The sequence below is a fragment of the Odontesthes bonariensis genome, chromosome 1, assembly GCF_027942865.1.
Source record: "Odontesthes bonariensis isolate fOdoBon6 chromosome 1, fOdoBon6.hap1, whole genome shotgun sequence".
NCBI lineage: Eukaryota > Metazoa > Chordata > Actinopteri > Atheriniformes > Atherinopsidae > Odontesthes > Odontesthes bonariensis.
The window spans coordinates 41,078,410-41,222,588 of NC_134506.1; the positions used below are offsets into that span (position 1 = coordinate 41,078,410).

The following is a 144,179-nucleotide window of genomic DNA, read 5'->3' on the forward strand; positions in this document are numbered from 1 at the left end:
TTTATTTGTAGCACATTTCTTGTACAAAACAGTTCAAAGTGCTTTACATAAAATAAAAGCATTGCAGCAGGGAGTGGAAGAAGCATTAAAAATACGTAAAAGAATATAAAGAGAAACAAATAAAATAATTAAAATGAGTTTAAAAATGAGCAACAGTCCAGATAAATTCAAAGATATCGTGCAGATTTCATGCATAGACACATGAGAAAAGAAATGTCTTTAACCTGGATTTAAAAATGTCTCCATTTGGTGAAAGTTTAATCTCCACTGGCAGTTTGTTCCACTTGTTTGCAGCATAACAGCTAAATGCTGCTTCTCCATGTTTAGTCTGGACTCTGGACTGGACCAGCTGACCTGAGTCCTTGGATCTAAGAGCTCTGCTGAGTTTATATTAAAAAACACAACAGAATACTTGTGTACAAGAATTGCTTAACAGCTGATTTTGCAGAATCCCGACAAATGTCAACAAACTCGCTGAGAACAGCAAATGACCTCATTTCTCTGACTGTTCCATCTCGTTTGACTAATTTACGTTTGTATCCAAAAATATGAATCTAGATTATTGGAAGAGAGAAACGAAGCGACCACAGGTGCTGCATCACTTAGTGACAAAACACATTTACTCGGAACATCAGACTCAACACCAGACCGAATGATTTGTGAAGATGGACTTGACTGCCGTTTTTATTGCTTCCTCTTTGTTGAGTTTCACCCCGGTGACCGCACGGCGCACACACACACACACACACACACACACACACACACACACACACACACACACACACACACACACACACACTCACTCACACACACACTCACACACACACACACACACACACACACACTCACTCACACACACACACACACACACGCACTCACACACACACACACTCACTCACACACACACACACACACGCACACACACACTCACACAAACATACACCTCTCAGACCATTGGCCACTTATACCTCTGCCCCGCCCACATACTGGCTCCTTTATAAATACAAACCAAGCAAAGGGAGCTGAAGTTACACAGACTGGCCCTTTAAACACACTGTCAGCTCTCCCCTGGTTCATTCGGGTCAGCTGACCTCAAACGGAGACTTTATCTTTATTTCTTTTCCCCGGCAAAGAGGGGAAACTTGAGGGGGGGATTTCTCTGAAGCTGTCTGTGGTCAGGAAGGCTTTTCTTCCTCCTCTTCTGGTTCTCTCGGTGAGTCGTCTGTCGGGGCCGATGGATCTGTCAGACTTTCCCTTTCCTCTCTCGTCAGCTGACGACCTCTATGACCCCTCCTTCACCACCAGCGACCTGAACTTTTTCGATGACCTGGACGCCCGGCTGACGCACGGCGGCCTGCTGAAGTCGGAGGACCATCTGCACCACCACGTCCCCAGCGCAGAGGAGGAGGACCAGCACGTGCGGGCCCCCGGGGGCCTCCACCAGGCGGGCCACTGCCTGCTTTGGGCCTGCAAGGCCTGCAAGAGGAAGACGACGCATGCAGACCGGAGGAAAGCGGCGACCATGCGAGAGAGGAGGCGGCTCAGTAAAGTCAACGATGCTTTTGAGACGTTGAAGCGCTGCACGGCCTCCAACCCCAACCAGCGGCTGCCCAAAGTGGAGATCCTGCGGAACGCCATCAGCTACATCGAGTCCCTGCAGGCGCTGCTGAGAACCGGGCAGGACGACAGCTTCTACCCGCAGCTGGAACACTACAGCGGGGAGTCGGACGCCTCCAGCCCCCACTCCAACTGCTCCGACGTGGTGAGACGACCGACAGCTGAACGCTTCATGTGCCGCCTCGTGAAATGAAAGGAATGCGTCGGGAGATTTATTTTTGGCCGTACTGATCAATTTGAACCAATGGGATCTTCAAAATGGATCCAAATCTTTTTTGCATGCAAACACAATGCCAGACAACCATTTAACCTTTGAATAATCAGCAGCTTTTAAATGGTTAATGTGTTGCAGTCTTGTAGAAATGTGCATTTTTTGGGGGTTTAGATGCATTTATATTCATCATTTTTGTTTATTTTTGATCAAATCTTAAACGTCAACAGTGTTTTTCTTGGTTGTTTTGGTTTAACAGTAATTTTTAATCACTCAACACTGAAAAATCAGTGTCTTTATAAGCAGATTTTCACTGTTTTCGACTTGATATCACAACATGCTAATGCAAAATCTGTCAGTATTACAGGGACATACCGTAGAAGTGATGAATTAGTCTTTTTTTACTAAGTGAGGCTTAAAATCAAATAACTCACCAGCCAGTTATTAAGTTTGAATCTACAATGAGTAATGACTGAAATTGTGAGTAACATTTCAAGCCTTCCTGCTGTGTTTCCAGATGGATTTCATCTCTCCGTGTTCGGACAGAAGTGAAAACAGTGATGCGTCCTACTGTAACCAGACAGCAGGCGGTGAGTTTTTTAAATCTCGTCGCTCCCTTATTATAGTGAGTTTATATTTAACGGTGGCAGCTGGTGGTTGAAGCACACGATTGTGAACCCAAATAACATCCAGCTGGCAGGGGTCAGACTCCCCTGGAATAAAATTGTTCAAAAATAATCTCTGAAATCGAGTTATCTGGAGAATTTAAAGAAAAGAAATTGACAGACGGCAAAAAAAGAATAATATTTAGCAAAATATTAAGCGTGTTTCACCATAGTTGCTTCATACTCGCTGTATTGTAGAGGAAAGAAAACCATTTAATATTCAAAATTAAGATTTTGACATAAAGTCGGCACAAAAAGCTCGGGTTTAATTCCACCTTATAAGAAGCTATCTTTTATAATCAAATCTCTGGAACCGTAGTGTTCTCTAATTGGTCTGCATAATAAAGTTAAAATGAGTACAGAAATGTAAAAGAAAACATGAGAATAAATGGGTTTGGGTCAACAAATAGAAGCAGAAATTAATAGAAAAATAAATCAGTATAAATAAGAAAAATTGCAACGGTTTAATTTAAAAACTACACCATAAAGCGACATTAAAATACATCGATAAATTAGTTTAGGGAAATAAGAGAGTATATGCAGACAAATATATTTAGGATAAAAGATGAGGTTAAAGGCAAGGCCAGTTTATTTGTACGGCACAATTCAACTACAGGGCGATTCAAAGTGCTTCACAGATACATTAAAACAGTAGAAATAAAAAGCACAATTTAAATTTTAAACAAAAAAGAAAGAAATAAGAACAATAGATAAAAATCAGATAAAATCAGGAGTTAAAATGTGATTAAGTTTTGAAACTCAAGCTTCAGATTTGGAGCTTTATTCAAATGCAGCTAAAAATAGGTGTCTTCAACCACAGTGTTTTTAAAGGATGAATATGTATAAAAAGTAAGAATTGTATTTTAATTTTGAAATCAAATGTAAAAGTATTTACTTGTTAATACAAGAAAAGTTAAAGCATTAACACAAAGTTACAAAATAAACCAAAAATATCAATTTATTTCACATACTAAATATTGCAGAAATGAATGTTCTGCTTTATTTTTGTTGCATCTTTTGACATACTAATCTCATCTATGCACATATGAACTAATGGTTCCTTTTATCTTCCTTAAAGATCGCAGCAGCAGTAAAAAATCACTCATTTCCAGCTTGGACTGCTTGTCCAGCATCGTGGAGCGCATCAGCACGGACCCGGTCGCGGCCCCCGCAGGAGACAGCGTGGTCCCCCGGGGCCCCGGATCACCCCACGACAGCCCCGGTGTCTCCACCTCACCTGTGGATCCCAGCAGCATCTACGAGCCGATCTGAACCCGATGGAGCCGAGGACTCAATTTCCATGACGACAGACAGATTACCTCCATCTGCGAGGAGAACACTAAAATATTCCCGAGTCACGGAAACCGTGAGCAAACAGACTTATAGAGCAAGCGTGCTGACGGCTGCCGCTCTGCTCTCGTGGATGAAGACATTTTTCCTTCATTTTGTTGTCAGGATTCTTCAGTTTTTTGCTGATAAAGTGAATGCTTCTGTTTGTTTCTAAACATCCCGGCAGAATCACGCGACGGACGGATTTCTGCTGATTATAACTGAGGACCATTTATTGCATAGAGCTGACTGTTCGTACCAGGTCATAGAACACATTCAAAGGAGTGGTGAGATTGTTCTGTTATATGTTTCTAGAATATTTATAAGTTAATGAAATCTTAATAAAGAGATATTTATATTCTGAGTCTTTCCCCTCAAGTAGGATCGTTGTTTGCTTTAACCGGTGTTTCATTTAAGATGAATATGGCCATTATGCAAAAACTTGGTTAATTTAATCACATTTTTATCTGCTTTATAATCCAATATTCTCTCTCTTTAAGCTCAGTTTTTGGTCCCTGATGGAGATATTACTTTTATAAATGCTTTACAGCTACATAAAATCACATGAAGGCATATAAAACATAAAAATAATCATTAATTAATTCAATTAACCTGCGACGCGACGGACGGATTCAGCGGTAAAGATAATTGATGGATGGATAATTAAATTAAAAGCAAAGAGTGCAGATAAAACACTTTCAGGTGTCATATGCACAGCTAAACAGAACTGTTGTCAGCCTGGATTTAAACATTGTCAGAACTGAGGCCGGAAAAGGGTGGAATGCCCTCTCCGGGTCGGGAATGAGATCCTTCCCCAAGTGGAGGAGTTCAAGTATCTCGGGGTCTTGTTCACGAGTGAGGGACGAATGGAGCAGGAGATTGACAGACGGATCGGTGCGGCGTCTGCAGTGATGCGGGCTCTGCACCGGCCCGTCGTGGTGAAGAAGGAGCTGAGCCAGAAGGCGAAGCTCTCGATTTACCGGTCAGTCTATGTTCCTACCCTCACCTATGGTCACGAGCTGTGGGTAGTGACCGAAAGAACGAGATCGCGAATACAAGCGGCCGAAATGAGTTTCCTCCGCAGGGTGTCTGGGCTCTCCCTTAGAGATAGGGTGAGAAGCTCGGTCATCCGGGAGAGGCTCGGAGTAGAACCGCTGCTCCTCCGCATCGAGAGGAGTCAGATGAAGTGGCTCGGGCATCTGGTGAGAATGCCTCCTGGACGCCTCCCCGGTGAGGTGTTCCGGGCCCGTCCCACTGGGAGGAGGCCCCGGGGAAGACCCAGGACACGTTGGAGAGACTATGTCTCTCGGCTGGCCTGGGAACGCATCTGGGCCCCCCCAGAAGAGCTGGAGGAAATGGCCGGGGACAGGGACGTCTGGGTCTCTCTGCTCAAGCTGCTGCCCCCGCGACCCGATCCCCGGACCAGCGGAAGATAATGGATGGATGGATGGATGGATGGATGGATGGATGGATGGATGGATGGATGGATGGATGGATGGATGGATGGACAGCGCTGAGGCCTGTCTCACATCTTCTGGAAGACTGTTCCAGATTTTAGGGGCATAAAACTGAAACGCAGCCTCACCTTGCTCAGTCCTGACTCTGGGCACCAGCAGCAGACCCCTCCCTGGGGCAGCAGACCCCTCACTGGGGCAGCAGACCCCTCCCTGGGGCAGCAGACCCCTCCCTGGGGCAGCAGACCCCTCCCAGGGGCAGGAGACCCCTCCCTGAGGTTCTCAGAGTCCCAGTTGGTTCATATGGATCTAACATGTCAGAGATGTACTTTGGTGCTGGACCATGAAGAGACTTGTACCTGAGCAGAGCTGTTTTAAAGTCTATTCTCTGAGCGACAGGAAGCCAGTGCAGAGACCTGAGCACTGGACTAATATGGTCGTATTTCCTGGTTCTAGTCAGGACTCGAGCAGCAGCGTTCTGGATGTGCTGCAGCTGTCTTACAGCCCGTTTAGAGCCCAGTGAGCAGGTCGTTACAGCAGTCTAACCTGCTGGAGACAAACTTCTTTCTAAGTCTGGTTTGGACACTATTCCTTTGATTCTGGCAATGTTTTTTAGATGGTAAAAACCAGAATAGCAAGCTGGAAAACTAAAACAGTCAGCTGTGAGATAATGTTTAAAACAGCAGCAGCAAAGATCAGCATAAAGATTAGAATCCCACAGTATGTGTGTCTATTTGAAACAGGAACTAATTTCCTTTCAATATTTCCCTTAAACACAAAAATGTTATTTTCTTTGGATGGATTTCTGTGAATAGGTGTTTAAAATAATGCCAGAATATTTGCAGAGGACGTTACATAGGAGCAAGAAATTAGTCTGCTGTATCAATTGTGGAGTATTATTTAGTTTTTAATAGGACTGGGCGAGTTAACTCGTTATTATCGCGTTAACGCATTTCCTATTTAACGGCGATAAATGTTTTATCTCGCATTAACGTTTGTTTTATTTTTTTATTTAAAAAAAAAACAATTACGAGGGCTTTTGTGCCTTTAATGGACAGGAAAGTTAAGAGTGACAGGCAGCAGGGGGCAGAGAAAGGAGGAACAACACGCAGCACAGGGCCGTCCGATGCGGGATTTGAACCGGAAAAGGAAGTAATCGGCGGATCCACCAAACCTGGAGAAGGGTACGGAACTTTTACTCGGCCATTTTCATTTTAAAGTTCTTCCAGACGGCGGAGTCGACAGAACCAAAGTCATCTGTAAACACTGCCAAGTTGAATTGTCTTCTCAGCGTAGTAGTTCCAGTCTAAAATATCACTTAAAGGCAAAACACACAACTGATAGCAGCAAGTCATTTAAGGAAACAGACAGTGGAGCGAGGCTTCTACATAAAAACTACAGAAAGATGCTGATGTTAAAAGTGTGTTTGCACAACAAATGTTATGGCACTTTCATTCATATGGCAGCACATTTAAAATAAAGCTAAATGCTAAAAGCTATACACTACTTTTGAATTCATTTTTGGATTTTGCGTACAAATGCGATTAATCGTGATTAATCAGGGAAATCATGTGATTAATTAGATTAAAGATTTTAAATCGTTGCCCAGCCCTAGTTTTTAATAAAATAAGGAATTTTTGGAGGAAATTATAGACCAAAAAGTGACATTAAGTGTGCTGTAAGTGCTGAATTTCCAATAAAATTTCCATATAAAGTCGCTGAGCGCTACAGTTTAGGCACAAAAGTAACAACATGTTCAACAATAATCATTTCAATAATATATTTATTTTAACATTTTAATTCAAATCACTTATTTTTGGACTACAACAGGCGAATGAATTAGACTGACCAAGCATCAAACACAATGGTGCCATGTTTTTACATTTTCTTTGTTGGAACTAAACGCATTCCTGAAACTATTCAACTAAAGCAGCGACAGGCATTAAGACATCCAGTTGTTCCCGCTGCTCCGGAGTCTGAGCTGCTGATGGCCGATGGGAACGTGCCTCCTGCCCAGGCTGAGCGCCTCTGAGCCGCCGCTCACTTCCTGCGGCGGGAAGCAGCTCCCTTCTTGCTGCTGCAAGGTGGAAAAAGACCAAAGCAGAGTCATATCTGAGCAGCGGTGTTTTCTCACTGTTTCACACAAATAGAGTGAAGTGAGTCACAGAGGTCTCTGTCAGGTGTACGGCGCCCTCTGGTGGCAGGTGATAAACTATACTGGACCGCAGAGGGCGCTGTTTCATAGAAGTGAGCTCGAGGTTAAGGCGCCTTTATTATTATCAATGTGTTGTAGAGCCAGCAGGAGATCCACCAACTCATTCATAAACAGACATGTGTTCACATGAAGGCACAAAAACAAGTGGACGATACAACATAAAAATGTAAAAACTCTTAAAAACACACAAGATTAATTAATAGTAATCAAAACACATCGATTATTATAAGACTGAATTAACCCCCAACCTCAAATCAAATAATATTAGTATTCAGGAAGGCTGTAGGCACTAAATAATGACAAATTATTTAAAAATAAGCATTAAGATCATATTTTCTCTTGGTTAGTAGAACTTGCAAAAACAAGAAATCAAGAAAATATGACATAAACTGACTTAAAACTAAATGAATCACATAAAAAGTGAGTGTTTTTCAGTGTCAAACACACACCCTCACACATAGTGTTTATATCACTATAGACAGTTACTCAATCAAATCCCCACAATGTGGAATATTTATGTTCCCTGATGAGTAGCACAAGTTCTGCAACTCTCGAGGTGTATGAAGACGAAATGAAGCTACGGCCACTTTATGTTCATGACTTACTGTTTCTGCAGCTCGTCGATGCGGTTTCTGAGAGAGATGACCTGAAATGAAACACAGCTGTGATTTAAGCCGACAGGCACATCCCACAGGTGGAGTGACTCATTTTCTAGGTTTCTAAAAGCTGAGAGTGTTTTGGTGAATTTAAAACCAATTTTCTAAAACCAATACAAAATACCACGTAACTACTTACCCGTTAGTTGTGTGAATTCTTTACTCTTACACTCAATGCAAATTGCTAATACCCCCCTTCTCCTATAGCGAAACTAGACTCCTGATGTACTGGTCTGCACGAATATTAACCTTGATGAAACCGTATCTGTATCACCCAACCTTTACTACGCAGTAAGAGCTGAGGCAGGTTACATGAACCTAAACTTTGTCTGAAAACACAAAGAAGACATTTAAAGATGGCCGACGTGTTGCAGCACGAAGCTCAAACACTGAACATTTCCTCACTGACCTCGTATCTCTGTCTCTTGAGCTTCTCGCAGTGGTCGTATTTGATTTCCTCCAGTTCGCGCATCCACTCCCACAGCTCCTTCGCCCGTTCCCTAACAAACACACAGGACCAAAACAGTGAGCTATTCTGCGTAGATAAAATCAGTGATGTAGTGTATTATTTTTCGACCATGGGACAGATTCATAACTGTAACTGTTCTTGTTACCATTAATCATGTCACTAGATATTCTTACACTGTGGCCTATTCCTTAGCTTCACTGGTTTGATGTGACTAGAAAATGAAAAATGAGAGGATACTCCAGTGTGTTTTCTGTGACTTTTACTGTTCAGATTTGACTAAAGTCATAACAAACCAAAGAAGAAGAAAACAGAGGGTTAGATCTGTGTTTTAATGTACTAGATATTTATCTAGTACATTTTGCTTCTCGAGCATTTTAAATTCCAACTGTTTCCTGCAGCAGTGAGAAATCCTGACGGCCACGTTTTACCTCAGCTTGTCATCGCTGAGGTTGTCAATGCTCAGGGGTTTGTATCTCTCCGTCAGAATCTTCTTCTTCTTTTCCCTTTCGGTCTGCTTCTTGCCTCTCCTCTGGTCGACCTGTAACAGTCGGGCTGTTTAAAAATCAGATTTCCAAAGCCGCTTTTCATGAAGCAGAAGCAAAAATCCCAAATGTAACTTCAGAAAAACATCAACAAAATGGAAAATACCCTCTGCAGGTGGCTGCTGAAGCCCGACCCCATGCTGGTCAGCGCTATCTTCTTCTTGGCGTCATCATCGGCCTTCCTCTGGGCTTCTGCCTCCTCCTTTCTGATCCTCTCAGCCTGGAAGTAGAAAAACAGCAGCCTGTCGTGGTCAACTGTTTTCTTCTTTTTCTTTTTCTCGTCAAGTTATATCCATAAACAATATCGAGAGGGATTTAATGTCCGAACAAAAAAAACCTAAAAACTGGAGATGTGCACACAGGTGAGTGTAACATATCAGCTGGTCCAGTCCAGAGTCCAGACTAAACATGGAGAAGCAGCATTTAGCTGTTATGCTGCAAACAAGTGGAACAAACTGCCAGTGGAGATTAAACTTTCCCCAAATGGAGACATTTTTAAATCCAGGTTAAAAACATTTCTGTTCTCATGTGTCTATGCATGAAATCTCCACGATATCTTTTAATTTATCTGGACTGTTGCTTGTTTTTTTGTTTTTTTTTAAATTTATTTGAATTATTTTATTTGTTTCTCTTTATATTCCTTTATGTATTTTTAATGCTTCTTACACTCCCCGCTGCAATGCTTTTATTTTATGTGAAGCAATTTGAACTGTTTTGTACATGAAATGTGCTACATAAATAAATTTGACTTTATCTCCATGCTACTACCAATGGATTAAAATTAGTGGTTTCAAATGAATCAAATTTCTCTGAGACTGTCACATTATGATTTAAAGAATTTAAATAGACTTCAGCTTTGAATCACACCAAATAAAAGCAGAAGACAGGAACGGTGTACCTCTCGCCTGTTCTGTCTCTCTTTATCCTTCTCAGAGCGAATCCTTTGCTGCTCAGCTCTCTCAGCACGACGCTTTTCCTAAAAGAAAAAAAGCATTAGCTGACTGATTTTTACACAAAATAAATTATGATAAAACATCAAGTGCATTCTGCAATGTATCGGCTACGTCTCTTCTAGACATAATCTCACAATTCTTTCTTTGAGAGCGATGAGGTCCTCTTCCTCCTTCTTCCTGCACTCAAAGTGAGCGTCGATCAGCGACTGCAGCTCATACAGATCTTTGTTCTGACGTTTCTTATGGATGTCCTGTGAGAGACAGACACAAGGTTGCCTTTACTGACAGGCATCTGCAACAGTTTGGGACAAAGGTGGCTGTTTTCTCAACCAAAACCTAGATGAACCAAGCCAAGACATTATCTGTAACTTAATTAAAAACATTGCATGTTTAATATTTTATAATTCCTGTGGGAGCAAGGTATCTTTTGATAGATAGATAGATAGATAGATAGATAGATAGATAGATAGATACTTTATTGATCCCGAAGGAAATTCAAGCATCCATTAGCAGACATTATAAAGCAATAAAAATGTTTATACAATTATAAAACACTTTAAGAACAATCTAAGAATTTAAAAAAAACAAACAAAAAAAAAAAAACAGTTTAAAAATATAAAGTGACCAGTGAAATACAGAAGTGCCATCCATGTAATTCCATCCCTGTAATTGTAATTCCATGATGGTTCACAGAGCAGTTTGACTGGGTTTGTAGAAAGAATTATATCAAAAGTTCATGTTTAATCCATTTTTGTTTAAAAATCAGCCAAGACGAACATGTCATCTTACATCAAAGTCCACTTTCTCTCCATCTGGGATCTTTGGAGCACTGGGTCTATTGAAAGAAATGATAAAAGTGAAATAAACAAAACACAAGTAGTTTAGCTGCCAACAGTACAAAAGCATCAGCTGAAAATGATAGATGGCATATACTCACTTGAACTTTGGCTTCTCCTCTGGTTAACGTCAAAACAACAACAATGAAAGAGGAGAGAAGATTGAACGGTTACAAAATTAAAAATGGAGGCAGTGTAAAGAGTTGCTGGTTAATCAGGGAGAATGATTAACCAGATGTGTTACATCTGAGGGCTGTTTCACACCTCGAGTAGATCATTGTAATGTGAGAATAAGTTATAATTTTAGCAATACTTTCCATCAACAGTGACCTAATTACTGTGCATTAACCTCTGTTTGAAGCAGTATAAACACACAGCAATACTGGTTGAGGTCAGGGGTATGAGAAAGGACTACACTGAAAACATAAAAATTAATAATAATAATAATACCGTGACATTTTGTGAAATACTTCTTTTTTTTCTCACTGAAAAAAGGGAAATGAGACTAAGGTCACTCTTGCTAGGCTAAAGTTAGCAAGCAGCTGATTGCCTTAGCTGCTAAGTTAAGCTAAAACTATGAAGGAGGTTTGATCAAATAACAACACTGGCTCTAACCAAAACTAAATGGAAGAATGACAAGTTGCTGCTTTAAAGTGGGATATAGAGCAGACTTTTTTGAGAATTAATTTCACAAAAAAGCCTGGCTCATTCTTTCAAGTCCTTAAGCTAAGCTAAGCTAAGCTAAGCTAAGCTAAGCTAACAGGTTCCTGCGGAAGCTTTATATTTAACGGTTTAGAAAAAAAGAACAATCTGTTCTTGTTAAGCTTATTTCCCAAAATGTCAAACCATGACTTGTATGATGTTTGATCACATTTTAATAATACTTATACATTCATCTAACTCAAGCAGTATTACTACGCATTTTCTTTAAGGCAAAGGTTTGTACACAGGTATAAGGCCATATAACCTGATTCTTTTAATTTGACAATGTTAATTTCCTGTAAATTAGTGTGTAAATCAAACCAGTATATTCAGAGATATATATTCAGAGATATTTAAACTGCTAATCAGGATAAGTAGGCTGTCATAAATTATCACATAAAACTATTTAATAGACTTCTGAGTAGTACATCAGTGCACACTTTTCACAACAGGGGGACTTTGTTTGTGTAATTACTGTTAATAGTTTTGTGATCGACACAGTTGGGATCGGGAAGTGTGCAATTAGGTTTTTTTTTTATTTTATGAGACCCTTCACACTAAGATAAAAGAAACAAACAACATAGGGGAGGAAATAGCAGGCAAAGCAACAGCGACTCAGCAGGTAATACAAACTACCATCTTGATCTCCATCCTCCCCTGGCAGGACACATTCATGCAAAAAAGAGAAGAAGCAGAGATGAGCAGTTGGGCCCATAACCTCAACTTGGCATTTATGAATCCTTCGCCCTTTTTCTCCAGATCACCTCGGTGGCCTGACCCAGAGACTGAAGCCAACTGATTAATTGTACCTTTCTCTCAAGGAAAATCATTGACACAAGCAATTATCTATGTGTGAAAGATAGGAAAGAACCCTTAACTGACAGGGAAACAGATAACAATTCAAGAAGAATTCAAATGCACATACCTTCCTCTTCATAGGCCTCTGCATGCAGCAAGCGTCCAAAGCAAGAGCAGAACAGAAATCATTAGTGAACGTACTGAGCAGCCTTTTCCTATCCTTTTTATGATGCACAGCTTAATAAGCACATTTACAGGGTTGGGGTGTTCGTACCGGCAGCCACTGCACAAGTCCCGTGTCCTGGCATGCATTAATCCTGCATTAACACTGCCGGCAGCAGTTTGCTTTTCTGTTACCAAAGTTTGATCTCAAAGGGCCACTGTTTCTGACTGCACATTAAATAAGACAATAACTGAGAATTTCACGGGCAGGATGGTTTTTAGTTGTAATATCTTTTTACTTTACAGGTGTATGTCACCCAAACTACTTTTAATTTCCTTTTTTAAAATATAATTTGACTTTATATAACATTTTAGTTGCTGTGTGTTTCGTAGTATTTGTTTAGCAGTCGCTTCATGTCTTTTTACAGTTGTTTTGCATAGCCTTGTGGATATTTAAGGTCTGTAGTTCGCATCTCTTCCTTCGATGTCTGTTTGCATCTTGTGTTTCTGTGCAGTTGGTCTGTATGTTTGCGGTTGTTGTGTCTCTCTTTCCAGTGATTTCACATCTTTCTACAGTTGCTTTGCTTAAAGTCTGCAGTTGTTTTCAGCTCTGTGATTGATTGTAATTTCTTGTGATTGTTATTTCTCTCTGTACTGCCCTCTGCTTTGGTTTGTTTCTCTTTGTGGTTTTGTTATTTTTAATTTCACATAGAAATTCACATCGTTGGCTTTATGCGGTTGATTTTTATTGGTTTGTAATTCTTGTTTTGTGTCTGCTGTCGCTTAGCATTACTTTGTTGTAATGTTGGATGTTTTCCCCTAATTTTCACTATTTTTAAACAAGATATTTTAGACTGGAACTACTACGGTGATAAGACAATTCAACATGGCAGTGTTAGCCCCATTTACAAGAGGCTACAGTCTTTGCTGCAGCTGGTCCCGGTTCCAGTCCCGCATCGGACGGCCCTATGCTGCGTGTCGTTCCCCCTCTCTCTGCCCCCTGCTTCCTGTCTCTCTGCACGTTCCTATCCATTAGAGGCACAAAAGCCCCAAAAAATACTTACTTTAAAAAATAAATAAATAAATAAAATAAAACCTGCATTAATGCGGGATAAAATATTTATTGGCGTAAATAAATAACGAGTTTGTGCGATAATAATGAGTTAACTCGCCCAGCCCTAATTTTTACTATTTTTAAACAACAAATGTTAATGAGCTTAACAGTCTTTCTAAACAAATGCAGTTTTTTTTTTGTGGCAGCCTGCCTTTATATCTTCTTGAGATTTTGTAATGCATAAAGCAAAGATGCGTTCTGCCTGAAGCAACGACATTGAAGCATTAGTTAATCAAGCATACTCTTATATAAGCCTGGGACTTTTGCAGTGACTCCATCAGATAAAGATCATAAATGTATCAAATGAAACATTTTCATTAAGAACTTGAATCGTGAAGATGACTGTTTTTGTATCACAACACCCCAACGTAAATGATTTGGAGCAATTCGCCAATACCACTCTTCATCTACACACAGACAGAAATGCTAAACACGGACTAAAGGGAGGTAAAGAAATGGCTTTTACATGACACAGAATTACCCATCATCCTATCTGCGACGGCCTTGAACATTGACATGGGAGTTTTGCTGAAATGCAAACAATGGTCATATATATATATATGGTCAATATTAATGGTCATTAATAAGAAAATGATCCATTAGAATGAACAGAAGGCCTTGGATGAAATACGGCAATTGATTCATGTAAAGGCAGCTGACCTTCTTTGCTTCCCTTTAACATTTATAGGCACAGCTGATATTCAAAACACACTTCTGACGTTAAGAAAAATGTTTGAAACAGGACAAATCTTTTTCATTTGAATGCGTTTCCACTAACACTGATAACAATGTGATATTTGTGGACATAAAGCAAATGTTTGCTGTTGTGCGCTCCAGGGCTTAGGGAGGGTATCATTTGCTGATGTTGGGAAATAGCAGATTTTACTATTAGAGGCAGAGGAGCCTCAAAAACTACGAGGGGAAAAAGAACTGGAATTATCAGAATCAAAACAACGCATCAGCTTGGACTCGTGAATGTCAGAAGCAAATATGACTGCATGCTAATCAGAGAATAAGAAATCCTGCACAAAGTTTGGCATATGCCAACATGTCCTTCTGCCAAAGGCATTCATATCAGCCCCAGAAATAAGCAGCATTCTGCCGTTGCAGCTCAAACAAATTCAAACACAGTTTCCGCTTGTTCATTCGGCTCAGATGCCGTGAAAAATATCTTAGGTGCAAAAGCTAACTATTGCAGGAAAAAGTCATGAAGTAGGAAAATATGGACGACGCTGTTATTCATTTGTTTAATAATGTGATCGTTTGAATTCCTCTGAAAGGTTGGTCAGAAGCCAAATTAATCCACCACTACTTTGTGTTGTTATCTGAAGCAATTCAGACGTTTATTGAAAGGGAAATGTATTGGAGTGCCTATTAAGATTCTTATTGCAAATTATGACACCAACATGTCAACTTCTGGGAGGGGCTACAGAAAAGAGATTGTCCACCTAGAACTTTTAATATTAGGAAACAAGTGTCTGTGTATTTTCTTTGGACCTACAAAGCTTTTAAGAACGGTCTCACCAGTGCTTCATCACTGTAGGCAAAATAGTGTGAGAATTTATCAAAAAGTGGTGGTTGGTTCACTGTTTCACATTTCTGTACAATAAAGAAAGACCAAAACTAAACTTTCTTTATGGCAGCCAAAAATGATGTTCAGTGCTGCAAGCTTTTCCTTCCAGAAGAGATTCGGGAAGTAAAACAGTCTTCATAGAAAATCATGGTGGTTTTCTCTGGTGAAAAGAACATGTTTTTTTTTTGTGTGGAAAAAGCTGAATTTGCATGAATTTGCTTCATGAAACCACAGCTTTTCTCATCAACTCTGCAGACCCATCGTGATCAAACTGGGCAGTTATGAAGAGGAGGTAATTCTAGTGAAAAGGGCAAAACAGACACTGAAGTGAAACTAACTGAACTTCAAACATATCAAACCCAACACGGCAACTGAGTCTTGAGTCTTAAAAGGAACTTTTTCATTGGGATTCAGCAAACTTCTTGCTTAGCAGCAAACTTTAAATCATGTTTCTTGGAGATTTTTGCACCGTCATGTTACAGTTTTACGTTAGACTTTTTTATTTTCTAAACGATTATTTTAGACTCAACAAAATCTAAATCAACACATTCAACTAAATTGATTCTAGAAAAGGGAGGACTATTATAGCAAATCCTACATAGCAGATGGCACTGGACCATTGTGTTTTGATTACAGACAAAAAAATGTCTTCTTTGAGAATTTGTCCACGTACATAGAGTACTAGGGATGCATTACGTTTGTCAAAGCTTGAAGTGTACGCCCTGTTCAGTTTGTGCTGTTGTTTTGCTAATTTTATTTTTCTTTATTTTTTCTTTTTCTTTAAATTTATTTTTTTATATAGGCATACTTACTTTTTGTTATTATTATTATTATTTTTTTCTATTATCCTTATTTTTCTTGTATGTCCTACACGACTTGAAAAAGATCTAATAAAAATACTGTGCAAAAAAAATGTCTTCAATAAGATGTAAGAACAATAGCATAACCGTTACATCCTAAAATTATAATAATAGTAAGTTTTTGTCACGTTGTATAAAATCTACAGCCGATGAATACATCTTTTTTTTTTTTAATAACTGTATTAAAGACATAAAGACAGACACATAATATGTAAAAATAATGACAACATCTGAGATTTTTCAATATCACTAATTAATATTTGGCTTTCCTGCGACTGTTTGAAAATGTAAAAGTGGAACATACTCGACTACCCTTTAAGACTCAACACTCAGGACATGTTTTTCAGTGCGTTGATGATGAACTACAGGACTGTGCTGTCCTATGGAGCAGAGTGTTGGATGTCCTGCAGGAGAAGAGTGAAGGGACTGCCCATGCCACGTACCTTCCTCCTCTTGAGCCACAGGCCGCACCACCTCTGGCTCTGGTTCTGCTTCAGGCTCTACCTCTGGCTCTGCTTCTACCTGGGCCTCCGCCTCAGGGGCTACTTCTACTTCTACTACCTCGTCCTGGGCTAGAGGCACGCAGCATGCACCGAACCGCAGGGTGGAGAGTGTCCAAGAAGGCCGTTAATGGAGATCACAGACATGACAGAGCCATTACAAACCAAAAGTGAGAGTTTACTTTTGTTACAGAGAAGATGGAAGGCTGAGGGAAGGACAGTGCTGCTGGAGAACAGAGAGAGAAACAGATGATGGTGACGGCAGAAAGTCAGTTGACCTTTCACACAGAAGCCATATTAAACTGTCGATGTGCAAAACTACCTGAAAAACAGATGACTTAGGAAGAGCCTGTCCATCTAAAACACGGCCTAAACGTGGATGCTTTGATGTAATGGATTATATTTGATATTTTCTATAAAAGTAGGAATAACCTAACCTACTATATGTTCACACAGGCTGGTAGATTTACAATGATTTGAGAGACTTGGGTTTTTGTTACAAATTATGTTTTGTTCTGAACACTGGACGCGTGATAGTTCTTATTTTTACTGTAAGGATTGATATTGTTACTTCATACGCGGACAGGGGGGATTGTTTTGACTGGGTACAGGTCAGCCTGGACCACCCAGGTTGCTGAGATACTGTAGCTTATGACTTTGGTTTCCAGGCCTGCACCACATTGTTTTTTTAGGCTTTTGAGGGCATCTTCGTGGCCTCTTTCATATGACAACATGTGCCTGTGTATGGCTGTACATGTGCAGGGCTCACACATAGATTTGTTTATATGACAGTGGTGTTACATCCCGTCGCTGTAGGGGGAGCCAAAGAGCAAATAATTTTCCCAGTTCTCAAGTGTTACTCCATATCACGCTGAAACAGACTAAACTTGTTATAGTTTGGTTAAAAGGATATTGATTCAAATGATTTAAACTCATATGAAAAGTAATGCTAATAGTTAATGAATGTTAAATCCAGTTATATGTTTTACTTTTAACCATATAAAGGTAGACAAACAGCAACTGCTTGCTAATAGCTAGCTATCTCTGATGCAGTGTCTCTCCCAACCAAAAGTGGGTAGTAAAGACTTACATTTACTCCGTTACATTTACTTAATACTCAATCTCAGCGGCGGGACGGGTTAGCTTTACAGTTTACAGTCGTAGCAAACAAAAAGAGAAACAGATGAAAAATGTCAGAATCAACGGTGGGAAATGAAGACTGAAAGCATGTTTACCTTACAAAGAGTGAGAAACAGCAGCTACATTTTGTGTCTTCTGTGTCAACCAAAACAAACGCACATTTCAGCAGAAACTCAACATCTAACTTGAGGTAGCGGTAAGTTTCCTAAATTAATTTTTTTTTCTTCCCGTGGATAGGTAAATATTTGTTTTTTAGGTTACATATGTTTTAAACATTTCCTAAGTCTATTAGCCTATTTTTTATTGAAGTTCTTGAATTTACCTGGATTATTTTAATTTAAGCTATTTTGTAATTAATTAATTCATTTTAATTTATGGGTACTATGATTATTTAGTATTTTTGTCTGTCTGATTGAATGCTTGTGTTAACAAATAAATCAACAGTTACTCAGTACTTGAGTAGTTTTTTCACCAAGCACTTTTTTACTCTTACTCAAGTAATTATTTGGATGACTACTTTTTACTTTTACGTCATATTATTCTGAAGTAACAGTACTTTTACGTGAGTAAAATTTTTGGCCACTCTACCCACCTCTGCTCCCAACACACCATTTACTGGCTAACATCTTCATACATGTATAATTTTACTGTATCTCACTGCAGTTCCTGTCAGTTTAATGCAATGCTTTTTATTTTATTTAGTATCTTCAGTTTCAGGAAAACTCACCCGGAGGAAGTTTTTCCACATCCACCGTTTAAAATATGACTGTTGTGTGACTCAGATCAATGACAGTCAGCCCGACATTAACAGATGACCTCGGAAACATTTCACATGCCAAGAAAATAAATGTAAATAGCCTGAAGGCTCTTTCACATTTTTCTCTTAACCATGTGAATCAAAACATCACTCTTTAAGAGAAAAGTCACCCTTAACTTGGAAGTGTTTGACAACCGGTTAGTGAACGCTGAAGCAGTACATTTCTTACGGCGCGCACTCTGTGCTAAACTACATTCGACCGAAAGGAAAAAGCATTACTTGCACAGTTAAGGAACCGTTACAGGAAATAAGGACTCGCTAAAACTATTAAATTTCCAGTGTCTTAAATACCAATGTAAATATACGCAATTACAGCTTCATTATACATTTATGGAGAACCTAAAAGTCAGTGCAAATGTTAGTTTGTGGCGTATTAAGGTAGTGGAGGTCAGCATCAAACACTTGAAGTTAAGGGTGAAACAAGGCAAGTAACAAATGAATGCAGCGGAAGAAGGTCTTAATGTCAAGTTGGTTTATTTGTCTTTACCTTCCTCGTCTTCAGGTGGTGAGCGAAGAACGGTGAGACATCAGAAAAAAAGTTAAACTTTCATTTCATGTTTACAGTTCAAGACTTTTAGGTGGTCAAAAACAACAGAACACCGAATATATTTTGAGAAAATCTGCATCATAATACGGAAGCCCAGAGCGGATGTGGTACGTATAAACTTTTTGTTGATGGTTTTCTCGAGATAACGAGATACTTTACAGATGGTTTTCGAGGCCCCTTTTTCTCCCCAGTCCGCCCCTGTTTATATGTGTTTATGTGTATTTCTGGCAAAGGTGTACCCATTTTTACCCCCCTTTCATTGAAAACTAATAAAAAAAATAAAGTAGCCTATGATTTAAACATGGAATGTGGAGCGTTTGTGTAACAATTCTGCTCTGAAAATGCACAAAGCAAATCCTGCTGGTGTGACAAGCATTTCGTTTTCTCCAGATAACGAGTTATTTATCTCGTTATCTCGAGAAAACGATAACGCCACCTTCTCGTGCATCATTCGATAACCATGGAGACGGCCTGGTCCCCTCAGCTGGTCACTGATGAAGTCGACTACATCAGCAGGACCACTGAGGTGTAAACGCCTGTTGAGCTGCAGTCGAGCCGGCCGTCTCCTTAAATGACGCGGGCTGATATGAAAGTTATCTCTACAAGACAAACAAACTGCGAACACATAAAACACATAAAACACATAAAACAGGGGCGGACTGGGGAGAAAAAGGGGCCTCGAAAACCATCGGTAAATTAACTCGTTATCTCGAGAAAACGATCAAAAAAAAGTTTATACGTACCACAACATTTATTTAAAACAAAGTCATTAAAATTGAGTTCTTTCATGAATGCATAAGTTTAGAAAAATAAGCGGTGGTCACTTACCTTCATACCTGAAACATGAAACATGATACGTTTAATAATGAGTCAAACAGGAAATCTGTGCTTTTTTTTTTACATAAAACTGACTGATCACACTAAAGGATTCACTTACACTTCTTCAGTGTCAGACATGGTGACAGCAGACTTCACACCTGTGGAGAAAAACAAAGAAGGGATGTTTAAATGGCAGCTGACAGACTGAGCTGACTTCAAACGCTTCAGAGTTTGATCCCCTGACACCCGGCTCTCGGTCAGACAAGCAAACATCTCTTGGTCTTTGTTAAATTTTTGCTGAACTGGACGTTTGTCTCTTTGATATTTGTTTAAAACTTTTGGAAAAGACTTAAGAGTGAGAATGAAACAGCAACCATAAGCTGAGCTTAAAGACTTGTCTGCAATGACTGCGATGAATGTGAGTGCAGACTTAAAAGGTAATGAAGCTGCAGCCGAGTAATTGATCTGTCCTCGCTGAGGTATTTTCACACCTTGTTCTGGACTGTTCACTCAGCTGGTCGGGACGTGTTATCTTCATTCCAGGTTTGTTTTGACATGTGAGAATTACAAATCAACGGCACCAACGGACGAGCCATGATAACTTGAAGCATATTTAAAGCTTCTTTCCAATGGACTCTGTTAGTTTGACTCCATTTGCTGAGGAGACATTTGCTATCAGCTGCTGAACTTCTCATCTTGAGAATGTTGATCATAGATGGTTCTGGTTAAATCCTTTTTTTTAAGACTTTTTCTTCCATTTGTCACAACATTGTATAATAACTTACTTACAGTTCATTTTTGCAAGATTTTTTAAAAGGATTTTAAAGTGATAACATGTCTGCTATGACACATAATGCATCCAAAGCCACGTTCGCTCACTCATTTGTAACCGTGAACCAGGCTGAAACGAGTTTTTTAACATGTTTTTTTCCCCAAATAAGGAGAGTACCACAAACAAAATGCATTTATCCCGCCCTCTACTGGACCAGAAACAGAAATCAGAAAAAACAATTGCGGGCTGCGTTGAGATATTACACCTAGTGTAGGTAAGAAAATGGCAGCTTGGATGCAACAATCCCTGAATTCATCACTTTTGAACAATAATCATCAAAATAATTAATAAATAAACCAAATAATAAACAAAACATCCTGGCAGGACTGAGAGGTTCAGGAGGTCCTTTGTTCCCACAGCCATAAGGCTTTTTAACAGTGACTGCTGAGTTCTTCTCAAATTGATTGATTATTTATTTATTTATATTATTATTATTAGTTAGTAGTGGTATTTTTATTAGAATTGGTATTATTATATTGACTAATTTGAATTTCCCCCATTGGGGGATGAATTAAGTATTTTGTATTCTATTCTATTCTATAACGATAATCGACTTCAAGCATCCATCTATATATTTTCCATCTATCCTATCCTATCCCAGCTGCCACTGAGTACACCCTGGACGAACCGCCAGTCCATCGCAGGACCTCGAGCGTTCAAACTAATTAATTCCACTGATTCTTCTTGCTTTCATGTAAAGGTTGGGGTTAATAAAGCCATGAGGTGTAGCTAAGTCCCAACATGATGTCAATCAAATCTAAAAAAGGGGGATGAGGCCTATCTCTGTTTTGGGATTTCTTCCTGATGCGTATTCTATATTCAACTATATCACACATAAAGCATCTTTGGATGACTCCTTCGTACTTAGTGGTGAGCACAGCTGCAGGGGACTCGGAGGATTAGTTGTGGATCATATTTCCAGCCATCAGCTGAGGAGCTGTGTTCAAATAGCTGCTTTAATCCCACTGCTCGGGTCCGGCGGGAGGATACTCTGAACTCAGACGGCCAATGGCAGCCCTCCTCCAACAAACAAGCGCTTTGATCAACTTACAGCTGACAGCGGCCTCACCTCTGTGTGAACAGCATTCACTCAGGGCATACTGGCACTTCAGCGCGCCGTATATTTAGTGAGTGGTCACTTCATGTCTTCAGTATGAGAATACTGAGAGTCTCTCTGAAACTAAAACTGGTGCTGAAATTCAACGACCGATGAAGCGGGTGAGATTGTGGGTGAAAAATCTAACACGATAACCAGCGTTTTTAGCCCGTGATGCCAATGTGAGGTTAATATAGACACATCACATCAGTTTTGCCTACAGAGAGAAGGAGCTGGATGAAGGGGGTGAATATTTTCCACTATCTCCAAACCACACCTGTCACTAACAAAAGAGGAGGTATTATAAAGCAGGTGGATATCTGATAAAAGATCCTTTATGGAGAAAAATCTCACGAAACATGGAGGTTAAGATGTGGGCTGGGGAGCAAAATCTACCATCAATTATACGGAAGAATATCGAGGAGAATCTGCACATTTTCAAGCAAATTGTAAATGTAAGTAAGTTCACTGAGGAATAAGAGCCCAGATGGGTGACTGAGCTGGCATTAACTGCCCACCTGGGAGCCTCTGGCAGCACACAGTCTGCACATAGTGACATTCAGAAGGGACAATTCAGTCAGTCTCATTTTACATCCGTGTCGCTCCTCTTTAACACGGTTATCACTTAGGAGTTAGCTTTAGTGTTAAGACTGTGGAACTTTTTGTTCAGTAATAGATTAGTGGATAATACCTAAATACAATAATAGAATACAATTTTTTCTTTATCATGTGAAATTATTCAATTCATTTTTATTTATATTGCGCCAAATACAACAAATGTCACCTCAAGGCACTTAAATAATAAAGTCCAATTCAAGCCAATTGGAATTCAATTCATTGTAATCATAATTATTTATAAAATAATCCAATTCATTCAAATTAGGATCAATGTCCCACAGAAAAACATAAAAAAATCTAAATTTAAGTCTTAACTTTGTCAGTCAAACTGATCTGAGGAAACGAAACTGAAGCGCTTGAGCCTGACAAACACTAAACACGTCATGGAGGAGAACGTGTCCACATCTTCTTTAAAGTACGTCCAAGTTTGATGATCTGATCTGTGTTTTCTGACCATCTTTTAACACCCGAGGCTCCTTTTTCCTACTTCTTACAAACGCAGCAAAAAAAACTATTTCTACAAAGAGCAGAATTTCACTTCAAATGTGAAATAAATCTGTAAGAAACCTATTTTTTCAGTCTTTTCAGGCGCGCTGTATGGCTACGAGTCCCCTACCTCGACGAGGAAAAGATGCTCCTCCAGTAGAGAAGATGAAGGTCTGCAAGACTCCTCAGGCACTGCTCAGAGAATAAGTCCTTGTGTTATAGTGATACTTGAGATCATCAGGCCCTTATTGGCTGTGGGATGAGAGGGAAGTGTGCGTAGTGTATATGTTTATGTGTGGAAAAGGTGGGGAGGGTGGGGCGTGCAGCCGTGACCCTGGAGAAGGAGATGTGTGGAATACTATGGATGGAAGAGGAGGGCTCAGGTTTTGGAAAGGAGCAGCTGAGAAGCTTCTGTTGCTAAATTTACGGCGATAGAAGGCTTACACATCAGCTTGGCATCCAGACAATGGAGGGAAAGTGTGCATGTGTATGTATGTGTGCCTGCTGGCCATTTCATCAACCAGTAAGCCTATCAGTCAAACAGACTGGGCAGATTAGGAGAATATTAATAGAGCAAGGATAAAAACACAGCTTTGTCTCATGAAAAAAAACACACCAAGTCAAGTTATTTTACTGCATGTCACAGAGCATCATGCTATCTGAAGAAGTGGAACTCTGCCCTGTACTGTTACCCCAACCGTAACTATTCGGCACGTCATTTTAACAGCTTGAAAAGACATGCTGAAAGCTTAAAATGCATTGAAATAACACAAATTACTCTTTTTTAAGACCATGTAGTAAAAACAAAGCGTCTGTTCATGTTATTTTTGAGGTGAGAAAATGCTAAAGTTTTGTTCTGTATTCTTTGGCTCTACAGTTAACTAGCATTTCTATGTTCAGGGCTCTCAGGTTTCACAGTGAATGCGTGAGACACTCAACACTTTCACACGCTCTCACACGTAAATCCCTTTTCTTACACGCCGAAAAAAAATAATTTGCAACTAATGACGTTTGAGCTTTAAACAGGAGAACGAGCCTGCCAGTGTTGCCAACCTGGAAGAAGCTATTTTTTTTTTACACCCTGTCAGCAACTTTTATTTTCAAAAAACGCGACCAGCAACAAATGGACAACAAATAGACACAGCTCTGCCAGGGCTCTCCCCCTCAGAGGGAATACCTCTCTCTGCTTCCGCTGAGCTCAGTGAGTGGCAGCAGAGCCTGTGAGCCTGTGAACTTTTGATGCACAGCCTGCGGGAGAAAATGTTTAAGACATTTTGTCACTCCTTTCTCTCTGGCAGATCACTGCACATCTATAACGTAGCTGAGGTTAAATGCACAGACGATTGCTTTAAAGGACAAGACCGATTTTTTGACATTGGGCCCTTGATTTCACATTATAACATGATGTTCTACTCACCCCTGCTTGTTGTTGGTAATTTGGAGCTGTTCCGAAGATATTCGAGAGGCGTCTGGCTGCTCTCTTGAGATATTCGGCCATGAAACGGTTTCCTATGGGCAACGTTATACAGGCACAAACTATGCTGTTTATAATTTATTAATTACTGTACACTAGCACTGATAACGTGGAGGTGCGTCGCTTACTTAAAAAAATCCGGGTTACTGTAATCTTGAATTTTTGTCGTAAAGTCTGTGTGTGTTTGTCTGTGGGCTGTCTGTGGTAGTAGCACGATGATGACGTCAGTAACACCCACTTTACGACAAAAATTCAAAATTACAGTAACCCGGATTTTTTTAAGTAAGCGACGCACCTCCACGTTATCAGACATGGACATGGAATACAGGGGACAAAACCCATCGTTAGTTTCAGACACATAAATACAAGCGCCGTTCCCTTCTCTGTCAGTTTTGGAACGCTTAAGAAATAGAGTAAAATGGTGAGAATTTGATTTCAACATCGGAAAAAGTCAGGTTGTGAGCAGGGTTAAAATTATTTGTGCGTGTGCAAAATTCTCCACCCCTAAGAAACCCGAAAAAAGCTGCGAGTAACATGGTTTCTGTCAGCAAATCAGAATAGCGACAAAAACACCCTTCCCTCAACCGTGATATAATTTTTTTCAATAGAGAAAGTGTCATAGGGAGGCGGGGGTCATTGCCTTGAGGATTCTGTTTCTTGAGCCCGTTGAGCAGGAGCCGAATCGAAGGGTTCTCCAGTAGGCTGATGGCAGATGGGTCCGTGCAGCGCAGGTGGAATTGTATGCCGGCTACCGTGCATTTGATGGAGGAAGGCTGCATTTTTTGAGACTCGAAGCAGCGTACAATGAAAGCAGTAACACAAGCTATATTTGCAGGAATGGGCACTGTAGACAGTGCGACGCAAAAAGAGCTAAAGTGAGACCATGCAGAGTCGTATGATTTTAATGTGGATGCGCTCAGGCCATTACGCATGTATTGGGCCGCTGTTTGCAAATAGGGTAATATCCTGGGGTTTAATCGAGGACAGTCTGGCTGAAAGGAGGACATTCCTGACCGTAGGGTGCTGCTTCTGGACACAGGAGACGGAATCTCTGAAATTGGAAACGAGATAAAGCATTGGCGATTTCGTTATTTAATCCGGGTACGTGCGCTGCTCGGAAATAGAAATGTCCCTCGATTGACAACCAGGTTAGGCGTCGGATGAATCTATTGATTAATGGCACTGAGGATCGCCCTTTGTTGATAATATTAACCGTGGCTTCGTTATAGCAGAAGAAAACGATTTGCTTCCTAGACCAGTATTTTCCCCATAAAATGCAAGCGACGACTATAGGGTACAGCTCTAAAGCAGCTGTGGATAGAGGGTTAGCCGGAGAAGAAATTAGTTCTTCTGGCCACTCGCTGGCGAACCATTGATTATTAAATATCCCTCCAAAACCAACTGATGGTGCGGCATCGGTATAAAGTCTAAGGTCGGGAGAGGATTCCAAATATTCATTACGAAAAAAGGAAATTCCGTTCCAGTTGTCCAGCAGCTTAGACCAAAACCTGAGCTCGGATTTACACCCGGCATCCATAATGACAACATCCTGTAAGGCCGTAACCGATTTAGCGAGGTCGAGAAGCCTGGAGATAAAGGAGCGACCTTGGGGAATGATACGCATCGCAAAGTTAAGATGGCCCAGTAGCGAAAGGAGGTCCCATTTCGTAACGATATTAGAATGCTGCGCCTCCAGCATGATTTGTCTGATGCGCTGCAATTTCTCGGAAGGCAACGAGGCTTGCATGCGGTTTGAATCGAGGGTTATGCCTAGAAATTCGATCACGTTTAGAGGGCCGACAGTTTTTTCCTGAGACAGCGGGACACCCAAGCTCTCGAATGAGCGCCTAAGTGCCGTGATGCAACGGTCGGGCTTGGCTGAAGGAAAATCGATTAGTAAAAAATCATCCGGCAGATGGAGCACGAATGGCAGTTTATCGTTATTGATAGCGTGTCGAAGATTTTTGGACTACTCCTACAGCCGAAAGTTAACCTCACTGAAAAATACATTTTACCTTTCCATTGTATACCGAACAAATGCCACTGGGACGGATGCAATGGTATGACCTTAAAGGCATCCGTTATGTCTGCCTTCGCGAGCCAGGCTCCTCGACCTGCCAATTTAATTAATTTAATGGCATCATCGACAGTGCTGTAAAACAGAGAAAATGGGGCTGCCGGAATAAGGCTGTTGATGCTTTGTTCTGAAACATCGTGAGGCGCGGATAAATCAATAATTAGGCGTTTTTTCCCCGAATATTTCCGGGTGGCTATGCCGATGGGATTTATCCTAAATAATGGAAATGGTGCGTCATCAAAAGGCCCGATCATGAACCCTTTGCTCACTTCCTTCTCGATCAACGCATCAACTACTTCCGGTTCATTAGAGGCAGACAATAGATTTTTGCACATGAGGGATACATTGGGCATCGCGGAGACACCTGCGAATAAACCGTGGACAAGTCCAGTGATTAAATAATTGACGAAGCAGCGATTGGGATGGTTTCTCAACGCCCTCCCCAGCCTCGGAACGTTGACTGGGGTAGACGGCTTTATTTCCGCTCCTTTTTTATGAAGCGTGTGCGTCTTGGACAGACAGATTTGGGATGGCTGTCCCCGCAGTAGCTACAGACATGGAGATAACGGCAATTATAAAACTTGCAAACATTCTAGTTAAAGTTGTAAAATAACGGGGTGCTTGGGGGGGGCAGTCACCTGTTGATCAGACGCACTGCTCGTGCCAGGTTTCGGCTTGGGCTGCGCAGCCTTTGCGCAGAGGTGGGTGGAGTGCGAATGGGAGCCGCAGAGCGAACAGGCAATTGTTTGATGCCCAGTAAGGTGCCTGCTGATGAGGCTAAGATCTATTACGGACCAATCCAGCCGCTGATTAAAGCGCTGAATAAACATTGCTGCCTTAGCCGAAAACGACTTGTGGTAGTCGTAAAACAATAGTCCTCCATAGGACAAAGCTAGATTGGAAATAATGGCAAGGTATGTGTCCAGTTCGACTCTACACGAAGGGTAAACCTCGCAGATCACATCACGGTATACACCAAAAGCCACATTGAACTCGGCCAGGGTCAAGGATTTTGACAGCCTGGGATCACCGTCCTTGAGAGTCACGGATACATCGCCACAATCAACAGTGCGTCTATCGCACAACTCGGAGCCCAGCATAATTTTGATTAGGTTCACGTCATTACCTGCGAGTATTTGGCTCCTTAGCTGGTGCGAGATGGCAGCAGAGGGGGTGAAGAAAGGAGCACCTAAGGACACGGGTACTGCTGTCGCCAGAGATCTCCGCGGGATGATGTCGGAGACCAGCGGTTCTGGTTAAGAGTAGGCTGAGGAAGATGGCACGGCAGTCAGAGCAAGAACTGGTGGTGGGAACGGATCCGGCGACGCAACGGGAGTGGGCAGCATGACGGGAACTGGCTGTTTGTGACTTGGACGGTTTTCCAACGCCTGGATCCTGGTGTTAAAGGACGTGATGGAGGACTGAATGTTGGAAAGCGTGAGGAGTACGTGGTCGGAAGAGGTGGTCGTGGCTGGCTGCTTCTGGAGTGGAGAGGAGGCGTGTTTGGCGGTCCCGGCTGGCGATGGCTGGGATGTATGTTTCCGTTTTTGTGTGCTTTTCCGTCCGGGAGCTGCAGGCTGCACGGGTGGGTTGGCAGGAGCCCGGCCGCGGCTTCGTCCTCGACCTCGACTCGGCTGAACGGTTGAGGGTTGGGTGTCTTCCACAGCGTCCATTTCATCCGAATCCTCCGAATCCTCCGGCCGACTCTCTGACTCCACTGGCAGGCGGGGATCCATGCCAGATGACAAGGTAAGCAGCAGTAATAGTAGTAATACTCGCATCGATCTGAGCTATGACTTGCAGCAGAAGCAAAAAAGAGCAGTGACAGCAAAGAACTGCCAGAACTAACGTGTCGCTCCATTTAATATCGACAGTTTTATGTGGAATTTAGTTTCTGTTGTTGCTGCTGCAAAGAAAGTTCTGTGTTCTAAGTTCTTATAAACCCTGCAAATCTGCCGGATGCTGCCTTGAGGTCCTCTGTGGTCATTATAAACTCCTTGGTGACTCTGTGAGTAGTGTGGTGGACTGTGGAACAAGGTATCTCCAACCCACAGGAGACCACCCTGTTAAGATGCTTCACTCATCATCAGCCTGAGAAGAAACACATCTGCCTTCGTTCCGGGTACTGAGGGTCCAGCAGCACTCACTGCTGGAGTTGTGTTTGTATTCCTGCACAAATGAAAGTCAGGCCGTGTCTCCTGCTCATTGAAATATCTTGTAAACTCAGGGGTCTGATCGGCTTTAGGGAGAAACTATTAAATAAACAATGCATGCAATTAGCGGGTAATGTTTGCTAATAGGAGAAGAATGAATGATACTAAAGTAATAAATACCACAATAAAGGTACAAATCCTTCCTTATTGTTTTTAAAGCTCTTAACGGCCTCGCCCCATCGTATTTATCTGAGCTTTTAACAGTCCTGGCAGAGCTCTGAGGTCAACAGATCAGTTTCTGCTGGAAGTGCCCAGGTCAGAATACAAACCCTGGGGTGAGCGAGCCTTTTCCCAAAGCTGCCCCCAGGCTCTGGAATAAGCCCCCCGTCCAGCTGCGTCTTATTTCTGACCTGGGCCTCTTCACATCTAGGCTAAAAACCTACTTATTTAGCATGGCTTTTAATACCCAGTAGTATGATGACACTTTTATCTTATTTTATCTTATTCCATTTTGTTGTATTTTATTGCTTTCACTGTTCTTTTATTGTTTTTATTTGTTTTTACTTATTCTTCTCTTTATTTATTACCTGCTGTAAAGCACTTTGGTACACCGTAAGGATTGTCTGTAAAGGGCTGTATAAATAAAGTACATTTACACATACATTTACGGGCTGCACGGTGGTGTGGTGGTTAGCACTGTTGCCTCACAGCAAGAAGGTTCCAGGTTCAACACCCAGCTGGGGCCTTTCTGTGTGGAGTTTGCATGTTCTCCCCGTGTATGCGTGGGTTCTCTCTGGGTACTCCGGCTTCCTCCCACTGTCCAAAAAATCATGCATGTTAGGTTGACCACCTGCTGGTGGTGGTCGGAGGGGCCGATGGCGCCGGTGCATGGCAGCCTCGCCTCCGTCAGTGTGCCCCAGGGCAGCTGTGGCTACAATCCAGTAGTCTGCCACCATCAGCATAGCACTTTGAGATTCCGCATGAAATGAAAAGTGCTTTACAAATGTAATTGATTATTATTATTATACATATGTAAGGCTATATGTCTCTTTCCGCCTGTAGATAGTCTTTGCGGTCTTCGTATGACACTTAGACCGTGTCCTCTGCCGGCATGCCGGCCCTGTATTGGAATGAAGTTTTTATTTGTATCACACTTTTTTCAAATGCAACTCAATATGAAGGACTAAATCAGTCATTGTAAAAAAGGTGAAGACAAAAAAAAACAATTAAATAGATTATATGTAAATAAATTGAAATATAAATGCTACTTTGCAAAATGCAAACACATAAAACAAGTTTGGGGATAAAAATAAGACCTAACTCACTACATGGTGGACTAAAAAGTGCATTAGAGGAAAAAAAATCAAAAACCTACTTCATGGGCTCAGTAATTACTCATCTGTTACATACTCGCACTCGAGCCTGTGAAGTTTGCCGCACCAACTAATTTCCTAACTCTTATTAGGAAATATAAAGCAGTGTTTTCAGCATTTCGATGCAGGTTCTAAACAAGTGGAGCTTGTTTGGATATGGTTAGTTTAATCCAGTGGTTCCCAAGTGGTAACAGCCCTTTAAAGGCTCTCCAGATAAATCTAAGGGGGTGTGAGATGTTTGATGTGAGTGGAGGAAGGTGCCCCAGTTTGTTCTTTGGCAACTCATCATTGTTTTGTCCCTGGTTCTGTTTGTTCTGCTGCAAACAGAAGTCACTACCGTCCTCCAGGTGGAGGTGGCTGTTGCCTGCCTGTAGGGGCTGCACCTCAGTCATCTCAGGTGGCCTGGAAACCCCCATCTGCCACTGCAACACACACTGAAAGCAACAGTTTTATTTTTGGAGTGGCTGCAGGCACCGCGGCTCGCTCGCTTACGCTCCAGTTCATTTCATGATGAGACGGCCCTGTGGCACTCTGAGCCGGGATTAACAAGCAGAGAGCAGTTTGTCCTGTCAGCCGCTCGCTGAAGGTAAACCAGTCAAACTCAGTGTCTGTTGATTGACAAGCTGTGTGATCTTGACCAATTCGTCAGGTGATGACCTGCAAATATGGCGTAGGATTTGACAGCACGTGCACAATTTGTACTCTTAAATGCATGATGCATATCAGGCATTATGGCATATCCTAAGCTTGCAATGAAGTGTTAAACTTATTCTATGTTTATGCATCATTTTGTGCTTTGACATTTAAATGTAAACACCACACTGATTACCCTTTTAGTCTATTCGTGGCCTTTTAACTCACTTAAACTCCTTCCTTTGCAGCCCATTCGGCATAAAACAAGCAACCTTTTTTTCCACCTCAGGTAAGTGTTTTAGATTCCTAACGTGGCAGTCGGATAACCGTTAAAAAACCCTCCACTTTGCCTAAATAATTCTTCAAAACCAAGACAGAGGTCATGGCCTAGTTTTATCACAAAGCTAATCTTATACTTTCCTCTTTTGAGCTGCACCAGTGGAAACCTCCCAGATGTCCAACCCCGGAGCCTTAAATGGGGGACGTTTCACGTGTCAGCTTGACACTGTGGTGGCAGGAGTCACTTTGACTACTGGGATTCATAACAAACATTCACTCAAAACCACGCGAACGTCTTAGGTTGCTGGATTTTTGAGTCAGATAAAAAAGAATTAAAAGAGATCTTTTTCTGCTCCAGCTCCTTCATTTTAAACATTCAGGTGCTAAACGGTTAAACGTGCAGGACATATCAGAATAGATCAATATCCCTTGCCTGGCCTTCTCTTAGGCCACACTGGTTCTAGTATGACAGATAAAAATTTAAGAGATATTGTCACTGGAAACACGAGGCTAAGCTCGCATTTGGAGCTGGATTTGCGCCTGAGATAGATATCCAGCGAACTGTGACTGTGACTTCAGCGAGTGCAGGACAGCAGGCAGCAGGTGCTCGGTGTCAGGATGTTTGCTCTTATTTCCCCCCCGGGCTAAAATTAGACCGTGGATCTTTTCTAGTACCAAAGGCACTCGAATATTCCAAGAAAAAGAGAACAATTCAGCTGATGTTGCCACTCAAGTCAACTAAGTTGAAGTAAAATCAAAGTGACTTATTCATAATTAACTGAATAACGATCTTTTCAGGTGATCTTGAAAATATACACCTATTCTGAGCCTCATTTAAAAAAACAAAAACATTAGCGTAATCCTGTAATCATGTATTTTATATGTATCATCTGTGTAATTATGTTTTGGATCTTGATCCTTACCAGTGATGTCTAGTAAATGTGTTTGGACCCACATGTACAATTTAAGCCTATTTTGCTTTGTACATTAGCTAGACGCTAACGTCTTCCTTCCTGCACAAACCTGTTGACCTTCCTGTATGTGTCAGTCATCTTCCTTAGGGTTTACTTTTGTTTCACTCAGTAGTCTTTTTTAGTCTCCTTGAACGACTATTTTAATAAGCAATTTGTCTTCATTTAAAATTAGCCTTTTCAAAAGAAGCAGCTCCGCATGCCATTCTATTTCCAATAGTTGAGGCTTCTTGTAGCCATGCAGCATCTTCAGGACCCAATTCAGAGTTTTGGAATCAGCTAATGAGCCTGTTGTCACAGTTTCCTAAAGCCAAATGGAGCCTTTTCTCAGAGCCATCAGAATGGGTTATGTAAGTACAGCTGGTAGGCAGCTAAATGGCAACGCTACAATAAAAGATATAAACTTTCTAATAACAAATCAAACATCTGTAATCGGTTTTATTGATTTTATTTTATTTATTTACCTTGAGATATCAGTCAAATGATAAAATGAATATCCGTTGAGATTAAACACAGAAAGAAAATGTATATTTTGCAGAATTAGGCCGATTTCAGACCAGAGCGTGGCGTGGCGGCAGCGAAACGACGGCAGTCTTACGCCGGTTATCAGGCGGTGTGTTCAACTTGGCTTTTCACACCGGACAGTCCACGGCCCTGTCTGCATTCCCCATTCATTTCAACGGGACACCGCCGGCAGCCGCCGGCCGCTGCCGTCCAAATTCCGCTCGAGTTCTATTTTCCAAAAGCAGCGCGGGACGGAGGCGTCTCCGCGCCGCTACCGCCCGACTACCGCCGCGTCGGTGTGCAAGGACAGATCTGTTTCCATGTATTTTCACCTCCGCCGGTGAAAATCGCTTCCGTTCCGCCACGCTTTGTCGCCCTGGTCTGAAATGGCCCTTACGACGACAGACTTACAGGAAGTAACAGGATTTAAGTTCTTATTCAGCTTAAAACTTGAAACACAGAAAATGGGGAAGTGATAGTGGCTTTTCCTCAGTAATCCAAACACGTGTTTCACAAATCTTCGTAGTACTGTCCAGCTGTGAAGAAAAAGAAAACATTATCAGCTTTTATACTGTTCAGATTAACTACTTCAGTTAAAAATATGAATCTATACATTTAATAAAAACAAACAAAGAGCACATTTGGGGGCTCCTCAGATTACAGACCAATGGAAATGTTCTTTTTTGGCTCAACTTGGGTTGTGGAATTAGACCCATGAATATTTCTTGCCCCTTCTGGAAACAGAACCTTATCAAAGCTCTTCAATGACTGCTAAATGATCTAGTTGAGTTAAGCTATAAGAAGCATAGTCAAAATGTTTTTTCCATCAGTATCGTTAGTGAGGTGATGTTTGATGCTTTCTTTGATCTATTTTTCGACCAAACTAACTCTATCTAGGTACTTGTAGTCACTAACAATAAATTTCAAGCATTTGTTTTATCAGGCATATATGATTAAATAAACTGTATCATGATGTGAATTATATAAATTTACTAAGTTTAAAATTTTTTCTCAGTTCTCGTTCACATTTTTCAGTATCAACTGATGTGATCCATCTTACAGGAGTATGAAATGCTGATGGAGTTCTGCTACAGTAATGGATTTGAGCCTGACCTTTCCCAGCAGTATCCTCCACCCTTACTGCCAAAACCGGGTAAAGACAACGCAAGGCTTCAGAAACTCAAGAAGAAGAGAGCCAAGAAAAAAGGCAGTCTATCTCAGACCCCCATCCCCTTCCGATCCTGTTTGTCACCTGTCAATGAAGCAAGCACAGACCTCGAGCACAGTGACCAGCCCAGCCCACCCAAGACACCAGATTCTGTCTACATCGCAGACTCTTCAGTATCCAGTTTCCCCTTTGGCTCTTTCTATGATCCCTCTGCATCTGCATTCCTTCAACCTCAGAGCAGCCCCAATGGACAAACTGGCAGTTTACAGCCTCAGTCCCACGCACCTCTTATCAGGACCCCCGAAGACCAGGTGGCTCCGCTGTTTGAGTGCTCCTCTTTCTTATTCGATGATGAGACTCCTTTCATGATACCACCTTCAACACCGGCACCATTATTGCTACAAGAGAAGGTTCCAGCACAATGCCTTCCCTCTGTTTTCAAGTTCAACATGACATCAACTTCCCAAGGGTCAGTCACAACAGACTCTCCAGTTGCTATGTTGCAGCCCAGCCCTAAAATATCAACTCACAGCCTGACCCTATCCCCTGTCAACCCCAACTCTGGCCCAGGCCCTTCTCATGTTGCAGAACTACCTCCTGTTCCAGTGCTACTATCAAATTCAAGCGCTCATACACAACCTTTTATTCCCAGCCAGAGGGAGACAAATGCTGATATAAAGGACAACCCTCCAAGCCAGACGTGGTCTTGGACCGCCAGACCCACCAGCAATGGAAACTGTGTTCTTCGCCAGATGCCCTCCGAAATAACTGCCTCAAAAATATCCCTTGTTGAAGCAGGGAAAGAGACAAGGGCTGAAGCCACACTAGCTAAGATTTATACGTCAAACGCGACATTTTCTGAGATCTCTAAACCTATCTCTGTACAGGACCTCACAGTAATAGACCCAGCCTACCAAGAATCATTCTATTCTACATACAGGGAGAAAACTGCTGTGTCAGTGGTTAACACTGATCAGAAACTATCTTCAACTAGAACCCAGAGTGGGAGACCTCGGACTCCAGCTTACACAACTACTGGAATACCCACACCCGTTTTTGAAATATCAAAACCCAACCCACTTTTATTTACTGAAAGTCCTGTCTTCAACTCCTACCAGGATTTACAAGAACCTGCTATTCTGAAAGAGGTACTAAAAAGGAAATCAGCAAGTCAAGCTAGAACTATGAGTAAACCTCCAACTGCCAAAGATGAATGGATGCAGACTGGTGTTGATAACATAACCTCCATCAAACAGATCGACAGTTATAAAGAGATAGAGATTTCCAACACAAGACGAAGTACAATAAATCTAAGTCTGTCAAATCCTGAGCCGTACCCCTGGGAGAACATGACTACATCTGACTTCCCTGTGCTCAAACCAATGCTGACAGCATCTGTCAACCCAAACGTAAAAGCAGAAGTTTCAGAAAACAAAGCTTCATCTTTGCCGAAGGTTCCATCCTTTCTTTCTATACCAAAGAATCTCAACCTTACACAAGTGATTTCTGTGCAAGCGCCACCAAGTCCAAGGCCAGCTGTCTCCACCCATCGTCCTCCTGTGGTGGACGCACGCAAATCTTTGACATCACTATTGGAGTCTCAAATGTCATTAGCAACCTCAAAGCACAAATCCCGGTCTACATATTATGGGCTCACTCCAGCTGAGTATGTTGCCCATGGTGGAATTAGGACTATCGCATCCCGCCACAGCCCTGTACCCCCCAGGATTGATGAAACATCTTCAGACATAATCCAATCTAACATATCTACAGATGGATCACATGTCTCAAAGCATGAAGAGCAGCTCAATGGACATGAGGATATACCCCCTACAGATCACAGCATACAATCATCTACGAACCATTCAGGACTTTCAGCTGAACGGATTGTCACAGATAGCAAAGATGTCATTGAGGAAACTCAGTCTGGAACTCAGAGTACTGGAATACAGTCTCTTAAAACATCTAATATGGACACAATAAAACCTGAGCTTCCCTTTGGCTTGGCAATGAAAACAATTCAACAAACCACAAGTGATGTACCAACACCAAAAGCCTCATATTCTGAGGCTCCAATACCAGTACCTAAAGCAGGTGAGGTACACATACAAAGTGTGGCACAGTTTTCTATAGAGGAAGGTCTAAAAATGGCTCCATGCCCGAATGATGGCAGTGATCTGTTGAATTCTTCTTCTCCCTCAGTTAATGATTCAAATACAGAAATACAGCAAAAAGCAAAAGTGGCAGAAGTCCTTGACAAAGTTTTCAATCCTGTTAAAACACCTCCAATTTACAATAAAACTTATAGTGGAGAATTCAATGTTACAAATACAAAAGAACAATTTGGAAAAATAGAAATAGCTCCACTTGAAATCAGTCCGTCAACAGTCCGTCATGTCAATATTCAACCTGCTGCCAATGCTGTTAAAAACATAGCCATTCAATCTACTGTCACAGAGTTTGAGCCCAAATTCTCAGATGTTTCTGCTATGAAGGGTGTATTCATCTTACAATCCACCAAACCAGCTTCAGAAACCCTACTATTCAGCAAAGTAGCCAATGAAGACATCTTAGACAAACAAAAGGAAGAGGTCAACAACAAAACTAAACTGAGCAGAGATATTTTTCTGCCAAATAAGACAAACACAGGGAACACTTTGCCTTCTGTGGCTGCTAATACAGAACGTACACTCGATAATAGAGACACCAGAACACAGTTCTCCCAAGAACCAGATATCATGACCATAGGATCAATGTTGCCTCATAAGCCTGTTACAGCATCCATATGTTCAACACAGTATAATATCTGCACCATAGCTTCGCCTGAGAGGAGCACCAAATTTGTTCATGCACAAGTTAGCAGAAGTAACCAATCTGTAGAAAACAAGATCCACCAAATTTCCTCACCAAATATACCTGCTTTAAATACTATTTCAACAGAAACTAAATTGGTTGCCTCACATGCTGCAGCAAACAAATCCCAGAATTTTTCAGATTTTAATTTCTTTTTAGACTCAAATGTGCCAACAAAAGAGCCAGAAAGGTTAGCCACTAATACCACACATGTTCCTGTAAATCCACAGACTAAGAAAGGATGGAGTGGCAACGGTAAACTTGTGCAAGAAGAAACAAGTTTCAATTCAAATTCCTACACAGTTACAGGAGTGACCACACAGGAAATGGAAACCAGTCTCGTCAGCGCAGAAAACATTCAAACAAAACCAGCCTCAAACCTTTTAAAAGCAAACATGACCATGCTTAGCAGTGAAAACAAACTTTCGAATATGCTGCCCCCAAACCAACTTAGATCTTCCACAGATCCGATTTCACTAGGACAACATGGAGCATTTGAGACTATTCAACAAAAAATTCCACAGTCAAGCAATCTCAATTTTGGAGGCAATTTTCATGGCATTACAACCACTGAAAGCAATGTCTCCTACAAGCATCACAAAGAAGTTGCAATGCCAATAATGGCAGACTCAGCTGTGAGTGTTAAACCAACATTTAACACTATGCAGACCAATAAATCTATGGTACCCTCTAGCCCGACCATGAGGCACATTCCACCAAAAAGCCCTAAGATTAAATCTGAGAGGCAATCTTCTGCAAAGCCTTCCACGAAAGAAGTATCAGTTCCTGCCCCTATTAATGGTAAACTGACTCCAACTCTTTTTGCTATGAACAGATCACAAGAGACACCACGGCATGAAATTACCGCTAAAATGACTGGAAAAGAGAAATTACCTCTCATTCAACCAATTATAGATAATCAATATTTAGCAAGTCCACTCACAAAAACAAACAACCCTACAGCATCTACGATAGAGACGGCAGCTTCCGTTTCTGCAGTTGAGACGAACACATCTTTGATCTGCGCTGAACAGCAAATCTCACAAAAAGTAAAACTAAGTCAAATCAATTTGCCTGGAAATGATTTTCTAAATTCGGTTAAATCCCAGACCTTAATGAAACAATTTAGTTCCGTCACCGAATCAAAAGCCTCTGTTGAAACTAACAGTCACACTGTAAATTCTCCATCTCTTTCATGTGTTGCTTTAAACAACCACACTTCTAAAAATATCCAGACTCTTAATGAAGCCACCAAAGATTTTAAAGCCCCATTAAGCCCACCAAATGCAACTAGACCTAGGAGTGTAACAAGATCTTCCCCTCTACCAGAGCCAAGAGAGATTAATACAAGTAAACGGTATACTCCCACTTTACCTCAGTTCCCTCAAAGCCCCCTCTCTTTCATGCATTTGACAGAGACAAAACCTTCATCAGTTGCTATGAAAGACGAGATAAACCCATCCGTTACGTCTTTTCAAAATAATACCCGACCTAGCACTGGCCTGCAGCCTGCTATGACAGCTGCAGAGAATAACTTAAAGCCAGAAATAAAATTGCTCACTGCTAAGGACACATCAGTCCCGGAGGTAATGGGACATTCCCCTATGAACAATATAAAAACAGCCAATTCATTTATAGAAGGAACACTCTCCCCACTAGTCACTGAAGGTAGCGTGCCCACCCAACATGCTGACCCTGATCTAAGTAGTACAACCACTCTGAAAACAAAACCTCCCATACAGCAGGTGGAAACAAGACCTTCCTCTGCTGCGGTAGAAATAAAACCTTCTGTTGTAAAAACAGAATCCTCAAAGTCTCCCAGTCCGACCCAGGTTAGCTCGCACATGAATAATGTTCAGCCATCAACAGAGAAACCACTAGAGAACAAATCCCCAGCTAAACCAGCAACAGATACTGTCATGAAACCACCCGTAGTTAAAGCTGCTGTGATTGACTCTGCCACTCCTGCCTCTCTGCCTCAGGCCTCAGTCTCAGTCAAAGCTCCATCTCCAAACAGAGGACTGTCACCGCCATCTCAGCAAAAAACTGGAATCAAAGGCAAGGATGTTCTGAAGACCAATGCTGCACCAACGGAAACGCCAGCAGTCGAAGCCTCCACGAAGTCAGCGACATCAACTGCATCTTCAACTAGTGACGATAAGTTTGTCACTAAAGGGACATCGCCAACATCTGCCGCGCCAAAATCAGCCCTGAAACTGAAAGGGCTAAAGGGTAAGCTCAGCGGGTGGACACGGCTGAAAAAACACATGGTCGTTGAGCCAGATGAACCAACGTTTCCAGAGCTGGAGGCTAAACCCCAGATCAATTCCAGTGGCAGTGATGAGAAAACAAGTGCAGTCTGTGATATGCCGGTCGCAGACCAAGCTGCCAATCAGGAAGTCATTGAGAACAAAGAAGGTCCCAAGGCGCTAAAGATGTGGGACGCACTCCTCTTTCAAATGTTTTCTACCAAAGAGAAAATAATGCACCAGATCACCAACAACAACAAAGACGCAGGCCAGAAAAAGCTCTCCAAAGACAACCCAACAGAAGTTCCTTCTTTTGTCAGCCGTCTGCCCATTCTGCTTTACAGCCCTCGGTTTGATGCCAGGAAGCTGAAGGAAGCAGCGGAGAAGCCACTCACGAAAATAGCGGCAGCGTTTGAAATCGGGCTGATAAAACGCAAATCTCAGGAGGACGAACGGAAGGATTTTAACAGAACCGCCAAAGGATTTGGTATGAGAAAAACTGCCGATGCAACAGATGAGACTCAAGAATTATAAGTGATGTAATACTGATTTATAATTGATCATAAAACATACTGATGCATGAGCTCATGTGAGTTAGAGCCACAGAGATAATTACGGTTTAACACCAAGACCCAAAACAGTTTGAGGATATCTGTGATAGAATATTGGAAGGGAATCTAAAGACAAACAAACAAACAATAGATTTCATCAGGGAAGCAGTTTATTCTTGAGATAAATAGAATGTACTGGTGGTTTAATTGACCACATAAAGCGCTTTTACACTTACGCCCATCTTATTCTATGCAATGTTAAAGGCTTTTTTCCGGTATCATACTCATTCATACACCAATGGATGCATCGCTAGGCAACATGGGGTTCAGTGTCGTGACATGTGGTTCTGGGAAACCAGGAGTCGAACCACCGACTTTCGAACTGGCAGATGACTGCTCGTCCTCCTGAGCTACAGCCACTCCAAATTATAGGGGGGAAAATTATAAAGAATGATCAGCACTTAAAGAAATACTTGACCTAATACTGGAGCTTTGGCATGAAATTTCAATTTAATCTAAGAAAGCAAGAAAATTCAGAGAGTGAAAAAAATGATAATAGCACTTAATGTAGCATTAATACAGGGATGCCAAATTTGTATTTTTAATGGGACTCCATCAGGATGTTAGTTGGAAAAAAAAAACATGAAGCAAAAGGCAAAAAAGGAAGATAATTTACTCTGCAACTAGGTAGAGTTTTCTTTTGTGTTGAGTACACTGCATGTCTTTGTCATGTTCTACCTTTTTTTCTATTTTTGTAAACAAAGTAAAGCTTTTAGTGTTCACTGCAGGCAGGTAGATTTTAGTCTCTGTAATAAATAGGGCTTATACATTCCTGGAACAACAGGGCAAATGGAATTTAAAAAGAATGCAGAAGTGATCGAAGGCTAGAAGTCTGGTGAGAGTAAATTAAGGTTTCTGAAAAGTCAGGTCTGCAGGGAAAGAAGGTGGCACTCAATAACGGAAAGAAACACAAAGGCCAAAAGAGGTAGGCCTGGACAGTTTGGACAAATTTAAGATTTAGACTTTATTGTCATGTATGTAAATACACACAATTACTCCTCTGCATTTAACCCATCCAGGTGTGCACCTGTTGAACACACAGATGCCATACACTGGAGCGGTGGGCAGCCATTTGGGGGCACGGTGCCTTGCTCAAGGGCACCTCAGCCGTGGCAAGGAGGACTGCCACCCCTCCAGCTGTCAGTTCACCAATCTTTTTCATGTCATACTCAGTTGGTTTTTTTTTTCTGAAAAACTTGACATCTTTTATGTATTGGTGATATAATTTTTAGAAATGTTTAATAGGATCCAAATAGACTAAATCAAAATTTATTTGACATTTACTGCAGTGCCACCACAACATTCATAATTTTGGTTTTAGGTGAAGAATAACTGTCAGATGTTTCACTGTGAGGTTGAGTCATTGAGGTCAAGCTACAAGATGCAAATTTTGGACTTGGTCAAAACGGTTAAAATGTTAGCACTTGCTATTAAAATGACATAGAATATGGAATTAATTCAGTTCCAGCTGTTAATTGGACAATAATATGCAGTAACACTACTATTAATAAGTACTAGCATTTATGACAAACATATTTATGCTAACATGCTGATGTTTAGCTAATGAATGCTAACCAAAAGGTCTTATGGACATTAGCTCAGGTTGTAAGAGCTGCTATCATGGCTCAGGAGTCTTGGTGTATTAATTTGTTTAGGTGTGAAACCTTATAAGATCATATATAAGATTTATAGTAAAATTTAACACTTGTTAATAAAGATAACAAAGGTACAGAGGTATGTTGTGACGAACTGACTGAAGGGAATAAGTGAGTGTGAGCTGCAGAAGAAGTGTAGATACTAGAATTGTGATGTTTCAAAGGTTTGGAGAATTATGCTACTGCCATAGCAGTTATTGACAAGTTATTGTGGATATTCTTTTATTTGAACTTGTGTCTCTGAAATAGGTTATAAAAACTGTTGTTTTCCTTAAGAAGAACATCGTAATGAGGAATTGTTTTGATATGGGGGAGTAAAGCCCTGTAAACTGAATGCAGCCCCATTTATTACATTGCTTATCATGTCTTTGTTCACTGTGTGATTTTTAAAAATGCATAAAGTGTTGTAAATCTTTTGTTTTTTGTCCCTTTTTATTATGTCACTTAAGATACAATAATATTTAGTTTTTAATCATTATAACAGATGTTGCATCCCAGCTGAATCCTTGGGTTATTCTATATTTTTGTTAAATTCTCTCATGAGACGGCACAATTATTAGAAACGAGTTATTCTCACTTGCTTCTAAAAACAAGTACAAGCAATTCAAAGTAAAAATACTTTGAAAATATACAAAGCAATGCTGCTTTGGCTACCCCCCTCTCAGAAAGCCCAGTTTGCTCTGATTGGTCGGCTCCACTGGCCTGATTAGGCTCCGCCACCCAAACTTTATCAGGTCCAAAATACGGGAGTCAAGACAAGTTTAACACCTTTTCAGGGAATTATATGCTCTACAACACCACTGGGAAAATCCTAACCATACCCAAACATCAAATTTGGTCAAATGAGGCAAGATGAGGCAAACATTTATTTACTTTGGCCTCACTCTCACTTAAGTTGTGACTTAATACTGCAAATAATTTTAAAGTTGAGCATCATAACTTTGGGCCTCTCTGGCTCTTTGAGGGCCATTCTTAGTTACTGAGAATTAAATCCATGCATTAATATGACACAAATGCTAACGCTAATAATGCTCAAGTTAGCTTAGCATCTTTATGAATAAACTTTACTTCCACAAACAAAAAAACCCAAAAGTAAATAAACCAAAAAGGAATTATTTCCATTTGTCTTAATATAGACTGGCCGTCGCAAAGTTTCTTACCTGCTTGGCAGTGTTCGTCTTCACCCCCGACGTAATCATCGCAAACCTTCTCATACTTGCCGTGACCGGTCACCACAAATTTATATCTTTTGGTAGAGCTCTCCTGCATTTCAGTCCAAAAGAAAGTATTAATCAGATATGGGTTCACAAACCTTCTAAGTTCAGAGTTCATTCCTTTATCTGGTGCTTCGTGAGTTATCTAAGATCTCAAATATTCTATATTTACACTCTCAAATATTTCTTATTGTCTTTCTTCAGTCTGTGATAAAAGTTTGTTAAAGTTACTTTGAAATTACAACTACCTAATAAAAGAAAGAAAGAACATAGCAGCTAAATGTGAGTGTAAACTCTGTGTTGATAGTAGTTTCAGTTTAATTATAAAGACAGAAGCCAGACCAATTTGTCTGTTTGTGTGTCTGTTTTTTAAAATGCATTTATACTGTTAACCCGAAAGTTCATTTTAGGCAAACAGTTTGAGTGAATACCACTTTTAAAGGTTAGTTTTATTGCATTACTTAAACAGTATGAGTATATGAAGAGTGTATGAGACAGTCAATAGGTGTACTCATTTTTGTAAGTTTAACAAACTTAAACTATCAAGTTTTACCTCACACCACATGCTGCCCTGTTGTGATTGGCTCAAAACTCAAAACAAGTCTGTGCTTGTCACGCCATTTTCTAATTTACACAGAGCAATTTAAGGTCTTTGCTTGCTCCTTGGACAATACAGGCCTGCATTTTTCTGTTTTAAGCAAGTTTGGATGCTTTTAAAGGACATTTGCCTGCCGTCAAGAGTATATAATTTCTGTCTGAATGAGGTAAGTTGTTTTCTCTGTTCTAGTATTAGAAACTGCTGGAACATTATTAGTTTGAAATGTGTACATTTGAATGTGTGTAAATTTGAGGATGGCTTAGGTAAATTTTGAGCGTTGGACAATTGCAATTGTGACAAATGTGATTTTTGAGTAGCTCTCTCTACTTGTGTGTTTTCGACATACAGTTTTGCAACAGTAGGGTAAATTTCTAATTATTTGATGTAGTTTTGAAAAAAATGTAATGCCCACTTTTAACATTTCCCCTACTATTATTGTTTAAAGCCATATTAAAATGCTTTGGAAATGCAAGTACTGCCTTGCCATCTGTGAGAAGAGATCTTCAAGAGGAAGACAAGTCAGATAGGCAAGCAGTTAGCTGACCTGTTACAACAGACAACGGTGGGTTGATATTTCTGTTTTTTCTTGTAATGATATTGATGGTTAGTTCATACATATTACAAAAACTAATACCTCTCCCATCTCCCCTTGTGGTATTTCTCTATGTGAACAAATTAACTGATAAGATATATTTCTTGTGTTATATCTCTTTGCAGAGCACTGAGCCAACAGCCATTAGATGCCTTGTCCTGAGAGGACTGCCAGTGATTCTTGGGGATGATGCGTCTATGTTCTTTAAGAGCAGTTCGGTGAGTAAAGTTTTTTGATTGGTGATTGGTGTATTTCTAATATTGCCTTTAATGATCTACACACACTTATCCCAAATTAACTTGAATGGAGAATAAGCTAAAAGGCTCAAATTAGGCCACTAATACTGTGTGCTTCTCCCTGGTCAGCAGCACACAGTAATTAAACCTTTCTCTATTCTCTATTTCTCTATCACATATCACATTGTCCAATATACCACCTATTGTCAAAACATGGGATCTACACCACAACAGACACCTATACATGAACACACAAAAAAATGCCTCTAATAGCTTGTTTAAACAACATTATCTAAAATAAATCCACTGTGAATTATGAAAATCATAATATTTATGAAGACCACACAGCTGATTGCAGACAAATTGCTGTTAACCTGAATATCCTCCTTTTGTCTTGTTTCTTGCACTATAGAATCTTAATGAGGGAGACTCTGTGGACATTCCTGTGGGAATCCTCTGCTATGAGGACACCAGCGCTGCAAGCCCAGCATCGCCACAACTAAACCCCTCAAGAGTGGGGATCATCCTAGAGGGCAGCCTTGTAATGGAAGCACTCACCAACCTACCTCAGGCAATGTGCCTCTTGTTTGGCTTTACCTACGCACTCCACCTGCAGCACCCGAAGTGCTTAAAAAACACATTTGCCTTCATTCAGCAGGTAATGCTAAATTTGGGTCAAAGTGAGCTACCTCCCAAGCTTCAAAAGCTGAAGAATGATCTTGCAGTGTAAGACACATTTATGCTCATGACACAATTCTCCATGTCCGTGTCTGGATTGTTGCACAAATACATTGCACTCAATGGGGCAAATATCTTTGCAGTTGCTCATTTTGGATGGGATTTGTATGTGTGTTGCTCGTTTTACTGAAATAATTCTGCAGAGGACACATGTTAGAAAGTTGCAGTGTTTATTTACTAACTCTGGTCCTCACTGAATAGCTGTTCGTAATGCCTGCTTTGTTGTGTGGCACACATTGCATACAGTTTTTACTTTGGCATTCACAGTATGCTGCTACATGGTCATTGTTGTTGTTTTTTGTTGATACTTGAAAATTGTTCACAGAGCAAAACATTAAAAAAAACTATGCTGTGATTGTATTTGAAAGGAAAGCGTTTCCTGGTTCAATACACATGTTCTGTTTGCTGCATTATAGAGGTACTGTAAGGTAATATCTGCAGTATAAAGTAAGAATATACTGTTGGCAAAGACCTATTTTGATAATTTTATGAAAACAAGGTATGTTATTTTGGATTTGAATCTGGTATTTCGCACAGCATTATTGTTAATACATATTTGTTGCTCTGATGTGTGTTTAAATAAAATAAATAAAATGCACTGCATTGTGTGGTGGTCATTGACAAAAGAATAATTTAATTGGAATTTATTATTCCATATATAATATTTAAAAATTTAATATAGTCATAGATTTAATAAAACTAGAATTTTAAGTGTATTTGACTTATAATATTAAGTTTTGACCATTGTACTTTTAAGTAGACTCCACTGTAGTTTTCTATTGTGATTACTTAAACCATTTAAGTGTATGTAACTTTAAAAAACTATTTTACATTTAAGTTGACTATACTTAAACAGATTAAGTTTCTCTACTGTCAATAACTTAAACCATTTGAGGCAATCACTTGACACAAATGGTTTAAGTACAATCAACTTATCCGGGTTTATAACTACCATGGTTTTACTGAAAGTAACATGATAAATGAACATTTACAAAACCATCAAAGGTGTTTGGAGCGAGTATGACACTATTATGAAAGGAAATGTAACTGCGAACATAACCTTTTAATTTAAAAGCTTCTTTTACGTTTCCACTCTGCTTTTACCTGCGTTTGATTGGGTTTAGATCTTAAAATGACACATTTAAGGTTGGAAATGAGAAATACATGGTTGCGGTCGACCATTATATCATGTGAACGATGTTCCCTACAAATCTATAGGCAGAAAAAAGAAAAAAAAAAAGCCTTTTCATAACTTTTGAGCGTTTATTGTGACATGAGGAGTTCCAGAGTGAAGCTGGGCTAAAAAAACAAGCTAATTTTAATGGGGATTTTTGGGGTCATCTCCTTCGGTATCAAATATGAAGAATGTTGGCAATAAAGTTGAATTGCCATTTAATGGTTAAAATGTTGAGAATAAACCTAATATATTAAGATTAAGGATGAATTGTTGAGATTAAATCAAACCAGCATTAGTGCATAGACTCTGTGTTAAGCCATCAGCGGTTGTATTGATGGTTTTAGTCACAACAGTATGTTGTTTGGATGGTAGCCTACAGTTGCATTAAATTATAAACTCAATTACACACCCAGTGGATGTATACACATTGTGAGCTGGCATACGGTTGCCCTACAATTCTAGATTTATAGGGCAGAGGAGTTTATTCTCAGTATTTAAACTTCACTCTTGAAGTGGGAAATTAAAGCAAATACTTCATCATAATTTAGCAACCTTGCGGCATTAAGTAAGAACTGCTTTTGAGAATAGCCGTGAACCTAACTCCCTTTCTGAAGCCCCCTCTGGAATAACACTAATGGGTGAAAAAAAGGAGATAACCAGCAGCATTACCTTTCCATCTTTTGAGGAAGACAATGTGTCTCCAAGGCTCTCCCATAAATTCTTCTTGTTTAAAACACCACCAGGTTTTATTTCCTGAAAACAAAGACAGCAACAATTTCACAGCTGGTCATCTCAGCCTGGATGATGCTGCCGAGGCTGCCACAAGGAGGCAGACTTGCACTGGCTGCTCCGTCATAATTTAAACCAGATGGAGACCCATAAAGCAAAGAATAACAGAACAAGGACAGAAAGCTGTCAGGAGATAAATCAAACTGACTCGAGATGATTTTTATCATCATTTTATTTATGATGTTCCTACAGTTCAGCAACTAGTGTAGCTTTAAAACCGTATTTTAGTTGCTCTTGACAGAAAAAAAAACTATGTGCTCTCAATAAAAAAATACCCTAAGTGTGGTAAACTATAGCACACTTGCCCAAACGCTGGGTATTTAGGGTCATTATTTACTTGTAGTTAGCAGATGTTATTATTACTTTTGAAAAGAAATAAATATAAAATCCAACTAAACCGGCTGATGTGGGTTTCTGAACATGAAAGCAGCTGAAATCATCAAAACAGTTTTTGTAAATTTAGGCTAAACAGACCGACGACAACCCAAACTGGTTGGAACAGAGCAGCAGCAGCAACGAAATGGATTAAAAGTATAAATCAAACTGCGCACAGAGTATGAAAGAGCTCATGTCATACAGTAAAAAACTGTGGAATTTTCTGATTTTCTATTTCTGATTCATCTCATCAAACTTAAAATCAGTAAAACAAGGACGCTAGTTGACCTGATTCAGGGTAAAAGCATCTGACTTACGGCTGGTTTGGAAGGTGAGCTGCATCTGCTTCCATCTTCACCTCCTTTCACCCACTGGTTTATGAGATCAGCCACACCGACTTTTAGAGCATCTGCATCCTGAGGCACCGGAGAAAACAATCAATTTCTGGCTTCAGTTAAGTTTTCTCAACATTCGTGGCATGGAACCCAAACATTAAACCCAACTTTACTTTCAAGCAGCTTTTTCTGAAAAATCTGCTCCATGTAATCTGATTCACTAAAGTCCAAAATTTTCCAGAAACCTCGAGAAAACTTTTCCACCTTTTATTTTAATTTCTGTCTTTGAGAGACATGAAAAGAGGCTTTTCTAGACGCATTTAGACTCGTTGAGTTCTTGAATGATGGCCGCAACCAAATTTCTATCAAGCTGAACTGTTCCAATCTCTCCATGCCTTTTTTTCAAGTCCAAGTCAAGTCTCAAGTCTTTGTGTTTGAGTCCAAGTCAAGTCTTATGTCTTTGAGGACCAATAACAAGTCAAGTCTCAAGTCTTTTGACGCAAGTCAAAGTCAAGTCTCAAGTCTTTTGACCCAAGTCCAAGTCAAGTCTCGAGTCTCAAATGACTGAAGAAATTGTAACCTATATCACGTGTTAAATAAAGACTCGGGTAGCTAAACGTGGATGAGATCTAGTCAACCTGTAATTTTATCAGGTGTCCCTGAAATTGTAAAAGTAGGCTATTTTAAAACAGCAATTAGATGAACGTTAAGCTACATCCACGTAGACTTAAGTCCAAGCTTGGCTTAGCAATTCATTTGGTATCTGTTAACTTCGGCTACTTAACCAAATTTCACAGGCTACTGCAGATAAATCAGCAACTCAGTGTAGTGAAAAAGAAGCTATAATCTGCATATAGTTTACAACACTGTTCACTTTGATTAGCTTGCTAGCTTTACTTTGAGTCTTTTGAGGGCAAGTCTGAAGTGAAGCCTCGAGTCTTTTGAGGGCAAGTCTGAAGTGAAGCCTCGAGTCTTTTGAGGGCAAGTCTGAAGTGAAGCCTCGAGTCTTTTGAGGGCAAGTCTGAAGTGAAGTCTCGAGTCTTTTGAGGGCAAGTCTGAAGTGAAGTCTCGAGTCTTTTGAGGGCAAGTCTGAGGTCAAGTCTCGAGTCTTTTGAGGGCATACTTCACCTGTAAGATGTAAGCCTTGCAGACATTTCACTGATAAATGCTGTTAGAGTTTGTAGTTAATTGTCTGACTGACCTTAGATAGCGTGACTGCGATGATGCTTTGGTTCCAGGCTTCTCCAGCTTCAAACAGGTTCTTCTTCAACGCGACGGGTTCAGAGGGAGGCGTAAGGTCTGCCACCTGACAGCTTGATCTGCCTTCCTTTGAGGAGACCTCAGGAAAATAAAGGTAGATTCAGAAAGTTTACACACTGTAACAGGTTACTGTTAAAGTGTTTCCGAATCTCAGGTAAGGTCAATGGAAAATGCTTCTAAAGCTGGGTGTGAACCACAAGTTAACAAGTTAGTCTTTGAGGACCAATAACAAGTCAAGTCTCAAGTCTTTGTGTTCAATCCAAGTCAAGTCTCAAGTCTTTGAGGACCAATAACAAGTCAAGTCTCAAGTCTTTTGACCTAAGTCCAAGTCAAGTCTCAAGTCTTTGAGGACCAATAACAAGTCAAGTCTCAAGTCTTTGAGGACTAATAACAAGTCAAGTCTCAAGTCTTTGTGTTTGAGTCCAAGTCAAGTCTCAAGTCTTTGAAGACCAATAACAAGTCAAGTCTCAAGTCTTTGTGTTTGAGTCCAAGTCAAGTCTCAAGTCTTTGAAGACCAATAACAAGTCAAGTCTCAAGTCTTTGTGTTTGAGTCCAAGTCAAGTCTCAAGTCTTTGAGGACCAATAAAAAGTCAAGTCTCAAGTCTTTGAGGACTAATAACAAGTCAAGTCTCAAGTCTTTGTGTTTGAGTCCAAGTCAAGTCTCAAGTCTTTGAAGACCAATAAAAAGTCAAGTCTCAAGTCTTTGTGTTCGAGTCCAAGTCAAGTCTCAAGTCTTTGAAGACCAATAACAAGTCAAGTCTCAAGTCTTTGTGTTTGAGTCCAAGTCAAGTCTCAAGTCTTTGTGTTCGAGTCCAGGTCAAGTCTCAAGTCTTTGAAGACCAATAACAAGTCAAGTCTCAAGTATTTGTGTTTGAGTCCAAGTCAAGTCTCAAGTCTTTGAAGACCAATAACAAGTCAAGTCTCAAGTCTTTGTGTTTGAGTCCAAGTCAAGTCTTTGAAGACCAATAACAAGTCAAGTCTCAAGTCTTGTGTTTGAGTCCAAGTCAAGTCTCAAGTCTTTGAGGACCAATAAAAAGTCAAGTCTCAAGTCTTTGAGGACTAATAACAAGTCAAGTCTCAAGTCTTTGTGTTTGAGTCCAAGTCAAGTCTCAAGTCTTTGAAGACCAATAAAAAGTCAAGTCTTAAGTCTTTGATGACCAATAACAAGTCAAGTCTCAAGTCTTTGAAGACCAATAAAAAGTCAAGTCTCAAGTCTTTGTGTTCGAGTCCAAGTCAAGTCTCAAGTCTTTGAAGACCAATAACAAGTCAAGTCTCAAGTCTTTTGACCCAAGTCCAAGTCAAGTCTCAAGTCTTTACACGTCATGTACTCTGAAATCGTACCGGAATGATACACCAGGTCATGTTACGTGTTTTAACTGTGCATCTTTCTATAGATGTTTTTGTGTCATAGAGACAAACCCAAACTATGAATGTACAATGTGCCTGAAGTTGCACGTTATTTACAGTAAATGCATTGCAATGAGTTACTTTGTTCCCATACTTGAGGAACAAAAAGCTTTCCAAGTTTCAGACTGATTGATGGCGACATTTGTTTATGCAAACAATAAGTAAACATTATGCTCATTGTTTATGTGTCAAAATGATCTTTCTAAATGACTAAACTGTGCATTTTAATATTCCAGGATTTTTTTTTCAATATAGCAGAATTTGTGTCTTTAAAGTGTGTTTGTTTAATACTTAATTATTCTATTTGCATGAATGCTAAGTGAAAAATGTGAAATATTGTAAAAATAAATAGATAAATAAGAGCACTACAACAGTTTGTGGAGTACAGGAAGAGCTAATTGTTGCCTATCTTGACCTGTAACCGGCAGCTAATCAATTTACTTAAAAATATAGCAGATAATAGGGCAGGTCAGGTTCTTTCTGTCACTCTGTTTTTCTATCTCAAAAATACAAAGACAGATATACATCTGAGGCTCTTCTTGCTTTCAGCTACAGTCTGCATCACTGACCCATAAACCCATGTTTCAAAGCTCTCTGCAGGAGCGGCGTTTCTAAGCATTCCCGGATGTAGTCGGGAAGGTGAAATGCATCGTCACCTGCACACTGACCTCACCCAAGAGAAGGGATAACTTTTACACGTCCTCTTCTCTCCATGCCATGAATTCTAGCTCAGTAATCTAACTCTCAGTGGATGTTTTCCTCATATAAAGATCAGTACCAACTGTCCCTGTAACTGGATACTCTCTCATATGGCAACTGCGTGGCTTTACTGAGTGTAAACCTTATCCAAATATGCATTTGCGTGGTTGCGCAAAGCTCTACTGTGATACCAAAAGAGGCACGTCTCAGTTTAGCCTCTCAAAACCAACAGAGCTGTAAAGACATGATTGAAACAGAAGCTGTTGTTATGTATCCCTGTGGTATTTCTGACCGAAAGCATGTCAAAGACATTAAGACCTCAAGAAATCGTGTCGATTTTGAGAATCAGCGTTGAGTTTAGGAACTCTGCCCTGATTCTAACAGTTATTCCCCTAAGAAGAAAAAGACTGCATGTGGTTTTACCTCCAGAGCATGTGTGTACTGTTCCAGCTTCTTGTCAATCTTGGAAACAGAAACAGGTGGCAGCGTCTTCTTTGTGCCGCTGCTGTTGCTTTACAAAGAATAAAGGATCTGATTATTCCTGTGTATTTCTCACAGAGTTAAAACAGCACATCAGCACAACTCTTTGATTTATTCTGATATATATTTATTTAAAACTTAGGCTCACCTTCTCTTCAGAGACTCTGCTCTCTCTGTTATCTGAAAAAAAAGACCAAATCCGCAGTTAAAACTCACACATATTCTCTTCAATCTAATTAATCGCATGATTTCCCTGATTAATCACGATTAATCGCATTTGTACGCAGAATCCAAAAATGAATTCAAAAGTAGTGTATAGCTTTTAGCATTTAGTTTTATTTTAAATGTGCTGCCATATGAATGAAAGTGCCATAACATTTGTTGTGCAAACACACTTTTAACATCAGCATCTTTCTGTAGTTTTTATGTAGAAGCCTCGCTCCACTGTCTGTTTCCTTGAATGACTTGCTGCTATCAGTTGTGTGTTTTGCCTTTAAGTGATATTTTAGACTGGAACTACTACGCTGAGAAGACAATTCAACTTGGCAGTGTTTACAGATGACTTTGGTTCTGTCGACTCCGCCGTCTGGAAGAACTTTAAAAAGAAAATGGCCGAGTAAAAGTTCCGTACCCTTCTCCAGGTTTGGTGGATCCGTCGATTACTTTCTTTCCCAGTTCGAGTTCCGCATTGGACGACCCTGTGCTGCGTGTCGTTCCCCCTCTCTCTGTTCCCTGCTTCCTGTCTCTTTCGTATCCATTAAAGGCACAAAAGCCCCCCAATTTTTATTTTTATTTTTAAATTTTTTCTTTAAATAAATAAAAAAATGCGTTAATGAGCGATAAAATATTTATCGGCGTTAAATAATTAACGAGTTAACTCACCCAGCCCTAATTCTCTTCATCACTCCTGTTTTCTGTCGGTGACGTTTCTGCGACCATCAGATTATGTAAAAACATTCTTGGTGACGGTGGAATGTGTGCAAAGGAAGAAGTTATCAGATACCGGCTGGGATCTGGATCAATTTAAGATTGCGAAACAGTACGTTTGTGGTGGATGTGCACAGACATGCATGAATAGAACAAATAAATCCACACTTTTCAAAAAGTAAAGCACATACACTCTCAGAAAATAAAGTACAGAATTGTACCTTTAGGGGTACGATGGCTTGTCCCTGGGGCAGTACCCTCAGAAGGTATAGTTTCGTACCCTTGTGGTTTGTACCTTACAGAGACCAATCTTGTACCTCTGGTGGCAATTTTGTACCCTTATACTGAAGTAGCCTAACACAGTCTGTCTATTGTACCCCAGCATGTAGAAAAAAGGTACATATATGTACATTTTTTTACCACTTGAGTACATACATGTACCTTTTGGACCATCAAAAAAGTACATATATGTACATTTTACCACTTGAGTACATACATGTACCTTTTGGACCCTCAAGAAGGTACATATATGTACATTTTACGACTTGAATACATACATGTACCTTTTGGACCATCAAAAAGGTACATATAGGTACCTTTAGGTCCAATAATTAACCCTAGGTGGTACATTAGTATAGATTGTACCTCAGGGGACAAAAAAGGACTCGTACTGTACCACTATTTCTGAGAGTGTACCAAAGTGAAACACTGATATGTCATTTCTAATAAAGCTACTGAAATAAGCCATAAAAGAATGTTTTAATAAATCTCACATGAGCTCCTTTTTTTTTTTTTTAAATCATCCACTGATTGATTTCATAAAAGAAAGAAATACTTCTCAACCTCTACCAACGTCTTCCTTCCTGCTTCAGTTTCACACAGTTGTTAAAGCTCTCCAGTGAATCTGACATTTATAATGGGCCCATCCCTAGTGTAAAAAACCCTGTTGAACCTTCCAGCTAAGAGGAAACACACGCATTGGGGCAGAAGTTTGCATTTCAGACCCACAGACTTCTCAAAGCAGATCAAATCATCAACAGATGCAGCTTTTTCTCTGTGATGCAGCTGCTGGGAGGTGCAGGCTGCGTCCGCTCGCTCGGCTCTGGGTGACATGACTTGATGGAAAATAGGAGAGATAACGGGTGTCCTTTGACCCCGACCGTCTGCACAGCAGCACTCACCGTACATTTTCCATCTGTGGAGACTCGACTGTTCACCTCGTCCTGCGGAGAGACACACGGAGCTGAGACACGGACCTGGTACATTTCAGCAATAAACAGTATCTCTCGTTCATACCTCTCATATACCAGTGCAAATTATTATAGATAACGTGAGTAAATTTTAAAAGCTTCTGCCAAGGAGGCAGATCTGGGATGTGGTTTGTTTCTCAGTGTTTTGGCAATATTATGGAAAAACTATCAAGCCGAAATTGATGAAACTTAGCAGAAAGCTGGAGATTAGCCAGGGGAAGAACCCATGAAACGTAAGCATGGGCTGTGTTTGAAACCTCCTACTACATACGGCATACTTCCATACTGCATACTCATCGATCAGACAGTATGCAGAGCGTTTACCCACAATGCATTTCGCTCCTGCCCGAGCCGAAATCAGCCGGCCTGAAGCTGATTTCACTTAAGCTCTAAACTCTGTAAACTTTAGCAACATTTGAAACATTTTCAGGCGAGAAAGTAGTCGTTTAGATCCCCAATGTGTTGAAAACCTGACAAAATACCGGCTATTTACAATTTTGTTCCCACGAATTCGGCGCTACTAAAGCTAGCCGCAGTGAGCAACGCACTTCCGGTTATTTTCACAAAATAAAATACCCGTTGCCTTTTATCATAGGGAAAGCCATTACGATACAATTGGTGCTTTTGTTTTGAAAACAGGAAGTGAACCTACCCTCGTTGTAGCTAGCTTGAAACTGCCATTTTGACAGGAAATGATGATCGGCGACGTCACGTTACGTTGCATCTTGGGTAGTTTGAGTATGAGTAGTAACCTCATGATGCATACCCAACATTTAGGGGAATCTAGTATGCATCTGGGAACTTCTCGCTTACTTAAACTTGCATACTAACTCAAAAAGTTAGTATGAGTAGTAGGAGAAGTATGCGGTTTCGAACACAGCCATGGAGTAATATCACTTCTTTAAGCAAATGGTGAAATACAGCATTGAATTTGGTGGAAGGTGGGCTCTGTGAGCGCTCTTGTTTTAATTGCTTTTTCGTGCAGCAAAAAACAAGAGCAAAGGAACATAAAAGCATTGTGAGTTGAGGTATTGATCCCGATCAAAAGCAGAACTTAATCGTTTCCGTGCCATCGCCTTTTTATGTAAATCTGTCCTCAGCTTTCTGAGTAATCGCGCCAACAAACAAACAAATAAAGCACTTTTTCGGCAGAACTAATGAGTAACAAAAGTCCCATTAAACAACGCTTTGTAGCAGACAATAAACGGATCTCCATGTTGCATTTTTCTGAGTTTGCTGAGTTTTAGAGGCTGTTTGTGTGAGATTCACTCGAACATAGGCTCAGCAATTCAATCAGAGTAAGCTACCCTGGCAGTTTTTAAAGTGTGAGACCGTAAGCCTTACGCTCACTCCATCATTTTACTTAGCTTTGCTACATTCCTGGGTGCCTGTAGGATAATAATTATGATGTTTTATGCCGCATGGATCAGAATATAGTCAACACATACAGTTAAATGCACAGTTAGGAGTGAGTTGAGATTGCTGACTGACTTATTTAAATACAAAAATGATCTGTCTGTCCATCCGTTCACGTTTTTATAACCGGTTCATTCTGTCTGAAGCCTATCTCAGCTGTGATTAGGTGAGAAGCAGTGCGCTATTAATAGAATGATGTCTTTATAAATTAAAATAAAAAGATTGATCTTTAAATATGACAAGTAGGGACTCAAATAATCATTGAATAAGGAAATATTTTCTGACGATATATCTAATTATTTCATTTAATTACTTATTAGTTTCTGACAATGGAAAAAGTACAAATTCCCCCGGTAAGATTCACAAATATTTGAGTCTTTTGATAAGTAATTAAAAATCACAGCCTTCCCTGAAACTGTTTTTACTGGAAAAGGCCTGGTTCTTACGTTTAAAACCCCCTAAACTACACTAAAAAACACTTTTCAACTATAAGGTGTTCGCTCACTGAGCACATTGTGTGAAACAGCTGACTAATTCTTGGTCTGGACCTCCATGTAAGCGGTCATGTTGCCATGGATAACATTCAAACGCTCCTCTGAGATTCTGCTGCGTCCGGGAAGCAGACACCCTTTCCACTTTTAAAATCAGGCTTAAAACTTTCCTTTCTGATAAAGCTTATAGTTAGGGATGGCTCAGGGGACCCTGAAACATCCCATAGTTAAGCTGCTATAGGCCCAGACTGCTGGGGGGCCTCATCGGTCACACCTTTCCTCACTTTACTCTCTTTTTCCCCCGTTTAATTTCTCTAATGATATTATGTACATGTGACATTATTGTGATCATTAACTGGTGTTTCCCTGTTCCAACAGGTATCCTTTGAATGGCGTTAGTGGGTTTTCCCCTCTTTTCTGTCTTCTCAAACCCCAGCTGGTGGAGGCAGATGGCCACCCTTCCTGAGTCTGGTTCTGCCAGAGGTTTCTTCCTGTTAAAAGGGAGTCGTTTCTCTCCACAGTCGCCTCAGGCACGCTCAGGACGGGAGGTTGGACTGAAGACAAGTTTCGGTGCAATCTGTTGGTTTCCTTAGCTAGGAAACTGTTTTTGAATTGGCTCTATATGAATGAATTGGATTATTTTGTAAATAATTATGATTACAATGAATTGAATTCCAATTGGCTTGAATTGGACTTTATTATCTAAGTGCCTTGAGATGACATTTGTTGTATTTGGCGCTATATAAATAAAACTGAATTGAATTGAATTGCTCCAGGTTGACATAGCAACCCCGCCTCATGCTGCCGACTCCCTGCTGTACCACATCCTGAAAGTCTTCTTCTGGATTCACATCTGCAGCTGCAGAGGTCACTGGGATGCTTCTGAGATGATTTTGTGACACGAGGCATTCTCATGACGGCTCATTCTCATTCTGAAAGGAGCCGTCACAAGACGGTATACTGCAGGGATGTCCACATCCGGTCCTCGTGGGCCGCTGTCCTGCAGGTTTTAGACGTTTCCCTGCTTCAACTCACCTGATTCAGATCAATGCATCATCAGCAGGCTTGTGCAGAACTTCAGAATCAGACTCAGAAAAGGTTTTATTGCCAAGTAATTTTTACATCACAAGGAATTTGGCCTGGTCTGTTTGGTGCCATAAAAACAAAAAATATAATAATAATAAAATAAAGTAATAAATGTAAAAAAAAATGTAAAAATATATGTACAATCTGTTAACAATTTTTTGAAGTGATCCATTTAATCCGAATCAGGTGTGTTGAAGCATGGAAACACCTAAAACCTGCAGGACGGCGGCACCTCGAGGACCGACTTTGGACATCCCTGGTGTCCATAGAGGGGGGGCACATGGTCAGAAGTGTTCAAATAACCAGGAAAACAGACTCCACTTGCAAGAAAAGAGAGATTTACAATCTGCTGTGGCGCCCTGAGAACAGAATGTGAAATGGCTATATTTGTCTACATTGCAAAACATTTAAGAAAAATTGCACAATTGCATTTTCCTAACTCCTTTCCCTACACAGAGCAGCTTCAGTTTGGTTCATCAGGACACTGACATGTTGCAGCTGTTCCCACGCGAATGACTTTCCTTTTCCAGGTGCTGTTAGTGTTTAATACAAATGTTTATAAAGAGGAAACCAATTCACCCGGGGGGGTCCCCTTTGTGGGAGAGAACGTTGGTTTGAACAATGTTTTCAGCAGTCACTGCACGCTTCTGACTCCTTCTCACTCCAGCTGCTGCAGGAGTTTTAACCCGGACTAAGAGATCTGAACACGTCACAGCAGCTTTAAAATCTTTACTCTGGCTTCCAGTCAGTCACAGAATAGATTTTAAAAGCCTGCTGATGGTTTACATCTGTGATCTGTTCAGAGAATATAAAGCCAGCAGAGCTCTTAGATCCAAGGACTCAGGTCAGCTGGTCCAGTCCAGAGTCCAGACTAAACATGGAGAAGCAGCATTTAGCTGTTATGCTGCAAACAAGTGGAACAAACTGCCAGTGGAGATTAAACTTTCACCAAATGGAGACATTTTTAAATCCAGGTTAAAGACATTTCTGTTCTCATGTGTCTATGCATGACATCTGCACGATATCTTTGAACTTATCTGGACTGTTGCTTGCTTTTAAATTCATTTAAATGATTTTATTTGTTTCTCTTTATATTCTTTTATGTATTTTTAATGCTTCTTCCACTCCCTGCTGCAATGCTTTTATTTTATGTAAAGCACTTTAAATAGTTTTATTCAAGAAATGTGCTACAAATAAATTTCATTTGATAGATTCCTTACTTCTGCACAGCCTTTAGGGACTGGTGTTATAAAGTACATTGTTAGGAGTAGAATTAATGTACATGTTTTAGACAGTTGCGAAATGTTCATGGCTGTATCTTGAGGTTTGGCATCAATGCTGCCTGGCAGAAAAACAGCCGAGGGAAATTTATAACTGTAAATTGTGACTCTTTTTTTGGTACAAATAATGGAATATTTAATGATTTCTGATGAGTTTGGGTTGGCTGTAGAAGTTTAAAGGTGTGGTAACATACTTTGATAAAGGTGGACTGACTAGGTTAGTGAAATAAAGCATCAAAGGGGAAACAATCTCAGGAATTTGTGCCACCACACGCTCCTCCCTTTAAGTATGGACTTATCCTGCCTTTTAAAAGTGGTAATCAGTTATTTTTAGACACTTATTCTCATGCCCACATTCACACACACAAAAATGAAAGACTTGTCTTTGCACACAAATCAAAACATCAACTTTGTGACCTTGTTGAGAGGGATCTGCAGGATTTTAAGCCGTGCACGGCTGCCACATGATAAGCTGATTGGATAACTGCATGAGTAAGAAAAAATAGTTCCAAATAAAATGCTCAGCGAGCGCGTGATTGAGGGCAGCTGTTTGATACCAGCTTTCCTCCAGAGACAAGCTTGTGCTCTGTGTGCCGTTTAAAAGAGTAAAGCACCAACACAATTATGACATGCAGTATAATTGAATAAGTACTTACTGGGTAAAACTGAATGAGGAGTTTCTGGTGGAACCGGCAGGGAGCATCAGAAAGAGGAGATGTTTTTAGCATTGTGAACACAACACATCATGTCATTTCATCGTCAGTGATTCATAAAAAGTGTCTGATGCTACCTCTGAAAACTGAAGCGCTCCTGCAGACTGCCTTTAGTTTTACAAGTTACCTTGAATGTGGGGCTCATGGGGCCGTAGCAGTTCAACGACTCCTCGCCGTCACTGCTGCAGAGAGAACCTTCAGATCTGTTCGCCTCCTCGCTCCTCCTGCCTCTGCCCTCCGGTGTTCTCTGAGACACCAGCAGAACAAAATGTTTGGCCTTGGTAAGCAGTTGTCGCATTGTATGGAAGCTTTTCTGTGCCATCAGAGTTTGAATACGAATTTATTTTTTATACGAATTAATATTGAATTTTTACAGCATCAAAATCAGACTTTGAATTAGAAAAAACCAACAGTGTAAAAAAAAAAAAAAAATCAATTTCTAAAAACAAAAATCAGTGTAAAGAATTAAAATGGAAAAAAATTAAATGGAAAAAAATTCAACATCTAAAAATTCAGTGGAAAAAAATTCAACATATGGAGCATCGCGTTAGTTCTGGCAGACCACGTAGTCAACGCGCCCTTGCCTATTGGCTGACGCCGACCCAACCCCTATGGCTCCACAACCAGCTGCGCTCAATGGGTAATCAGCTGCTGCTCGCAATTGGATGCTGGCATTTGGGGCACTTCATTTAAACTTGGTTTGCTGTCACTGCTTTTTTTGCTTTCTGCTTGCACCCACCACCTCCCCTGCTCCACTGACTTCTCATTGCCAACAATGTCATACTGTTGTTCATTGTTGCTTGCTCTGTTCTAGGGGGTTTGTTGCCTTTACAGCAAATGGAAGGCACTCCACCTGAGGATGCTGCTGTTCCCTGTCTGGCTTCCATGGAGCTCATGGAAAAGTCGGGAACTTCCTCCGAACAGAGCCATACCGCCAAACACAAATTGTATGCATTCAGAATAAGCTTCTGAAATTCATCTCTGTTTCTCGTCTTGTTTTGACGAGAGTGGTTCTGACAGAACTAAAAATTCAGTGGAAAAAAATTCAACTTCAAAAAATTCAGTGGAAAAAAATTCAACATCTAAAAAAAGAACCAGACTCAACATCCGGGTAAACAGGGAGAAGCAATCGATCCACTGAATTTTTTTCCATTTAATTTTTTTCCATTTAATTTTTTTCCATTTAATTTTTTTACACTGATTTTTGTTTTTAGAAATTGATTTTTTTTCTTTAACACTGTTGGTTTTTCAAATTCAAAGTCTGATTTTGATGCTGTAAAAATTCAATATTAGAAATTGGTATTCAAACTCTGATGGCACAAAAAAACTTCCATAGATTCACTGCTGCCATGGTTTGAACTCAGATTTTACCCTGGCAGCAGAACACGAGGCTGACTTATTTTACTGTTGAAAACTAACAGTTTTCCCTCATTTACATCGTGTCAAACCTTTGAAAACTTGTCTAGTTTTTAGTAGCAAATGACTAATGAATGACTGGCAAAGCGCTGGTGCAACAAACTGGAATTTGTTACAGTGTCTTACCTCATCGCTGCTTTTGTCAGGCTACATTTCATTTCACCTCCCTGTGAGCCAAAATAACATTCTTTGACTTTATTGCTTTCAGACTTGAAGCCAAATTCTATGAACTGCGAGTTTTATAATAAGCCTGCATGTGTTTGGGGCTTTTTTTGAATCATGGGAGAAAAAAGGGGGGCAGCTTGAGAGGAACACTTCATCTGAGGGAGTAACATAAATTTCAGAAACTGAGCCATTGAGGTACAATAAAGTCAGCCGCTAAACGTATTCCTGAGCGGTGACAGTTGGATGTTGAGTTTACTTTGTCGAGCTTCAGATCACAAGCAGCAGCCGGGGAACGCTGAATAGTATAAGGGTCCACAGCAGGACAAGTTTAGCGTTAACCACAGAAGAAAAGAAGGGGGAGATTTAGTTTTTAACAGGTGTAAGATGGTCGTACTTGTACAATCATTTAGTCCTTTGTGTGATGTCACAATATTTTTGGATCTACAAAATAGTTCTCTATCGATATCCATCACAACCCTCATTAGAGATATGAAGCACACCTCATTTTGTTTCCTCTGCTCTTCCTTCTCAGCAACCTGGTGCCTCTGCTCCCTCCTGATGTGGAGGTCTGCCTTCTCTTCATGTGTGAACCTCAGCTCCTCCTCCTCCTGATCTTCATCTCTGGCACTTTCTGCTGACTCCAGCTCCCTCTGCATATCTTCTTCTTCTTCTTCCTCTCCATCCACCCTGCGAGCTCTCCCACTGTAAAGATTTTTGAGAAAAGTTTGGAATAAAATCATTTTCAATGTGAACTGATCGACTTCTTCGTATTTAGAAAATACAAGCATGTTTAAAACTCGATGACCAGCAGAACACTTAACTTAAAACATTGTGAGAAACCTCAGTGTGTGAAGCTCAAACCACAGTTGAGCTGCTGCAACCTTGGAACACAATGGTAAATAAGGCTCTGTTACAACGTGTCGCTGCCGTCAAATAAGATCTTTTTAAATAGTTTTCTGTAAATACAATAACTTGTACTTGTGGTGTAAATGAAAGTTCGAACAAATGAACAAATGTAACATTTAAGATTTCCAAATGGGGTGTAATGGAAAAGCAGTTTGTTCATTTTCATCTTATTTCTTATCATCAATCATTAGTGACTAATGATTAAAGTTTAATAAAACTTTAAAACTTCAAATCTAGGCTAAAAACCTACTTATTTAGGATTGCTTTTAATACCCAGTAGTATGATGACACTTTTATCTTATTTTATCTTATTCGATTTTGTTGTATTTTATTGCTTTCGCTGTTATTTTATTGTTTTTTTTCATTTGTTTTTACTTATTCTTCTCTTTATTTATTAACTGCTGTAAAGCACTTTGGTACATCGTAAGGATTGTCTGTAAAGGGCTGTATCAAATCAAATTTATTTGTAGCACATTTCATGTACAAACAGTTCAAAGTGCTTCACATAATATAAAAGCATTACAGCAGGGAGTGGAAGAAGCATTAAAAATAGAATATAAAGAGAAACAAATAAAATCATTTAAATTAATTTAAAAACAAGCAACTGTCCAGATAAATTAAAAAAGGAAAAAAATGAAAAGATATCGTGCAGATTTCATGCATAGACACATGAGAACAGAAATGTTTTTAACCTGGATTTAAAAATGTCTCCATTTGGTGAAAGTTTAATCTCTACTGGCAGTTTGTTCCACTTGTTTGCAGCATAACAGCTAAATGCTGCTTCTCCATGTTTAGTCTATAAATAAAGTACATTTACAAGTTTAATAAAACCTTCAGACACAAGTTGCTGCTACCTTATACTTCGACTCCTCTAAATTTCAGAGATTGTAGTTGTATTCTCTCTGCATGTATTTGACAGTTATATCGACTTATTCTGTGTGTTCCTACAGTTTGATTATGAGATTATGAGTCGTTAGCAGCTGCACTGAAGGATGGTTTTCTTTAAAAATATCTCACGTGATTTGCTCTTAAATAGAACAGTGATTATGACAAAATTTCCCAACAAAATTAAACTACAGTCAGAACATAAGTTTTTGTTCTCACATGTCTGGCTGGAGGCATCAAAACTATCATCTAAGATCAAATCAAAGCCAGAGTCTGGAGCAGCTTAATATAAGATGTTTGGTCAAAAAGGGACATTTCACATTCATTTCAAGTACTTCCACATTGTGCTGATAATACTTTTTGGGGTAAAGTGTAATTAAACTTTATATTTGAGTAAAGATTCTCCTGAGAGGCAAATTTTGGACTTATCGTGAAGACAGATGATTTGGAACAGACCAAACAGAGTAAAAATCTCTCTGATGTTCGGGAAAAACAACTCGAACCAGATCCAATTCTGCTTCTCATACTGTTGTTTCAACCAACAAAATGAATTTACTTCCTTTTGCAACATTGTCGGCACATGTGCTGCAATCAAACTGGAAGCAGTGGAACTGAGCGAGGCTCCTCAGCCCCGTAAAAAGATGTGATGTAATGTAAAACGTAATGTAATAATGGCTTTCACGTGGAACGGAGACTTTATGGACGACTGACCGGAGGCTAAGCTGGTGATAACATGCTGAAATTTACAGAACATTATACTACTGTACATGGAATGCACCAAAAACCTCCCAAATGAGAATGAAGCCTTTCTGCCCAGATTTACGGATGGAGTGTAATGGAAATGGAGTTTGCACATGTTCACCTTATATGAGTACATAATAATACTGCAGTACTGTAACATCATTTTTCAGGGATTTCCACGTAATTTTGGGACAGTGTCAGACCTTATGAACATGTGATGTTAAGAGCTAATATATAGCCGCAACAACATAAACAGCAGGTGTGTTTTAATTAGGGCTGGGCAACGATTAAAATGTTTAATCTAATTAATCACATGATTTCCCTGATTAATCACGATTAATCGCATTTTTACGCAAAATCCAAAAATGAATTCAAAAGTAGTGTGTAGCTTTTAGCATTTAGTTTTATTTTAAATGTGCTGCCATATGAATGAAAGTGCCATAACATTTGTTGTGCAAACACACTTTTAACATCAGCATCTTTCTGTAGTTTTTATGTAGAAGCCTCGCTCCACTGTCTGTTTCCTTGAATGACTTGCTGCTATCAGTTGTGTGTTTTGCCTTTAAGTGATATTTTAGACTGGAACTACTACGCTGAGAAGACAATTCAACTTGGCAGTGTTTACAGATGACTTTGGTTCTGTCGACTCCGCCGTCTGGAAGAACTTTAAAAAGAAAATGGCCGAGTAAAAGTTCCGTACCCTTCTCCATGTTTGGTGGATCCGCCGATCACTTTCTTTTCCTGTTCCACAGCAGACAGCAACAGACTTTTACCAAATAAAAGCCTGTGAGCAACAAACTTTTACAATAATATAATAAATAATAAAACAGAAGTGGTTTGTGGCATAGTGGGTTGAGCAGGCGCCCCATGTACAGAGGCTATAGTCCTCGCTGCAGCTGGTTCGAGTCCCACAGCCCCGTGCTGCATGTCGTTCCCCCTCTCTCAGCCCCTGCTTCCTGTCTCTCTGAACTTTCCTATCCATTAAAGGTACAAAAGCCCTAAAAACTTTTTTTTAATGTAAAAAAAAAAAAAACTTGTAAAAAAATAAAAATAAATAAAACATATGTTAAAGCACGATAAAATATTTATCGGTGTTAAATAATTAATGCGTTAACGTGATAATAATGAGTTAACTCGCCCTGCTCTAGTTTTAGCATATAAATTTGCATAAGTAACAGTTTTCTGGTAGCATTCCTCTCATGTCTTCAGCGTATTATGTGTGAAAGAAGCATCAAATGATGCACGAAACGCCTCCTTTTATGTGAGCGTGCACTGAGCCTAAAGAGGAATGGACCGTTTATAGAGGAAGATGATGAGACAGACGATGTTTGCTGAACACACCGTGGCTTCATCGTCCCTGCTGCCAGGTATGACGTCCTGTCTGCAGATCGACCCGCGGCATGCTGCAGCCTGGCCTCTTGTGACAGGAAGACAGAGGAGCTGTATGATGTCCTGAGTGCATTTTTGGTGCTGGATGTCTGGAAGGAACCAAAAACAAAAAAGAAAACGTGTTTTAATGTGCACAGAGGTTAGGATGTATTTCAAAAGTCAATAATTCTTTACAGTTTTACAAATTCTGTGTAGTTTAAGGCAGTGTTTCCCACAGCATGTCCTCATGAAATAAATGCATCATCTCATTTGAGGAGTGTTGAAGCAGGGAAACATCTAAAACATGTAGGGCAGTGGGTCCAAGAACCAGTTCAGGGAAACCGAGATATAATGGAGAACCTATATAACCTGCTCGTGTTTCATTGCATTAGAGCAGAGATACTCATTCTCCTCAAGCTTTAATTGGTGGCTCGCGCTCGCATAGTAGCTTATAACAATATGGTAACAATAACAATACATTTTTTCAAATAACATACAGCGAATACTGCACAGTATTAAGTAGTTTTATTAAGTTTGCGTTTTTTGTGGTATTAAGTATTTTTATTAAGTATTAATTAAGGCTTAATGGTGTTTCCTAAAGGGGGAACTGTTAAACCTGGCAACGCAGCCCGCTTAAACCACCGTCACACTTGACCGCAGAGCACGCTAGCTCCTTTAGCCAGCGCGAGATGCAGGCACAATGTGTCGGTTTTTAATTAAAAAAGGGCAAAAACCAGCACAAAAACCATGCTCATCCTGAATGTCTCACTATGATTACAACAACAAACTAAAAATACAACATGAAGAAAGTCAAGGACATGCATGCCAGCTTCCGCTCATCCCAGTATTAAGGTAAATATGGTCTTAATTGAAAATGTATTGGCTGTGTTGTTTCTTTTTCTGTGGGATGTTTTATATGTAGAAATGCATATTTGTGAAAGGGGACTTTAGTATGTTGTCGTAAAAGTGGCTCTTCCCTTGATTATGCTCTGACAATGTGGCTCTTGTGAAAACAATAGTGAGTATCACTGGCCTAATGCATTGATTTTTTGGATCATGATTATCATCTGCTACACTTCTGCTGAGGGGAAGAAGGACGTCGTGGCTGAGCACCTTCTCTGGTGGTTGTGTTGAAGCTTCCTCAGAGCTCCTTGGTTCCCCTCCGTCCTCCTCTCCAGCTCCCTGCTCTTTCTCCTTCTCGGGGTCTGCTGAAGCTGAGGGTCTCTGCTCCTTCACCCTGCAGTCCTCCTGCGCCTCATGCTCAGTACGGTTTTCCAGCCTGTGGCTCCAGTCGCTGAAGCCTTCGTCCTCGTCCAGGACCAGACAGCAGCTGGGCTTCAGCCCCTCGTCTGACCTGAGAACCAAGCAGAAAACGGTCACCTCACAGAGCAGCTGGATGGTCGGTGTGAAGGTCTGAATAAAATGTAAAAAATAGCAGAGAACTGCATGTGTTCACACGCAATCTGCTGTGTTTTTCTGCTTCTCATAATGATGCACTTCGCCCCTTCCTTTGTTCATGCCTCACACGTTTGATTTGACTTCGACTGCAGCAGCTTTAGCTTTTAAATTTAAAAATAAAACTAAATAACAGTTCATGGCATCAATTCTTTGTGTCTTATGTCTTGTAATATGCTGCTGCTCGAGTCCTGACTTGAACCAGGAAATACGACCATATTAGTCCAGCGCTCTGTACTGGCTTCCTGTCGCTCAGAGAATAGACTTTAAAACAGCTCAAGTCTCTTCGTGGTCCAGCACCAAAGTACATCTCTGACATGTTAGAGCCACATGAACCAACTGGGACTCTGAGAGCCTCAAGGAGGGGTCTCCTGCTGGTGCCCAGAGTCAGGACTAAACAAGGTGAGGCTGCGTTTCAGTTTTATGCTCCTAAAATCTGGAACAGTCTTCCAGAAGATGTGAGACAGGCCTCAACTCTGACAATGTTTAAATCCAGGCTGAAAACAGTTCTGTTTAGCTGTGCATATGACACCTGAAAGGGTTTTATCTGCACTCTTCGCTTTTAATTGAATTAATTAGTGATTTTTATGTTTTATTTGCCTTCTTGTGATTTTATGTAGCTGTAAAGCATTTTGAATTGTGCTCTATAAATAAACCTGCCTTGCCTATTAGTGCTTCATAGTTTGAAGAAATTTTTGCCTCTTCAACAGATTTTTTTAAGAGCTACTTATTCAAATTTTTTTTTACCAAATTTCAACTAGCAACCTCATTTATTGATACTTAACAATCACACCTGACGTCATTTCAGGATGCTGTGAAAAGATTTTTCTATGTGTTGAACATTGTCTGATCAGTGAAAAATACTCCACAGCACATATTGGTCAAAACTAGAAACTTTCTGAAATTGATCCTAATATTGCGCCAGCTTGTGACAGATGTTAACGAGCCTCCGCCTTTCTTATTCACACGTTGTGGTCGCACTCCTCCCTCCTTTTAATCTAAAAGCATTTCATTTTATTTCAGTTTACCCCAACCAAAGGTCTGCAGCAAAAACATAATTGTACCCGTTTTGTTCTGTACATTCTCTGCACTCTTATGTTTAAATTATATTTGTCCCTTTATGTCCTAGTGTGTGTATGTTGTTTATATGCCCAGACTTTCTTTTACAGTGACGCATATTTCAATCTAATTTCCCTTTTGTTTATTATATAGCTGGCTTATTTAAATGGAAAACTGTAAGAAATACACCCAAAAAACTTTTCTATTCCTGAAGAAAATGGCCGATAAAAAGAGTCTTGATGAGAGAAAGATAACTGAAGGTGCCAACAAAATAATTGACATAACATTTGCCTGCTGCCTCTGCTGCTGAGTGTCTCCAGTGTCACACAAAGGTTTCAAAATGTGCTGAATGAGTGGCTGCAGGTGGCAAAGGGGACATGCGCCTTCAAGCTCCATGGCAACAGAGACAGGAACCATGGAAACAACAAACAGACAGCCCTGATCTCTGTTTCAGGTCAGGTCAGATAAGCAGACAGATTCTCTGAAGTGGAACCAAAACAAATGAAAGTACAAATATTATGGAATTATATAGGCAGGATGTTATACAGCCTTAGATTTTTGGATTTCTTTTGCAAATATTTTTGCACGTATGTATTAAAATAATCAAATAACAATAATAACTCCTTTTTTATAATATATATTGCTCCACAGATCACTTCTGTAACTCAAAAAAAAAATCAGATTGTATTGATTTAATTCAACTCTTGTCGTTGGAAAACTCAGACATTATATATGCAGGATGTTATGCAGCCTTAAAGATTCAAAGGTTTATTGTCATATGTGCAGTTAGAAACGTGTTTCCCTGTACAATGAAATTCTTTGCTTGATTTCTTTTGCAAATATTTTTGCACAGATGTATTAAAATAATCTATAATCTCTAATAACTACTTTTTTATAATATATATTGCTCTACAGAGTAATTTCTGTTACTCAAAAAAAAAAAAAAAAAATCAGCTTGTATTGATTTAATTCAACTCTTGTGATTGGAAAACTAAGACTTTCTCTTTTAAAACTGTATAATATGGGAAAAGCTTCGCCTGTTGACGGTCTGGAAGCTGTCGACCGAATCAGTGAATGATGCATTATCTGATGAGTTCCCTTGGGACCATCCTCCGATGTCACGTCTCTGACCAAATAACCAGAAGCTGAAGGTGCAGCAGCTTTCTCAGCTTATTTTCCTGCGGCTCCACTGGCCCGAATTCTGCCGATGACGCACGCACACGCAAGTCTTTTCCCCTGCAATCAGCCCTCCAAATGATGGAGGCTGAGCAGTAAACATTAAGAACGGTTTACATCCACTCCGCACTCTGAAATACACTAACTAATGGGTCACAAACTGAGGAGGGAGGCATTACAGGGAAAACTTTGACTATAACAGCTTCGTTTTAACTGTTTATTGTCTGTTTCTCTGCAGCACTCATGTTACCACTCAGCTTCTTGTTTCCAGCCTGGCTGTAAAGAGGAGTGAAGCAGTGTATCATAACCTAGAGGTGTGCAACCGAGTGTCCCACTCACTCCATGTTATGTGTGAGGTTGCTGTGTTGTGGGGGCTCTGGCCTGGAAGGGCTCCCCTCTCCGCTCTGCAGCTCCCTGGCTCTCCTCCTTCGCTCCCGTTCCACCTCCTCCGCGTCCTCCTGGCTCCTCTGCGCCGTCACCCTGCAGTCAGCAGACATCTTTTACAGCTTTACATTTTAAATGGTCGTTATTCTGCGAGTAATCAAACTCAATTGCAATGATTAGAATAGGCAGCGCTGTAAGACTTGGAGCTTTCAGACCATTGGTTATCTTGACCTGAAAGGCTTAGTAGCCCCTCCACAAAGCAGTTTATACAGTAAATGTCTTCACAAAGATTCTACTTGCTTTTCATGATCTGATCACCTGTCCAGTTTGTAGACTTCTCTGCTTTGAGGGTGATGCCATGCTCACATAAACGCTCAACTCATCGTTGTAGACATTATGACCAACGACGTTTACCACAAGCTGCTACTCAGTCAGTTTGTCCTTATACTGGTGTAACTTAAATTGCTAATACAACCGAGTGATGATTAACACGTAATACAATGAGAAAACCTGAACAATCCACCTCAAGTGGGCTTCAGGTAACTGCCAGAGGCTTTGTTATCTGAAAACAATGAAGGAAGACAGCTATTTTCTAGGGCTGGGCAAGTTTACTCGTTATTATCGCGTTAACTCGCTAATTATTTAACGTCGATAAATATTTTATTGCGCATTAACGCAGGTTTTATTTATTTAAAAAAAAATATATATATATTTTTTTTTAAATGGGGGGGTGGCGCTTTTGTGCCTTTAATGGACAGTTCAGAGAGGGGGAACAACATGCAGCACAGGGCTGTCTGATGCGGGACTCAAACCGGGGCCAGCTGCAGCGAGGACTATAGCCTCTTGTACATGGGGAGTCTGCTCAACCCACTATGCCATGGACCACCCATCCATCCATTTTCTATACCGCTGAATCCGTCGCTCGGGTCTGGAGCCTATCCCAGCAGTCAATGGGCAAGAGGCGGGGTACACCTTGGACAGGCCGCCAGTCCATCACAGGGCCACACAGAGACAAATGAGACACACTCACACTCACTCCTAAGGACAATTTAGGGGTACCGATTAAACTTGCATGTTTTTGGATGGTGGGAGGAAGCTAGAGTACCTGGAGAGAACCCACGCATACACTGGGAGAACATGCAAACTCCACACATAAAGGCCCCAGCTGGGAGTTGAACCTGGAACCTTCTTGCTGTGAGGCGACGGTGCTAACCACCACACCACCGTGCAGCCTTCCATAGACGACCCCTGTTTATTTATTTATTTATTTATTTATTTATTTATTTATTTATTTATTTATTTATTTATTTATTTATTTATTTATTTATTTTTATTTAATTTTATTTAATTTTATTTAATTTTATTATTGTAAAAGTCTGTTGCTCACAGGCTTTTATTTTGTAAAAGTCTGCTGCTGTCTGCTGTGGAACAGGAAAAGAAAGTAATCGGCGGATCCACCAAACATGGAGAAGGGTACGGAACTTTTACTCGGCCATTTTCATTTTAAAGTTCTTCCAGACGGCGGAGTCGACAGAACCAAAGTCATCTGTAAACACTGCCAAGTTGAAATGTCTTCTCAGCGTAGTAGTTCCAGTCTAAAATATCACTTAAAGGCAAAACACACAACTGATAGCAGCAAGTCATTCAAGGAAACAGACAGTGGAGCGAGGCTTCTACATAAAAACTACAGAAAGATGCTGATGTTAAAAGTGTGTTTGCACAACAAATGTTATGGCACTTTCATTCATATGGCAGCACATTTAAAATAAAACTAAATGCTAAAAGCTATACACTACTTTTAAATTCATTTTTGGATTTTGCGTACAAATGCGATTAATCGTGATTAATCAGGGAAATCATGTGATTAATTAGATTAAAAAATGTAATCGTTGCCCAGCCCTATTATTTTCTCAAACAATATAGCTTTTTTTTAAATTCTTTTTTAAATGGACCTATGAGGTTAAAAAATATAAATAAACATGCTGGTATAGTGGAGATAGTGGAGTCAGAGGTAAAATGTGCACATGGAAAAGTTCCTGCAAGAGAAATTCTCGAGCTAATAACTCAAAAACTATGGGAAAGAGCTGGTTCAGAAAGCACAGAAAGCTCATTAATTCCCTCTGTCGTGTTTTCCAGTGGGCCGCACTGAGTAACAATAACTCCTTTTATTGTCCGAGCACATCTGGAGAAGCCCGAGCCAGCTGCTTTGCTATTTCACTTGATATCAACCTCTAGAGAAAAACCGGAGAGGAGGAGGCCAAGCAGCTCGTCAACATAATGAAGGTCTGGAGAATATCTGGTAAAAGATTGGAATAAGATCTTCTTTGTAAATTTGTTAGGAGCTTGGTATCACTTCTAAATCTTTTACAATAGAGCCTGTTGCCGGACTGGGTACTAAAAAATGTTTTTGAAGAAGAATTACAATATGATACCTATTCTCTCAGGGATGTTGGCATTGAACACATTAAGTTAACTTAGATTTAGATCAGACAGCTTGAACATAAACCTGTTTAGAGAGGAAAGTAAACTTAAAATTAAAGTACGAGATTATTCTAATAATGCACATCGGTTGTGCACATCATTCTCTGAGCACTGATTTATTGGTGTGCAGTGAAAAGTTTTGGTTTTTTTTGCTTTCACCTTCAAACTGAGTGGATTAGATCCAGATTATTATTATTATTGTTGTTATTAGTTAGTAGTAGTATTTTTATTAGAATTGGTATTATTATTGTTGTTGTTAATATGCAATCATTGTAAATATTAATGATTTTTTTTAGCTACTTGACTAATTTGAATTTCCCCCATTGGGGGATGAATAAAGTAATTTTCTATTCTATTCTATTCTATTCTATTCTATTCTATTCTATTCTATTCTATTCTAGAGTCGAACTGGTCTGCATAAATAGAAGGATGCTGGCCCATGATGTTCACAGATACCAGCAATTAAACTGAGCTGTTATCATAACTGGCCAATTCACCGAAAAAAGTACAATGAAGGATGTAGAGGAACTACTAATATCAGATATACAAACCCACTTTGTGAAATGTAAATGAAAATAAAACCAAGTATCTTATTCACAGAACAGCACAGAAAACATAGTAAATGTTGTGAGACATTTCACTATTTCAAGAAAAATATCAGATCATGTTGAATCTGATGGCAGCAACACGTCTAAAAAAAAAAGTTGGGACAGGTCCATGTTTCCCACTGCGCAGCATCCCCTCTTCCTTTAACAACATCTGCAAACATCTGGGAACTGAGGAGACCAGCTGCCGGACCTTTGGGAGAGGAATGTGGTCCCATTTCTGTCTGATAGAGGATTCTAGTGGGTTATTCTCCTGAGTTTTCTTGGTGGTATTCTAAATGTTTTCAGTGGGTGAAAAGTCTGGACTCTGGATTCTTTTACTATGAAGCCAAACTGTTGGAATAGATGCAGGATGTGGTTTAACAATGTCTTACTGAAATGTGCAAGGCCTTCCCTGAAAAAGATGTCATCTGGATGGGAGCAGATGTTGCTCTAAACCCTGTAATATACCTTTAAGCAGTGATGATGCCTTTCTAGCAGAGATGGGGACTCGTCGGGGAACTCGTCGACTTGAGTCGCTGTTTTGATGACTTGTGACATGATTTGACAAAAACTAAAAGACTTGAGACTCGACTCGGACTTGGAAGTTAAAGACTCGGCACTTGACTTGAGACACGATGACTTGAATGACTTGAGAGTTATTCAGTTAATTTTTTAAGTTTGAATATACAATTAATAATTAAAAAAATAATATCGATTACCCGGTAGCAGCGCAGGCTGAGAATGGCGTCATGATTGGATCCCTACCCTGTCAATCAGTCATGCCCTCTCTACATACCTTAGTGTTTATTGGAGAGAATAAACTCATATCAGATATGCATCAACATGTCAGCGGGGGGGGGGACGAGAGTCGTTGTCTTTGGCTTTCGTAATTACTATTTTGACGGCAAAAGACGAACAGCACAGTGTAAGACATGCGGCATCAACATCTCAGACAGCCAGACAACAACTTCCAACTTTGTTCGTCATTTAAAGAACCATTCTGACCAATAAGTGCTTGTCAAATTAGCTAATATTATCCTGTTAGCCTAGTCTGTAGTTAGCGAACGTTAGCTTGATATGATACGGGGTGGACAGGTTGGACACATTGGCCAATGATGTTTACTGAAAGTTACTTATATCTTGTCTTTTCACTTTATTAAGATCAGATTCTGCAGGTAAAATTGCAATAATAAGGTGACTTGACTTTGACTTGACTTGTTCAAGAAACAATTACTTGGGACTTACTTGAGACTTGAAATCTAAGACTTGAGACTTCCATCTCTGCTTTCTAGATATGCAATCTGCCAGTTCCACAGGTAATGCCCCCCCCCTCATACCATCAGAGATGCAGGTGTTTTAAGTGCTGATAAAGAGATGATAATTCCTCTCGTCTTTAGTCCTCTTTAAGGACGAAGCTTCTATGATTTCCAAATAGAATTTCAAATTTTTACTAATCTGACACAGAACAGTTTTGAACTTTGTCCATTTTGATTGAGCCCAGAGAAGTCGGCAGAGTTTCTGATCATGTTCACATGTGGCTTCTTCTTTGCTTGATAGAGCTTTAACCTGCATTTGTTTCCAGACAAAAGCAATAACTCATAAATATCTGTAATAACTACAGGGTCACTACGACTACTACAATCCTCTTTTTTATTGATGTAAAAAGCCGAAGGTTAGTGGGGTTTTTCACAGCGGAACGAGGCTCAAGTTTCCTGATGAATCTATCGTTTTACCTTTGATATAAGTCATTAAAGATCTTATTTTCTAAAGGACACAAAAATAACTACAAATACAACTCCAGTCTCACTACTTTTTTTGAAAATTCCCTGAGTGTTTTGCAGTTTTAACAAGTGAAGAAGTTCCCAGTAGGAGCCTGGAGGATGTGGCATGTTAACCTCTTCAACCCCAGAGCCCCCCGGTACCGGAGGGCAGGAGGGGAACATCTGGTTTGACCCGGATACGATGAAGTCTCACAAGTCTTAGCTTTATTTTGATACCAAGAGGGTTTACACAGAGTCTGTAATTGCAAAGAAACACTAAATTAATTTTGGGCGTGTAATTTTTGAGCAGGAACCCCAGAAAGACTCCTGGGGCTCAACGGGTCAAGTTTGTCTGACCCAACACTTTCTAAAGTGAAATCATTGTCTGTGGCCCACAGAAACAAAGAGAAAGTGTCATCAGTCACCTTGAGACTCTCTCTAAAACCTAATATTCAGGTTTGAAATTTTATCTGCACTCTTTGCTTTTAATTTAATTAATTAATGATTATTTTTACGTTTTATTTGCCTTCTTGTGATTTTATGTAGCTGTAAAGCACTTTGAATTGTGCTCTATAAATAAACTTGCCTTGCCTATTAGTGCTTCATAGTTTGAAGAAATTTTTGCCTCTTCTCGACAGATGTTTTTAATTTTTTTTTACCAAATTTCAACTAGCAACCCCATTTATTGATACTTAACAATCACACCTGATGTCGTTTCAGGTAGCTGTGAAAAGATCCCTCTGTAAGGATATTTTTCTCCGACTGCCCATCTATGTGTTGAACATTGTCTGATCCAGTGAAAAATACTCCACTGCACATATTGGACAAAACTCAAACTTTCTAAAATTGATCCTAATATTGCGCCAATTTGTGCCAATTTATTCGATGTGACAGCTTATTTTTATGGTTCAATGATTTTATTTGCCTTCTTGTGATTTTATGTAGCTGTAAACCACTTTGAATTGTGCTCTACAAGTAAACTTGCATTGCCTTCTGCCACTACTTTCATTTTAAAATTCAATTAAATGTATTATCATCAGCTGGTTTTGTTAAAGTTAATGCTTAAAACACCTGGTTAGGTTTGAAAACATCTTGTCCTGGTCCTCTGACTCTAGTTCTATTTCCACGGCGTGATAAAAGTGGGCTGAGTCCTGGTGTCCTGTGTTCAATCAGAAGGGGATCAGGGTCGAAATTGATGCTCCGCTGATATTCATCTGAACCATCAAAAAGACTAATGTCTACCACATCCTATAAAGCTCCTTTTTACGGCGTATTGTTTCCCCGTTTCTGCAAAATGCACCAATGTGGTGCAGGCAAGAAAGTACAGAGAAATACAGTGATTCTCATTTTTCAACAGAGCATCTTGGAATAATGGGCCAAAAGCCTTGAAGTTGTTGGTTTCCAACAAAGGAAAACATGAAACAAGCTAACAATTTGGCCAAGTGTGGGTCAATTGTGTGCAAACCACTAAAAAAACCGATTAATTTTCTAACCATGTCAGCGCCACAGTTCATCATCAGTAATTGTCTGGATGAAATCATCATGAGAACGTCTTTAATGTGCAGAAAGTAATCTATCATAAAAGATGGAGGGAAACATCATTGGCTAAGACTGTTGGTGAGGACCTGAGCCATGAACGGAGTTTAAACATGCTGAGGTAATTATGTGGGAAAGCGACCTACATAAGATCTCGGGATGAAGTTGGGGCCATTTTGGAAAGAGTCGGTCTTAAGTTTGCTGTAAATGGATTTGAAGTGTGACAGGGCTGGTTTAACTTCTCTGTCTGGCCATTTCTTTGGGGGAGAACTGGATCTCTGCTGCTTGAAGTGTCACAAAGGGAAAAAAACATGACAGTTTTAAAGAGCCTAATATTGATACGTTGCACAATTCACCGCAGCTGATGTGAAATAAAACATCTCTGCAAAGCACATTTTCCAGTTGCGTCTCCCGGCCAAAGTTAAAATGTTTTTAAGTCGTCATGACCTTGAGAAAGCCATCCGTGCCCTAATAAGTTCAAGGTCAGACTATTGCAATGCGCTTCATGTGGGCGTCTCCCAGTCTTCTCTCAGTCGCCTTCAGCTGGTGCAGAACGCTGCTGCCCGTCTTTAACCAGCACCAACAGACGTGTGCACATCACTCCTGTTCTGAACTCCCTCCATCGGCTTCCTGTCCTTTATAGAACTGATTTTAAACTTTTAATGTTTGTTTTTAAAGCTCTTAACGGCCTTGCCCCATCGTATTTATCTGAGCTTTTAACAGTCCTGGTAGAGCTCTGAGGTCAACAGATCAGTTTCTGCTGGAAGTGCCCAGGTCAGAATACAAACCCTGGGGTGAGCGAGTCTTTTCCCAAAGCTGCCCCCAGGCTCTGGAATAAGCCCCCCGTCCAGCTGCCTCTTATTTCTGACCTGGGCCTCTTCAGGTCTAGGTTAAAAACCTACTTATTTAGGATGGCTTTTAATACCCAGTAGTATGATGACACTTTTATCTTATTTTATTTTAATCGAATTTGTTGTATTTTATTGCTTTCACTGTTCTTTTATTGTTTTTACTTATTCTTCTCTTTATTTATTACCTGCTGTAAAGCACTTTGGTGCATCGCTAGGATCGTCTGTAAAGGGCTGTATAAATAATAAATAAAGTACATTTACATTTTTACATTTACACCAAGAGTTTTTAGACGGATTCCTTTAGACCTTAGACACGGCTCCTCCCAGCTCTTCTTTCCATCCACTACACAAACTGTTGAGTCAAATAAAAAGATATAAATTAACATGTTTTCTGTTTTAATTCAGCCTTATTAGCCTGGAGCTGGAAGGGCCAGAATAACATCTGGTCTAACTTATATGGACAAACGTTCTGGTCCACGCTGTTTTCTTTTTGACTTTTTGGCGGTGCTAATTTGTTTTCCTAGCTCAGGTTTGGTGATAAATCACAAAAACCCCTAATTATGTTCAGAGGGAGTTGGTTTTGTCAAATAAAAGAAAGCATCGATAGGTCCCACTTGGAGTCAAAGGGAGGTGGGTAGAGTAGACTTTTGGGTTTAAAAGGAGCAGGGATCGTGTGGTTGGGTTTACTCAAATCACTTAGTTAAGCTTAGAAAACACTGTGGTTTCTTTGTAAAAGAACACACTGTGTGTTCTGTTTGCCACTGTGATCAGAAATGTTTTCCTGACTGTCGTCAAATACATCAAACATGAATTATGGCATTTACGCCTTTAATTATACCTACCATTAAATGTGTTCCATGTGAGCGTCGTCCTCACGGGTGGTTGAAAATACCGTCTTGCTCATTTGTTTGTATCCTGAAATGTGACTAATTCACTCACTGTTTTTCTTTTGGTTTCATCTTCTGTTTATACATCACAGCTACTCTGGTTAAGGTCAGGCATTACAGTTACTAGCTAGATTTAGACCATATAATTACTTGGTTAGGGTTGAGCCGTGATTATGCTTGCTGGGTTGGTACCGTATCCATTTATACCAGAACTTTAGACACACTGGACTCACTGTTTTTTGCTCCTGAGAAAATGGCAACACAACACAGCAGGAGTATCTTCTAAAGGAGTTGTATAAGAAGTTTAAGCATATACAAACTGCAATTTTAACTTCTCTGCGTACTTTTAAGGGCGGTTAGATGTTTTTACGAGTTTTACAAAAGCTGCACCTTCTTGGGTTCTGATGGGTCAAACAGATGTCTGTAGAGACGGACTTCACAAACCCTTCCTGCAGCTTTTCACCCGCATGATGTGCACCAGTTTACAAAAAAATCAGGTGACAAAAGACTAAAAAAAACACCAAAGTGCCCAGAGCGCCGGTTGATGTCATGGCAACTTTGTAGCCACTGCTACTGCTCTAGCGGAAGAGCATAGCGAGCACTTACCAAACATAAGGCATCACAGTTTTCCTGGTTAGGGTTAGGAAAAGATCGCAATTTGGGATCAAATATTTCAGAGTTACGTTACAACACAGAATTTTTGTCCGTTGCCTTGGTGATACACAGAGGTGGGTAGGGTAGCCAAAAATTGTACTCAAGTAAAAGTAAGTAAAAGTAAAAGGGACGACGAGTTTAGGAAACTTAGCGCTACATGTTTCCTCAAGTTAGATGTTGAGTTTCTGCTGAAATGTGCGTTTGTTTTGGTTGACACAGAAGACACATAATGTAGCTGCTGTTTCTCACTCTTTGTAAGGTAAACATGCTTTCAGTATGAGGCCTCGTCTGCGTCTTCATTTCCCACCGTTGGTTCTGACATTTTTCATCTGTTTCTTTGTTTGTTTGCTACGACTGCTAATGCTAAAGCTAACCCGTCCCGCCGCTGAGATTGAGTACGGTCACGTGACCAGACTGCACGGCTGCGTCTGATTGGTGGAACACAGTCAGGTGGTAGAGCCTTTGGCGGAAGTCTCTCTCTCTGTCAGAATAAAACATTAAAATGAGGCGTACGCGGGGGGATAAAAATAATGAGGCGTAGAATACCAAAGAGGTAAGAAGAGAAGTAACCAGCTCATTGTAGCCTAATGTAGCGGAGTAAGAGGACAGTTTCTGCTGCACACATCTACTCAAGTTAAAGTAAAAGGTATAGAGATTTAAAACTACTCATAGAAGTATAATTATTTCAAAAACTTACTCAAGTAAATGTAACTCGTTACTACCAACCTCTGGTGATACATACACAGCTACCCATGGTGTTGTCCCTTTGTAGGAAGACCATTCCTGTAATGTGGTCGTTAAGGCCACTGCTGTGTTTGAAAGGATTTCTTTCAGTAAAAGTTTTATTATGTGAACAGAATCCACATTTTATAACCGGTGGGATCCTTTTTTTTCATCATAACAGAGAGACATAGACAGAAAATGTATCCAATATGTCTCAAGTCATAATCTAAGTGCTTTTTCACCCTCTGAATGACCCTGTTTACTAAGTAACATAAAGCCTTTTCACCTGACTGAGGTTTAGCTGCGGACTGTTTTAATTTGAGGTTTAATCTGTGGTGTCTACAGATGTGAAACAGTAATGTTGTTCTCTGGCGACGAGGCCGGTTTCCAAGCCAACTGGATGAAAAAGTGGGATCAATCCACCCACTTGCACAATGTAAATTATTTTCTGAATCCACATGTGGGCTCAAATGGATATTAAACAGACTTTGCTCAACGGGAATTGATGTTTACAAAAGGTTTAGGACTGCGGCGCATGTGTAAAAACACTTTCAGTGGATTGCTTCTGCCCGGCAGTCTGAACTATACGATGTCTTTAGGGTCTGCTGGGGCATTCAACATGATGCTCTGAGGCTTAAATGTGAAACGGGCAATTTATGGGGGAGATCTCTGCGATATGCTTCACATTTTCCATCATTTACACAATGAGGCAATGGAGGCCTCGGGGAACGGCATTTTCTTTGTGTGTGTGTCTAAGCAGGAGGGGGGGGTTCGGGACTCTGCCGGATGATGTCATGGCTATTAAGGAAGTTGTAGCCATAAAAGAAGCCATTGAACTCAGAGCTCAGTGTCAATTTCAGTGAAGTCACACAGCAATTTTTCAGAAAGAAATCGCTGAATATGAGGAGCAGAAGTCAGGAAAGAGGAGTTCAGATGCAAAAAGAATTACCCAAGACATCTGATGCTTCTGTATCAGCTGTAATCAGAATAAACTGCATTAAGTCTTCAACTCAGTCTGTTAGGGGATTACATAGTAACAGTGTGCAATAAATAACATCTGGACAGTTAAATGAAAAATGAGAGCAATTATAAGGACTTTAAATGGAGAAAGCTCAGTCCTGTTATTAATCCTCATCTATCCTTCTGAAGAGGAGCTGTCGTATGAAAGAAAATTGGTTTCATCTTGATGTTATTTAGGATACTTACAGTTTGTATAACTTCTCATGAGAACGTCACATAACTACGGTTATTAGCATCTATCATTAACTTTAGAATGAAAAATGACCTAAATTATTCATCTCAGTGAAAATATTAAACACAACTTTCTGCACTTTGCTTTTGTCCTACGTGTCCTAAAGTGAACCAAGTAGATCATGAAAGTTTTTTAAATGTTTACATTTCTCGGGTCCCCAAAGTTCGTGTCAGCTTACTGAAGTTCTAGGGTTCGAACTCGTAAAAGATTGTTTTGGAGGATTTCCTTATTCATAAACTGTAAATCAAAGATGGACAAAGTTAGCACGATGTCTCCCATCTGTTTGTGAACCTGTATCTTCAAGCCCTGAGTTCTCTACATAACTGCCATCGTGTCAGTCCTTTTTGGAGCAGGAAGTGACCACATTTGGCCCAGAAGTTGGTGCTGGAGAATGACACATGGATAATGCGTTGTGGCAAAATGTTACCGACTCAGTATTAAATGGGAGAAGTTAACTGTTTTGGAAGAGTAATCTAAGTGTTTCAGTGTCATCAAAGTTTAGGAGCCGGCCCCCTAATGGCCACCAGTGGTACTGCACTCCAAGGCAGCTCCACACTGGCTTTAGATGTATAAACTATGCATACATACTAAAAACATCTGTAAGCCTTTTTCTTCACACAAACTGATAATTATAAAGACAGAATTTGCAGTGAGAATGTGTGCACATCACACATTCTGCAGACTATGCATACATGCTTTTTACAGTCTGAACATCTACATGCAAGGCAGTATGAGCCAATGTTCAGGCTGTGCATTTATCCACAGCTGATAAATCATGTCTTTGTGTGAGCCGTTGCACGTTTTGGCCTCTCAGCTGTAATCTGTCCATTCTGCAGGGTACAGAGTTGATCTTTTCCGTTACTTTTTGTTCCTCATTTAGTTGTTTTTATTCCGTTTCCGATCCTGGAACTCAGACCACAAAATACAACAAATTTCCATTTCCATTTCTTTCTACCTCACTGATGAATGTCTCGGATTCCTCATCACTGTTGATGACCACTTCTCATGTCTGTTAAGTTGAGTTTTTATGCAGATCTTCATGAATATTTCATATTGATATATATATATATATTATATTTATATTGATCTTCATGAATAAGAACACATTCAAGGCTTTTGAAATCCTGTGCATAGACACAGTTTTAGTCATGAAACTACACCGAGTCTCATGCATCTGGCACCAGATCTTTTATTTACAGTCTATGGTAAAAACATCATTGCAATACTAAATTTTTGCCAAAGAAGTTGCTGTTCTTTTTCTAATTTTCTTAAAAAGAAGTATACAAGTTCAACTCACACAAAATATATTTGATATTAAGAAATAAGGCTGAATTAGATAACATTCACATGTTGAAACATTTCCTTTTTAATTTAGTTAGAATATTTGTAGCTCTTTTTCCAAATATACATGTATTTTTTTGCTTTAAAAGGTTGAATTAAGTGTAGTTGACAGAATCTCTCCATATATACTGTGCAGTTTATACACACATGGGCACTTTATACGGCACATCTGCAGCATCTGATTTAACTAGCATCAACACTATGGTTTCTCCATAAAGTCCCTTTTTAATGATGCCTGTAATGTAGTGTTTGTTGACTCTTTTTTTTTAAGGATGTTAATCAAACACAGCTCATAGTTAGTTAGAAGTGTTGCACATAATTTCATTGCACTCACAGGTGGTTCTAATAATCTGGGAATGAGAGACGTATCATTGAGACACCTCTCAGTATAATGCGGTACAGTACACACATAACTATGACATCAGTACTGAACTATTCAAAGCATGTGCTGTATTTTGCAGATGTCTCTCCAAACATATACCTATATATCTTTAACTGCGTGTGGGTGACAGTGTGATATTACATATTTCTAACACTTGTTTTATCGGTTTTATTTCCAGCTGTTTCTTTGGGGAACATAAAATCTACTGTAAATGTGAGCAAAGTGACAGATTTAAGATTAAGGAGAGTGGAAGAGTGGGAAGTGAAAGGTTTAGCCAAAAGAAACACTCGACTTCCCACTAATACAACTATAAACCAACGCCAACTCATCGGCATCATAAAAAGAACCTCATTTTTGTTTTACATTTGTGAACATAAAGCACCTTTATATTCTGGGTTTTCTACATCAATTTTGTATATTATAAAGTCTTTTTGATAAAACAAAATCAATGATTCCATGCAAGGTGATGTCTGCTCTCCTTAACTTGTAACAGCAGCAAAACTGGAGCACAAAGTAAAAGTCAAATATTAAAAATAAAACACGTCAGCACATGCTTGAGTAAATATATGTTTCATGTTTGACTTGAGACTCCTTGAAGCTGTACTCTGATCTGTTATACTAATACTAATACTAAAATACTAATCTCTGGATTTGACATTTTGCTAGTTGTTGGTTTCATCCTGCTGCTGATGTCTTAAAAGTATTTCCCTCTCACCTGATGAGGTTCTGAAGGAGCTGCTTGCTGGAGTTTCTTCTCCTGATGGACTCTGACATGTTGGACTGGGCTCTTCCTGCTCCGTAGTCCCGTATCTGAACTTGTTCTGTAGCCTCAGACCTTTTCCTCCAGCTGCTCTCCTTCTCTTCTTCTTCTTCTTCTTCTTCTTCTTCTGCCTCTCACGTTGGCCTCTCCCTCTCGGTTCAGTCGCAGATCTCCCCTCCCTCCATGTGGTTCTCATTGAAGCGTTTTGACCCCCCCCCCCCTTCACATCCTAACAGAGGTCATGTGACTCTCCCAAGGGGGAAGAAAGATGATATCATCACAGTGGATCGGTGACAATATTGTGTGCATGCATGTTGTATTCTGTGAGGGACGTGTAAAGGGAAGACAGTGTTTTGACATTTGTCATTACAGGATCAGTGACTACACCATAGATATTAATTTCCTTTGTTACTTTCTAAATAAAACGTTTGGACTGCTTTAATGTATTTCTTGGGTATCTATATTAATTTCTACCTAAATATCTCCAGGATATGCAGACTCTTGACTCTCTGAAACTGTCACCCTTCACTGACACCCGGCAGTCTGTGTCATAAATGTTAAAAGTCGAGCAGAATTTCTTATAATTAACGAGATCTTTTCTGTTAAAACAATTGGAAATGTCCGTTTCAGCCGTTACAGATAGAAATAAAAATAAAGTACGGTCTCAAAATAATGTGTAAACATGATAAAAACAATCAGTCTATCTTACTTTTTTCTCTGATTTGTGTTTTTTTTCTCCCCCTCACGGACGCTTCAGCTGCTTGTTTGCACTCCATGGTACCAGAATGGAATAACAAAAGTGACTCATTCATAGCTGGAAACCTGTCAAGTATCATAAAAATAAGAAAGTTGAAAGTTGACTCCTTTTAGGAAAGAACTTAAAAACAAAATATTTTGTGGAAACGTCTGCTTTAAAAGCTGGAATTGATGTACAATAGAAGACTTTCTGAGCAGTGCTGAAGAACAGTCTCTGCTCCAGCTCTTTTCTATCTATTACTATTATCATTTATTTATTTTTACTATTATCATTTATTTATTTTTACTTTTATAATTTATTTATTTTCATTATTATCATTTACTTATTTTTACTATTACCATTTATTTATTTTTACTATTACCATTTATTTATTTTTACTATTTTCATTTATTTATTTTTACTATTATCATTTATTTATTTTTACTTTTATAATTTATTTATTTTCATTATTATCATTTACTTATTTTTACTATTACCATTTATTTATTTTTACTATTACCATTTATTTATTTTTACTATTATCATTTATTTATTTTTATTATTATCATTTACTTATTTTTACTATTACCATTTATTTATTTTTACTATTATCATTTATTTATTTTTACTATTATCATTTATTTATTTTTACTTTTATAATTGATTTATTTTCATTATTATCATTTATTTATTTTTACTTTTATAATTGATTTATTTTCATTATTATCATTTACTTATTTTTACTATTACCATTTATTTATTTTTACTATTACCATTTATTTATTTTTACTATTATCATTTATTTATTTTTATTATTATCATTTACTTATTTTTACTATTATCATTTATTTATTTTTACTTTTATAATTGATTTATTTTCATTATTATCATTTATTTGTTTTTACTTTTATAATTTATTTATTTTCATTATTATCATTTATTTATTTTTACTATTATCATTTATTTATTTTTACTTTTATAATTGATTTATTTTCATTATTATCATTTATTTGTTTTTACTTTTATAATTTATTTATTTTCATTATTATCATTTATTTATTTTTACTATTATCATTTATTTATTTGATTATAATTGACTTATTTTTACTATTAGCATTTATTTATTTTTACTATTATCATTGCTGTGAATGATTGTATTAGTGCAGGTGGAACAAACTCTAGCCTTTTGATGCCAAAATAACAGCCCACACACTCCTGTTAGATGCTCTTTTTGGACTTCGCTTTAAAGGTTTCATCGCGCACTACTTCCCTTCAGGCATGAATTCTCATCAGATATTGTATAAAAGAGTTTGGTATCACTTCCCGTGTTGTCTGTGAAGTAATGAATCACCTTTCAGTCTATATCACCTGTTGAACACATCATGTAAGTTCTCTGTAAAATGGATGATGAGTAGGATGGAAGATTTTATTTGAATGTCTGTACGCAGAGCAGCTCAACAGTTACATGCGGATTACGGGCAGTAAATGAGACAGTGTTTATCAAATCTGAAACATCAAAATTCCTCAAAAGGCATCATTAAAATGATATTTACTGCTCATATCTGAGGTGGATGTGGTGCCCTTGGTAATCAGAATCAGAATCAGAATTACTTTATTAATCCCTTGCGGGAAATTCCTTTTTTGCAGTGCCCTCGTTTACAGAAAAAAAAAAAAAAAAAAAGATTAGGTCAGGATGAATAAGAATAAGATAAGGAAAATCTCAGTATACGAGGATATTTTTTATAAATTAAAAAACAGATCAGAATATATAAGAGGACCACATTACAGTATAAAACTCAACATAAATGTAATTTGCTGTTGGCAGCAGATGCATAAACTGACTTGTGGCTGCCTTTAGACCTCTTATAAAACATCTTTCCATTGATCTATCCATTTTCTACACTAGCTTAATCCAATTCAGGGCCTTGGGGGGCTGGAGCCTGTCCCAGCTGCCACTGGGCGAGAGGCAGAATACACCCCGGATGGACTGTCAGTCCATCACAGGGCCACACAGAGACAAAGAACCATGCACACTCACTCCTAAGAATCACCAATTACCCCAGCGTGCATGTTAGGGTGAGAAAACCCACACATGTACAGGGAGAAAAGGGAGAACCAGAACCACCACACCACCGTGCAGCACATTGTTTTATGGTGAAATGTTACATTTTCTCAGGCTGTCAAAAAGAATTTCAGGGTTCGCAAAAGGTTTGCATTCAAAACAACAAAAACGTGTCCCTTCAGTGATAAATTCAACTAATTTCTTTAGGATTTCTGAAAGAAATTTCAAAGAAGTTGGAATTCTTCCTTGAGAACGAGTTTAAAATCTCCCAAATACAAATTAGAAATGAGAGCACCATGTGAAAGATGAGCAAATATGAGCAGCAGCAGCCTGTGAATGAGGCAGGAGGACACACTAATGAGCGTGTTGGATCTGGTTTCTGCTCTGGAGGTTATGAATAAGATATGGCAGCTCAGAACAGGAGCAGCTGCTGGAGGCAACGAGCGGCTCAGAGTCACACCGCTATCAGAGCATCGCTAACCACACGCAGGTTTGATCCTGTTTATTTGTGTTTGGACACTGAGTTTGGAGTTGCTTTCTGCTCCTGTATACAGACGCGAGTAAAACTTTTCTCTTCAAGCACAGTCAAGCACACACAGATGTGCATTAGGTCATCCAGGCAGCTCCAGCCAACACTGATTTACACACACACACACACACACACACGTAGACACACGTAGACACACGCATACATGCACACACACACACTGGATTTCTGTGTTCCCTCCCCCCCAAAAATCCTGCAGGAGCCTGAAACCCTCGCAAACACTCCACAAAAGGGTTGCCACAGCAACACTCCCACAGCACTTAACACAGTCTGACTGTTGCAGCAGGGTTGGTGGACGGAGCCGCCGCCCCGACCGCCAGCTTCAACACTTCAGCCCGCGTTTCCCCTGATGGAGGAGTTTCTGTTCAGGGAATTAAAAGACAACACACTCTGTGTTGCTGCTCTGTGAAAACGCCGCAGTCACTGTGTGTCTCATTTCGCCTCCTCCATATGTTAATAAAAGCAGATATTTGGGCAGCTTTTAGTTTTTCAAAAAGCCAACACACATGAATTTACATATTTCAGCCAAAACAGGGAAGATTTTCAGAAACTTAAACTCTATTTTTGATACTGTTAAGGTTAGCATCTGTTTAGAAACCGTGCATTGTATTCAAATTCAGTAAATACCATAGAGTTAGAGTTTTTCTTGCCTGTAATATCTCTCCTTAAAATGTTAAAACTTTCATTTCTTCAACTTGTTTTAATATCTGTTCATTGTCTCCAGAGATGGGACCAAGTCACACATGTGCAAGTCTCAAGTAAGTCCCAAGTCATTTTTTCTTAGGCAAGTCAAGTCAAGTCACCTTATTATTGCAATTTTACCTGCAGAATCTGATCTTAATAAAGTGAAAAGACAAGATGTGAGTAACTGTCAGTAAACATCATTGGCCAATGTGTCCAACCTGTCCACCCTGTGTCATATCAAGCTAACGTTAGCTAACTACCGACTAGGCTAACAGGGTAATATTAGCTAATTTGACAAGCCCTTACTGGTCAGAATGGATCTTCAAATGACGAACAAAGTTTGAAGTTATGCTAGATGCTTAACACTCAAGTCATTCAAGTCATCGTGTCTCAAATCAAGTCAAGTGCCGAGTCTTTAACTTCCAAGTCCGAGTCGAGTCTCAAGTCTTTTATTTTTTTGTCAAGTCAAGTCATCAAAACAGCAACTCGAGTCGACTTGAGTCCAAGTCACAGTGACTCGAGTCCCCATCTGTGATTGTCTCTGGGCTGCACGGTGGTTTAGTGGTTAGTACCGTTTCCTCACAACAAGCAGGTTGCAGGTTTGATTCCCAGCTGGGGCCTTTCTGTGTGGAGTTTGCATGTTACTCCAGGTACTCCAGCTTCCCACCACCCCCCAAAAAGCATGCATGTCAGGTTAATTGGTGACCCTAAATTGTCCCTAGGTGTCAGTGTATTTCTAGTGCCGGTCTGAAGCCCGGATAAATGGTGAGGGTTGCATCAGGAAGGGCATCTGGCGTAAAAACATGTGCCAAATCGCTTTATCCCTGATAAAGAGAGAGGTGGAAAGAAGAAGAATATCTGTTTAATGTCTCTGTCTAACTTATCTGTTGACATAAGTGAAATGCTTTGTAATGTACTGTGTTCCTAAGTTTCTTTTTTTTTTAAATATGCCGAATAATTAAATGAAAATGTCAAATCTGAAGCACCTTCTGTAAAAGTGGCCACTGCCTGATCAATGATCTCCCCTTGAGACTTATATACAGAATGTCTACAACATTAAAATGTCTTGTGAATGTTTAAAAGGACTTTTTACAGATCAGAACATTAAGAACAATCGTCTGGTCCTTGTCAGGTCTTAAAATTGGGAAAATTCCACCTCTGATGAACAACAACGCAAATCAAATGACAATGTGTTGTTATTTGTACAGAATAAAAACTGAGTCACAGAAACAGAGCGACAAACCCTGGAATTTAGAGGGTAATTAGCAGTCAGGTGCTGTTAATTCAATTAATTTTATCAGTGTGAGCGCCTCTATAAAAGCAGAAGTTTTAGCAGCATTCAGGTGTGTGTTAACACGATGCCAAGGAGGAAAGACATCAGCAATGATCTCAGAGAAGCAGCTGTTGCTGCCCATCAGTCTGGGAAGGGTTATAAGGACATTTCCAAACTATCTGGAGTCCATCATTCTACAGAGAGAAAGATTATTCAGAGGTGGAAAACATTCAGGACAGCTGTCAATCTTCCCAGGAGTGGACGTCCCAGCAAGGTCAGAGACCCAAGAGCTACATCTCAGACTCTGCAGGCCTCAGTTAGCATGTTAAAGGTTAAAGGTCATGACAGCACAGTTAGAAACAGACTGAACAAGTATGGCTTGTGTGGAAGGGCTGCAGGAGAAAGCCTCTTCTCTCTAAAAAGAACATGGCAGCACAGCTTAGGTTTGCAAAGCTGCATCTGAACAAACCACAAGACTTCTGGAACAATGTGCTTTGGACAGACCAGACCAAAGTGGTCTGCTCATAATGCACAGCAGCACGTTTGGAGGAAACCAAACACAGCATATCAGCACAAACACCTCACACCAGCTGTCAAGCACGGTGGTGGAGGGCTGATGATCTGGGCTGGTTCTGCAGCCACAGGACCTGGGCACCTTGCAGTCAATAGCCGCTTTCGGACTGTAGGAACCTTTGGCAGTTCTAATAACCTTTTAATCCGCGGGGCCGTTTTCTCCCGTGTTCGGACATACAGGAACTCGGGGCTTTCTCCCTTAGTTCCCATAACTATTTAGCTCCTTCTCCGAGGTCGGGTCTTTTCATGGTTCTATAGAACGATCTAACGGAGGTGTGTGGTGGTCGGTAGCTACGCCCCATGTCATGCTGCCACGGCTGAAATGTTTCCTCATACGACACAGACACAACCGGCGGGTGTTTAATAAGTTAAACTTACACTTTGTCTGCAGCACTCTGCTCTCCTTTCTTCATTCATGAAATGAAAAAGTATCTCCTGACTCTCTCTGTGAGCTTTTCCAGCCTCGATATTAGACGCCTGATGCGATCGTCCATGATTAATATCACCATCATGCAGACCATGAACACGGTGGCCTCCCCGCTCTCCATATTAGCTTCATTGTGGTGTTTTTTCTTCTCTAATTACTTTTACGGGTTTTGTTTTGTGTTTGAATGTGGCGCTAAACGGCTAACGGCTAACACGTCACTGAAGCAGACGGCTGCGCGCCGCATCAGTCCCTATCAGGTCCAGACTCATGTGCGAATGCAGACTGAAACAGAAGGACAGTTATCAGAACGAAATTCGAGTAGGACAGTTCTGATAACTACTTTCTTAGAACGGTCTGTCCGAAAGCGGCTATTGAATCCACCATGAACTCCTCTGGATACCAAAGTGTTCTAGAGTCAGATGTGAGGCCGTCTGTGAGGGTGAACTTTCTTTATCACGTGACTGTGGGTCTGATCCTCTGTCAGGAAAACAAAAGGAAACACCCGAACGATTTATTGTCAGATGAAAAAAGCGTCTGAGTTGGGAACATGTGGCTGAGTTTACCTGGAATGAGAAGATGACGGTTTATGTCGTACATTAGATATAAAGCAGAAGAGCTTCTCTGTAATGCAAAATTTCTTGAATGAGTTTCAAACTTCAGCAGATGCGTCGCCTTGAATGAACTCGTCTCTGCTCCTTCCAGTGACTTGCTTTGCTTCCTTTTGCACTGCATCTTGGTTCATTTAGTGATTATTTGGTTTACGTTCAGTGTTTATTATAGTACAGGGCTCCCCCCTTTCATCCAGTCTCATTAAGGTTGACAGTTACACTGTACTTCTTATAAGTTTACCAAACAGTTTGAGAAGGTCCATCTGAGTTTTGGCCTGAGGGGTTTCAGCTCAATCCTCAACTCTTGGTCCAAACTCCCCATGCAGCCACTCTTCCTGCAGTAAATGTTGCCAGCTGTGCCGTAAAGAAGGCATCTCAAGCAGGAAAGCAGCCGTTGCTGAGTCGATCCAGACAAATGAGGGAATGGATTCAATGTGAATGACGTCAAGATGGCGCATTCAACAGCTAATCCAAGAAAGTTAGAGTTGTTGGAGCTTGTTGGAGGTGGAGGAAAACTGTTTCCGGACTTTGTTTCAGAGTAATGTTTGCTTTGATTGACCAATGCAAAGAGTGGAAAATAAGAACTCACTAGAAGGGAGGCAATAGTGGCTCCAAAGGTGGAAAGATATTCGTGTTTAATTTTCCAAGGTTTGCTCTGACATTAATGAAAGTTATTCATGTGATTTTTACTCATCTGATACAGTGCACCCCGTTTTTTCCACGTTGCCATTTGCTAAAAGGATACAGTCACGGAAGAAGTAGTGAGTTCATATGTTCAAACTTTCCCCTGTGATACATCTTAAGCATGATTCAGACAGATTCAGGACCGCTGGTAAGAGAAGAAGCTTTGAGAATAAACAGCAGCCGAACAGCGTCCGCCTGCATCTACATACAAAACCCTGACATCTGACAGAACTCTGAGCTGAGAATAAGTCTCCATCTCTGCTAAACTCAAACCACTTGGATCAACAAACTGCAAAAGAATTACAACTTTCTCCTAGCAGCACCACAGTCTGTAACTGAGGCAGATGGAAGGGTCAGGGTTCACTTTCCAGGGTTCACCAGGTCTCTTGTTTTATTTGCTTTCCGAGCCCAAAAGCTGCCCTGCTCTGGTCAAACCCAATCCTTCCTTTTTGTAATTCTATAATCTTTTTATATCATTGAAGAAAAATGGATGTGCACTTGAGATTACTGCTGTAAATTTGCCCAATATAAGTCTAGCCAAAGAACTCTACATTTCTTGTTCATAAATGTCCATAATGAGGTCACTGCCAACCAAAAAACTCAGAAAACACAAACCCTGGCATTTTGTTTCGGACTCTATATATCTGTAAATATGTCATTCAGAGAGCCCCTCAGATTTTTAAGTCATATAAATCAAATCAAATTTATTTATAGCACATTTCATGTACAAAACAATTCAAAGTGCTTCACATAAAATAAAAGCATTGCAGCAGGGAGTGGAAGAAGCATTAAAAATACATAAAATAATATAAAGAGAAACAAATAAAATAATTTAAATTAATTTAAAAACAAGCAACAGTCCAGATAAATTCAAAGATATCGTGCAGATTTCATGCATAGACACATGAGAACAGAAATGTTTTTAACCTGGATTTAAAAATGTCTCCATTTGGTGAAAGTTTAATCTCCACTGGCAGTTTGTTCCACTTGTTAGCAGCATAACAGCTAAATGCTGCTTCTCCATGTTTAGTCTGGACTCTGGACTGGACCAGCTGACCTGAGTACTTGGATCTAAGAGCTCTGCTGGCTTTATATTCTCTGAACAGATCACAGATGTAAACCATCAGCAGGCTTTTAAAATCTATTCTGTGACTGACTGGAAGCCAGAGTAAAGATTTTAAAGTTGTTGTGATGTGTTCAGATAACACATATCTGTGAAATATTGCCTGTATAAGCAATAGTTTCTAATGTTAGCTGCTTTCTAATGTTAGGGAAAGAGTAAACAGTTATCAACGGTCCAACTGCAGATGAGGAAAATTAGACTACTTGAGGATAAAGATGCTTTATTTTTTAAACCCCAGCCAACTAGCCGGACTACTTTCGTCAACGCCTAAACGAGGCTGGAACTCTGCTCACAGGACGCAGCAGGGGGTAAGAAAATGTTCATAAATGATGTTGCTAATATGGGATGTCATACAGTTTCATGTCAAAAGAGGCGAACTATCCCTTTAACTTTGCTTGTATGGAAAGGAAGAGCTGCAGGAGTGAAGTTACTAAAAGTAAACACACGTTATCTGTTAGCCTTTTTTTTGTCTCAGCAGCATTAGAGATCTTTTTCAAGGACAATTTGCAGGCAAAATGAAATCATCTGCTTCGCGTCAGCCAGTTTATTCCCCTGCTGTTAAACTAAAAGCGCAGCTTTGGTAAAGAATCCTGTCTTAGAAACTCACATCGTGAAAATCAAGCAGAAGAAAAGAGCAACCACATCAAACGCTCAGCTTTTCACGCTGCAGGTAAAAGACATTTAGGGCGCTGGATATCTTGTTGTGATGATCACTCCGGACATCCAAACACATGCTCAACAGAAGGCTCCGCGTGCAGCCTCAGGCACGTAAACAAAGCATTACGAGCAGGTGAGAGCTAAATGTGCACCAGCAAGCACGTGCGCCGTGCTGGCGTTTACTTTGATCCTGAAAAATGTTGAAATCATCCCCGTAAAAATCAAATGTTATCAAAAGTTCTGCTTTTCTGCCCTGACTTTTTTAAATGAATCTGTTTTTCAAGCACTTGATTTAGTCTTGGCAGCAGAAAAAGCTCACATGGATTGTGTTGGAAAGCTTTTATTCTTAATTGTACCCTAAGGCCAAACGTCTGAGCGTTGTTCATATATTACTGAAAAAGGCAACATCGTTCCGTCTCAACAGTTTGTAATCATCCATCCATCCATCAGCACTCACTTTAGAGCGTCTCCATCACTCACTCATGACACATCTGAGACTTTTTTATGACTGAACATTTAACCCAGAGAGTCAGATTGGCTGATAAAGGACAGAAAAGTACATCCTTCATTTAGCTTCTGAGATATTTCAGATCTGCCTGAGTTTGTTACAATTTTTACTTTATATTTCTAAATTCATGGTTTAAATCTTTAACTCGTGAGATAGTTGAACAGCAGCGCCGGCAGCTTCTTAGAACACAGACACTTCTGTTAGGCCCAAAAAAGCCTCGTGTGTGTTTGTGTTGTAGCCTACCAACAATTATCACCAACTTCTCTATCACACTGCAGTGAATAACAGTGTTTCTCTCCAGATTTAGCATCTCAGAAGTCAGTTTCATGTCCAGTTTCTCCATCACAACTCTTACATTGTTCAGAGTTTAATCACTTTATCCAAATTCAATGTAAGTCAGTGTGAAATTTACACGTAGCCACACAGAGTCAAACAGCTTCTAGTTTTTAATCAATAGAGTTTTATTAATTTATTCTATTCATGCACAATCACACAATGTAATTAACTTTGCTAATGATATTACAGAACCATAAATAAATTCAATGGAAGATTAAAACAAAAATGAAAAGTGAGCTCCATTTCTTTTTTATGAGTGAACCTCTTTTTTGGTCTGTGCTGGCTGTTATTCACAACTAAAAGAAAAGAAAATGTTTCATCATGTCGGATAGGGACACATAAAGTGGTTTGGATTCAGTGTTTGAAGTGGTGACACCTGGTGGTGAAGTTGTAGAATACCCACGTTCCACCCTAAGAGTTTGAGGAAGGGGCAACTTGGACGACTTCTTGGTCCTTGAAGACGTTTGACCTCTCCTCCTAAAGGCGTCTCCAGCTGCCTTTACTCAAGCTCTTAGGATTTCACCTCCTGTTTCACCTGCTTCCCAGAGACTGCTGAAAATGCAAAAGCTCCTCCCTTTGTCTGGTGTTTGTTTTTTCAATCTTTGCTACTGTAAAAAAAAAAAAAAAGGTTCATTCCAAAGTAAGGCAAGGCATCTTTATTTATATAGCGCATTTCATACCACAGGCAACTCAATGTGCTTTACATAAAGACATTTAAAAGAACAGCATAAAGCAGCAATTTAAAGAGAAAAAAAATTGAATAAAAATTACAACAGTTAAAAGCAATCAAAGAAGAAGAGGATTTATAGCATTATGCTTTAAAATTATTTAAAGTAACTCAACCATAAGCACACTGAAAGAGAAATGTTTCTAATGGCCCTGTCACACTGTTGCGTATGGCACTAGCGTATGAAAATTATCACTCATACGCTGGTATACGCTGACATACGCCAGGGGAACGTTAGGCATAGGTTGTATACGTTTCAAGCACGCTGGCATACGTTGGCATACGCTGAGGCAGAAATAAATTTTTGAACATGCTCAAAACTTTTGTGCGTATGGTTAATACGCTAAGCATACGATAGGCATACGCTGAATACGCTAGAGGTACGATATAGGTACGTTACTGATAGGTCGAGAACGCTGGACATAAATTGCCATATGTTGGCATGAAGGTGTACCGTACAGCTAGCGTATTTACAGCCTCTGCCCATCTGCCGCCTCCATCTCCGCCAGACGGGCGGAGATGGAGGCGGCAGGCAACCGACGATTCACGGGAGCGGCCAGGAGGAGGAGTTGGGGATCTTGATCGCTCAGAAGCATGTAACTCATCAGCCGCAGGTGCATCAGGCATTTCAGCAGGTTTGGGTGAGAATGATTCTTGTGTTTTTTTGCCTTTTCCTCGGCCCAGGGCCCGGGCAAACAACGATTGCTTCTTGGGAGGCATGATCGAGATGAATGTCTCGAGAGATGTTGATAGCGCGTCGTCTACTGCAATAATGGAGCATTGTGGAAAGGCTGCTGAGTTAATGGCGTTGCCCCTGGCAACCAATAGCGTCTTCTGCCAACATGGCCGACCGGCCGACCGGAGTCACGTGACTCCTCATTCTCAATAGGCGCGTTGAAACGTACGCTGGGCATGCGCAGTTCATATGCTACTCATACGCTAGTCATTCTTTATTTTCAAGGACTTTTCGTGCGTATGATTAATTTTCATACGCAACTCATACGCTTCTCTCATACGCAACAGTGTGACAGGGCCTTAACCTGGATTTAAAAGTGCTTCCAGTTGGGGCTGATTTCAGTTCTGCTGGTAGTTTGTTCCAGTTGTGTGCAGCATAACGGCTAAAAGCTGCTTCACCGGGTCCAGTCTGAACTCTGGGCTCCACTATCTGACCTGAGTCAGCAGATCTCAGAGCTCTGCTGGGTTTATACTCTACCAGCATGTCATTCATGTATTCTGGACCTAAACCGTTCTGTGATTTGTAGACGAGCAGCAGAACTTTAAAATCTATTCTGTATCTGACCGGGAGCCGACGTAAAGACCTGAGAACTGGGGTGATGTGATGTGATCTCTGTGTTCTGGTTAAAACTCGGGCTGCAGCGTTCTGAATGAGCTGCAGCTGTTTGAGACTCTTTTGGGGGAGTCCAGTCAGAAGACCGTTACAGTAGTCGAGTCTGCTGGAGATGAAAGCATGAATCAGCTTCTCCTGATCTGTTTGGGACATGAAACCCTTAATTCTGGATATGTTCTTAAGTGGATAAAAGGCGGATTTGGTGACTGATTTGATATGATTGTTGAAGGTCAGGTCTGAGTCTATCAGCACGCCGAGGTTCCCGACTCGGTCTTTAGTTTCTAGAGACAGCGACTCAAGGTGTTTACTGACAGCAAACCTCTTCTCTTTGTTGCAGTGACAAGAACACAGCTTCCTTATTTTTCATGCAATCATAGGCTAATGAAAACTGATAAATACTACGTTGCAGTTTGGTCTCTGTATCCGTTTCAATCCCACACACCAGAACTTTAATGCATTATATACCACTGCACAACTTTTACTTAGCTAATAAATAGAAGAAACAAACCTTCAGCTAAACTGTTGGGTAATTATTTAGCTGTGTTACCCTGTGTTATAATCTTTGGATGGCTGCTCTCTCTAATATATTATCTAACCACAAACAGCAGCAGACAGATATGTATCTAAAGAATAAGTGCCACAAAACTCTTGCAACGTGTGAACTTGAGCAGAAGTGCCCCCCCTTTAGTTGCAGGTACACTCAGGCCCTTTGATGTCAGAGGTGTTGAAATTAATGTATGCTGTAACACAGAAAGTTTTTTCTCTGCATACAGTCCGTAGGCTCCACGCTGCCGGTGTTTTTCTTGGACAAGGCTCCACAGTACTGCCACAGGATGGGGCAAGGAGGCAGGCCAGTGTACAGCATGTCGGCCCCATTCACCCACAGCCATTCACCAGCCAGGAAACGCAGGCCCGTCCACACCTAGAGAAGGAAACAACCAATCAAACTCAGAGATAATTCACTTTTAATGTGACCTTTTTTCCTTTTTTTTAAACGTAAAAATAAGCTGCATCAGTGACAGTCTAATGAACATGGATTAAGGGAACAAACATGTTAATATGGGGTGTGGGACTTTCCAAACAGCAGTTACAATACGTCTCTGTCAACGAGTGCAGCTTAGGTTTTCAATATTCTGACTCTCGGTTGTGTTTTAAGGTGATTAGTGGAGTTAGAAGTGGGCAGTAATTTGCAAATCTATGAATCTGCACACATGAAATGAAGCAGGAAACTGAAGAGGAACATCTCAGACATTTGGAGACATAAAGAGATTATTCTAACAGAGGAAATAACTAATTGTGGAATTTTCAGGAACAGGAAAAAGTTTTATACAATTTTTTTTTTTAAAAGTAACTTTAATACAGTGAGTATATTGGCTGCGCTAATTGGCTTTAAGTTGATAGGTTTTAGCAGCTGTAGCTCCTAAAAGCTCGATGATCAAAAACTCCATGAGTTACAAAAGGATTTCACTTGTTGTCTTATTTTTAGGGCTGGGCGAGTTAACTCGTTATTATCGCGTTAACTCGCTAATTATTTAATGCCGATAAATATTTTATCGCGCATTAACGCATGTTTTATTTATTTAAAAAAATGTGACCTGATCCAGCAAAATGAGTCACAGTGACCCAAATGTCAAAATTGAGATTTTTGTATCAAAAGAAAGGAATGGAAATAAGCTTTAAAATGATATCATTGTCAAAGTCATACGTTGGATGGTTTTCAAAATATGGCCATTTGATTTATGATCTTCCACTCTCTTTTTACGATTGAAAAGTTTTTTGCCCGTTTTTTTTGTTGATATCTTTCAAAATCCTGTGAATTTAAAGGGATAAACTCTTTATCTTAAAGCTTAATTTTACCAAAGTTATTTGTACACATATAAAATGGTATTAAACCAGACTGAAGCCCAAATGATTATAAAATATTTATTTTTGTTCCCACACACACTGCTTCACAGCTCGACATAGCCCTCGTCACCTCATTAATATCAGTCACAGGTTGCTCAATGACTTCATCGTCATCTTCCACATGAGTGGCGAATTCTTGCTCCTTTTCCATATCCGAGTCTTCGACATCGCTGTCATTTTCTTCTTCAGAAGATATCACCTCAGCTCCAAAAAAATCAGTAACTAGCGCTAGCAAGTCTTGCTGTCCAGCAGCAGAGCTAAAATTGGACGCCACGAGAGTTTAAAGCTTTCGCAACTCTACTTTCTTTAGCGAATGACATTTTAAAACAAAAACACAGATCAACACACTACACAATCCTACAGTACTACACGATGTTAATATTGTAATATAAGACGATGACTTTTTTGACAATGACGAATATTGAGAGACTTTCTACGATCAGTTTAGGCTACACCAACACAGATAGCTAGTTTGACAGGAGTGATGGCTGGACCAATCAATCGCGTGCACCAGTCACTCGAAACGTGACTTCCCGCCTATTGTGGGCCTTTGTGTCACTGTTTGTGTACATTTTTAAGCATTTTGATTGGTTTTATGAAGCGAGCAGAGATATAGACGTTTCAGAGGTAAAGGGAAATCCTCAGAGGTAATAGGAACGGTAAACGTTAACGGGAGAGGAGTCGATGAATTTGTTCAACCTGTTAAATTTTAACGCATTTAATACAACTTGCAAGTCAACTTGAATCATCATTTACTTGCCTTTCCTCAATTATATGGACTATACAACTTTGGGAGATTGCTTTTAATGTCTATTCTTTGAAATTAGCTAAAAAAAAAAAAAAATGTAATCCATTGTTTTTTCACGTTATCCGCCCGTACTTCAAAATAGAATGTTGCGACTTCCGACTCATTTCGCCAGAGCGGGTCACAAGTATAGATTTTTTTTTTTTAATTAAAAAAAAAAAATGGGGAGGGGCTTTTGTGCCTTTAATGGATAGGAAAGTTCAGAGAGACAGGAAGCAGGGGGTCGAGAGAGTGGGAATGACACGCAGCAAAGGGCCGTCTGATGCTGGACTTGAACCGGGGCCAGCTGCATGAGGACAATAGCCTCTGTACATGGGGCGCCTGCTCAATTCACTACGGCACAAACCACCCCTGTTTTATTGTTTATTTTATTATTGTAAAAGTCTGTTGCTCACAGGCTTTTATTTTGTAAAAGTCTGTCGCTCACAGGCTTTTATTTTGTAATAGTCTGTTGCTCACAGGCTTTTATTTTGTAAAAGTCTGTTGCTGTCTGCTGTGGAACAGGAAAAGAAAGTAATCGGCGGATCCACCAAACATGGAGAAGGGTACGGAACTTTTACTCAGCCATTTTCATTTTAAAGTTCTTCCAGACGGCGGAGTCGACAGAACCAAAGTCATCTGTAAACACTGCCAAGTTGAATTGTCTTCTCACCGTAGTAGTTCCAGTCTAAAATATCACTTAAAGGCAAAACACACAACTGATAGCAGCAAGTCATTCAAGGAAACAGACAGTGGAGCGAGGCTTCTACATAAAAACTACAGAAAGATGCTGATGTTAAAAGTGTGTTTGCACAACAAATGTTATGGCACTTTCATTCATATGGCAGCACATTTAAAATAAAACTAAATGCTTAAGGCTATACACTACTTTTGAATTCATTTTTGGATTTTGCGAACAAATGCGATTAATCGTGATTAATCAGGGAAATCATGTGATTAATTAGATTAAACATTTTAATCGTTGCTCAGCCCTATTTAAATCGTAACTATGATGTTTTTCTAACCTACTTTTACTGCTTAACGTAGAGCAAATAAATGTAATGAAGGTGTGTTGAAAAGTACAGTCAAGTACGGACTGTATTAGAGAGTTGCATTAGAGAAGCGGCTTGGTCAATAAGTACTACAACTGTGAGAAGGAAGGGGGAATATCACACTAAGATCAACATTTCTTACGCCGAACCCACCTCCTCAGTGTTGGCCTCCAGGATCTTTCGCATCACGAAGTCATGTTCGTTTCCAGGCTGCAGGCTGAGCAGATCAAAGAGTAGGTTGTTGTTGGGTAAGGTAAGGTCCCTGCAGTGTTGCAGCGCCTCCTCCCAGGTCTTGTTCTCCTTCACCAGGACCACATTGTCATAGACGCAGATGGAGGGTAAATGGGCATCGCAGCTTTGGGTGGCCATCTCCTTTGTTTTGGAGGAGATAGAGACACAGTCGCCGCGATCCCCTGGCTCACCCGACTTCCAGTTTGTATAGTCTGACAAGCCTGCACTCCACTTCCACGTTCCACCTGCACAACACATGTGGAAACCTCAGCCAAATGAGACAACTACCTGTGGTACCAGTCAAAGATTTACTCAACATAAGAATTATTTTTAAAAGCATGACAGGTTGCAATTTGTCTTTACCATCTCTGCGCAGTCCAGTCCAGATGGGAAAGTCCTGCTCACCAACAACAGATTCCATATTGGCCTCAGATAAAGTTGCCAGGTCATCGTATTCCCTCCTGCAGTACTGCTGCGCCTCAGACCACGTTTTTGACTCCGGTATGAAATGGTACTCGAGATCTTCCCCATTTTTCTTTTGACAGATGAAGAACCAATGTTCTTCACATTTTCGGCTACGAATACTTACAGGATATCTATAAACAAGAGAATTGTATGCATTAAATCACTTTGTGTACATTAAGAGAAATGATTTAACATTGATTGTGCTAATCAAAGCATGACAACAACAGCAGTGCTTGACACTTTAGCCCATTCATCAAGATGGACCAAAGCTACTGATTTCAATCTCACCATCTTGAGGTCAATAATTTTTCACTTTATCTCGAGGGGATAAAGTTGTTAACAGGTTAATTTATGTTATCTTGAGAAATCAAAATCAGCACAATTGCTTTTACAAAACTAGCTTGTTTCCTTCTTTCTGCTTGGTAGACATCCATTCTATTTTCTCAGCTACTGGAGATGACGGTGCCATTGGAGAATTCAGAAATCGGTGGTTCACTGGGGCACACTTGATTTCAGCTTGTAGGATCTCAGTAATGACTGATGGAGAGGATCCATAACTGAACACTATATGAAGGCTTAGTGTGAAGTTTAATTTGCTGCACTTTTACAGCTTCTGAAATAAATGCATTAAATTAAAGCTATAACAAAATGAGCTCATCCTGAGACAACAATTAACTCATGGGCTGTGTTCGAACCGCATACTACATACTGCATACTGCATACTGCATACTTTCATACGGCATACTCAGATCAGACAGTATGCAGAGCGTTTACCCACAATGCATTTCGCTCCTGCCCGAGCCGAAATCAGCCGGCCTGAAGCTGATTTAGCTTAAGCTCTAAACTCTGTAAACTTTAGCAACATTTGAAACATTTTCAGGCGAGAAAGTAGTCGTTTAGATCCCCAACGTGTTGAAAACCTGACAAAATACCGGCTATTTACAATTTTGTTCCCACGAATTCGGCGCTACTAAAGCTAGCCGTAGTGAGCAACGCACTTCCGGTTATTTTCACAAAATAAAATACCCGTTGCCTTTTATCAGAGGGAAAGCCATTACCATACAATTGGTGCTTTTGTTTTGAAAACAGGAAGTGAACCTACCCTCGTTGTAGCTACCTTGAAACTGCCGTTTTGACAGGAAATGACGATCGGCGACGTCACGTTACGTTGCATCTTGGGTAGTTTGAGTATGAGTAGTAACCTCATGATGCATACCCAACATTTCAGAGAATCTAGTATGCATCCGGGAACTTCTCGCATACTCAAACTCACATACTAACTCAAAAAGTTAGTATGAGTAGTGGGAGAAGTAGGAGAAGGATGCGGTTTCGAACACAGCCCAGATCTCAAGACAGAACAGCATGAAGGAGCTGAAGATTTCTGTGCATTTTCCTACTTGGAATCATACATTTGAATGTTGTTTGTTTTGCACCTTCACACAGAAGTGATGGCAGAGAGAGCTTAATGGAAATACAGCTATTATACTATCGTTATTATCATGCAAAACCTTTTAATGAAGGAGCCTTATTGAGGAAGTGGCCAAAGTCTCCAGCATGTGATTTTAAAGGATATGAATATATACACCCACACAATATTTATTACCAAATAGCAAACAATAACTTTCCCTGTTGAAATGCCTGTATTTACAGTGATAATATCAAGTGCATTGTAATAAGAATGTACTGATATGAAGAGCAACTGGTGCATCTCTGGATACTGTAGTTAGGAAAAAGACATGAACTGCCATAGCAATCTGATTTCAGACTTTCTACACTCTTTGACACCGGAGTTGGTTGCTTAGGTAATCTGAGTTAACCTGGACCCATGAGAAAGCTTTCAAGAGACGTGAATCTAAAAATCACTGAAATCCGCTGATAATTTTATATGCTCGACACAGAGCACGAAGAAGGTAATATATTTAAAAAGTGAATATCAGCAAAATGGGGTGAGACCCGTCCCCAGGTATGCCAGAAAAAGAGATTTATAGCTAGCGATTGTTACTGTGAGTGCCTAAATGCTACCACATTGTAATTAATGTTCAAAACAAATTTGAACAGTAAAAAGCACAGTGGGTATAAAAGAAAGTATCTTGGGTGACATTTGTCTGAAACTAAACCACCAACCCCTCCAATCCCTGAGTGTAAACTTAAAATTGGTTGTTAAAGTTAAAGCTGAAGAAGAGCTTACGTTTTGGGTTGGTAGTTGGCCACAGCACAGTTTTCATCTTTGTTATCCATCCAATAGTAAGACTTTCTATCATCTGTTCCATCAGACCAGGTCCAGTCATTCCACCATTGCTCTTCCTCTTTGTGCAGACCGATCCAAGCTTTATATTCCCTGAAGTTTATATTGTTTGCATCTGACTGTGAATAGATTGTGATCAAGTCGCCGCCGTAGAGAAAGCTATTGGAACAAAGATTCAGACAGTTTTATTTGCAGAATACAGAAGATTTTTCATCAGTTCTTTCATCGCAGTTTCCTTACATTTACCTGAATGTTGTATGATTAAACATAAAGTAAATGCATGTTTAGCTAATGTTTTCAAACACATCCAAAACAGTTTTAAACAATTTTATGTACAACATTTTCTTTTTGGTAGTGGTGAAAATTGAAGATGCTCACAGACACAAACCTTTACTTTCATGTGTGGTAAATAGGGATGCAACGATCCGCTTTTTTCACCTCCGATACCGATATCAGAGGTTTACTGTCGGCCAATCCGACATTATGGTAACAAACGGTAAGTTTCATTGTGTGGAAAAGACTGGGATCGTTCTTTTGTGCTAGTCTAATCAGACTTGACTTAAACATTTCTTTTCCCATTTAAAAATAAATAAACAGATATAAATGTACTGAACGACTTATTTAATAATTAAGCACCAAGTGTAACTGGTTCAGTCAATTAGGGATTCAAAATCCAATGTAAAACTAAATATTAAATAATAAAGGAGCTGAAAACAATAGCTTCACTAGCTTGGTTGGTAGACTTTCAAAATAAATAAATCAGCTCTTTATATAGTTTCATGCAAATTGGAATTAAACATCCGTTACAAAAGCATCTGAACAAAATAATAGCTTCTCTTGCTTGGTAAAAACTACTAATAAAAATAAATAAATAAAACTTAAAATTGGCCGATATGGGTCGGCCCATTGTCACCGATACCCAATCTCGAATTTTATTCGACATCGGTTCCGATATCCGATCCAAATATCGGATTGGTGCATCCCTAGTGGTAAATTAGTACAAAACAGATAAGCAGATACAATTTGTGGAAAATTTTGTCCTGAAAATCCTGTTTAATGACAAAATAAATAAATAAACATACTTAAAAGCTCAGAGAAAACACGTCCCTGGTGTTATAAATAAAACGTATTATTGTGAGAATGCATTAAGCATTCTCACTATTAAGTTCCTGTTTCTCTTTATTATTATTATTCCGTATTATTCCGCCGTTTTTCGGCATTCAAATACTTCAGCATACTTTCAGCTATTTCAACAAATTTGGTATCAAAATGTTCAGCTCTTTCAGCTCTCGATGGGAAATATTTTTTGGTGTTTGTAACTTTTCAACTTTTTAAGATATTAAGCTTTTTGTTCAACTTTTTTCCCATTGAAACTAATGTTAAATCTTCAAATCCTTTCAAATCCTTTCAAATCCTTCAAATCTTAACTAGTTCAGCATACTTTCAGCTAGAGACACCATTCAAATTTTAAAATGTTCATAAGACATTCAGCTATTACAAAATGTCTCATCTTTTAAAAATATTCGGCCAATTTTGAAATATGACAGTTTAAAAAATATGAAAATTAAGTTCTTCAAATCCTTATCTTGAAATCCTTTCAAATCCTTCAAAACCTTAAAATCTTTTCAAATCGTAACTAGTTCAGCATACTATCAGCTAGAGACACCATTCAAATTTTAAAATGTTCATAAGACATTCAGCTATTACAAAATGTCTCATCTTTTAAAAATATTCAGCCAATTTTGAAATATGACAGTTTAAAAAATATGAAAATGAAGTTCCTTCTTGGATTTTAGAGTGAGACATTCAGCAGTGCTGATAAGTTTCAACTTTTCAAACAAATTACTGTAACTTTCATACAGTTTAACTGAGAGAAACAAATTATACCTTAAAATGTAGGAAAACTTGTCCTCTTTCAGCCAATGTAACTCTTAAAGAGCTCACATGGACAGATTTTGAACTATGAGCCTTTAAGCTTGAACAACTTGTCAAATTTTGAGGAAATCTGCCATTTTTGAATCAGCTTCAAGTGTTTCAAACTGCTTCGATTTAAATATAGTTGACTCCACAGATGTAAAAGTACTTTGCTAAGTTCCTCTAAGCCTTCTGCTTCTAACGGTGTTAAAATTATCTTTCTAGCTATTCAACTTTTCTCACAAAACGTGTTTGAAGACAGTCAGATTTGTCCCGCGGCTGCAGCAGCTAGCTCTGTGTCTCTCTGTGTAGTCTTTAAGTAGGTCAAATGCACTTAAGGTGTAACACAACGAGATGGCTTAATGGTAACACTACCAGCCTTTCGTGCAGGTGGCCGGGGTTCAATCCCCATAATGTCAGACCACGTTTTATAATTTTTTTATTTTATAATTATTTAAGCATACTTTCAGCATTTTCAACTGTTTCTAGCTTAATTTTATCTTCAAATTCTTCAGATCATTTCAAATCCTTCAAATCTTAACTACTTTTGCATACTTTCAGCTAGAGACACCATTCAAATTTTAAAATGTTCAAATCTTTTAGCTTTTTAAGATTTTTCTTTATTAAGGTAATTCAGCTCATGCATTCTCACAGCTGTTTCGCAGGAACAGCTCTTTCTAGTTATTATTCCGTATTATTCCGCCGTTTTTCGGCATTCAAATACTTCAGCATACTTTCAGCTATTTCAACAAATTTGGTATCAAAATGTTCAGCTCTTTCAGCTCTCGATGGGAAATATTTTTTGGTGTTTCTAACTTTTCAACTTTTTAAGATATTAAGCTTTTTGTTCAACTTTTTTCCCCATTAAAAGTAATGGTAAATCTTCAAATCCTTTCAAATCCTTCAAATCTTAACTAGTTCAGCATACTTTCAGCTAGAGACACCATTCAAATTTTAAAATGTTCATAAGACATTCAGCTATTACAAAATGTTTCATCTTTTAAAAATATTCAGCCAATTTTGAAATATGACAGCTTCAAAAATATGAAAATTAAGTTCTTCAAATCCTTATCTTCAAATCCTTTCAAATCCTTCAAATCCTTTCAAATCCTTTCAAATCGTAACTAGTTCAGCATACTTTCAGCTAGAGACACCATTCAAATTTTAAAATGTTCATAAGACATTCAGCTATTACAAAATGTTTCATCTTTTAAAAATATTCGGCCAATTTTGAAATATGACAGTTTAAAAAATATGAAAATTAAGTTCCTTCTTGGATTTTAGAGTGAGACATTCAGCAGTGCTGATAAGTTTCAACTTTTCAAACAAATTACTATAACGTTCATACAGTTTAACTGAGAGAAACAAATTATACCTTAAAATGTAGGTAAACTTGTCCTCTTTCAGCCAATGTAACTCCTAAAGAGCTCACATGGACAGATTTTGAACTATGAGCCTTTAAGCTTGAACAACTTCTCAAATTCTGACGAAATCTGCCATTTTTGAATCAGCTTCAAGTGTTTCAAACTGCTTGGATTTAAATATAGTTAACTCCACAGATGTAAAACTACTTTGCTAACTTCCTCTAAGCCTTCTGCTTCTAATGGTGTTAAAATTATTTTTCTAGCTGCTCAACTTTTCTCACAAGATGTATTTGAAGTCAGTGTTCGGCGTCATTTCTCTCCCGCGATCGGCGGGCGGCCGTCTCATCTCTCCATATATGTTGTGTGTGTTCAAACTGCTTCGATTTAAATATAGTTGACTCCACAGATGTAAAACTACTTTGCTAAGTTCCTCTAAGCCTTCTGCTTCTAATGGTGTTAAAATTATTTTTCTAGCTGTTCAACTTTTGTCACAAGACGTGTTAGAAGACAGTCTGCGCCTCAGATTTGTCCCGCGGCTGCAGCAGCTGTGCTCTGTGTCTGTCTATGTAGTCTTTAACTAGGTTATATGCACTGCCTGTTAAACAGAACGTAATGGCTTAATGGTAACACTAACAGCCTTTCGTGCAAGTGGCCCGGGTTCAAACTCATCATGTCAGACTGCATTTTTAATTTTTTTTTTTTTATAACTATTTAAGCATACTTTCAGCCATTTCAATTGTTTCTAGCTTAAGTTTATCTTCAAATCCTTTCAAATCCTTCAAATCCTTTCAAATCCTTCAAATCCTTCAAATCCTTTCAAATCCTTTCAAATCCTTCAAATCCTTCAAATTCTTTCAAATCCTTTCAAATCCTTTCAAATCCTTCAAATCCTTCAAATCCTTTCAAATCCTTCCAAATCCTTCAAATCCTTTCAAATCCTTCAAATCCTTTCAAATCCTTCAAATCCTTCAAATCCTTTCAAATCCTTCCAAATCCTTCAAATCCTTTCAAATCCTTCAAATCCTTCCAAATCCTTCAAATCCTTTCAAATCCTTCAAATCCTTTCAAATCCTTCAAATCCTTTCAAATCCTTTCAAATCCTTCAAATCCTTTCAAATCTTAACTACTTTAGCATACTTTCAGCTAGAGACACCATTCAAATTTTAAAATGTTCAAATCTTTTAGCTTCTTAAGATTTTTTTAGCAAGGTAATTAAGCTCATGCATTCTCACAGCTGTTTCGCAGGAACAGCTCTTTCTAGTTATTTTTATTATTTGCGAGACAAAAATCTGTCTAGTCTTTTGATTTACTACAATGGCCATATTCAATACGACCATGTAAAACCTAATGTCAATATCAAATTACCATTATTGAACAGGTAAATATAAAGGACACCTCACCTATTGCATTTTTGTTGTGCGTGCTCCCAGGTAAGTTGCCAAGATATTGTGTCGTTTTCTGACACAATTGATCCCAGTCCAGACACAGAGCTGCTGAGGAGGAGGAGACAGAAGGGCCCAAAGAGACAGCTCTTCATCACAATTCTGTCGAACAAAGAACATCAATTTGAATCAGTTTAAATTCGTTATGTAGCAGATTATTCAGCTGATGATCTTTTGTATCAGGCTGACAAATTGATTATTTAGGAAATTAAAAAAAAAGAGAGAGAAAAACAGTTAAAAACTATTAATGAAGTGTTTGGTACACTCTCAGAAATAGGGGTACAGTACGAGTCCTTTTTTGTCCCCTGAGGTATAATCTATACTAATGTACCCCCTAGGGTTAATTATTGGACCTAAAGGTACCTATATGTACCTTTTTGAGGGCCCAAAAGGTACAAGTATGTACTCAAGTGGTAAAATGTACATACCTTTTTGAGGGTCCAAAAGGTACAAGTATGTACTCAAGTGGTAAAATGTACATATATGTACCTTTTAGAGGGTCCAAAAGGTACATGTATGTACTCAAGTGGTAAAATGTACATATATGTACCTTTTTGAGGGTCCAAAAGGTACATGTATGTACTCAAGTGGTAAAAGGTACATATATGTACTTTTTTTCTACATGCTGGGGTACAATAGACAGACTGTGTTAGGCTACTTCAGTATAAGGATACAAAATTGCCACCAGAGGTCCAAGATTGGTCTCTGTAAGGTACAAACCACAAGGGTACGAAACTATACCTTCTGAGGGTACTGCCCCAGGGACAAGCCATCGTACCCCTAAAGGTACAATTCTGTATTTTATTTTCTGAGGGTGTAGGCTGGGTAACTGTGTTCAGCTGTCCTGGCCCATCGTTTAACCCTTTTTTTATTTAAAGTTTTCGGAAAGCAACAGCTGCTTCTGCTTGATGAGCCACCAAACGTCCAGCTGGAAGCCTGTTTATTCCGACTTCCACCTTTGAGAACAGTCATTTGAGTCGGTTACCTGGCGCACGATCGGCTGCAGCTTGACGTTGCTGCATCGTAAAGTATTTTAATGCTTGCACATTACGATTTACCCCTATGACATTTTCCCTCAGAGACACCAGAAAGCAGGCAAACCAAATGCATCTGTGTGCACTTCTTCCAACAGATTAGAAGTTCTATATATAAAAAGAGACTGAATGTGGAAACGTTGAATAGAATTACCACATTATATTGAATTAGAACAAATTGGATTGAGTCTGAAATGTTTCCGCTGTCTAGGACAGCTCTGCCTTTAATTACTTTCAGTGTTTTTTTGGCAACTGGAAGGTCAGAGTATGACATCATTTTACGCTTATAGAAGGCACGCACGCGTATGATCTTGTTGGCCTTGGTGTGCCGGATCCTAAATTAGTCAGAGACCTTAAAGTGGGAGATATGGGTTGTTTCTACTGGTTACTGACACTGGTTCGAGGTTTTTGTGACTCTTGTGTGAGTTTTTAAATAATATTATGTAGATAGAATGAATCTACTGAATCCATGTCACACTCAGACTGAACATGAAGAACTTTTGTACACATGATTGCATGTGTTATAGATGCAGATCGCCCAACAAGTAACCGGCTGACACTGTAATATATAAAGTTTGTTAATATCTATTAACACAGCCCATAATAGCGTGCTGCCTCTACAAGAAGGGAAGTACGATTTATATGAGCATTTCCACATCAGAGCAGACGTCATTCTCAAGTCTTTCATTTAGAAAGCCTCAAAGTCCTGATGAGGAGGAAGGAGGAGGGCTTGGATGGAGCAGTTAGGCGCTGCATGTTGCTCTCATGCCTCAGACATGAGATCACTACCAACATATGTTCTGTCAATAACAAGACAACACTTTACTGAAACCCCTTTCTCAAGTCCTGGTTGGATTTAGGCAATAACACTAGTTTTGTTATGGTTATTAAACAATCGTGGCTAAGTCTACTTTTTTTTTTTTTTTTTCAAATAATATTCAACTGTGTATCTGTTAAGAGGTTGAAAAGAAAAGAGACCAGAAATGTGGACTGGAAAAAGCTGACTGGTCACTAAAAACTCAATTGGAATAAAATTGCCACCAAATTAACAGTCGATTTATAGATAAAAGGCAGGTGGCAGATTTAAAAAGAATAAAAAAATAAACATTTCTTGTATTCTCACAATGATGCATCTTTTAGGATATGTTTATAAGGTTTTGGACTCACAGACAAAATGTGTTAGTTAATCCCATCTTCATTTGAATTTGACAGAAATTAGAACAAACTAAAACACTAAAGTTATGCTTTTTAACCCCTGAACTGAAGAGCTGATCTTCTATCGGACCAAATGAATTATTAGTTTGTTTCTGAAGGTGTTGCAGAAGGTCTCACATATTGATCACTTAATTTGTGATCGAACCAAAGATAAACTCAATTCTAATTTCATTCCCTCTTCCTGAATTGAACGTCACATTGCTTAGTTGTAATTTGTCACACGGTGAGGTCAAGTTGGGGTTTTTGTCTTGTCTCCATGTTGTGTCATTTCCTGTTTTATTTTGAAAAGTAACTCTCCTCTTGTTTCAGGTCACTTGCCCTTCCTCATGTGTCACCTGTTGGAGTGTCTTCCCTAATTCCTGATTGTGTCCACCTGTTTCCCATTGCCCTCATGTGTCTTATAGTCTGCGTCTCCCTTTGTCTTGTGCCTGAGTGTTTCATTTTGTCGATCACCCAAGCCTGCCACAGTCACAGAATATCTTGCCTCGCTCGTTCGATTACTAAGCCTCGATTCCTTGCCTCCTTGTGAGTGATATTTTGTTTGTAAATTTTGTAATCCAGTTTAAGTTTTCATAGCCATGTTTGATAGCCTCCTTTAGGAGTGATTTTTCGTTATAGATAACATTTCCAGATTTTGTAGAGCCTCCGGATTTTTAGGAGTGCATTTAGTTATTTATTTGTTGTTTCTAGTACGAAGTTGTTTTTCTTTAATAGCGAGTGATTTTTGGTTTGTAGTTCTTAGTTAATTGCCCTCCTCATAGCTGAGTGAGTTTTTTTTCCTCTTTTGTTTATTAGGTTTTATATCATCTATATATATATAGAATTACATTTTTATAGCTGATTATTTTAATCACATCGCATTGGTGGTTGGAATTATCTAAATAAACTATCTAATTGGATTATCTGCATCTGAGTCCTCCTTTCAAGCCCAGTTCTGACATAATTGTCCTGCGTCGTTTTCTGTGCATTTTGCAGCTAATGTGTAATTATTGGGGGTGAATCAACTTTTCTTTAAGTGATAGGCAACCCAGCAAAAAAAATGAGGGAATTATTCTGAAATAAAACCAGTCTGTGGTTAATGCCAGTTTCAGCTCCTCGTCCATGTCTGAGGGTTGGGAGAACGAGGAGAGGCCTTCAGGGAGTATTCTTCAGCTTGGTAGGTAGTTTCTTTGTGTCCATGCATAGATGTTGTGTATTCTCTGGGGGCAGAAGTCGGACATCGTTTCGTCTGTATGATAAATAATGTGAGTAGCGTGGATGCTAGCCTAAAAGGAGTTTAAGAAATGTATTGGTTTTAGGGCTGGGCAACGATTAAAATCTTTAATCTAATTAATCACATGATTTCCCTGATTAATCACGATTAATCGCATTTGTACGCAAAATCCAAAAATGAATTCAAAAGTAGTGTATAGCTTTTAGCATTTAGTTTTATTTTAAATGTGCTGCCATATGAATGAAAGTGCCATAACATTTGTTGTGCAAACACACTTTTAACATCAGCATCTTTCTGTAGTTTTTATGTAGAAGCCTCGCTCCACTGTCTGTTTCCTTGAATGACTTGCTGCTATCAGTTGTGTGTTTTGCCTTTAAGTGATATTTTAGACTGGAACTACTACGGTGAGAAGACAATTCAACTTGCAGGAGTTTTTCTTTAAATTTATTTTGAAATGCGTGCTTTTATGTTGAAACAAATAAAACAGGAAGTAGCGCCGGTTAGCTGCGTGAGCTTCACACAGAGACCGAGGAGTACCTGTAACGTTGACGTCCAACTTTAAAATGAAAATGGCCGAGTAAAAGTTCCGTACCCTTCTCCATGTTCGGTGGATCCGCAGCAGACAGCAACAGACTTTTACAATAATAAAACCTGCGTTGATGCGTGATAAAATATTTATCAGCGTTAAATAATGAACAAGTTAACGCAATAATAACAAGTTAACTCGCCCAGCCCTAATTCTTTTACATCTAAAACACTGATAGAAATACAATTACAGAGAGTAAAGCATCGGCTGATATTAAAGTCCTCTTGAATCGGTATTGTCAGCCTACTCTTGTCCCTTTTTCCTGTTCTATAAAGCCGTTTTACCTCAATGTGTTCTATATTACCGAGTGCCTAATTGGGTGAAGGGAAGTTTTAAACAGACAGGAGCTAAAATGAAGTGTTTCAGCCTCTTGTCAATGTATAGCAGCCAAATTTTGTCTTCTTTTAAAGTGGTCTTGAGCAATAGTTCTCCAGCCTTTCTGGAGGTTTCTCAGACTTTTTGTTTCGATAATGGACATTTTTTTGGACTTCTGAATCATTCAAGCATTAAAGAAAGGCTCCTAACTCAAAGGATGAACCAGTGTTGTATCCACACAAAACACGCATTTACACTGAAAAATACAACTCATAAGATTTACTTAAAAACCCTTTGTAAGTATTTGCACTCAAATGATTTAAGTAATATTTAATGCTGCAATATCAAGTAACACTCACTTGCTAGTATCAAGTAAATTTTACTTACCATAAAACACAACAGTTTTGAAGATATTAATTAACATTTACTTAGTTACATCTAAGTTTTAAGTTATATTTAGTTAAACAAATTAGGTAAACTGTACTTGTTTTTCATAGGCAGGAACATTATTTTACTCAAAATTTTAAGTAAATTTTATATATCTGTAGTATTTGCTGTTATGAAGTAACACTTTCAGAGTAAAGTTTATGTAGTATTTCTAGGTTTATGTACATACAACTATTAAACATTTAAATTGTATGAGGAAACCTAAGTAAAACTTACTCTTCCCCCATAATTCATATATTAGGTTAATAAAATGTTTAATTTTACTTAAGAAGCTCTAGTTCTTACTGAATCTTAAAAATACAAGGTAGAAGTAAGTAAGTAAGTAAAGTTTATTTATATAGCACTTTTCGCAGAAAAGGATTCACAAAGTGCTTCACAGTGAGATCAGAATAAAAAACAAGGAAAAAAAACAAAAAAAAAACACTGAACACACAGCTACACATACACATCAAAACACAACATCAAACATAAAACAAAATGTCATAAAAAACCTTCACCTTAACTAAAGGTCTGTCTAAACAGCAGGGTCTTCAGCTGCTTTTTAAAAGGCTCCACAGAGTTTAAAGTGCGCAAAGAAAGTGGCAGTGCGTTCCACAGTCTCGGGGCCACTGATTGAAAGGCTCGATCCCCTCTGGTTTTGTGTGCGGAATGACCAGCAGGCATTTGTCAGAGGATCTTAAAGAACGTGCAGGATTATAAAGTGTCAGCAGCTCAGAAATATAGGCAGGGGCCTGATTATTCAGAGCTCTAAAAGTGAGCACTAGAATTTTAAAATGAATCCTGACACGGACTGGGAGCCAGTGTAGTTCAGCTAAAACCGGTGTGATGTGCGCTCTTTTCTTAGTGTGGGTTAAAAGCCTAGCAGCAGAGTTTTGAACAGCCTGGAGACGATGAAGATCCTTCTGGTTCAGGCAAGTAAAAAGGCTATTACAGTAGTCTAGGCGGGATGAAATAAAAGCATGGATGATCATCTCCAGTTCCACCTTTGACACTAAGGTTCTCAGCTTTGAGATGTTCCTCAGCTGGAAAAAGCCGCTCCTGATCAATGTTTTTGTGTGTTGTTGAAATGACATGGCTGAATGAAAGGCAACACCTAAATTCCGGAGACTCAACTGGGTGGATGAGCCAAGGCTTCCCATGTGGTGGCTAATAAGTGGGATCCGGTTTTCTGGAGCAATGATCAGAGTCTCTGTCTTGTCCGAGTTTAGTTGGAGAAAGTTTTCACTTAACCACTGTTTGATGCTCGTCAAGCAGCTGGTTAAGGAGGACCGTTTGTGTAGCTCAGAGTTCTTGAAGGAGCAGTACAGCTGGATATCATCCGCATAAAGATGGTAGGAGACATTTTGGAACTGTCCCAGAGGAAGAATATACAATAAAAACAGAAACGGCCCTAAAACCGAGCCCTGTGGTACCCCACATGTCAGGTCTGCTGTTTCGGAGAAGAACTCGTTAGCAAACACATTAAAAATTCTTTCAGTAAGGTAAGAATCAAACCATTTTAAAACCAAACCAGATAACCTTAACTCTTTGAGTCTGTTTCTCATAATGCCATGATCAATAGTATCGAAAGCAGACAAAAGGTCCAATAAAACCAAAACAGTGTTTTCACCAGAGTCGGCTGCCATCATGATATCATTGGAAACTCGAATAAGGGCAGTTTCCGTGGAATGATTACTGCGAAAACCGGACTGAAAATTATCCAGGACGTTTTTTCCCTTAAGGAACACTGTAAGTTCCTCTGACACTAAAGGCTGATTCTTACTCGGCGCGACCTCGCTCATACTAGCTGGTCGCAAATGGCGCAAACGGTCACGTGTCCCAAAATTCCGCCACGCCCCCCGTCGCAAGCTAGAAAATCCTCGCGCGGCGCAAGGGCGCGCACACAACTTTTTTTCTGACTTCACGCGCGCTCAACTGGAAACAGCTGACCAAGAAAAAGAAAAAATGAACACTGCAGAGACCGCGGTGACCGAGACGGTGCGCCTCTACAAACATCTGTACGACACGTCTATGAAGTTACACTGGGACAACGTTTGACAAAGTTCGTCTTGTTGCAAAGGACGAACGTTCCACCTTCTCTTCTGTTTTTGCCGCAGCCACTTAGCTCTGAGATACATATACAGTTCTACACCCAGAGTAAATTCATTCAGCATCAGATGTGCCAGCCTCTGCTGACGTGACACCACAGGTGGCATTGTGTATGCTTTCTTCGTATGCTTTTCAGCTTGTTTCCTCAACAGTGACGCTCGCTGGTCTGGAGAGAACTGCAAATGTGACGCATTCTCGGCGCAAACTGCGCTTATGAGCTGAAGGAACTGTGAAGGGGCTGGCGCTTTCGATGACGTCATTAATGGTTCTCGAGCCAGAACAGTTGCGCGTTTGCGCCGAGTATGAATCAGCCTTATTTTTTCTAAGAGTTTGGACAGAAAAGGAAGCTTAGAAATTGCTTGGCCTATAGTTTTTAGGATGCGATGGGTCCAGATTTGGCTTTTTAAGTACAGGTTCAACAACTGCATGTTTAAAAAAGGTTGGAACCACACCAGTTGAAAGAGAAAGATTCATCAGATATACGACAGAGGGGCCGATCGAATTGAAGGCTGTTAAAAGCAGCCTAGTAGGAATGATGTCGGTAGGAGCTGAGGAGGGTTTCACTTTTTGCAGCAGAGCAGTGATATCCTGGAGGGTCACTGGGTTAAAAGAGGACCAAGTACAGGGTGAGGGTATTACCTCAACAGAGTTTAAAGAAGACTGTGGTGAAATGTTCACCCTGATGTCTCTGATTTTGTTTACAAAGAACATAAGAAATTCGTTGCTGTCTGTTTTACAGTACACAGGGATTTGGGGGACAGCAGGCGAGACAAGAGAGTTAATTGTGTCAAATAAGACTCTGGGATTTTTCTTATTTGATGATATTATTTGGGTGAAGTACTGGGTCCTAGCATTCCTCAGCATATCATTAAAAGAGGCTCTAAGTTCCCTTAGGTGAAGTCTGTGGACTTCTAATTGTGTCGACTTCCAGAGACGTTCTGCTTTCCGACAGACTGTCCTAAAGGAGCGGATGGAGTCATTTATCCAGGGGTGAGGCAGATTTACTGTTACACAGCTGGATTTCACCACTGAAACTTTATCTAAAATAGCCAAACAGTGGCTATTAAAAGTCTGGATAAAATCATCAGGATGATTTATTCCAATCAGTAGGCCTAAGAGTGGCTCAAACAAAGCAGAGAAATCATCCGCAACCTCCTGGTTTAAAATCCTCCTCCGGGCTTTTCTTTTAAAAGGAGGAGGGTTTACAGCAAAGTTTACATTAAAAAGCACACAGCTATGATCACTGACATGAAAGTCCTCCACCTGCACATGATGACAGTTACTCTAATAGAGTTTACTTCACCAAAAAGTCACTTTTTTCTGTGTAGGCACTTTGGTTCCAGCAGCCTTAATAGCAGCACACGAACACGGTTTGTTTTTGTAGCTCTGCAGACACGATAAATCCAAAGACGTCAGGTCAGTTCCGGTTCTTGAAAAGTTGCAAATTCTCGATTTGTTTTTAACCAGCTGATATGTCAGGAGGACAAGAAGTGCCGTGTAAAACACAGGTTTAAACAAACAAATGCAATACAATTGTTTGACAGTCAAATGGATTTGCAAACACCACCACCCCTTCGGACCAGGGCTGACGTGTTTCTTTTTCCATTTTAAAGCAACTGTGTGTTCTTAAACTTTCCTTATACAAATGACCTGAACTGGAACTCTCAACTCAGTTCTGTTGTTGAGAACTAATTGAACTAAAAGACTTTTAACCCCTGTGCTGCGACTGGAGGCGAAAAACAAAAGGTTTAGGGAGCCCAATATTTCACCTCCAAGTGGGACGGAGCTGGAAAAAGGAAGTCATTTGTTTGTAAAACTGCTGATTCACACGATTAGACTTTATTTTATTAACAGGTCTGCATCAGGTTGACATATTCTCAAAGTCACACTCTCCATTCTGCAGTGATCCCATTAAAAGAAAAAAACTCTGTTCGGCACAGTCATGTCACATAAAGATGATCCAATGTTCCTCTGCATTTAAAGCCTCTGGGACGATAACATATATTTAAAATAGAATTCTTGCATTTATCTGGACTTTATTTAATTGCACAATCAATTATAGTATTTCAGGCCTGCAATGCATTCTAAAATTAAAGCTTTTACTACTTTGTAATGTGGACATTCCCGAGCATAACATTGATCTTTTTAAAATCATGTTCTGTTATTGAGGATTTTGTCCCATTTTTCCTGCCGTGCAGTGTGCAACAGTACAGTTAACCTGTGTCCATAGTCAACATCAGACTTATTTTTTTTGCACAGTAAAACTCTAAGTGATATTTGCTCTCTCGGCCTTTCTTTGAGGAACATTGCTTTTTAAACATTTCAGCGCTTATTCTCATAGTTGTTGACAAACTTGAGATCCTCAGCTCATCACTGCACCTGAAAAACTCAGCCGTTCCTGTAAAAATCCTGATTATTATTACCTGTCGATGTCACCTTGTGCTCAATGAAATGGCTCTCCTGGGTTTTAGCGCCTGGGTTGCTGCAGGTGCCCTGGAACTGCAGCTTTTGTATTCCTGAAGACACAAAAACACAAGAGCAGAGACGTTTGCCTTTAACTAAAAGAACAGGCTGTCACGGCTCGCCGCCTGAAAACACAGACCCTGAACTAGAGGAATATAGCTAAGATATGAGTTTATTAACGAGAGTGTAAGTGGAGGGTCGAGAGCTGAATCCAGGCAGACGTGGAACTCTGTGGGAGGAGGGAGATGGTTAGGGTGACTATCCGGTAGAGATGGGACCAAGTCACACAAGTCTCAAGTCTTAGCTTTCAAGTCCCAAGTAATTTTTTCTTGAACAAGTCAAGTCAAAGTCAAGTCACCTTATTATTGCAATTTTACCTGCAGAATCTGATCTTAATAAAGTGAAAAGACAAGATATAAGTAACTGTCAGTAAACATCATTGGCCAATGTGTCCAACCTGTCCACCCCGTATCATATCAGGCTAACGTTAGCTAACTACCGACTAGGCTAACAGGATAATATTAGCTAATTTGACAAGCACTTATTGGTCAGAATGGATCTTAAAATGACGAACAAAGTTGGAAGTTGTCGTCTGGCTGTCTGAGATGTTGATGCCGCATGTCTTATACTGTGCTGTTCGTCTTTTGCCGTCAAAATGGTAATTACGAAAGCCGAAGACAACGACTCTCGGTCCCGCTGACATGTTGATGCATATCTGATATGAGTTTATTCTCTCCAATAAACACGTAAGGTATGTAGAGAGGGCATGACTGATTGACAGGGTAGGGATCCAATCATGACGCAATTCTCAGCCTGCGCTCCTACCGGGTAATCTATATTATTTTTTTAATTAATTTATTAATTTATATTCAAACTGAAAACATGAACTGAATAACATTCATGTCATTCAAGTCATCGTGTCTCAAGTCAAGTCAAGTGCCGAGTCTTTAACTTCCAAGTCTGAGTCGAGTCTCGAGTCTTTTATTTTTTGTCAAGTCAAGTCACAAGTCATCAAAACAGCGACTCGAGTCCAAGTCACAGTGACTTGAGTCCCATCTCTGCTATCCGGTGGTTGCTCTGTCCTTACTTGTTTCCTGAGGGGTTCCAGGTAGGAGGGGGGGATGCTGGCTGTGGTGTAGGGTCCTGAGTCTCAGGCGGAGCCAGCAGGCAGGTAAGTGAAGCCGGCTGATGAACAGAATCCAACCATGGACGATGATACCGGCACGAGGAAACGAGAGCACGGGGAATGGTCGAGGGAGGCGAATGCTGGAAAACAAAGGTAATATAAGGTGAGAACACAGAAAAACTGGCAGCTGTAAACGCACTGGAGTCAGCCTAATTACCACAAAGACTGTGAGACAATCTGGCAAAGACTGGTAGCTCCTGCCGCTCCTTTAAAGGTGTCCCGATGAGTGCAGATGGGAAGCAGGTATGACAGCAGGAGCAATCCAGACTCCGCCCAGGGCTCCCGGGAAGCCTGGCCCTGCAAAGACTCCGAAACCAAAGCAACAACACAGCCAAGCATGATCAGATTCTGAAAAGTAAACAGTGACTAACTGCTGGGATACAAACAGAAAAGCGACTTCAAACAAAACTATTTTCCTTTCTTTTGATAATACACTTTGAGCTCTACAAATAAACTTGCAGAGTCGTACGAACAGGCCAGATGTGCGAGGCCTTCTGGGTACAGCAGTGGGGGAACAACTCTGAGCCAAATGAGTTGATGATGAGGAAGGCTCTCCTGCCAGTTTCAAACTGCAGCAGAGACCGGAGGGATGCTGGAAATACTGAGAGTGCTCACATGGAAGATGACACTTTGTAGACAATTTGTTTTAATGCAGAAATGCCCGTTTGTGGACATTTTGTTTGTTTTCTGCCTAAAAACGTGTTCCTCTCACGTTTGAGCAGAAGTTAAAGCTGCAGTCTGCAACTCTTTTTCAAGCATAATGCCTGGAACTGTCCGGGGATTCTGAAAGTAGTACATTAAATACCCCAATACAAAAAAAAATGAGTTCTCTAGGTCCCCTATATGTCCCGCTAGGTCCCTCCAAAGCCAGCAGGTTTGTTTACAAAATTGCAGACCGGACCGGTAAAAGGTAACCAATCAGGTTACGAGCTGGGCTCTGCTGCCTGTCAATCACCGATTGTGCACGCGCGATACAAGGTAGGCTCGTCCCCACGCTTATTTATCTAGACTATTGAACTTCATTAGGGGCTAGTCTACTTACTGTGTCTTCCATGATCGCAAATGACAGGTGAGTTGATGAATGAGGAGTCGTGTACGCGCATCTGGCGTGCATGTAGACGTGCACGAGTTCTCATGTGTTTTGATGGGGCGGGACAGGAAGTTGAATAACTTTTTATTTTTCGGTTAAAAAATAAGCATTTCTTGCATTTTGCGACTACGGAGGTCACCGTTTTCAACCTCAAGCGTTCTGATAGATCATGTAAACTCTTAAAATGCCAAAAATTAGGACTTTACGTATGACAACAACAAATCCTGCAGACTGCAGCTTTAAAGAGAGCCTCCACATAACAGGAGGTAACACAAAATGCATTTTAGGCACATTAGTGTAGAATCTGCTCATCAGTATGATAATAATAGTAATAAGCTTTACCTGTTAAAGTATGTTATAAATACTCTCAGTGTTCATCTACTGTTCATCTGCTCAGACAAACAAGAATCAACTTCACAGCCACAGAACTGGTTTCATTTTTCTGGGGTTTTGGTGCCAACTTTTGTTCAACTCGACACATGACCTATCCGTTTTCTCCACTTCGGTCAGGTCGTTCATATGGAGGTGAGTACCTCAGATGGCATTTTAAAGCTGGGCAGGCATGTGGCTGAAGCTGCCCGGTGGGAGACGTGACGGCAGCGGTTTAGGGACGGTCCCCTGATGCAAAGAAACACACAGACACGTGGCTGTGTGCTGCAGATGGAGATTCTCACTGCTCTAGGACCTTTTCTTGGTTAAAAATTAAATAGCTGGATGACTGAGAATCTATTCCAGCCCTCTCTGAGTAGTATGAGAGGATGTCGTGGAACCACTTCTGTTCCAATCTTTCAAGAGCCAAGAAAAGAAGTCCAGTTGCCTTTGTTTTTTGACACACTTAGAATTAATTCTCCTGTTAAAAACTGTAAGCAGCCGTCGGCATTTTAAAACTTTGCAGCTTCATAGCTAAACACCACACTGGAAAAAATGCCCCTGCAAAAATAAGTAAAAAAATAACAAATAAAAGACGTTTTTGCTTGAAATAAGCAAAAAATCTGCCAATGGAACTAGTGAAAATTGGCTTGTCAAGATTTCTTGAAATAAGATGAGATATTTAGGACTTTTGAGTTAAAAGTGATCTTGAAATTAGCTTAAAAACCTCTGCAAATGAAAAAAAAAGCTTGTTTCATGTGAAATATGACTCAAAACAAGATGTTTTCAAGACTTTTTCACTTAACAAGATATTCAAGATGTATTGTATTAAAACAAGTCCCTATATCTGGCTGAAATAGTACTTGTGAGGCAAATGTGTCTTATATTAAGTGTAATGATAAGAAATGAGACAAATATACTTGGTAAGATTTAGATTTTTTCCAGTGCAATGTGATGAGGTGGCAGAGACGCCGTAATCCAAAAGTGGAAAATGCTGCTACTCACTCTACTCCCTTTTTTGCAAGTGTTCTAGATGAAGGGTAATCTCAACTTCATCAGCTGGAACTTTAAGGGGTTAAACCACCCAGTGAAAAGAGTCAAAGTTTGTTCACAGCTAAAGCAGCTCAAGGCTGGGATAGCCTTTCTTCAGGAACCCCACTTACAAGACTCTGACCAGTGGCAATTAGGTAAATGCTGGGCAGGACAGTTTTTTCATCCCTGATCTAAATTCTCACTCTTTAATTCTCGGGGGAGATTTCAATTGTTATTTGGATGCAGTATTAGACCGCTCCTCCCCATATATGAGAGGTTTGACATGTGTATATGAGAGGTTTGACGTGTATATGAGAGGTTTGACACGTGTATATGAGAGGTTTGACGTGTATATGAGAGGTTTGACATGTGTATATGAGAGGTTTGACATGTGTATATGAGAGGTTTGACATGTGTATATGAGAGGTTTGACACGTGTATATGAGAGGTTTGACACGTGTATATGAGAGGTTTGACACGTGTATATGAGAGGTTTGACGTGTATATGAGAGGTTTGACATGTGTATATGAGAGGTTTGACGTGTATATGAGAGGTTTGACACGTGTATATGAGAGGTTTGACATGTGTATATGAGAGGTTTGACATGTGTATATGAGAGGTTTGACATGTGTATATGAGAGGTTTGACACGTGTATATGAGAGGTTTGACACGTGTATATGAGAGGTTTGACATATGTGAATATGAGAGGTTTGACATGTGTATATGAGAGGTTTGACACGTGTATATGAGAGGTTTGACATGTGTATATGAGAGGTTTGACACGTGTATATGAGAGGTTTGACATGTGTATATGAGAGGTTTGACACGTGTATATGAGAGGTTTGACACGTGCATATGAGAGGTTTGACATGTGTATATGAGAGGTTTGACACGTGTATATGAGAGGTTTGACACGTGTATATGAGAGGTTTGACACGTGTATATGAGAGGTTTGACATGTGTATATGAGAGGTTTGACACGTGTATATGAGAGGTTTGACGCGTGTATATGAGAGGTTTGACACGTGTATATGAGAGGTTTGACACGTGTATATGAGAGGTTTGACGTGTATATGAGAGGTTTGACATGTGTATATGAGAGGTTTGACATGTGTATATGAGAGGTTTGACATGTGTATATGAGAGGTTTGACATGTGTATATGAGAGGTTTGACACGTGTATATGAGAGGTTTGACACGTGCATATGAGAGGTTTGACATGTGTATATGAGAGGTTTGACACGTGTATATGAGAGGTTTGACACGTGTATATGAGAGGTTTGACATGTGTATATGAGAGGTTTGACACGTGTATATGAGAGGTTTGACGCGTGTATATGAGAGGTTTGACACGTGTATATGAGAGGTTTGACACGTGTATATGAGAGGTTTGACACGTGTATATGAGAGGTTTGACACGTGTATATGAGAGGTTGGACGTGTATATGAGAGGTTGGACGTGTATATGAGAGGTTTGACATGTGTATATGAGAGGTTTGACATGTGTATATGAGAGGTTTGACATGTGTATATGAGAGGTTTGACATGTGAATATGAGAGGTTTGACACGTGTATATGAGAGGTTTGACACGTGTATATGAGAGGTTTGACACGTGTATATGAGAGGTTTGACACGTGAATATGAGAGGTTTGACACGTGTATATGAGAGGTTTGACACGTGAATATGAGAGGTTTGACACGTGTATATGAGAGGTTTGACACGTGTATATGAGAGGTTTGACACGTGTATATGAGAGGTTTGACACGTGTATATGAGAGGTTTGACACGTGTATATGAGAGGTTTGACACGTGTATATGAGAGGTTTGACACGTGAATATGAGAGGTTTGACACGTGTATATGAGAGGGAGAGGTTTGACACGTGTATATGAGAGATTTGACATAAGTGTATGAGAGATTTTTACTAGTATATATGCAAGGTAAAGCTTTTCACTAGTATATATGTAAGCTTTTCAGTAGTGTGTATGAGAGCTTTTGAGTAGGTTATATAAGAGGTAAATGTTTTCACTAGTTTATGTGAGAGCTTTTCACTAGTGTTTGTGCAAGGTTTTGAGTATAGTACGTGGAAGAGTTTAATTTCATATGTGTATATGGAAGTTAATTCTGATTTATGTCCCTGGTGGCACCTCGTGCTGCACCGTGGACTGGTACAAACAGCCGTTTCTCCTCAAGGACACATCCTGAAGTCCGCCCTGACGGCCCAGGTAAGACCAACACCTTGAAAATGTACATTTCGGATTTATTTTGGTTCGCCATTGTTACTTTGAAGTAAAGTCTACTGGTCAAATGGACAATCTGCAGCCCAGCGGTTCAGATCCAGTGATCCACCTGCTATTCTCCTTCAGGTGTTAAAAAAGGTGAATTAAGATCTGGAAAGTAGGTCTGCACTGGAAAAAATCAAAGTCTTACCAAGTATATTTGTCTCATTTCTAGTCAAAATAGCTCATTACACTTAATATAAGACACAACTGCCTAACAAGTACCATTTCAGCCAGATATAGGGACTTTTTTGAAGACAATACATCTTAAATATCTTATTAAATGAAACAAATTGTTTTGAATCGGATTTCACATGAAACAAGCTTTTTTTTTCATTTGAAGAGGTTTTTAAGCTAATTTCAAGATCACTTTTATCTCAAAAGTCCCAAATATCACATTTTATTTCAAGAAATCTTGACAAGCCGATTTTCACTAGATCCATTGGCAGATTTTTTGCTTATTTCAAGCAGGATAATATTAGCTAATTTGACAAGCACTTACTGGTCAGAATGGATCTTTAAATGACGAACAAAGTTCAAAGTTGTCGTCTGACTGTCCGAGATGTTGATGCCGCATGTCTTGCACTGTGCTGTTCGTCTTTTTTACTTATTTTTGGAGGGGCATTTTTTCCATTGCAAGTAACAAGTGTGCTGGATGTAAGTAAAATGTTATCACTGTTGTTTTTAAGACCTGGAAAGTAGATCTGAAGCTTCCTCATACTTCTACTTTACCAAAACCCTTTTTCCTGATCGACCTGATGAATATACAGGCTAAGATTTTACTTTAGAATTACACGTCTGATTTCTTTTAGAAAAACAGCATGAAGGAAAGCTATTGTCCTGCAAATTAAGATAAAACCTGTACTCTTTTAAAGACTCTTGAAGCTTTCTTACTCATAGATGTGTAACAATCGTGTTAATGCAGCAAAAGCTGTCAGATATATGCAGGGAAGGAAGAAGAGACTAAGTTCCCACCCAGTTCCATAGAAGAAGTTGAGGTAATCGCGATGCCCGTGATTCCTCCAGACGAAGCGGATGCAGGTGGACCGGTGGAAGGAGACCAGGCCTCGGATGATGATGTTGCGCTCGGACGTGGCTGCAGAGAAAAACAGGAGGCTGATGAGACAAGTCTTACAATCACAACAAGGGCTGGGCAACGATTTAAAATGTTTAATCTAATTAATCACATGATTTCCCTTATGAATCACGATTAATCGCATTTGTACGCAGAATCCAAAAATGAATCCAAAAGTAGTGTATAGCTTTTAGCATTTAGTTTTATTTTAAATGTGCTGCCATATGAATGAAAGTGCCATAACATTTGTTGTGCAAACACACTTTTAACATCAGCATCTTTCTGTAGTTTTTATGTAGAAGCCTCGCTCCACTGTCTGTTTCCTTGAATGACTTGCTGCTATCAGTTGTGTGTTTTGCCTTTAAGTGATATTTTAGACTGGAACTACTACGCTGAGAAGACAATTCAACTTGGCAGAGTTTACAGATGACTTTGGTTCTGTCGACTCCGCCGTCTGGAAGAACTTTAACATGAAAATGGCCGAGTAAAAGTTCCGTACCCTTCTCCATGTTTGGTGGATCCGCCGATTACTTTCTTTTCCGGTTCCGCAGCAGACAGCAACAGACTTTTACAAAATAAAAGCCTGTGAGCAACAGACTTTTACAATAATAAAATAAATAATAAAACAGGGGTCCTCCATAGCATAGTGGGTTGAGCAGGCGCCCTAAGAGGCTATAGTCCTCGCTGCAGCTGGCCCCGGTTCGTGTCCCGCGTCCAATGGCGTAACCACAATAGACATTGAGGGGGACACGTCCCCCCCAATGTTGGGAAAGTACCTGTCCCCTCCAATATTTGGTCTAGTATGTGACATATAAAAGTCCTACTTCTTTCCTAGATCAGTCCCTTGCTGTTCCAGATTTACTTTCAATGTGGGAAACGAGAACGAATCAACCAAATAATCAAGGGAAAAAACATTGCGAGCCCCTTCCCCCGTTGTGAACTTGGTTTAGCCCAGAATGTCAAGTTGCGGATTCGTTTGAACGAATTCGTTGGCTATCCCGGTTGTCACTCCAAGCACCACAGTTCCCACAGTGGCCGCGCCCGCCCATCGACCCCCCCCCCCCCCCCCAAGACCCCCCCGTCCCTATCTCATTCTCTCTCTTGAGCTAGACTTCCGTGACATTGATGGACGGCCCCCCCTCCCAAGAAACGAGACATTCGTTCATTCTTCAAAGTCAGGAATGTAAGTGCAGGGTCCATCTCATGCTTTAAAAACTAAGCAAAATCCCTTTCATGAATGGAAACCTTCATAAAAGCATTAAGGCTTCTTCTGCTCTTTAGGCACTAGACAGGTTTTAGCAACGTTAGAGCTAGGCTACTGAACAGGTGCAGAGAACTTAAGTCTGCGCCTGCGGACATAATAACAGACAGACAAAAGGGAATCATTCATTCACGAACGTCATGTCACAACATTAGCAGATAGGGTCATTGTAAAAGCCTACTCCGTGTCAAATGTCCATCCTCGATTAATTCAATTAAAAGTAGACAAATGAAAATTACAGAATAATGCAGCAGATGTGCCAGAATCAACAGCGTGGCCGCAGGTGGGAGCTACAGTCTAGCTGTGTCCACGTAAAGTGGAAGCCTACTCCAGATGTGAAAAACACAGCGATTCATCAAAACTAAATTCTATTAATCTTAGGACCAATCACCATTTTCATTGCTTGTTACGGACCCAGATACACCGTCACACTGTCCTTCCACGAGTAGAACAGAAAACACTGGTTGTCGATTAGCCTACCTTCCAGGATCTTGCCATGGTTCACATTACAGATAGCTAGTAATCCACAAAGGTATGAAGATGTCCAAGGCACTCTTCTTCTTTGTTAAAAAGCTTTTAATAAACTGAGCTAGTTCATAGTAGAACAGATAAAATTGCCAACCTTAACTTTTATCTGTTCTACTATGAACTAGCTCAGTTTATTAAAAGCTTTTTAACAAAGAAGAAGAGTGCCTTGGATATCTTCATACCTTTGTGACAAGTAAATCTAACCAAAGAGCACCTTCGCACAACTAAATTGAACGCCGAAGCCCTCTGACTACCGTCTTTAGCTAGTAATCCACAACACGACAGGCAACCCGAAAACATCAAGTAGCCCAGGACGTTAGTGTCGCCCCTGTAGCATGACAGTAAGCCTATGTTATGAATGAAATGAATGAAAACTTTTATTGCGGACTCAATGTTCCATAAAAAACACATACAACACATAAAACATTAATAAAACAGACAGTACAACACAAACACCAGGTAATTAGGACACAAACATATACAGACATCTATACCAGTGCTTCCACATTTCAGAGAAGTATCTCGTATCACTCTGCCTGGTATCACAAAGTAAAGATAAAATGTCATTGCTGGACCCAACAAGTCTACCCATAAATGTATACATAAAATTCCTCAGCAGAACATGAAAAGTGGGGACGTTAAAATTTACAAATAAAGTGCTAGCACTTGTCCATCTTGGTAGCTTCAGAAAAATCCTAAAGGCATCATTATATGCCACCTGCAGTTTCTTCAGCTTACCTGAGTGGTATTTACACCATAGGTTTACTGTATAAAAAGGAGTGCAGTAGGCTCTGAAGAGATTGACCTTAACATCATCTGTGCACATATGGAACCTGCGTGCCAACATATTGGCTTGTGCATACAATTTACGGCACTGACGCTGGATATCTTCATCATCACACAGGTCATCAGTGATGATGTGACCCAGATACCGCACTTTACTCACTACATCAAGGGAGCCGTTAGATAAAGAAAACAAGGGAAAGTTTTGTTTTTGGTCCTCCTTAGTTCTTACAATAACAATTACACTTTTTTTATGATTGAACTTGATGTCAAATAAAAGTCGATATCTGGAGCACACATTAAGCAATTGCTGTAGCCCAGCACTATATGGGGACATAATAACCAGGTCATCAGCATAAATGAGATGATTAATTATCCTGTCACCCACCATACACCCAGTTTTACACTGCTTAAGATTTTTGGATAGATCATCCATATATACATTGAATAAAACCGGGGATAGAATACCACCCTGTCTCACCCCATTTGTTACATAGAAGGGTGTAGATATACTACCACCCCATCTTATTTGCATGGTTTGATTGGTATACCAGAATTGCAGGATCCTAATCAGGTAGGATGGTGTACCTCGCTGTTGAAGTTTGTGATATAATTTCCCATGGTTTATTCTGTCAAAGGCCTTAGAAGCATCTAGAAAGCACAGAAAAACAGTACAATTATGTCTTCTGTACTTGTTTATGATTTCTTTGAGAGCATAGATACACTGGTCAGTTCCAAGTTTGCTCTTAAAGCCAAACTGGTTGTTTGTGGTTTCAACATAATCACTGAGCCTATCTAAAATAATCATCTCTACCACCTTAGAAATAATGCTAGCCAGAGCAATTGGCCGGTAATTATCTATGCTGGAAATATTGCCTGTTTTGTCTTTAATCACTGGCACTAGCAAAACTGACATCATCGTTTCAGGTAGTATTCCATGCATTACAAGACCAGTAAAACACATTGAAAGCAGGATTGGTAGCCTCCGACAGGCATGTTTTAGATGCTCAGCTGTTACCTGATCAAGCCCACAGGCTTTGTTCATAGACAGTTTCTCAATGGCACATTGCACCTCATCAGGTCTAATAATCACATTTTCATTAAAAGATACATTACCTACATTAAACTCTTCACTCTTAACACAGTTAAAAATATCTTCATAATGTCTGCTCCAGAGTTGTGCAATCTGTTCTGAGCCAGTAACCCCGTTAACACTAGAGGGCAGTGGCATTTTACTGTTATTAACGACCTTCACTTCTTTCCAGAAGTCATTAACGTTGTTATTCTGAAGCTTCTTTGCCATGGAGTTAGCTCTCATAGCCAATTCATGTCCTTTAATAAACCGTAAAGCATACTTATAACGAGCGTTTCCCAGTTTCTTGCGTTCATACTCAGGACCATGTCTTGCTTTCCCTGCTATTACCGAAGCTTTAAAAGCATTATTGCCTTCCACATGGAGGTCAGCTACATGATCATTCCATCCTGGCCTCACATTATGTTGTTTACCTTTATTGTTATATAGGAACTTACCACTATTAATAAGACAACTTACAATCTTGTCATACAGTACACATAGATTTTTACCATGATTCAGATTCTTACAATTAATATCAACACATAGGACAGCATCACATGGAAGAGCAATGTCACCAAGGCTCTTATCAGTCAACGCCTTGTAGTGATTAATGTGCTTGTCTGACAACCGTGTCCAGTCTATTTTCCCACTTTGCACATGGTTCTCATGACTTGACAGTTCAGGAAGGTTCATAGCATTAACCACAAATGAGACAGGTATGTGATCACTTGTAGCCATCTCGTACATTATGTTCATTCTCTCAACACACCCATGAGCTTCAGCTGTACACATACAGTGATCCAGCCACGATGTTGTGTGCCAGGCTTCACTGGTGTATGTGTAGCTAAAAAAATATATATTCAATGAATGCGCTAAGATGCCATAGCTCACCGCCGATTCTTATTGGCTATACACCTATACACCAAACTGAATGCAAATTAGAAATATAGCAATGTGTTGCACACTTTAATAAATACTCTTCTCAAATTTGTATGAGTTTTACAGAGACCGAGCTCTTTCTACTACTCGTACTACTACTAGTAGATCAACAAGCCATACCTAGGCTTTTGGTGCCACCTACAAATAAACAGTGGTAACTGCAGCATGAATATTAAGCTACTGAAAATGTAGCATACAAAAAATGACAAAAAAGGAAAGATTAAAAAGCTGGCTACACTACAAATTAAGTAGCACTGTATATCCCAACAATATAGGATATTAATTAAATACTACTATTACTACTACTATTACAACTACTTACTTACTACTACTACTACTACTACTACTACTACTAATAATAATAATAATAATAATAAGAATAAGAATAAGAAGAATATTTCTTTATTCAGAAGTTTTCATTCAGTGAATTTTGAGGACCAAACAAAACAGATAATGAATTAAAATACTGCTGCTACTACTACTACTACTACGAATAACAACAACAATAACAAGGTTTTTTTTTCTTATTTACATGTATTTCTGTGGAAGAGACAGTAGGCTACTGCTTAAAACACAAATTGGGAATTGTGTGGTGTATCGTCAGATCCTGGAAGAGCATGTGATATTGTGCAAACATGTTTTTGTGTTGAATAAATTATGTTGATGTAATAATTTTGTCCTTTTTGGCAAGCCCTTTTTGCTTCAACTTAACTTACCATGAAATGCTATCCCTAATCTGTTCGTATGCCATGCATCAACATATTTTTGTAAGGTGACAGACAGCAGAGAGGCTGGACGAGATGGAGGCGAGGACAGAGGAGGTAGAGGAAAAGAGGCAGAAAGAGATAGAGGAGCAGAGGCTGAGGGAGAGGATGGAGGTGGTAGTGGAGGAGAACCCACAGTTGGAGATAGAGGAGGAGGAAGACAAGCAGAGACAGAGGCTGGAAATTCACAGGTGAGGTTAATGGATAATGTTAGTCATGAGAGTGGCAGCCATGGCCTAGTGCATAGGTGCAAATAAAGTTGAATGTCTGCATACTTGCTCCCGTTTTGCTTTTTCTATTTTATTTTCACCACGTAAACGTTTTCGAGTTACACACTCTTCGTCAGTCAGTCTGATGAAGAGCGTGTAACTTGAAAACGTTCACTTGGTAAAAAAATAAAATAGCTTGTAGCTTGAAAACGTTCACTTTTGTCCTGCACCTGCGTCTTGGATGTACGCACCACTACCTTACTAGTAGTTAAGGAGATAGACAATGTATGCACCAGTATTCGGCCTTCCATTGAAGTCATGCCTTGTGTTCATAGTGACCAAGTTATTTGTATGCTAAATGCTGCCATCTGGTGGGCTAAATCTACAACTGCAAGGTGTAAATGAGCCACATTTTCAAACACTGAAAACTTTGAACACTGCGGCCTAGGACATTATTTTTTGTAGGTATGAATTAGTTTAATTAAACTAAACATAAAAAGTGTCCCTGTGAAAGGACAAAATACACACAATGACACTGTAGGATTATACAAAAAAATATTTATATTCCTTCTCTCCAAGCCGGCGATAATGCTTTTGCCTGATGAGGATAGACAGGCACCTGCTCAGAAGATACACGTAAGATGTTGGAATAAGAACAACAATTTTGTAGAACACATAAATAAATACAAAGGGTAAGCACCCAATAAGCTTAGTTTAGCAGTATAAGTCAACATTTCATTTCATATTATATATTTTTCAGGAGAGACAGAGCCAGGCAAGGAGAGCAGTGATCAGCATGCAGAGGAGCTTGGTAGCTGCCCACATCAGCCAAATTCCTGTTTTATTCCAACTCAGTCCTTGAACAAAAAGACACTAAAATTTCAGGACAGCTGGTTTAGGAAGCACACGTGGCTTCATTACAGCAGGGCATTGAAGGGGGTGTTGTGTTTTTATTGTGCCAAATATTTTGCCATTCAGAAATCGTCTTTAGCCAGTAAGGCTGATGGGGCATTCATAACAACAGGTTTCAGTAACTGGAAAAAATCACTCGAGAAGTTCCATCAGCATGAAAACAGCAACTGTCATGCAGCAGCGACGACCACACATCTGCACAGCAAACAGCCAATCACTACACAACTGTCAACACAATTACAGGAACAGCAGCATGAGGCTAGGAACAGCCTCTGAAGATTGTGGGTGGGATTATGTATCTGGCAAGGCAAGGCAATGCTTTCAGGGGGCATGACAGCAAAGAGGGAAACTTGCACCAACTTATGATTTATAAAGCAGAGGATGACGCCGAATTCAACAGCTGGCTGCAGAGAGGCAATAATTTCACCAGCCCAAAAATGCAACATGAAATCCTAAAAATAATCGGCAACAAAATTGTAGATGACATTGTTAAGGAGATCCTGTCATTGCCCCTCATCCAATACGCTGTCATCATTGATGGGACACAGGATGCAGCAGGAATCGAGCAAGAGTCCTTCTGTCTGCGATACATTGACAAAAACTTGCAACCCCGAGAGGAATTCATCGGCTTCTACCAAGTTACATCTACTACTGGAGAAAATATCGCAAGCGCTGCCAAAGATGTCCTGATTCGCCTGAATCTACCTCTTTCCCAACTACGAGGTCAGGCTTACGATGGGGCCAATATGTCGGGACGGATGCAGGGTGTGCAAGCACATCTAAAGAAGGAGCAACCTCTGGCTGTGTATGTTCACTGTGGGCCACATTGTGTAAATCTCATCACCCAAGCTGCCTGTGCATCCTCCACCACCATAAGAGATGCAATTCATTTGGTGAATGAATTGGGTGTGTTGTTCCACCAGTCTGTGAAGTTCAGGACGATCTTCGCAACTATAGCGAAGTCGGATCATACAGCTCCTTACACATCGCTGAAGCCTCTTTGCCCCACCAGGTGGACGGTGCGAACGCCGGCCATTCACTCTGTTCTCAATCAGTACCACTCTGTGCTTGCTGCAACAGAGGAAATGGCTCAGTCTTCCATGATGGATGTGTCTGCAAAAGCAAGTGGCCTTCATGAGAAGTTTTTGAGGGACAATACAGTTCTTGGCCTTCTATTTGCAGAAGATGTAATGTCGATGTTGGAGGAGCTGAACATTTCTCTGCAGCAGAGAAGACAGACGACATCAGGGATGCTGGCTGCCGTGGAGCATGTGAAGAGAGGGATCCAGGAGAAAAGATCAGAAGGGCATTTTGGCCAGCTGTACACGAGAGCATCTCAGGTTGTTACATCTGTAAGCGTGCAGCCCATCAAGATGTCTCATGTGAGAATGCCCCCAAAACGCTTCACTGGTCCAGCCATGCAGCATCAGCATCATACGGCTGAAGACTACTACAGAGTGCAGTACTTTGGCACTTTAGACACTGTCGTTACACAGTGCTCAGAGCGTTTTAGCCAAGAGGGGCTTCAGAGGCTACAGAAGTTAGAAAACATTGTCATCACTGGGAAGATGGATACACTCATCAATGAATACCCAGAGTTGGATGCTATGTCTTTGGACATACAGTTAAAAATGTTCAAGGCCAACTACTAAGTGGAGGCCCTCTTGCGACTTGTCATGGTTGTTCCTGCCTCCTCAGCAGAGGCTGAGCGAAGTTTTAGTGCCCTTAGACGCCTGAAGACATGGCTGAGAACATCAATGGCACAAACCCGGCTAAACAATCTTACCATTTGCCATGTCCATCAAGAGAAATTGGATGCATTGGACAGGAGACAGATCTGTCAGAGATTTGTGGAGCTGAATGGGGAACGCCTCCGTACTTTTGGGCCATTTATTTAAGTCAAGTCAAGTCAAGTTGGCTTTATTGTCAATTTATTTACATGCACTGGTCATTCTTCAGTTTGCGCAAGAAGTAGAGGCGCTGTTGGGCTTTCTTATTTAGATATATTTCTATGCTCTTTTTGACCTACTAATCAGAACATCACTTCTCTTTGTTTGAGAAGCCATTTTACGTGTAATTTAGCATTTCTGTATTCTGATGAAATACATCTGTGTGTGTGTGTAATAGTATGGAATAAGTTTACAATTGCACATTTTGTATTTGTGTTTTGCTACTTGACACAATAAAAAACGAGCTTTGAATTGTAACTTGTTAATTGGTCATTATACTGCATTTCTTAAAAACTATGTTCTATACAAGCACATTTTTATCAATACACCTATATGAAAATTGTACAACATTTTCAATATAAATATTTTGGGAAGGGCTCACATTTGGACCAAGGGCTGAAATCTACTGTTTTATACAGTATATATTTCATGGGTTTAGGATTTGTACAGGTCACCCTAAAATGCACTAGAATGCAGAAATGGCATCTAAGAAATAAAAAATCTTCTGGAGGAGGACCCCCAGACCCCCCACTGGAAAATGGTCTACAGTTCTAATTTGGACCCCCCCAATATCTACACTATGGTTTCGCCCTTGATCCAAACACATGCTCAACAGAAGGCTCCGCGCGCAGCCTCAGGCACGTAAACAAAGCATTACGAGCAGGTGAGAGCTAAATGTGCGCCAGCAAGCATGTGCGCCGTGCTGGCGTTTACTTTCATCCTGAAAAATGTTGAAATCATCCCCGTAAAAATCAAATGTTTTCAAAAGTTCTGCTTTTATGGCCCGAATTTTTTAAATGAATCTGTTTTTCAAGCACTTGATTTAGTCTTGGCAGCAGAAAAAGCTCACATGGATTGTGTTGGAAAGCTTTTATTCTTAATTGTACCCTAAGGCCAAACGTCTGAGCGTTGTTCATATATTACTGAAAAAGGCAACATCGTTCCGTCTCAACAGTTTGTAATCATCCATCCATCCATCAGCACTCACTTTAGAGCGTCTCCATCACTCACTCATGACACATCTGAGACTTTTTTATGACTGAACATTTAACCCAGAGAGTCAGATTGGCTGATAAAGGACAGAAAAATACACATCCTTCATTTGGGTTCTGAGATATTTCAGATCTGCCTGAGTTTGTTACAATTTTTACTTTATATTTCTAAATTTATGGCTTAAATCTTTAACTCGTGAGATAGTTGAACAGCAGCGCCGGCAGCTTCTTAGAACACAGACACTTCTGTTAGGCCCAAAAAAGCCTCGTGTGTGTTTGTGTTGTAGCCTACCAACAATTATCACCAACTTCTCTATCACACTGCAGTGAATAACAGTGTTTCTCTCCAGATTTAGCATCTCAGAAGTCAGTTTCATGTCCAGTTTCTCCATCACAACTCTTACATTGTTCAGAGTTTAATCACTTTATCCAAATTCAATGTAAGTCAGTGTGAAATTTACACGTAGCCACACAGAGTCAAACAGCTTCTAGTTTTTAATCAATAGAGTTTTATTAATTTATTCTATTCATGCACAATCACACAATGTAATTAACTTTGCTAATGATATTACAGAACCATAAATAAATTCAATGGAAGATTAAAACAAAAATTAAAGCTGAGCTCCATTTTTTTTGTTTGAGTGAACCTCTTTTTTGGTCTGTGCTGGCTGTTATTCACAACTAAAAGAAAAGAAAATGTTTCATCATGTCGGGTTGGGATACATAAAGTGGTTTGGATTCAGTGTTTGAAGTGGTGACACCTGGTGGCCAAGTTGTAGAATACCCATGTTCCACCCTAAGAGTTTGAGGAAGGGGCAACTTGGACGACTTCTTGGTCCTTGAAGACATTTGACCTTTCGTCCAAAAGGCGTCTCCAGTGGCCTTTACTCAAGCTCTTAGGATTTCACCTCCTGTTTCACCTTCTTCCAAAAGAGAGTGGGAGAAGCCACAAGGACTGCTGAAAATGCAAAAGCTCCTCCCTTTGTCTGGTGTTTGTTTTTTCAATCTTTGCAATGGTAAAAATAAAAAAAAGGTTAATTCCAAAGTAACAAGAACACAGCATATGCTAATGATAGCATTTATAACATGGCGTTTGGATTACTGTAATTCTTTATATATATATATATAGGGTTGGACCAGGGCGTCCAAAACGCTGCCGCCCGCCTGCTGACCAGAACAAAGAGGCGTGAATCCATCACCCCAGTCTTGTGCACCCGTCATTGGCTTCCTGTCGGCTTTCGGGTGAAATTTAAGGTTTTATTGATTGTTTTAAGTGTTTAAACTCCATGGGCCCGTCTTACTTAAGTGAGCTGCTGCAGCCCTACACTCCACTCAGTGCACTGAGGTCAGCTGACCAGCTCCTGTTGGCTGTTCTTTAGGTCAGTTCAAATTCAGACTGAAACACATCTCTTTTCCCTGGCCTTGTGAAGCACTTTGGTCATCTGAGGTTTTTTTAATGTGCTACATAAATACATTTTGAATTGAATTGATTAATGAAAACTGATAAATACTACGGTGCAGTTTGGTCTCTGCGTCCGTTTTAATCCCACACATCAGAACTTTAATGCATTATACACCACTGCACAACCTTTACCAAGCTAATAAATAGAAGAAACAAACCTTCAGCTAAACTGTTGGGTAATTATTTAGCTGTGTTACCCTGTGTTATAATATTTGGATGGCTGCTCTCTCTAATATATTATCTAACCACAAACAGCAGCAGACAGATATGTATCTAAAGAATAAGTGCCACAAAACTCTTGCAACGTGTGAACTTGAGCAGAAGTGCCCCCCCTTTAGTTGCAGGTACACTCAGGCCCTTTGATGTCAGAGGTGTTGAAATTAATGTATGCTGTAACACAGAAAGTTTTTTCTCTGCATACAGTCCGTAGGCTCCACGCTGCTGGTGTTTTTCTTGGACAAGGCTCCACAGTACTGCCACAGGATGGGGCAAGGAGGCAGGCCAGTGTACAGCATGTCGGCCCCATTCACCCACAGCCATTCACCAGCCAGGAAACGCAGGCCCGTCCACACCTAGAGAAGGAAACAACCAATCAAACTCAGAGATAATTCACTTTTAATGTGACCTTTTTTCCTTTTTTTTAATGTAAAAATAAGCTGCATCAGTGACAGTCTAATGAACATGGATTAAGGGAACAAACATGTTAATATGGGGTGTGGGACTTTCCAAACAGCAGTTACAATACGTCTCTGTCAACGAGTGCAGCTTAGGTTTTCAATATTCTGACTCTCGGTTGTGTTTTAAGGTGATTAGTGGAGTTAGAAGTGGGCAGTAATTTGCAAATCTATGAATCTGCACACATGAAATGAAGCAGGAAACTGAAGAGGAACATCTCAGACATTTGGAGACATAAAGAGATTATTCTAACAGAGGAAATAACTAATTGTGGAATTTTCAGGAACAGGAAAGTTTTATTCAATTTTTTTTTTTAAAGTAACTTTAATACAGTGAGTATATTGGCTGCGCTAATTGGCCTTAAGTTGACAGGTTTTAGCAGCTGTAGCTCCTAAGAGCTCGATGATCAAAAACTTTACAAAAGGATTTCACTGGTTGGGCGTGTTAACTCGTTATTATCGCGTTAACTCGCTAATTATTTAATGCCGATAAATATTTTATCGCGCATTAACGCATGTTTTATTTATTTAAAAAAATGTGACCTGATCCAGCAAAATGAGTCACAGTGACCCAAATGTCAAAATTGAGATTTTTGTATCAAAAGAAAGGAATGGAAATAAGCTTTAAAATGATATCATGGTCAAAGTCATACGTTGGATGGTTTTCAAAATATGGCCATTTGATTTATGATCTTCCACTCTCTTTTTACGATTGAAAACCTGAGAAAATCACGTTTAAAGTTTTTTGCCCGTTTTTTTGTTGATATCTTTCAAAATCCTGTGAATTTAAAGGGATAAACTCTTTATCTTAAAGCTTAATTTTACCAAAGGCATTTGTACACATATAAAATGGTATTAAACCAGACTGAAGCCCAAATGATTATAAAATATTTATTTTTGTTCCCACACACACTGCTTCACAGCTCGACATAGCCCTCGTCACCTCATTAATATCAGTCACAGGTTGCTCAATGACTTCATCGTCATCTTTCACATGAGTGGCGAATTCTTGCTCCTTTTCAATATCCGAGTCTTCGACATCGCTGTCATTTTCTTCTTCAGCTACAAAAAAATCAGTAACTAGCGCTAGCAAGTCTTGCTGTCCAGCAGCAGAGCTAAAATTGGACGCCACGAGAGTTTAAAGCTTTCGCAACTCTACTTTCTTTAGCGAATGACATTTTAAAACAAAAACACAGATCAACACACTACACAATCCTACAGTACTACACGATGTTAATATTGTAATATAAGACGATGACTTTTTTGACAATGACGAATATTGAGAGACTTTCTACGATCAGTTTAGGCTACACCAACACAGATAGCTAGTTTGACAGGAGTGATGGCTGGACCAATCAATCGCGTGCACCAGTCACTCGAAACGTGACTTCCCGCCTATTGTGGGCCTTTGTGTCACTGTTTGTGTACATTTTTAAGCATTTTGATTGGTTTTATGAAGCGAGCAGAGATAGAGACGTTTCAGAGGTAAAGGGAAATCCTCAGAGGTAATAGGAACGGTAAACGTTAACGGGAGAGGAGTCGATGAATTTGTTCAACCTGTTCAATTTTAACGCATTTAATACAACTTGCAAGTCAACTTGAATCATCATTTACGTGCCTTTCCTCAATTATATGGACTATACAACTTTGGGAGATTGTTTTTTAATGTCTATTCTTTGAAGTTAGCTAAAAAAAATAAAACATTTTAATCCATTGTTTTTTCACGTTATCTGCCCGTACCTTAAAATAGAATGTTGCGACTTCCGACTCATTTCGCCAGAGCGGGTCACAAATATAGATTTTTTTTTTAATTTAAAAAAAAAAAAATGGGGAGGGGCTTTTGTGCCTTTAATGGATAGGAAAGTTCAGAGAGACAGGAAGCAGGGGGTCGAGAGAGGGGGAACGACACGCAGCACAGGGCCGTCTGATGCGGGACTCGAACCGGGGCCAGCTGCACGAGGACTGTAGCCTCTGTACATGGGGCGCCTGCTCAACCCACTACGGCACAAACCACCCCTGTTTTATTATTTATTTTATTATTGTAAAAGTCTGTTGCTCACAGGCTTTTATTTTGTAATAGTCTGTTGCTCTCAGGCTTTTATTTTGTAAAAGTCTGTTGCTGTCTGCTGTGGAACCGGAAAAGAAAGTAATCGGCGGATCCACCAAACATGGAGAAGGGTACGGAACTTTTACTCGGCCATTTTCATTTTAAAGTTCTTCCAGACGGCGGAGTCGACAGAACCAAAGTCATCTGTAAACACTGCCAAGTTGAATTGTCTTCTCAGCGTAGTAGTTCCAGTCTAAAATATCACTTAAAGGCAAAACACACAACTGATAGCAGCAAGTCATTCAAGGAAACAGACAGTGGAGCGAGGCTTCTACATAAAAACTACAGAAAGATGCTGATGTTAAAAGTGTGTTTGCACAACAAATGTTATGGCACTTTCATTCATATGGCAGCACATTTAAAATAAAACTAAATGCTAAAAGCTATACACTACTTTTGGATTCATTTTTGGATTTTGCGAACAAATGCGATTAATCGTGATTAATCAGGGAAATCATGTGATTAATTAGATTAAACATTTTAATCGTTGCTCAGCCCTATTTAAATCGTAACTATGATGTTTTTCTAACCTACTTTTACTGCTTAACGTAGAGCAAATAAATGTAATGAAGGTGTGTTGAAAAGTACAGTCAAGTACGGACTGTATTAGAGAGTTGCATTAGAGAAGCGGCTTGGTCAATAAGTACTACAACTGTGAGAAGGAAGGGGGAATATCACACTAAGATCAACATTTCTTACGCCGAACCCACCTCCTCAGTGTTGGCCTCCAGGATCTTTTGCATCACGAAGTCATGTTCGTTTCCAGGCTGCAGGCTGAGCAGATCAAAGAGTAGGTTGTTGTTGGGTAAGGTAAGGTCCCTGCAGTGTTGCAGCGCCTCCTCCCAGGTCTTGTTCTCCTTCACCAGGACCACATTGTCATAGACGCAGATGGAGGGTAAATGGGCATCGCAGCTTTGGGTGGCCATCTCCTTTGTTTTGGAGGAGATAGAGACACAGTCGCCGCGGTCCCCTGGCTCACCCGACTTCCAGTTTGTGTAGTCTGACAAGTCTGCACTCCACTTCCACGTTCCACCTGCACAACACATGTGGAAACCTCAGCCAAATGAGACAACTACCTGTGGTACCAGTCAAAGATTTACTCAACATACGAATTATTTTTAAAAGCATGACAGGTTGCAATTTGTCTTTACCATTTCTGCGCAGTCCAGTCCAGATGGGAAAGTCCTGCTCACCAACAACAGATTCCATATTGGCCTCAGATAAAGTTGCCAGGTCATCGTATTCCCTCCTGCAGTACTGCTGCGCCTCAGACCACGTTTTTGACTCCGGTATGAAATGGTACTCGAGATCTTCCCCATTTTTCTTTTGACAGATGAAGAACCAATGTTCTTCACATTTTCGGCTACGAATACTTACAGGATATCTATAAACAAGAGAATTGTATGCATTAAATCACTTTGTGTACATTAAGAGAAATGATTTAACATTGATTGTGCTAATCAAAGCATGACAACAACAGCAGTGCTTGACACTTTAGCCCATTCATCAAGATGGACCAAAGCTACTGATTTCAATCTCACCATCTTGAGGTCAATAATTTTTCACTTTATCTCGAGGGGATAAAGTTGTTAACAGGTTAATTAATGTTATCTTGAGAAATCAAAATAGTATAATAAAATCCAAAACTAGCTTGTTTCCTTCTTTCTGCTTGGTAGACATCCATTCTATTTTCTCAGCTACTGGAGATGACGATACCATTGGAGAATTCAGAAATCGGTGGTTCACTGGGTCACACTTGATTTCAGCTTGTAGGATCTCAGTAATGACTGATGGAGAGGATCCATAACTGAACACTATATGAAGGCTTAGTGTGAAGTTTAATTTGCTGCACTTTTACAGCTTCTGAAATAAATGCATTAAATTAAAGATTTAACAAAATGAGCTCATCCTGAGACAACAATTAACTCATGGGCTGTGTTCGAACCGCATACTACATACTACATACTGCATACTGCATACTGCATACTACATACTACATACTGCATACTTTCATACGGCATACTCAGATCAGACAGTATTCAGAGCGTTTACCCACAATGCACTTCGCTCCTGCCCGAGCCGAAATCAGCCGGCTTGAAGCTGATTTCACTTAAGCTCTAAACTCTGTAAACTTTAGCAACATTTGAAACATTTTCAGGTGAGAAAGTAGTCGTTTAGATCCCCAACGTGTTGAAAACCTGACAAAATACCGGCTATTTACAATTTTGTTCCCACGAATTCGGCGCTACTAAAGCTAGCCGTAGTGAGCAACGCACTTCCAGTTATTTTCACAAAAAAAAATACCCGTTGCCTTTTATCATAGGGAAAGCCATTACGATACAATTGGTGCTTTTGTTTTGAAAACAGGAAGTGAACCTACCCTCGTTGTAGCTAGCTTGAAACTGCCGTTTTGACAGGAAATGACGATCAGCGACGTCACGTTACGTTGCATCTTGGGTAGTTTGAGTATGAGTAGTAACCTCATGATGCATACCCAACATTTCGGCAAATCTAGTATGCATCCGGGAACTTCTCGCTTACTCAAACTCGCATACTAACTCAAAAAGTTAGAATGAGTAGTGGGAGAAGTAGGAGAAGGATGCGGTTTGGAACACAGCCCAGATCTCAAGACAGAACAGCATGAAGGAGCTGAAGAATTCTGTGCATTTTCCTACTTGGAATCATACATTTGAATGTTGTTTGTTTTGCACCTTCATAGAGAAGTGATGGCAGAGAGAGCTTAATGCAAATACAGCTATTATACTATCGTTATTATCATGCAAAACCTTTTAATAAAGGAGCCTTTTTGAGGAGGTGGCCAAAGTCTCCAGCATGTGATTTGAAAGGATATGAATATATACACCCACACAATATTTATTACCAAAAAGCAAACAATAACTTTCCCTGTTGAAATGCCTGTATTTACAGTGAAAATATCAAGTGCATTGTAATAAGAATGTACTGATATGAAGAGCAACTGGTGCATCTCTGGATACTGTAGTTAGGAAAAAGACATGAACTGCCATAGCAATCTGATTTCAGACTTTCTACACTCTTTGACACCGGAGTTGGTTGCTTAGGTAATCTGAGTTAACCTGGACCCATGAGAAAGCTTTCAAGAGACGTGAATCTAAAAATCACTGAAATCCGCTGATAATTTTATATGCTCGACACAGAGCACGAAGAAGGTAATATATTTAAAAAGTGAATATCAGCAAAATGGGGTGAGACCCGTCCCCAGGTATGCCAGAAAAAGAGATTTATAGCTTGCGATTGTTACTGTAAGTGCCTAAATGCTACCACATTGTAATTAATGTTCAAAACAAATTTGAACAGTAAAAAGCACAGTGGGTATAAAAGAAAGTATCTTGGGTGACATTTGTCTGAAACTAAACCACCAACCCCTCCAATCCCTGAGTGTAAACTTAAAATTGGTTGTTAAAGTTAAAGCTGAAGAAGAGCTTACGTTTTGCGTTGGTAGTTGGCCACAGCACAGTTTTCATCTTTGTTATCCATCCAATAGTAAGACTTTCTATCATCTGTTCCATCAGACCAGGTCCAGTCATTCCACAACTGCCCTTCCTCTTTGTGCAGACCGATCCAAGCTCCATATTTCCTGAAGTTTATATTGTTTGCATCTGACTGTGAATAGATTGTGATCAAGTCGCCGCCGTAGAGAAAGCTATTGGAACAACGATTCAGACAGTTTTATTTGCAGAATACAGAAGATTTTTCATCAGTTCTTTTATCGCAGTTTCCTTACATTTACCTGAATGTTGTATGACTAAACATAAAGTAAATGCATGTTTAGCTAATGTTTTCAAACACATCCAAAACAGCACACAAAACAATTTGATGTACAACATTTTCTTTTTGGTAGTGGTGAAAATTGAAGATGCTCACAGACACAAACCTTTAATTTCATGTGTGGTAAATAGGGATGCAACGATCCGCTTTTTTCACCTCCGATACCGATATCAGAGGTTTACTGTCGGCCGATCCGACATTATGGTAACAAACGGTAAGTTTCATTGTGTGGAAAAGAATGGGATTGTTCTACTACTTAAAAGCTCAGAGAAAACACGTCCCTGGCAGTTTGAGGGTCGCCTAGATCTGGAAATATGTCACTCAGTGAGTTGTTCAGCCTAATGTTGCCTCACAGAACCAGCTCAGAGTTTAACTATCCGGCCTCCCTATTTTTTATCTCCTTCCAGAACTTTAAATCTCGCTGCATTCACTGTACGTCAGAGGTTGGAAGACCAAACTCTTTGCTTATGGTTCCCTGCAGTTATGTAGCTCATTTCAGAAACACATCATTTGTCCAAAGCATGTCACAGACATTTGTCAAGATTTCAGGTAATTGTGTCTGTCATGGCATTGTAAGAAATGGGTCAAAACGCAGGACTAAGAAGGAGTCAAAGAAAATAAAAGAAATAAAAAAGTATCTACAGGGGAGCTACATGCTATGATCTGGCAAGGACAAAAAAAACCCAAAAAACTGGTGGATATTTACAGAGGGAGAGATTATTAACACCAGGTTAGAGATAATCAGTAACAGAAACCAGGTGTGTAACTCAGGAAGTAAAAAGTAAAATACACATGGGGACAAACTCTACAAAATAAAACAGGAAGCAGGAAAACCAAAGTGCAAAAAGCTAGCTAAGAGACCAAAAGACAAGGTCAAACTGAAACCGATTCATAGAGTTACGTCTAAGGGATGGCAGCCATTTATGCATCGCTAACATTTAGCAGCTAATTAGCAGCTGTGTTCTAATGCAATGCACATGTCTTTGTGCACTTGTCTCAGTAAGTTTTAACTGCTGTGGCTCTGTTTCTGCCTATTTAGGCCTATTTCTACTTAGCACTTTGAGATTTTGTTTTAAATGTGAAGTGCGTTATAAATAAAATGTATTATTATTATTTGCGAGACAAAAATCTGTCTAGTCTTTTGATTTACTACAATGGCCATATTCAATACGACTATGTAAAACCTAATGTCAATATCAAATTACCATTATTGAACAGGTAAATATAAAGGACATCTCACCTATTGCAAATTTGTTTTGCGCGCTCCCAGGTACGTGGGAAAGATATTGTGTAGTTTTTTGACACAACTGATCCCAGTCCAGACACAGAGCTGCTGAGGAGGAGGAGACAGAAGGGCCCAAAGAGACAGCTCTTCATCACAATTCTGTCGAACAAAGAACATCAATTTGAATCAGTTTAAATTCGTTATGTAGCAGATTATTCAGCTGATGATCTTTTGTATCAGGCTGACAAATTGATTATTTAGGAAATTAAAAAAACAAAAAGAGAGAAAAACAGTTAAAAACTCTTAATGAAGTGTTTGGTACACTCTCAGAAATAGGGGTACAGTACGAGTCCTTTTTTGTCCCCTGAGGTACAATCTATACTAATGTACCCCCTAGGGTTAATTATTGGACCTAAAGGTACCTATATGTACCTTTTTGATGGTCCAAATGGTACATTTATGTACTCAAGTGGTAAAATGTACATATATGTACCTTTTTTCTACATGCTGGGGTACAATAGACAGACTGTGTTAGGCTACTTCAGTATAAGGGTACAAAATTGCCACCAGAGGTACAAGACTGGTCTCTGTAAGGTACAAACCACAAGGGTGCGAAACTATACCTTCTGAGGGTACTGCCCCAGTGACAAGCCATTGTACCCCTAAAGGTACAATTCTGTACTTTATTTTCTGAGGGTGTAGGCTGGGTAACTGTGTTCAGCTGTCCTGGCCCATCGTTTAACCCTTTTTTTATTTAAAGTTTTCGGAAAGCAACAGCTGCTTCTGCTTGATGAGCCACCAAACGTCCAGCTGGAAGCCTGTTTATTCCGACTTCCACCTTTGAGAACAGTCATTTGAGTCGGCTACCTGGCGCCCGATCGGCTGCAGCTTGACGTTGCTGCATCGTAAAGTATTTTAATGCTTGCACATTATGATTTACCCCTATGACATTTTCCCTCAGAGACACCAGAAAGCAGGCAAACCAAATGCATCTGTGTGCACATCTTCCAACAGATTAGAAGTTCTATATATAAAAAGAGACTGAATGTGGAAACGTTGAATAGAATTACCACATTATATTGAATTAGAACAAATTGGATTGAGTCTGAAATGTTTCCGCAGTCTAGGACAGCTCTGCCTTTAATTACTTTCAGTGTTTTTTTGGCAACTGGAAGGTCAGAGTATGACATCATTTTACGCTTATAGAAGGCACGCACGCGTATGATCTTGTTGGCCTTGGTGTGCCGGATCCTGAATTAGAAGTCAGAGACCTTAAAGTTGGAGATATGGGTTGTTTCGACTGGTTACTGACACTGGTTCGAGGTTTTTGTGACTCTTGTGTGAGTTTTTAAATAATATTATGTAGATAGAATGAATCTACTGAATCCATGTCACACTCAGACTGAACATGAAGAACTTTTGTACACATGATTGCATGTGTTATAGATGCAGATCGCCCAACAAGTAACCGGCTGACACTGTAATATATAAAGTTTGTTAATATCTATTAACACAGCCCATAATAGCGTGCTGCCTCTACAAGAAGGGAAGTACGATTTATATGAGCATTTCCACATCAGAGCAGACGTCATTCTCAAGTCTTTCATTTAGAAAGCCTCAAAGTCCTGATGAGGAGGAAGGAGGAGGGCTTGGATGGAGCAGTTAGGCGCTGCATGTTGCTCTCATGCCTCAGACATGAGAACACTACCAACATATGTTCTGTCAATAACAAGACAACATTTTACTGAAACCCCTTTCTCACGTCCTGGTTGGATTTAGGCAATAACACTAGTTTTGTTATGGTTATTAAACAATCGTGGCTAAGTCTACTTTTTTTTTTTTTTTTTTTCAAATAATATTCAACTGTGTATCTGTTAAGAGGTTGAAAAGAAAAGAGACCAGAAATGTGGACTGGAAAGAGCTGACTGGTCATTAAAAACTCAATTGGAATAAAATTGCCACCAAATTAACAGTCGATTTATAGATAAAAGGCAGGTGGCAGATTTAAAAAGAATACAAAAATTAACATTTCTTGTATTCTCACAATGATGCATCTTTTAGGATATGTTTATAAGGTTTTGGACTCACAGACAAAATGTGTTAGTTAATCCCATCTTCATTTGAATTTGACAGAAATTAGAACAAACTAAAACACTAAAGTTATGCTTTTTAACCCCTGAACTGAAGAGCTGATCTTCTATCGGACCAAATGAATTATTAGTTTGTTTCTGAAGGTGTTGCAGAAGGTCTCTGGACCACATATTGATCACTTAATTTGTGATCGAACCAAAGATAAACTCAATTCTAATTTCATTCCCTCTTCCTGAATTGAACGTCACATTGCTTAGTGGTAATTTGTCACACGGTGAGGTCAAGTTGGGGTTTTTGTCTTGTCTCCATGTTGTGTCATTTCCTGTTTTATTTTGAAAAGTAACTCTCCTCTTGTTTCAGGTCACTTGCCCTTCCTCATGTGTCACCTGTTGGAGTGTCTTCCCTAATTCCTGATTGTGTCCAGCTGTTTCCCATTGCCCTCATGTGTCTTATAGTCTGCGTCTCCCTTTGTCTTGTGCCTGAGTGTTTCATTTTGTCGATCACCCAAGCCTGCCACAGTCACAGAATATCTTGCCTCGCTCGTTCGATTACTAAGCCTCGATTCCTTGCCTCCTTGTGAGTGATATTTTGTTTGTAAATTTTGTAATCCAGTTTAAGTTTTCATAGCCATGTTTGATAGCCTCCTTTAGGAGTGATTTTTCGTTATAGATAACATTTCCAGATTTTGTAGAGCCTCCGGATTTTTAGGAGTGCATTTAGTTATTTATTTGTTGTTTCTAGTACGAAGTTGTTTTTCTTTAATAGCGAGTGATTTTTGGTTTGTAGTTCTTAGTTAATTGCCCTCCTCATAGCTGAGTGAGTTTTTTTTCCTATTTTGTTTATTAGGTTTAATATCATATATATATAGAATTACATTTTTATAGCTGATTATTTTAATCACATCGCATTGGTGGTTGGAATTATCTAAATAAACTATCTAATTGGATTATCTGCATCTGAGTCCTCCTTTCAAGCCCAGTTCTGACATAATTGTCCTGAGTCGTTTTCTGTGCATTTTGCAGCTTATGTGTAATTATTGGGGGTGAATCAGCTTTTCTTTAAGTGATAGGCAACCCAGCAAAAAAAAATGAGGGAATTATTCTGAAATAAAACCAGTCTGTGGTTAATGCCAGTTTCAGCTCCTCGTCCATGTCTGAGGGTTGGGAGAACGAGGAGAGGCCTTCAGGGAGTATTCTTCAGCTTGGTAGGTAGTTTCTTTGTGTCCATGCATAGATGTTGTGTATTCTCTGGGGGCAGAAGTCGGACATCGTTTCGTCTGTATGATAAATAATGTGAGTAGCGTGGATGCTAGCCTAAAAGGAGTTTAAGAAATGTATTTGTTTTAGGGCTGGGCAACGATTAAAATGTTTAATCTAATTAATCACATGATTTCCCTGAGTAATCGCGATTAATCGCATTTGTACGCAAAATCCAAAATGAATCCAAAAGTAGTGTATAGCTTTTAGCATTTAGTTTTATTTTAAATGTGCTGCCATATGAATGAAAGTGCCATAACATTTGTTGTGCAAACACACTTTTAACATCAGCATCTTTCTGTAGTTTTTATGTAGAAGCCTCGCTCCACTGTCTGTTTCCTTGAATGACTTGCTGCTATCAGTTGTGTGTTTTGCCTTTAAGTGATATTTTAGACTGGAACTACTACGCTGAGAAGACAATTCAACTTGGCAGTAAATGCAGGAGTTTTTTTTTTTTTTTAATTTATTTTGAAATGCGTGCTTTTATGTTGAAACAAGTAAAACAGGAAGTAGCGCCGGTTAGCTGCGTGAGCTTCACACAGAGACCGAGGAGCACCTGTAATGTTGATGTCCAACTTTAAAATGAAAATGGCCGAGTAAAAGTTCCGTACCCTTCTCCATGTTTGGTGGATCCGCAGCAGAAAGCAACAGACTTTTACAATAATAAAACCTGCGTTAATACGCGATAAAATATTGATTAATTAACACGTTAACGCGATAATAACGAGTTAACTCGCCCAGCCCTAATTCCTTTACATCTAAAACACTGATAGAAATACAATTACTGAGAGTAAAGCATCGGCTGATATTAAAGTCCTCTTGAATCGGTATTGTCAGCCTACTCTAGTCCCTTTTTCCTGTTCTATAAAGCCGTTTTACCTCAATGTGTTCTATATTACCGAGTGCCTAATTGGGTGAAGGGAAGTTTTAAACAGACAGGAGCTAAAATTAAGTGTTTCAGCCTCTTGTCAATGTATAGCAGCCAAATTTTGTCTTGTTTTAAAGTGGTCTTGAGCAATAGTTCTCCAGCCTTTCTGGAGGTTTTTCAGACTTTTTGTTTCGATAATGGACATTTTTTTTTTACTTTTGTTAAGTCGCTTAAAGGTAGGGTAGGAGAACCTGGATTTTGAGTCCAGCGAAGCTGCATTTTGAAAATACACAGGTCAAAAGTCCCAACCCTTTTCCTCAGACTTTCCCCCCCGAAGCCACGCT

General features: G+C 39.7%; 6 protein-coding genes and 1 long non-coding RNA gene across 12 annotated transcripts; 3 read left to right on the forward strand and 4 right to left on the reverse strand.

The window, feature by feature from the left end:
* Positions 1 to 1,038: 1,038 nt before the first annotated feature.
* On the forward strand, positions 1,039 to 3,849 carry LOC142381258 (myoblast determination protein 1 homolog). The gene is made up of 3 exons (XM_075466910.1): positions 1,039 to 1,762; positions 2,346 to 2,418; positions 3,572 to 3,849. The coding sequence occupies exons 1-3, from the start codon at positions 1,235 to 1,237 to the stop codon at positions 3,763 to 3,765; spliced, it is 795 nt and encodes a 264-aa protein (XP_075323025.1). The 5' UTR covers positions 1,039 to 1,234; the 3' UTR covers positions 3,766 to 3,849.
* Positions 3,850 to 7,041: 3,192 nt separating this feature from the next.
* LOC142381221 (troponin T, fast skeletal muscle isoforms-like) lies at positions 7,042 to 23,261 on the reverse strand. Of its 3 annotated transcripts, XM_075466907.1 has the most exons (15): positions 23,142 to 23,261; positions 20,095 to 20,137; positions 19,101 to 19,114; positions 16,600 to 16,728; positions 12,575 to 12,592; positions 12,286 to 12,306; positions 11,049 to 11,067; positions 10,901 to 10,946; positions 10,246 to 10,362; positions 10,057 to 10,134; positions 9,265 to 9,378; positions 9,045 to 9,154; positions 8,557 to 8,647; positions 8,097 to 8,137; positions 7,042 to 7,353 (listed from the first exon to the last, which is right to left on the reverse strand). In XM_075466907.1, exons 2-15 carry the CDS (start codon positions 20,115 to 20,117, stop codon positions 7,317 to 7,319), a joined length of 858 nt encoding a protein of 285 aa, XP_075323022.1. In that variant the 5' UTR covers positions 20,118 to 20,137; positions 23,142 to 23,261; the 3' UTR covers positions 7,042 to 7,316. The 3 variants fall into 3 exon arrangements, with proteins under 3 accessions (XP_075323022.1, XP_075323023.1, XP_075323024.1); XM_075466908.1 differs by lacking the exon at positions 12,286 to 12,306 and having other exon boundaries at positions 23,142 to 23,260; XM_075466909.1 differs by lacking the exons at positions 12,286 to 12,306; positions 12,575 to 12,592 and having other exon boundaries at positions 23,142 to 23,260.
* A 7,301-nt stretch (positions 23,262 to 30,562) lies between these two features.
* On the forward strand, positions 30,563 to 41,421 carry LOC142381274 (uncharacterized). Of its 3 annotated transcripts, XM_075466913.1 has the most exons (4): positions 30,563 to 30,674; positions 30,970 to 31,010; positions 33,538 to 35,737; positions 38,479 to 38,726. In XM_075466913.1, exons 3-4 carry the CDS (start codon positions 33,547 to 33,549, stop codon positions 38,646 to 38,648), a joined length of 2,361 nt encoding a protein of 786 aa, XP_075323028.1. In that variant the 5' UTR covers positions 30,563 to 30,674; positions 30,970 to 31,010; positions 33,538 to 33,546; the 3' UTR covers positions 38,649 to 38,726. The 3 variants fall into 3 exon arrangements, with proteins under 3 accessions (XP_075323028.1, XP_075323026.1, XP_075323027.1); XM_075466911.1 differs by having other exon boundaries at positions 33,538 to 41,421; XM_075466912.1 differs by lacking the exon at positions 30,970 to 31,010 and having other exon boundaries at positions 33,538 to 41,421.
* LOC142381310 (uncharacterized) lies at positions 32,404 to 80,994 on the reverse strand. Of its 2 annotated transcripts, none has more exons than XM_075466915.1 (15): positions 80,799 to 80,994; positions 67,585 to 67,725; positions 64,669 to 64,909; positions 63,529 to 63,665; positions 60,156 to 60,357; positions 58,202 to 58,321; positions 58,018 to 58,041; positions 53,020 to 53,061; positions 51,060 to 51,091; positions 50,855 to 50,936; positions 48,267 to 48,404; positions 47,048 to 47,146; positions 46,236 to 46,319; positions 42,172 to 42,274; positions 32,404 to 33,011 (listed from the first exon to the last, which is right to left on the reverse strand). In XM_075466915.1, the coding sequence occupies exons 1-15, from the start codon at positions 80,855 to 80,857 to the stop codon at positions 32,986 to 32,988; spliced, it is 1,530 nt and encodes a 509-aa protein (XP_075323030.1). In that variant the 5' UTR covers positions 80,858 to 80,994; the 3' UTR covers positions 32,404 to 32,985. The 2 variants fall into 2 exon arrangements, with proteins under 2 accessions (XP_075323030.1, XP_075323029.1); XM_075466914.1 differs by having other exon boundaries at positions 50,855 to 50,942.
* Positions 42,894 to 44,849, forward strand: LOC142381336 (uncharacterized). The gene is made up of 3 exons (XR_012769894.1): positions 42,894 to 43,385; positions 43,541 to 43,633; positions 44,064 to 44,849. It is a non-coding gene; the product is annotated as an uncharacterized LOC142381336 (long non-coding RNA).
* Positions 80,995 to 91,817: 10,823 nt separating the features above from the next.
* On the reverse strand, positions 91,818 to 99,971 carry LOC142385653 (secretory phospholipase A2 receptor-like). Its single transcript, XM_075472354.1, has 4 exons — positions 99,762 to 99,971; positions 97,472 to 97,704; positions 97,031 to 97,353; positions 91,818 to 94,058 (listed from the first exon to the last, which is right to left on the reverse strand). Exons 1-4 carry the CDS (start codon positions 99,809 to 99,811, stop codon positions 93,867 to 93,869), a joined length of 798 nt encoding a protein of 265 aa, XP_075328469.1. The 5' UTR covers positions 99,812 to 99,971; the 3' UTR covers positions 91,818 to 93,866.
* A 31,667-nt stretch (positions 99,972 to 131,638) lies between these two features.
* Positions 131,639 to 135,556, reverse strand: LOC142385657 (snaclec 7-like). Its single transcript, XM_075472368.1, has 2 exons — positions 135,299 to 135,556; positions 131,639 to 132,379 (listed from the first exon to the last, which is right to left on the reverse strand). Exons 1-2 carry the CDS (start codon positions 135,512 to 135,514, stop codon positions 132,188 to 132,190), a joined length of 408 nt encoding a protein of 135 aa, XP_075328483.1. The 5' UTR covers positions 135,515 to 135,556; the 3' UTR covers positions 131,639 to 132,187.
* Between the last annotated feature and the right edge of the window lie 8,623 nt (positions 135,557 to 144,179).

What these genes read in the sequence shown, in the direction of transcription:
- LOC142381258 (XM_075466910.1), top strand. Translation starts at nt 1,235, where the DNA reads ATGGATCTGTCAGACTTTCCCTTTCCTCTCTCGTCAGCTGACGACCTC. An exon ending in ACTCCAACTGCTCCGACGTG is followed by an intron (nt 1,763 to 2,345) that starts GTGAGACGACCG and finishes CTGTGTTTCCAG; the next exon opens with ATGGATTTCATCTCTCCGTG. An exon ending in CTGTAACCAGACAGCAGGCG is followed by an intron (nt 2,419 to 3,571) that starts GTGAGTTTTTTA and finishes TCTTCCTTAAAG; the next exon opens with ATCGCAGCAGCAGTAAAAAA.
- LOC142381221 (XM_075466907.1), bottom strand. Translation starts at nt 20,117, where the DNA reads ATGTCTGACACTGAAGAAGTGTA. An exon ending in TCGCTCTCAAAGAAAGAATT is followed by an intron (nt 10,135 to 10,245) that starts GTGAGATTATGT and finishes TTTTTCTTTTAG; the next exon opens with GAAAAGCGTCGTGCTGAGAG. An exon ending in AGAGACAGAACAGGCGAGAG is followed by an intron (nt 9,379 to 10,056) that starts GTACACCGTTCC and finishes TTCTACTTCCAG; the next exon opens with GCTGAGAGGATCAGAAAGGA.
- LOC142381274 (XM_075466911.1), top strand. Translation starts at nt 33,547, where the DNA reads ATGCTGATGGAGTTCTGCTACAGTAATGGATTTGAGCCTGACCTTTCC.
- LOC142381310 (XM_075466914.1), bottom strand. Translation starts at nt 80,857, where the DNA reads ATGTCAGAGTCCATCAGGAGAAGAAACTCCAGCAAGCAGCTCCTTCAG. An exon ending in AGCAGAGGAAACAAAATGAG is followed by an intron (nt 58,322 to 60,155) that starts GTGTGCTTCATA and finishes CTGGTGTCTCAG; the next exon opens with AGAACACCGGAGGGCAGAGG. An exon ending in TCGCAGTCACGCTATCTAAG is followed by an intron (nt 47,147 to 48,266) that starts GTCAGTCAGACA and finishes CCGGTGCCTCAG; the next exon opens with GATGCAGATGCTCTAAAAGT.
- LOC142385653 (XM_075472354.1), bottom strand. Translation starts at nt 99,811, where the DNA reads ATGGATAACAAAGATGAAAACTGTGCTGTGGCCAACTACCAACCCAAA. An exon ending in GCCAACTACCAACCCAAAAC is followed by an intron (nt 97,705 to 99,761) that starts GTAAGCTCTTCT and finishes TCTTGTTTATAG; the next exon opens with ATATCCTGTAAGTATTCGTA. An exon ending in GACTGGACTGCGCAGAGATG is followed by an intron (nt 97,354 to 97,471) that starts GTAAAGACAAAT and finishes TGTGTTGTGCAG; the next exon opens with GTGGAACGTGGAAGTGGAGT.
- LOC142385657 (XM_075472368.1), bottom strand. Translation starts at nt 135,514, where the DNA reads ATGGCCACCCAAAGCTGCGATGCCCATTTACCCTCCATCTGCGTCTAT. An exon ending in TGGAGGCCAACACTGAGGAG is followed by an intron (nt 132,380 to 135,298) that starts GTGGGTTCGGCG and finishes TTCCTTCTCTAG; the next exon opens with GTGTGGACGGGCCTGCGTTT.